Consider the following 121,896-nt stretch of genomic DNA (forward strand, 5'->3'; position numbering starts at 1 on the left):
GGGACTCTAACCGGATGCTTATAAGAAATCCCCTTATGCCCTCCGACGAACCATCAAACAGGCAAAGCATCAATACAGGACTAAGGTTGAATCGTACTATAATGGCTCCAACACTCGTCGGATGTGGCAGGGCCTGCAAACTATTACAGACTAAAAAAGGGATGCACAGCCGTGAGGTGCCCAGTGACACGAGCCTGCCAGACGAGCTAAATTACTTCTATGCTCGCTTCGAGGCAAGCAACACTGAAGCATGCATGAGAGCAGCAGCTGTTCCGGATGACTGTGTGATCACGCTCTCCATAGACGATGTGAGTAAGACGTTTAAACAGGTCAACATTCACAAGGCCGCAGGGCCAGACGGATTACCAGGACGTGTACTCCGAGCATGCGCTGACCAACTGGTAAGTGTCTTCACTGACATTTAAAATCTGTCCCTGACTGAGTCTGTAATACCAACATGTTTCAAGCAGACCACCATACTCCCTGTGCACAAGAATACTAAGATAACCTGCCTAAATGACTACCGACCCATAGCACTCACGTCTGTAGCCATGAAGTGCTTCGAAAGGCTGGTCATGGCTCACATCAAAACCCTTATCCCAGAAACCCTACACCCACTCCAATTTGCATACCGCCCCAACAGATCCACAGATGATGCAATCTCTATTGCATCCCACACACTGCCCTTTCCCATCTGGACAAAAAGAACACCTACGTGAGAATGCTATTCATTGCCTACAGCTCAGCATTCACCACAAAGTGCCATCAAAGCTCATCACTAAGTTAAGGACCCTGGGACTAAACACCTCCCTCTGTAACTGGATCCTGGACTTCCTCCAGGTGGTAAGGGTAGTTAACAACACATCTGCCACGCTGATTCTCAACACGGGGGCCCCTCAGGGGTGAGTGCTCAGTCCCCTCCTGTACTCCCTGTTCACTCATGACTGCATGGCCAGGCACGACTCCAACACCATCATTAAGTTTGCCGACGACACAACAGTGGTAAGCCTGATCACCGACAACGATGAGACAGCCTATAGGGAGGAGGTCAGAGACCTGGCCGTGTGGTGCCAGGAAAACAACCTCTCCCTCAATGTGATAAAGACAAAGGAGATGATTGTGGACTACAGGACCGAGCATGCCCTCATTGCCATCAACGGGGCTGTAGTGGAGCAGGTTTTGTTTCATCAGACCAGAGGACATTTCTCCAAAAAGTACAATCTTTGTCCCCCCAATCTTTGTCCAATCTTTGTCCCCATGTGCAGTTGCAAACCGCAGTCTGGCTTTTTTATGGCGGTTTTGGAGCAGTGGCTTTGTCGATATAGAACTCGTTTTACTGTGGATATAAACTCAGAAAAAAAAGAACGGCTGCATGGTCCCATGGTGTTTATACTTGCGTACTATTGTTTGTACAGGTGAACGTGGTACCTTCAGGTGTTTGGAAATTGCTCCCAAGGATGAACTAGACTTGTGGAGGTCTACACATTTTTCTTTGGGACTTGGCTGATTTCTTTGGATTTTCCCATGATGTCAAGCAAAGAGGGACTGAGTTTGAAGGTTGGCATTGAAATACATCCACAGGTACACCTCCAATTGACTCAAATGACGTCAATTAGCCTATCAGAAGCTTCTAAAGCCATGACATAATTTTCAAGAATTTTCCAAGCTGTTTAAAGGCAGTCAACTTTGTGCATGTAAACATCTGACCCACTGGAATTGTGATACAGTGAATTATAAGTGAAATAATCTGTCTGTAAACAATTGTTGGAAAAATTACTTGTGTCATGCACAAAGAAGATATCCTAACCGGCTTGCCAAAACTATAGTTTGTTAACAAGAAATTTGTGGAGTGGTCGAAAAACAAGCTTTAATGACTCCAACCTAAGTGTGTGTAAACTTCCGACTTCAACTGTACATATTACCTAAATTACCTTGACTAACCTGTGCCCCCGCACATTGACTCTGTATCGGTACCCCTGTATATAGCCTCGCTACTGTTATTTTACTGCTGCTCTTTCATTATTTGTTATTTTTATAAAAATTTTTACTTATCTATTTTTTACGTAACACTTTTTTTTAACTGCATTGTTGTTTAAGGGCTTGTAAGTAAGCATTTCACTGTAAGGTCTACTCCTGTTGTAAGGTTATGTCCTGTTACTCCTGTTGTAAAGTTATGTGACAAATAACTTTGGATTTGATTTGACTTAAATACACTCATATTCAACTCATTCTCAGCACCAATTAGTAAAAAAAAACAGATTTTGGATATTATTTAGCATTAGGAAAGTATTTATGAAGCCTTTATGAAACCACATGAACGTGACAGAAGAAAGAAAGGTAAACTATGTAATGGAATTATGCTAAATGTAAGGAAACTAACACTAAAGTGACAGTTATAAATGTATGTGGGTATAACTGATGCTGGTTACTGATAATGGCTAATATTTAACACGACAAAATTGTTTTTAAAAAATACAATGAAAAGTGATACAATAGGTTGATATGCTTTAGTTTGCTGTCATATGACTGGTTTCACATATGTCTCCAGCAATCATAAAGGTAAAATAGATTTGCAATCCCCGGATAACAACGTCTTACTCATTTACCTAGCTCTTATCAGTTTGTAAATAACAGTACATGGAGAATGGTGTTATTTCTATGGAACCGACAGGTTGCTTGACTTTATTCATTGTTTCATCGCATGTAACGGTGGTGGAATCTTTAGGGAATGAAGTCACGGTCAGAATACGGTTTATCTGTAGACACCCCTCCACCACACCTTCATTTCTTTGATCTCAACCCCAAACTAATAGCGGGTGAATAGCATGCTATTCTCATGCTTAAGTTCAAGGTCTGAATACATGTAGAGAGAAAAGTGCATAAAAAGGGAATTACGTTCCATTAGCGTGTTCTTAATTCAGGTCGGAATTCCCCTCAAAGTTAACAACTAGAATCCGTAGGAATTCTTGGCCCACTATGTTTCATCTGACCACAGACTGACTGACAATTTCCAATGTGAACATTGTTATGAAAGCGTAGTATCCAAGTGTATATGAGTAGAATACCACCTCTTTGTGAATGATAAACAATACCTTAAGAACTACTGTCCCACTGGGCAAAAACTGGTTGAATCAACATTGTTTCCATGTCATTTCAAACAACAAATTCAATGTGCATCATAGGTTTTCCCTGCCTCAATGCCTTGGCACTCCCTTTGATTTTCTCCCCCAGTGTTTCTCCTTGCAGTGACAATCCCCTCATGGAGAAAACACATTGTTAATACGTCATCAGCTGTGAAGCCATTACTTTCTGGCGTGGCAGCTAACTGCTAGGCCAGTACTGTCCCACCGTACCTGTTCTCTCTGTAAACATTTTATCGCTAATCAGCCAGACACACAATGACCACAGTTCATCAGCTTCAGTGGGGAAATTACACAGTGAGTACATCACTGGGATATTTATTCCACAGAGCTGGAAATGAATTTGTATTGATTGAGTCAGCCACATAAAAACGCCATTACACCAGCAGCACAGGGCTAAATACATGCCTCTCCCTAAGCAGGAGCAGAGACTGCAGGAGCAGAAGGAGAGAAGGAGACAAGCATTACATTACACCATTTGCATGAGTCATTCTCCGGACAAATTCATTTGTCAGGGATGATTTCATCACTTGGGCCATTTTTACACCTCATGCATTCTGCTGCCTTCAGCTGTTACAGTTTGATGTTTCATTTTGGAACAGTTGGATCTCTGCAGTGAGCTAGCCTTATATTGAAATAGCCAGCTGAAATCGAGCTTGAGTAGATGGGGTAATTTGAAACAGGCAACACATAAGATAATACTAATGACAAAACACCCACATTCACAAGAGCACCTGCAACACACTTCAAACTCCGGTATGGTCCTGCTTTTCTGATCAGCATGTAATGAAAAGCCTTTAGAAACTCATCAGATCTGTGACTTCTAATGCTCTTAGCATAAATTATTCCCAAACACAAGAGCAGGAAGATGGGTCAATGAGCATAAACTCCTATGAGCTCATTTTGCCAATTTAAGTTAATTCCGTCATCGCGTATCTTGCTGCATCTCCATCCAAACAGAATTTGACAAAGTGAGATTCATGGCTGCTTTTGGGGAAACAAAAATGCAACGTTTCAGGGTTTCTTTCCAGTTTTTCAACGCCATATTCCGTGGTGGCATAGATTACTTATGATTTATACAAAAAAATGTTTTTATTTAACTAGGACAGTCAGTTAAGAACAAATTCTTATTTACAATGACGGACTACCAAAAGGCAAAAGGCCTCCCTCGGGGACAAGGGGCTGGGATTAAAAATACAAACTAAAAAATATATATAGTACAAAACACACATCACGACAAGAGACACCACAACACTTCATAAAAAGAGACCTACGATAACAACATAGCATGGTAGCAGCACAACATGACAACAACATGGTAGAAACACAGCATGACAGCAGCAAAACATGTTAGCAACACAAAACATGGTACAACCATTATTGGGTGGAAAGGGCAAGAAGGTAGAGACAACAATATCACGCAAAGCAACCACAACTGTCAGTAAGAGTGTCCATTATTGAGTCTTTGAACGAAGAGATGGAGATAAAACTGTCCAGTTTGAGTGTTTGTTGCAGCTCGTTCCAGCCGCTAGATGCAGCGAACTGCAAAAAATTATCCTCAATACACTCATACTCTCAGATCCATTTCACATTTCCTCCTACTACTAAAACCAAAGTGCCTGTTCGAATACTTTGAATATTAAATACATCATTTCTTCCCTTGAGGTAATCACTGATCTGACAAGGCTGGATTGGTGAAAGCAATAAAATGTATACCATTCTTCTACTTATCCAGTCACTTACAGATCAGTGATGAAGGAGAAGAAAGGGTGCGTTTTAAAGATACTCTTAACAGGCTCAACGACTGTCATTACCACCCTCTGGGTCTTCAGCACACACTACAAGGATGCATCAAAAAGTACAAAAATGTGGACATCTACAGCACGTAACCAAACGACTCTCTCTCCTTCCAAACTCTGACTTTCGTGCGAAGTCGCAGAGGAGCTTTAGTCTGTTGATATTTAGTTAGCTTGACAACGCTCCCGAACGGCTCCGTTCCAATGTAGGTTATGACGAAAACAAAAAATGAATCTTGATGAAAATGTGTTGGTATTGTCGTGGGCTGTATGAGCAAGCCAACAAGGACGTTTGACATGAAAACACACGCATAGTAAATGCAAGGTGTTAACCAGTAACATTGATAACACCTTGTTTTTAAGTGGAGAGGGCTGGTGCCCTTAGAATTGAGAGAGAAAGAACAGTGGGTGTGAAATCGCTTAGAGGGGAGTGGGGGCTCACATTGGTGCCAAAATTATAGATTGACATTCACTTCTTTCCCTTCTGATTTGAAATATTTCATGTGGAGTTCAAGATCACAGACCTGGCTAGTGAGGGAAAATGCATGAGCTATACTTTAATGTCAAAAGACAAACAATACTTCCCTGAAGCATGGGTTACATGAAAATGCAATGGAAAAAAATCACTGTATGCATTACTGCATGTGGAAGTTTGTGCATCATACCTTTTAAGGAAAGTCTAAGCAAAGTTACATCAAAGCCAAGTTAAAAAAGCAAAACATGTATACTCATGAATATTGCCAATAGAGAGACAGAGAGGGCAGGTGAGAATAGACAACAGGAATAGAATCACAGCACATCGGTGAAACCAACGGACATATTTACATAGAAGTGTAATGAGCTTGGTGCTTTCGGGAGACTGTGAAAGTGTCAGATGGTTTTTCTACGGCTTCTCACTGTCAGAAGCCCATGAGGGAGGGTTTCTCGCTCACTCTTTCCAATCCCTAAGACAGAGCAAGCTGCTCTGGGAAACATACTGAGACCTCATCACACAGGCGCAGCACTTCCACTTTGGCAGGGACACAGAGCATGGCAGGAGCGTTTTGGCCACCTGCATGCTTTAAGATAGAGAGCTGCAGTGCTGAAATTGGTGGGAGACATAACAGCGTTAACTTTTTCCTACCCAAAACGTTATAATGATTCTGTTTCTGGCTCACAGAAAACATTTAATCAAATAGTTTCTCCTAAACTCAGCAAAAAAATAAATGTCCTCTCACTGTAAACTGCATTTATTTTCAGCAAATTTAACATGTGTAAATATTTGTATGAACATAAGATTCATCAAATGAGACATAAACTGAACAAGTTCCACAGACATGTGACTAACAGACATGAAATAATGTGTCCCTGAACAAAGGGGGGGGTCAAAATCAAAAGTAACAGTCAGTATCTGGTGTGGCCACCAGCTGCATTAAATACTGCAGTGCATCTCCTCCTCATGGACTGCACCAGATTTGCCAGTTCTTGCTGTGAGATGTTACCCCACTCTTCCACCAAAGCACCTGCAAGTTCCCGGACATTTCTGGGGGGAATGGCCCTAGCCCTCACCCTTCGATCCAACAGGTTCCAGACGTGCTCAATGGGATTGAGATCCGGGCTCTTCGCTGGCCATGGCAGAACACTGACATTCCTGTCTTGCAAAAAATCACGCACAGAACGAGCAGTATGGCTGGTGGCATTGTCATGTCAGGATGAGCCTGCAGGAAGGGTACCACATGAGGGAGGAGGATGTCATCCCTGTAACGCACAGCGTTGAGATTGCCTGCAATGACAACAAGCACAGTCCCATGATGCTGTGACACACCACTCCAGACCTTGACGGACCACCCACCTCCAGATCGATCCCGCTCCAGAGTACAGGCCTTGGTGTAACGCTCATTCCTTTGACGATAAATGCTAATCCGACCATCACCTATGGTGAGACAATCCCGTGATTCGTCAGTGAAGAGCACTTTTTGCCAGTCCTGTCTGGTCCAGCGACAGTGAGTTCCGATGTGCGTTGACATCATGTGCGTTGCCGATGATGTCTGGTGAGGACCTGCCTTACAACAGGCCTACAAGCCCTCAGTCCAGCCTCTCTCAGCCTATTGCGGACAGTTTGAACACTGATGGAGGAATTGTGCGTTCCTGGTGTAACTCGGGCAGTTGTTGTTGCCATCCTGTACCTGTCCCACAGGTGTGATGTTCGGATGTACCAATCCTGTGCAGGTGTTGTTACACGTGGTCTACCACTGCGAGAATGATCAGCTGTCCGTCATGTCTCCCTGTAGCGCTGTCTTAGGCATCTCACAGAACAGACATTGCAATTTATTGCCCTGGCTATATCTGCAGTCCTCATGCCTCCTTGCAACATGCCTAAGGCACGTTCACGCAGATGAGCAGGGATACTGGGCATCTTTCTTTTTGTGTTTTCCAGTCAGTAGAAAGGCCTCTTTAGTGTCCTAAGTTTTCATAACTGTGACCTTAATTGCCTACCGTCTGTAAGCTGTTAGTGTCTTAACGACCGTTCCACAGGTGCATGTTCATTAATTGTTTATGGTTCATTGAACAAGCATGGTAAACATATTTAAACCCTTTACAATGAAGATCTGTGAAGTTATTTGGATTTTTACAAATTATCTTTGAAAGGCAGGATCATGAAAAAGGGATGTTTCTTTTTTTGCTGAGTTTATATAGGCGATGTCATTGAATCTCACATAGAGGGGAAATGCTTGTATTGTTCCCCAGGCCCTGTAAAGACCTATGCAAAATATAAACATTGTTTGAGCTTACATCTGAGCCCTCTGACAAAGGCCCACTGCTGTGCAGTGTTCATTGGAGTGGAAACGATGTGCAGAACAAAGGCAAGCGCCCAAAGCAACACACTCCGCTGAGTCTTTTCATCCCAGAATTGCAAATGAATGCAGCTTCCTCACCTGGCTCCTGAAGGCCGTATCCCAGCGCCTCCAATCATCCTGTTATTGACAGAAGGTTGCCTGCGGGAAACTTTGAGTACTAAGTACAGAGGATGAGGTCTAAGTTAAGACACATCCCCTCTGCCTGCCGGTACATTGGCAGGCCACACTGTCCAAAGCCAAAATGTGGTGTCGTGTCTTTGGCTATGCTGGATTAAGTGATATGACATGCTATTCTATAAAATAGTTTCTCCGTAATTAATATTACATGATTGAGCTAATCATGTAAATGTAATTAACTAGAGAGTTGGGGCACCACGAAAGAATATTTATAGAGCTGTTATCTTCCGAATAAACTCTTAAAGACCTAGTAATATTTTACATCAATAGCAGTCAATATTAATCATCACCTTAATTCAGTCTCATCTGAAAGTTGTAAATTCTTGGTTATCTTCACGAACCCTGGCTAACAAGTTGAATCAGCAATACAAAATTGGGTTTAATTATTTATTTACTAAATAGCTAACTAATCACACAGAATTACATATACACAGAATGAATCATACCTTGATTACAAATTACGTCATAAAGGAAAACATCCCTAGCGGGCGGAACAGATATGACAGCTGGTTACACAAAAGAAAAGGGGGCTGGGTTTGAGTGAAAGAGCGGGAAGACTTTGAGGAACCAAGGGAGAAGCCATGCTATCGTAAATACAGTATTTTATGCATTCTAAATTACCGCCCATTTGGAAAAGGAAAATTCAATAAATATTTACTCTGAGCTGCGCTTCGGTAGGTTGGTGGTAGATGGAAGGCCGTGTTGCCCAACCGAGTCCTTTGAAGAATGTCTCTGGTGGTAAATCGGTTACGTTGTAGTAACGTCGTTGTGTGGTAGACGGGATACTCTGTCTATTCTTTCCTAGCCCTCGTTTGCAGCTGCTTTTGCTAACTCAACGGCTAGGAGGTATCACTTCTGTAGTGAATAAGAGTTCAAAGTTCATACCATTCGCAACCAAAGCTCACGCTGAGGTTGGCTTAGTTCTGTAGTTGACATATTAGTCCTTTTAACGCAAAAGGCTGCAGACCTCACGTACTTGGAACAGGAGGTTATATTGTCGTCAAGGCTTTATATACGAAGGGAGAGGAGGGCGTGTTTGACAAGTTTTATAACCCATGTTTCTTCACAGGGGCAGGCCACTGATTGAGCAGAGCCCTAACCTTATGAAAACCCAAATCTCTCATTTGGAAGCTAAAATTACATTTCATCTCTTCACCAATCATTTGATATTCAAACATTTAAATTGAACAACAATTCCATGTGACTCCGATAACTACAATGTGCAGACTTTTCCCTGTAGACTTTGTCATTCTATCATTGATCAGAATGTCTCAGATGACAACCGAACTGACATCATATTTATTAAGTACCACCGCATATGTTCAATTGGTCGGATTGCCAGAATATAGTACATTTCCCCCCACCTTCTGATGTTCCCAGAATCTCTATGTTAACCAAAGGATTTTCAAATGTCACATCGGTAGGGTAGAGAGAGGTAAAAGGGGGGAAGAGGTATTTATGACTGTCATAAATCTACCCCCAGGCCAACGTCATGACAGTGGATATGTTCCCTGATCAAATGGAATGCCACACGTCAACACCTGCTGGGTAAGATACTAATCCACTATCATTAAGTGACATCAAACTTTAGGATAAATGAACCCAATCTCCTGGGTGAACATGGACACAACATGGATTCTATACCCAGCCAAATGCAATGTCTGAATAGGACAAGTATGGCCGCATATCAACTCATTGTAACAGAGAGCTATGGGGGGGCCATGACATCATCTACAAGTCTCATCATCTACAAGTCTATGCTAGGTAAAGCCCCGCCTTATCTCAGCTCACTGGTCACCATAGCAGCACCCACCCGTAGCACGCGCTCTAGCAGGTATATCTCACTGGTCACCCCCACAGCCAATTCTTCCTTTGGCCACCTCCTTCCAGTTCTCTGCTGCCAATGACTGGAACGAACTACAAAAATCACTAAAGCTGGAGACTCTTACCTCCCTCACTAGCTTTAAGCACCAGCTGTCAGAGCAGCTCACAGATCACTGCACCTGTACATAGCTCATCTGTATATAGCCCATCCAATCTACCTCATCCCCATACTGTAGTTATTTACTTATCTTGCTCCTCTGCACCCCAGTATCTCTACTTGCACATTCATCTTCTGCACATTCTACCATTCCAGTGTTTAATTGCTATATTGAAATTACTTCGCCACCATGGCCTATTTATTGCCTTACCTCTCTTATCCTACCTCATTTGCACATGCTGTACATAGATTTTTCTACTGTATTATTGATTGTATGTTTGTTTATTCCATGTGTAACTCTGTGTTGTTGTATGTGTCGAACTGCTTTGCTTTATCTTGGCCAGGTCGCAGTTGCAAATGAGAACTTGTTCTCAACTAGCCTACCTGGTTAAATAAAGGTGAAATAAACAATAAAAATGACAGCGAGTGAAACTCCAACAACAGTGATGGTAAACAGCTAAAGAGCTCAGTAAAAACAACGCTGCCTGCCTTTGTTAGGCTGATGCCTCCCCGCTCCACTGAGTTCTGTAACAACGTTAACGCCAAAGAAGTAAAATCAGGAGAACTTAATCGGCCACTCAGTGGAAAGGCTTTAAAGCTAGAATCCTTCATTTAACAATAACAGTGGTCACCCTGCCTCTGCTTTGGTATATTGTTGAGGGACGGGCCCGGAGAATTGTAACCACTCAAATGTATTGACAGAGCTATGGATGCAAGGGACTGACCATACATGATATCACAACTATAGTTTTAACCATTTTGAGGCTATACAGTGTTTACATTGTTTACAAACATTGTAGTTAAACAAGCGTATATTTTGGATTCTGATGGGGTATGACAGTTGAACTAAGCTCATGAGGCATCTATAAGTTATATTTTTCAAGAATCAATGGATATTATCATTCATTTGTAAATCAAAAATGTATGTAGCAACTAAGAATTCTAGCTTTAAGGAAAGAAAGATTACTGGGAAATTTCCCCATCGTAGGGGGCAGCACAGAACAGTTTGTGGTGAGGTATAGAGGATTAGACAGTACACAGGGAATTTGTTAGGCTGAACGTCAACAAGTGTAGTAAGCTATAGTAATCAGTTACTTAGCATCTATGTAAGCTTCACTTCTCTGTCACAATGCCTGATGTTCAAGTTAGTTTCTATCGATTGCTTTTGTTGTTGGAACTGTACAAAGTTTAGGGATGGGTCCAAATTTACAGAACGGGTACCTGGAGGTAAATGGCCGGGGCAGGGTCATACTTTTTCAATTTCAGTCAAGGGGAGGGTTTGGTATTTTTCTAGTCCAGTCTAGTCCAGGGTCATGTCATTTGTAATTTATAAAATTTCTATATTTCTCAGTGTTTTAGAATTAGTTGCTTATTAGGCTATACACTGAGTATACCAAACATTAGGAACACCTTCCTAATATTGAGTTGCACCCCCCCTTTTGCCCACCGAACAGCCTCAAAGGTGTCGAAAGCGACCCATTCTTGACTCCAATGCTTACCACAGTTGTGTCAAGTTGGCTGGCTGTCCTTTGGGTGGTGGACCATTCTTGATACACACAGGAAACTGTTGAGCGAGAAAACCTAGCAGTGTTGCAGTTCCTGACACAAACCAGTTCGCCTGGCACCTACTACCATACCCCGTTCAAAGGCACTTAAATATTTTGTCTTGCCCATTCACCCTCTGAATGACACACATGCACAATCCATGTCTCAATTGTCTCAAGGCTTAAAATAATTTTTTTTACCTGTCTCCTCCCCTTCATCTACACTGATTGAAGTGGATTTAACAAGTGACATCAATAAGGGATCATAGCTTTAAACTGGTCAGTTTATGTCATGGAAAGAGCATGTGCTGTTAATGTTTTGTATACTCAGTGTATATCGATGTGTCTCTGATGCCGCCCCTCTTCTCTGATTCTCTGCAGGGTGTGCAATATCAAGTGCGTGTCACGTTCTGACCTATTTTCCTTTGTTTTGTCTTTAGTTAGTATGGTCAGGGCGTGAGTTGGGGTGGGCAGTTCTATGTTGTCTGTTTCTATGTGGGGTTTTCTAGTTTGGCCTGATATGGTTCTCAATCAGAGGCAGGTGTTTTGTGTTGTCTCTGATTGGGAACCATATTTAGGTAGTCTGTTTTGTATTAGGGGTTGTGGGTTATTGTCTATGTCTATACATTGGTTGCTTGTGTCTGCACTTTCGTTTTATAGTGTCACGTTGGTTTTGTTGTTTTTTTGTAAGTTTGTCAAGTGTTCTTCGTTTCTTCTTTATTAAACAGAAGAATGTATTCAAACCACGCTGCGCTTTGGTCCGATCCCTACTCCTCAGACGAGGAGGATTACGACGAACGTGACAGTGCGACTATAGGCTATTTAATGTGGTCACAATCAAATGATCCATAGCCTATAGGCTATTAAGTGTATGCTCGGAGAAGCACAGACCAAAGTTATATTTCTAAGATAGCTGCTGTAAATAAAATGAGGCTGCATTACACACTGCAATGGATATTCCAACCCTGAGCCCAGGCCTGCTTTGGCTGATCAAAACCTTTTTTGTAAGCTGCCTAACCAATGGCTGTGCTGTGTAGTTCTATGGTGGCAGTTCAGGAGGTAAGTCAAAGGCTTCTTCTGAAAATAACTTTTGATTAGGCCTAATCCCAAAAATGCCTAAAGCCTATGTTCTGTTCAGTTTGAGAAGGAGAGCGCGAAGATGAGGAAGACCGCAGGTCAACTTTGACAGCTTGCTACTACAATCATTTATTTGATTAAAAACAATATGTTTTTTGCCCATGATGTAGGCCTATTTATCAGAGTTATTGACCTCGCAATAAGCCAGATTCAAGTAAACTTGTAGTGCCTTCAGAAAGTATTCATACCCCTTGACTTACTCCACATTTTGTTGTGTTACAGCCTGAACTCTAAACGGATTATATAGATGTTTTTCTCTCACCCATCAGAAATCTAATTTACATAAGTATTCACACCCCTGAGTCAATACTTTGTAGCACCACATTTGGCAGCAATTACAGCTGTGAGTCTTTCAGGGTACGTCTCTAAGAGCTTTCCAAGCCTGGATTGTGCAACATTTGCACATTATTCTTTTCAAAATTCTTCAAGCTCTGTCAAATTGGTTATTGATCATTGCAAGACAACGATTTTCAGGTCTTGCCATACAGTTTTAATATAAACCTACTTGAAAATGTAACTCGGCCACTCAGGAACATTCACTGTCTTCTTGATAAGCAACTCCAGTGTAGATTTGGCCTTGTGTTTTAGGTTATTGTCCTGCTGAAAGGTACATTTATCTCCCAGTGTTTGGTGGAAAGCAGACTGAACCAGGTTTTCCTCTAGGATTTTGCCTGTGCTTAGCTCAATTCCATTTATTTTTTATCCTGAAAAACTCCCCAGTCCTTAACGATTACAAGCATACCCATAACATAATGCAGCCACTACTATGCTTGAAAATATGGAGAGTGGTACTCAGTAATATGTTGTATTCAGGAAAAGTTAATTGCTTTTCCACATTTTTAGCAGTGTTACTTCAATGCCTTGTTGCAAACAGGATACATGTTTTGGAATATTTGTATTCTGTACAGGGTTCCTTCTTTTCACTCTGTCATTTAGGTTAGTATTTTGGAGTAACTACAATGATGTTGATCCATCTTCAGTTCTCCTATCACAGCCATTAAACTCTGTTTTAAAGTCACCATTGGCCTCATGGTGAAATCCTTCAGCAGTTTCCTTCCCCTCTATCAACTGAGTTAAGAAGGACTTCTGTATCTTTGTCGTGACTGGGTGTATTGATACACCATCCATATTGTAATGAATAACTTCACCATGCTCAACATCTGCTTTATTTTTACCCATCTACCAATAGGTGTCCTTCTTTGCGAAGCATTGAAAAACCTCCCTGGTCTTTATGGTTGAATCTGTGTTGAAATTCACTTCTCGACTCCGGGACCTTACAGATAATTGTATGTGTGGGGTACAGAGATGGAGTAGTTATTTAAAAATTATGTCAACCACTTTTATTGAACACAGATCCATGCAACTTACTATGTAATTTGTTAAGCACATTTTTACTCCTAAACTTATTTAGGCTTGCCATAACAAATGGGTTGAATACTTATGGACTCAAGAGATTTCAGCTGATTTAAAAAAATATATATTTCAAACAATTTCTACTACGAAATTCCACTTTGATATTATTGGGTACTGTGTGTAGATCAGTGACACAAATGTAATAGCCAGGCTGTAACACAACATGTGGAAAAAGGGGTGTGAATACTCTGTACATTGTGATGCTGAAACTTGAAGCAGCAGCTGCGGCACAATCAATCGGAAATGCTGAAAGTAGACATTTGAGTAGGCATCATTCATTTCTAACAAGAGGGCGTTGCGTCGTTGCCTACTCCTTCCTATTAAAGAAATGAGGTAGGCCTACCTATCCAGGCTATATGCTGCTATATATATAGATTTGTCGGTCAATTCCTCCACCCACCATGCACTCTTTAAATAACAGCCCTTCACTGACAGGGATGCAGGCGAAGTTAAAACCAAGACTGAGAGGATATAAGAGGGTATGCCATAGGCCTAACTTTTATTAAAGAAAATGGAAAGAGAAAAACACAGGACTACCCCTTGTTAGCTTAAGATAAGAAAATAAAACGGATCGGATTATATAAAGTCATCTATAACAGCTCTTTGGTCCGTGATGCTTTATGGTAGAAACAAGCTGTATAATAGCCAGGAAAGATGTGACTGATACATATGGATATATTAGCGTTTATTTGCCATTCAGAGGCTGAGCTACAATCTATAGCCGAGGAGATACATTTTTTTATTTTGCTTAGGAAGTAATCTAATTCTGTCACTATCAATTGATTAAGCTATTCACTTTCTGTACAATAGATGTTTAAACCAAGACAGCTTTTAGGGAAACACCTGTGCCTTCTCTGGTTGGGTTAAGCCATGGAAGAAGAGTAGCCAGCAGTTAAAGATGACATTTTTCTGGTAGGCCTACTCTGTCTGGGGTGGAAAGGTAGGACTACTCTGTCTGGGGTGGAAAGGTAGGCCTACTCTGTCTGGGGTGGAAAGGTAGGCCTACTCTGTCTGGGGTGGAAAGGTAGGCCTACTCTGTCTGGGGTGGAAAGGTAGGCCTACTCTGTCTGGGGTGGAAAGGTAGGTCTACTCTGTCTGGGGTGGAAAGGTAGACCTACTCTGTCTGGGGTGGAAAGGTAGGCCGACTCTTTCTGGAGTGGAAAGGTAGGCCTACTCTGTCTGAGGTGGAAAGGTAGGCCTACTCTGTCTGGGGTGGAAAGGTAGGCCTACTCTGTCTGGGGTGGAAAGGTAGGCCTACTCTGTCTGGGGTGGAAAGGTAGGCCTACTCTGTCTGGAGTGGAAAGGTAGGTCTACTCTGTCTGAGGTGGAAAGGTAGGCCTACTCTGTCTGGGGTGGAAAGGTAGGCCTACTCTGTCTGGGGTGGAAAGGTAGGCCTACTCTGTCTGGGGTGGAAAGGTAGGCCTACTCTGTCTGGGGTGGAAAGGTAGGCCTACTCTGTCTGGGGTGGAAAGGTAGGTCTACTCTGTCTGGGGTGGAAAGGTAGACCTACTCTGTCGGGGGTGGAAAGGTAGGCCTAACTTTTGAAAGTACCATGCTCAGATTCCTAATGATGTCACAGATGTAATTATTTGCCAACAGGGGCCAGTTCCATTGCAAACAAGACACACTGACTTGGCGTTGGAGAAATATGGTAAGACGAACACATTGGCCCATCTCTCGGTCCATTCTTAGCCTGTAATTTCAGTAATTTGTGCGGTATTAAAAAGGATTCTGCTAGTATGTAATATCACAGAATTGCATGAAATGTTAATGAAAGCGTTTTTTCCCCCTCTGACCTGCAAACACGATGAGATTCATGCAATATGCTTTTACTATAAAGGAGATCTTTCTACCACTACTATTGTCCACGGTGACCTGTGAACCCACGACCGTGTGGCCAGCAGCCCTGTGCAAAATTCCTGCATCGCAGTGTAATGATTAAAGGACTAAAAAAACATTTCTAAAGCTGTACATACTCTGGTGTGTCCAAGAAGTGAGGGTAAACGGTATAAATGTTTTCTGCTATCCACTTTGTTTTAATTACTATTTGGGGTATAGGGGAGGGTCACTTATTTTAAGTGTTTAGGGAGGGTTTAGGTCAAATATATTATTCTGAAAGGAGGGCCATCCATTTTCATTTGAGTGGTCTAATTTTCTCCATGTAACCCTTATTATAAATAAATGTTCACTCCCTTAGTCTTACATTTTGTTTACCGGTGTAAGCTAGTTGCATAGTTTGTTAACAACACGACAGTGAGTGTGAGCAGTGTTCAGACATTTGCTGTGGTTATGTCTGGTTGCGTTTATTAAAATTCAATAAAGAGTTATTTTTCCCCTCTCCTCTCCAGGGGAAAGATGGATGGTATGATCAAGTGATCCACTTGAGATGAGAAAAAAACATTTCTGTCAAGCACATCAGTAAAATTGTTCGGCTGTTACCAATAAATAGCTCATTCTTATTTCCATCCAAACCTTTCCTTATGATGATTTCACTTCCAAACTATAACTGTATTACCATTCCACCACGCAATAACAAGACACAATGTTATTGTAAACACCTGCATTTATTTACATTAAAACTAAAGCAACAATTAATTCCTATCACAAGAGGTAAATTGTTCAATAATGAAAATAAACAAACCAGTTTGAAAAGCTATGATGAATTATAGAATCATTTCAAACATTGTATATATTATGTGTGTAAAGCCAAAAATGCCTTAAGATGCAAACATACATTTTATTTAACAAATCACTACTCAGAAGCATTGACATCAAATTATCCTATGTTCCATATTAATATTTGTATCTAATGCATAGACAAACAGGAAATGGGAAAAGATATGCAGAGTTATGCTCCCCCTGAGAAGATATGCAAAATAGTCTGTCCCACACACTTTAAACATTTCCTTCCAATGCACATGAACAGACAGGAGCAATGGAGACTTGGACACATGAAAACACACGTGTGGACATAGAGATACATCATTTCCACATTTACGACAGAAAATTCATAAGGTTAAACTAAAGGATATCATTGTCACTCAGTAAGGCCAAATTCGTTCCATGAAATTAGGGCCTTTTGCATCACATTAATATTTTAAGTAGAAACTGTGCACCAATATCACATTTTTAAAAGACTTGTATTCATTTAAGTGCCCTTTAATAAAGATCACATGGAGAATTCAATAAATCAGATTTTTATATGAAAAATATTATCATTTTGACATCTCTTAATCCCAACATTTCTCCACGTGTTCACCGTTGTTAAGCCCTAGTTAGTTTTGTTGCTTAGACAAAAAGCAATTTCTGAAGAATATTATTTACTTCATGTGATTAGTGATTTGTTTACATCTGTCCCTCATTTTAAAGGAGAGGTTATTTTTTTACAACCAAATCTCTTTATTTCAAAATCAAGAAAACACCAAACATTGTGTCTTAATAGGGTGTTGGGCCACCACAAGCTGCCTGAAAAGCTCTTCTACAAGGGGCTGGAACTTCCTGTGTAGAAGCAACCCATGCTTTCAATAGACTATATATCACCCATTTACTCAAGCGTTTCCTTTATTTTGTAGAAGGGACAAAGCGGTATCGCTCGAGTCGCAACAAAATAGAACATTGCGGATAAAGTTCGGAATGACACCATTTCATGTGTACAACATCTAAAGACCTGTGTCACTATACTGAGAGCTTTAATGTTTAGAAAAGGACATATTTCGGTGTTTTTGGAGCCTTTGTTTATGTGTTTTGTTGGCCCACATACTACACAACGAGGATGAGAGAGTGATGTGCTGTTTGGAGTAAGTTTCTCAAAAACATGTGAAATCCCATCCGACCCGTCTATAGCACGCCATTTACAAACAAAAATTGAGATTTGGTTGTAAAAAATAAAAATAGGTCTCCTTTATGGTCAACCCTGCTATGTGAACTGAACTCTCATTTTAATGTGGTGAAACTATTCATTTTTGTATATTTTCTTCTAAAAGAAACATTGAACATCTAATAGTAAAATCCTAGTGGAAAAGCAGGTGAGCTGGCTCTACTATTTTCAGCCATGTTCTGGTGTTTTGTGGTGGAATAGTGAACGGGTTGAACATAACATGTCAACTCTGTTACCGATCGGTAGACAGGCTAGACATTTAACAATGATACTTTTTTTGTGAAGCTTACTTTCAATTGCGCCTCCCTGTTTCCTGCTTTTTTATGAAGGCGCATGTGCTCTTTATGAAAGAATTTAAAAATTAGGTGTTACACTACTCAAAAGGCACCCAATTAGTGGAACGACACAGCTATATCCTACATGAGACAATTCATCCAGGGATTATATCAGAACTTCTGTTGCAAACATGCTCCCCCCCCCCCCCTCCCCCCATGAGGGACAGGGGACTTATAGCACTATGACAATTTGCCTCATAAAACCCCTTTTTCCCCTGATATTCAGTGCATGTATATCTTGATAGCTAAAGAAAGAGAACAAGATCCCTAGAAAGCCCCCGTCATAGCAGAAAGTAAATGCATTCCCTTTGAAAACCAACAGACATGACAGGAAGAAACAAACGCATGGCGGAGCTTCAAACGAGCCAGACCAAAACCATTCCAGCATGAACTACTGTATGCAAATGTACCAGATCCAACGCATGTGACATAAAGCCCTATCCCTTCACAGCAGCTTTCCCTCCCATCCTCTAAGAACCATTAAAAATCAAAACAGTATTGAAGCAAGATAAATACTTGTCTTTCTTCTATACACTGATATTGGCTAAATATTCCTTGAAGCGCAAGAGCAGACAGTCCAAACACATGTCGAGGAGACAAGTGCATTTCTAAGTGGTAAGGAGGATATGCTGAAGTGTCAGGTGTATGGACTTGCAGTGAGAAGTCAGGTTGTAGGGAGACAGCCTGATACAGTCATTTGAATAAACCACAAGCTCTCCAGCCCTCAAACAGAGATGACAACAGGAGCTTAAAGATGCACTCCAGGATCCAAATTCAGAACATTTCACATTATGACGTACTACCCAAAAAACAGGGTCCACTTTTGGCTTGTGAGCACCACTTTCAAAACTACTGGCTGAAATAATACAACAGTTTAAGAATGCATCTGCTTTTCATAGGCTATCTTAAATAAGCCAGTGGTGATAATCTCTATTTATATCACTTCAAAGCTGTAGAGTTGAGGTGGAAAATATGTTGTGAGAGATGTTGTGAGAGATTGTTCTTTTCAAAGCTCTTAGTAGCAAGTGAAAATGGCTATAACATGTTTGATTTCAATAGAAGTTGTATGTGCACTCTGACTTTCCCCTGCCCTTGCCTCTGGTGCTAGCTAGCATTGCTCACTTATGTGCATATGAGGATGGTATGGGGGAGGGGTATTAGGAGCATATAAAAGGATGGTACATCTGTCTCTGGTATGTACGTGTAGGATGGTGGTTAGAGAGAGAGATGTAGTATTAGTCTCTGTTACGCTGTGGACTCTGCCAGCATTGCATCACTGTCACTTTCCTTCCGGGAGTCTGCTGGAACCCCTCTCCTTCTCATCCTCTTCACTGCGGTGTCTCCTGTACAGAAGAGGGTTGTGGGAGGAGAGAGGAGAAAGAGAGGGCTTTATATAGGAGAAACACTGCTGAACTGAACCCTGGCTGAAAACTACGGGTGCTTGAGATCTGTAGAGGTCACAGGACACATATCAAGCTTCCTCCAGGGGTCAAGGCCAGGGACAGCAGTATAAGCTGCGCCAATAGCAGCGCAGCACAATGACCCTTTCCACTGTGTCAATCAATAGTGCAGCAAAGATCATGCAGGGATGCCAAGGGCCAAACAAATCAAAACACTGGATTTCAAGGTCAGAACATATGCCTGTTTTTTTATAGTGTTATTTTCCTTTCTCTGGAAGCTTCGTAACAGCCATATGGTGAGGTGGAAGGATAGAGTGAAAACAGAAAAGGTTTAAGGTTAGCATGGTTAGGGATCAGTCTCCATAACCCTGCTTCAGGGCTAAAGTAGAGCATCCATTTTTACTTTGAACAACATAATGAAATAAGAACGCAGTGGTCCAGTAAATTTACTAAGCTGGGTAACATCACCTCTATAGTCAAAGTGACTCTGCCCACATTTCTATTATTATTATCCTGCTGTTAAAGAAACTGACATACTGTATGGTTACCCTCAATCTAGCATATTAAATACATGGTGGCTATATGCAGTAATCAGTGTTCATGTTCAATTAGGTGTATAGTTATGTCTTGTTGGGGCCTGGAGGGAGCACATTTAAAGTGGTCGTGCTTGATGGATGGTTGTGTACCAGGGATTGTGCTGTACTGCAGTCATTAATCACATGGGCACCTAGCTGTCTACTAGTTTGTACATTCAAAACAAAAGAAATGCTTTATTCTGTGATACTTCATTTCTACCTGGCCCACCCCGAGTGGATAAACACTTACTTACATTTTAGTAATTTAGCAGGCGCTCTTACCCATGGCGACTTACAGGATCAATTAGGGTTAAGTGCTTTGCTCAAGAGCACAGACATATTTTTTACCTAGTCAGCTCGGGAATTCGAACCAGCGACCTTTCGTTTACTGGCCCAATGCTCTTAACTCGTAGTCCGTCATTGTAAAATAAGAAATTGTTCTTAACCGACTTGCCTAGTTAAATAAAACATTTAAACTGCTAGGCTACCTGCCGCTAGGCTCCCTTCAAGTTCATACCTGACATGAACTTCAACTTGTTTGATTACGTATTTATTCATTTGACAAGGTTAACATGTTCATAATGTTGCTATAAAGTCAACAGGTTTGGTTAGAGTCACCATGCTTTCACTCCATTCCCAGGCATAACCTACTGCAGGCCAGGGGCTTTAGCAACTATCAGACTTGTAGAAATACTTCATCACTGCGCTGTCCATCCTTTTCTTCTTCTCGGGGTCTCTGTTCAGCGCCCTCTTCCTTATCTGAGGCAGGGCGGGCTGGACCTCTCTTCACACTGTTGGCGCTGTGGTAGGAGTCAGTTGAGGCTGAGCTGGAATAAGAGGACTCCTTCCTGGAATCTTCCTGGACTTCTTGCCTTTCTTCTTGGAGATCCACCTGTTGCGACGGTCGTCTTGAGTCTGAGGAGCTCTTCTTCTTGGCCTTGCCTCTGCTAGAGCTAGTGGTGCTGCGGGAGCTGGAGCTAGTGGTGCTGCGGGAGCTGGAGCTAGTGGTGCTGCGGGAGCTGGAGCTAGTGGTGCTGCGGGAGCTGGAGCTAGTGGTGCTGCGGGAGCTGGAGCTAGTGGTGCTGCGGGAGCTGGAGCTAGTGGTGCTGCGGGAGCTGGAGCTAGTGGTGCTGCGGGAGCTGGAGCTAGTGGTGCTGCGGGAGCTGGAGCTAGTGGTGCTGCGGGAGCTGGAGCTAGTGGTGCTGCGGGAGCTGGAGCTAGTGGTGCTGCGGGAGCTGGAGCTAGTGGTGCTGCGGGAGCTGGAGCTAGTGGTGCTGCGGGAGCTGGAGCTGCTGGAAGACCTGGTGCATTAGTCCACCACCGAGCCAGACACTGAGCGACGCACACTGGAAAATACCGCCCAGACCCTCATCCTTCTTCACGGCTCACACTGGTGATGCTGCTAATGCTGGTCATAATATCATCCTCCATGTTCGGCATGCTAGGGGCCAGGAAGAACACCTTGGAGTCCTTGTCAAAGTCTGGGCTATGTGGGGCCCAGCAGCACTCCAGACCCTTCCTGGCCCTGCTGGTGGCCTCAGAGTAGGCCTGGGAGATGACCGAGCCATGGTCATCATCTTGATCAGCTCTTAAAAGAAGTCCCAACATGCTGTCATCCTAGTCTGTGGACTTAGACTTGGCCTTGCGTAGGAAGGTGCGGTCCGGGGTGTACTGAAGAGGGAGCTCTCATCCCCCTGGCATCCGATGGAGTCTTTCAGGTTGGAGCACTTCCTGTAGCTAAGGGAACTCATCACAGACACCGACCTGCTGTCTACTTCTTTGCCTTCCTTTTCTCTTTTATCTCCTTACCGTCTTTCCCTTCCTTTGCATCTACATTCACTGCATTTCTGAGAGGCCATGAGGAGGAGGGTGTAGGCAACATGGACACCATGGAAACAATCAACATAGATACATGAGAGAAATAGACAGAGAACAGATGAGAATTTAGAGACTTGAGAGAGAAATGATGAAAATGAAGCGAGTCTAATAAGGAAAGTTAGGTTGTGAGTTGATCTGCTAAAGCTCATCAAAGAAAGCAGGTATATACGGGGCTAACCTGTGCTGTCTACCAAGGGGGAGGAGATGTATTCATCTCAGGCAGAGCAGAGAGAGGGGCCATTTAGCAGACATGCCAGCTGGCCATGGGCCACTTCAATAAATCTGACAGGCAGCACAGCGCCTGCTTCCCTCTGCCTGCTGTCATTAGAGGGATGATAGGGAGGCAGAGAGAGATGACACCTAATCTCATGAAATACTTACCCTTCCATTCCACCCTGCCTCAGGTAATCGTGGGCTCTTTAGCTTTCAGCAGGGTAAAGGTATATAGGATGGGAATGAGGAAGCCTGCACTGCTCTATCAGGGACCAGCCAGAAAGAAGGGGGGTGATATCATAATGATGTGCCTGAGGACTGAGGAGGCTGATAAACAGCCCAACAGACAGACAGGACAACACAACACTGACCTGGAGCTCTTCAGATGGCCCTCAGCTGACAGGGTCTTGGTGGATCCCTTATTCTTGGACAGCCAGGACTTGACATCGTCCACACGGTCCTCCACCTCTGAGTCCATGTCCAAGTCGTCACCACTGTGGGAAAGAGATTGAAGGAGAGCAAACAGTGTTGTTATGTTGCTGTTTGCAGGAGGCAGAGCAGTTTAAGCCCAGGGAGGGCTATTGCAGATCCGCCACAGAGGACAACTGTTGGTTTGGACAGGAAGTACAACAGAGATAACCCACACACACAGACCAATCAAAAGTTATGAATGTCATAACAGCTTTCTGATGCAGTTAGTCAAACAGCAGATGTGTTCCAGTCATGGTGGCAAACTGTGGTTAGCGCAATGTAAAGGAAGGCAAGCTTTAGGGAGACCACAACAGCCTATTGACTTCGAGCAATGACAGACCCATATGCACCCATTCGCAAACTAGTTTACTAGTCAAGTGTTGTACTCCTACTTTCTGAATATTAATCAAATTATCTGTCACAAAGCTAAAGTTATGCGAAAGTAACTAAGTTCGATGAAAAAACTAAAACAAAGCTCATTTGAAAGCAAGAATAAACAGCTATTAGACAATTGGTGCATCCATAAATATGGGTACAGTACCTGAGTGCTTTCACTTCCCATGTTAAGTGTATAATCACTTACGACGGGGGCGGTCGAGCGAAACGACTCGTGGTGCCTCCGAGCAGAGCAGAATGCAAATGAATGGAGCTCATGAAAGCGTAATTAACTCGGTGGCCATAGCCAGGCTGTTAAGGCCTCTGTGGTGTGTGGCTGAGCGTGGCCTGTTGATGTAGATTGTTATTGGGGCTGAGCCGATGACAGCCCTCTAGCCCTGGCCTTGACAATAACAAGCAGTAAACAGAGACTGGAAGGAACCCAAGGAGAAAGTATATTAGATCATGCCTCTGAAAGGTCGGCAGGCACATTTCAATCCGGATTCATCTGTTCCTCACTCCCAGAGGTGAAGCATCTCTGCCTCTGCATTATGCATCTGTTTGTCTCCGGGAGAGGAAGGGAGAGGTGGAGGGAAGGAGGGAAGAGGGAGGGCACCCACAGGGTCTAAAGACTTAGATTATGAACAAATATGTCTGGGAACCATTAAGCCTAGCAGGGTTCATTAGTTTATAGTAACAGAATGAGCTATAAAGGAACATCCTGAAAGAACACACACTGCAGTCAAGGAGGACTAATCATTTGGATCATAACCAACAACAATGTTCAGTGTCTGACGTCAATCCAATCAACAATGTTCAGTGTCTGATGTTGCATGACAGTAATACAAATACCAAAGCAAGGCACAGATCTCCCCTGTCCCAGCTTATCTGGTGAGGCTGGGAAAGAATGCAAAGTGCTAATCACGAGCCAACATAGTGGATCATATTCAAAGAGGTCTCCAATGATGGCCTTCTCAAATGGTAATAGTTAAGTGGTATAGACCGCTGGGCAGCACCCCTGCTCACATATTTACATATTTATTAGCAATATGTTGCTCAGGACAAGGCAATAAACCACACGTTCAAACAAGTCTCTATGGAGAACAAAATGTTTGAGTTGCCTCCTCTCTACCTGCATGGAGGCACACAAACTGGATGGAGAGACCACTTTGGGGGAGAGAAATAGAGACAATTCTGGCCATTGCAGCAGTCTATGGACATCAACATTAGCTACCTTATTAGATTCAGTTACTCAGGGTCTCATTATCAATGTTTCAAACAAAGCTTGATGGGAAAGGACTGACTCCCACAAAGTCTACAAGGCAAAACTACGCACATCTTTCCCACATACACACCAACACCTGCACGGGAGCAGCTGTGGCACACACAGAGGCGGCTTGTAATCGAGGGCTTTGCAAATGGTGTCACACAATTTATGTCCTTGGCCTCACACCACTGGCGAAACAGCGCTGAGGCTCCAGGGAGCACCGGATTTAGAGCTCGACATTAATTGCTTCTGACAATCGGCCTCCACTGGTTGTATATCTCTGTTACATATTTTACCTTTATTTATTACATATAGAGTACCAGTCAAAAGTTGACAGACCTACTCATTCAAGGGCTTTCTTTATTTTTACTATTTTCTACAGTGTAAAATAATAGTGAAGACATCAAAAACTGTGAAATAACACATTTGGAATCATGTAGTAACCAAAAAAGTGTTAAACAAATCAAGATATATTTGAGATTCTTCAAAGCAGGCACCCTTTGCCTTGATGACAGCTTTGCACACTCTTGGCATCCTCTCAACCAGCTTCATGAGGTAGTCACCTGGAATGCATTTCAATTAACAGGTGTGCCTTGTTAAAAGTTAATGTGTAGAATTTCTTTCCTTCTTAATGAGTTTGAGACAATTAGCTGTATCTTGACACGGTAGGGGTGGTATACAAAAGATAGCCCTATTTAGTGAAATACCAAGTCCATATTATTGCAAGAACAGCTCAAATGTGCAAAAACAAACACTCCATCATTATTTAAAACAAAGTTCAGTCAATCCGGAAAATGTCAAGAACTTTGAAAGTGTCTTCAAGTGCAGTCGCAAAAACCACCAAGCACTATGATGAAACTGTCTCTCATGAGGACCGCTACAGGAAAAGAAGACCCAGAGTTACCTCTGCTGCAGAGGATACGTTCATTAGAGTTAACAGCACCTCAGATTGCAGGCCAAATCAATGCCTCAGAGTTCAAGAAACAGACATGTCAACATTAACTGTTCAGAGGAGACTGCGTGAATCAGGCCTTCATTGTCAAAATGCTGCAAAGAAACCACTACTAAATGACACCAATAAGAAGAAACTTGTTTGGGCCAAGAAACACAAGCAATGGACATTAGACCTGTGGATCCAAATTTTAGATTTTTGGTTCCAACCGCTGTTTCTTTGAGACAGACGCAGAGCAGGTGAATGGATGATCTCAGCAAGTGTGGTTCCCACTGTGAAGCATGGAGGAGGTGGTGTGATGGTGCTTTGCTGGTGACACTGTTGGTGATTAATTTAGAATTCAAGGCACACTTAACCAGCATGGCTACCACAGCATTCTGCAGTGATACACCATCCCATCTGGTTTGTGCTTACTGGGACTATCATTTGTTTTTCAACAGGACAATGACCCAAGACACACCTCCAAGCTGTGTAAGTGCTATTTGACCAAGAAGGAGAGTGACGGAGTGCTGCATCAGATGACCTGACCTCCACAATCACCCGACCTCAACCCAATTGAGATGGTTTGGGATGAGTTGGACTGCAGAGTGATGGAAAAGCAGCCAACAAGTGCTCAGCATATGGGGGAAATCCTTCAAGACTATTGGAAAAGCATTTGGTTGAGAGAATGCTGAGAGTGTGCAAAGCTGTCAAGGCAAAGGGCGGTTACTTTAAAGAATCTCAAATATAAAAACACTTCTTTGTTTACTATAGGATTCCAAAAGTGTTATTTCATAGTATTGATGTCTTCACTATTATTCTACAATGTATAAAATAGTAAAAATAAAGAAAAACCCTTGATCGAGTACATGTGTCCAAACTTTTGACTGGTACTGTACTAATATACCATCATACAGCTCCTATGGATTATTCCTGTCTACAGTATTCTGCACATAGATCGTCTTGGTCCCAGCATCTCATATCAAATCAAATGTTATTGGTCACATACACATATTTAGCAGATGTTATTGCAGGTGTAGCGAAATGCTTGTGTTCCTAGCTCCAACAGTGCAGTAATATCTAACAGTGCAGTAGTATCTGACAATTCACAACAATACACACAAATCTAAAAGTAAAGGAATGGAATTAAGAAATATATAAATATTAGATTGAGCAATGTCAGAGTGGCATTGATTAAAATACAGTAGAATAGAATACAGTATATACATATGAGTAAACAGTATGTAAACATTATTAAAGTAACTAGTGTTCCATTATTAGTGGCCAGTGATTCCAAGTCTATGTATATAGGGCAGCAGCCTCTAAGGTGCAGGGTTGCGTAACCGGGTGGAAGCCGGCTAGTGATGGCTATTTAACAGTCTGACGGCCTTAAGATAAAAGCTGTTTTCCAGTCTCTCAGACCCAGATTTGATGCACCTGTCTTGACCTCGCCTTCTGGATGATAGCGGGTGAACAGGCCTTGGCTCGGGTGGTTGATGTCCTTGATGATCTTATTGGCCATCCTGTGACATTGGGTGCTGTAGGTGTCCTGAAGGGCAGGTAGTTTGCCCCCGGTGATGCGTTGTGCAGACCTCACCACCCTCGGTTGCGGGTGGTGCAGTCGCCATACCAGGCGGTGATACAGCCCGACAGGATGCTCTCAATTGTGCATCTGTAAAAGTTTGTGAGGGTTTTAGGGGCCAAGACAAATTTCTTCAGCCTCCTGAGGTTGAAGAGGTGCTGTTGCACCTTCAGTAGTTGCGCCTTCTTCAACACACTGTCTGGGTGGGTGGACCATTTCAGATCGTCAGTGATGAGTACGCCGAGGAACTTGAAACGTTCCACATTCTCCACTGCGGTCCAGTCGATGTGGATAGGGGCGTGCTCCCTCCACTGTTCCCTGAAGTCCACGACATCATGGTCACACACTGTGTTTACTGCTCATAGCAGAGACAGATCCACTAAATCCATGTCATTTGAGTACTGTGTACACATTGACTCACATACGGTACTGTACACTCTTCAAGGATTGGTTGTGTGATCTTCCTACGACCATGACGTAATACATTTGACAAAGAACTGCCTGAAATAGAATAGTGCACTGGAAAGATGACATCCTTTCCTCTTAATGTTTACGGTGCTTGTCAGAAAAGGTGGAAAAAGATGTTCAAACATTTCAGACCTATTAATTATTCTTTATCCCTTTCACTCAAAAAAATACATCTATCCTACCATTGTCACCTTTTTCCTGGTGCAATTACTACAAATAAAGATCAAATGGGAGCACTAATCTGTCTGAACGTTCCCTTCACAATTCACTGACAAATCAATTCTTCAATTATTGTTTATCGCACTGCTTTTACATACAGATCAAAGGTGGGGACAAATTTGCTAAGTAACCATGGGGATTCACTTTCTTTTCTCAAAAGCATCTAAGTGAGGAACCTATAGTCTTGATGCTAACATACAAAGACACAGTGCACTGTGCTGATTCACATGAGCCGCCTTGTCTGTCTGCTGGCAAATTAATTAATAACAATAAGAGGAATTGAATCATAGGGCAGGGAAGTGTTCTCTATTGGAACAAGCAATTAGAGGTTAATACTGATACAAATAATGAATGCTGAGAAAATTAACTGGTGACACCAACTACAAATCACACACTTTCATCCAAAATTGTGATGTACATTTGCATTTTTTCATCAAAATATGACGAGATACAACTGGAATGTTAACTTAAATTATGGGTCTTTAGAATTAATACTTAACCAGAAAGACTTATGTCGAAGTCTAAAGTGAGTAAGCTAGTACACATTAAAAACAAGCAGCTCAACCAGATGCTACAGAGAGCCAACCTACAAAGACTACAGGGCGATTCCACGCCAGCTGACAATATTTTTGGTATCTCAGATTGTTCGGGCAATTCTCACAAAGAAACTTAATTTGGAGGAAGGAAGTTTGAAAAGATTTTTTACATTAGCACAAACCATTTGAGAAAATCATGATGAAAGTGGCCATTTTAGGCCCTTTTTAGACCTATACATGCCTCCCATAAGACTATGATCTATGAACATGATCCAGACATCTTGTCACTATGCTCCCTATAGTGTGCTCTAACATAAAAGCTCAGAGTAATGAACTGTAACACAATGCACATTAGTGACATCTGCTGGTCATCAATAAAAGCAGTGTTTGATGGTGAGAAGTTTTCTCCTTGGTTCAGTGGTTACATGCCAACTCTAGCGGGCACCTTTTTGTTTCTGGATCTTTTTAGAATTTAACTAATTTTGAGTCACAATTGTGTTTTATCTACTCTGACAATTAATACACAGATTAAAAGGGGAAACCCAGTTAGAGCTAGTAATCTCTCCTCCATCCGAGGACTATATATGGCGGTTGGCAACCAACTTTAAGGTGCTTTACCACCACCAACTGGACTGGAGTGTGGACCTCAGTTCAGTAGCAACAGCAAGCTAGCTAGCTAAACGTCAAAACACAAACACTCATGGACACGTCCCCAAATGAATATAGTTGGTTCAGAGTTAGTTTTGATATTTCAATTTTTCCAGATTGCATCTGGTGTAGATGTACAAAATCAACATGCACGCGATTTGGAACGCACGAGCGTGCCTGGTCTAGTCAGCATGTTAGACATGAGTCTTAGTAGCCCACAATCAGTTACCAGTGTAGGTTCACAGCTTCCATCACGCTTCCCTTTTGTTGTTGCTGTGAATCTATTTTATTTACTGTCAAAAACTGTGAATATATGGTATCATTTAGGATGCTTAAGAAAAAAGCTTATACTTTACTAAATACAACTAATTGTTTGAAAAATGTGCAGAAAGTGTGGTGTCAAATAAAACGATTTTCTAAATAATATGCCTTCGCAGGGATTCGACCCCATTCCCTGTGAATGGTTCTGGTCCCCGGGAACCCAACTACCTGTTAGGGCTACCGTTCAAGTGATGCGACATATAAAAACCCTTACTACATTGGTAGTACAGTGTCCAGTAGAGGTCGGTGTTTGAAAGCAACTTGGAATCGAAGACACTGGAACCGCAGCAAAATCTGTGGAATTTTGCATTTTTCAACACACAGTTTGAAAAACCACACAAATCAAACTGAGCTTCAAGACATCATTGATCACGTGATAATGTTTAATTGAAAAGAGCATTGGAGCTCCATTATCAATCATCCCATCAGTATCAATTTATATGTAAAAAATGGATCACATCATTATACTCCTTAGTGTTTACTCAAATATGGAGTATGACAACATTAGGAGGCATATATAGGTCTAAAAAGGGCCTGAAATTACCAATTTCATCATGATTTTACAAAAAAAAACGTAAAAAGCACGTTTAACAAACTTTTTCTCAATGAAGTTCCGATCTGAGAGTTGCCAGAACAATCTGGCAGTAGTGGAACAAGTACCCAATTGTCATACTTGAGTAAAAGTAAAGAAACCTTAATAGAAAATGACTCAAGTAAAAGTCACCCAGTAATATAGTACTTGAGTAAAAGTATTTGATTTTAAACTTACTTTAGTATCAAAAGTAAATGTAATCACTAAAATGTACTTAGGTATCAAAAGTAAAAGTATAAATCATTTCAAATTCCTTCTATTAAGCAAACCAGACAGCACCATTTTTTTGTTTTTTAAATTTACGAATAGCCAGGGGCACATTCCAACATTTAGACATAATTTACAAACAAAGCATGTGTGTTTAATGAGTCTTCCAGATCAGAGGCAGTAGGGATGACCAGGGATGCTGTCTTGATAAGTGCTTGAATTGGACCATTTTCCTGTTCAGCTAAGCATTCAAAATGTACTTTTGCGCGTCAGGGAAAATGTATGGAGTAAAAAGTACAATATTTTCTTTAGGAACGTAGTTAAGTAAAAGTTGTAAAAAATATAAATAATGAAGTACAGATACCCAAAAAAACTACTTAAGTAGTACTTTAAAGTATTTTTACTTAAGTACTTTACACCACTGCAATCTGAGATAGCAAAACTATTTTCCGCTCCCGCCTCGTGTGGAATTGCCCTTATGTTATCAATAGGTTGTACTGTAGAGAAAAGTAACAACGCTCTTAAAACGCAATGAAATAGGTTGGTTATTGAAAGTATCAAAAGCATGCATGTAGAATGGCGTGTCACATAACACAGGATGCAGGGCAGAGGTCCATGGTTGTTGTGTAAACAGTGGTTAATAATATTTCATGGGAATGTGATGAAACATCTTCAGGTATTCTATTTGTTTTTAATTTCCCACAGCAGTGAGTCTCCCTCAAACAGTAAGTTAATTAGAGATGTTAACCTTAGTCTTTTTAACTAAGTTCCTTCTGCTCAAAATGTCATCATAAACAGCAGGAGTGAAATGTCTCCATAATACAGCACCATTCTCTGTGACAGTGATTTTAAAACCGGGAAATCAAACAATACTGAGAAAAAGAAAGGATGCATTGTCCATTCTCACATTTTTTCTTTCGTTTCTGATACTTTGTCACCATGCCTTGTAAACTGGGCAATGAGTGGGAGGAAAGAAAAAAAAGAAAAAAGTGAGAAACAGAAAATGAGAAATACAGCCAAGAGATTGTGAAAAAGAACAACCCGGGGATGTAGTGTGCCTCAGGGTAGATAGAGCTACATTGTGCTCTAAAAAAAAGGACAATAAGCCTCAAAACAACTGCTGCAAAAAATCTGATGAACCTCATCCATACTGCACGGTTTTGGGCAGTGATTCATAATACCAACCGACTCATTCTCGATCTGACCCCATTGTTTGAAAAGGGAAGAAGGAGTCTAAACTCCCACTCAGAGGCCATGTATCACTGTCATGTTTACTTCAGTGGGGCTCAGAGGTAGTGTAACCCTGAATCTGCCCATAAAGAGAGCTAAACAAGAGGAAAAACAATTAGCACAGGGGAGCGGATTAGAGGAGAAAAGGGGAGAAAAGAGGGAAGAGAGGAAAGAGAGAAAAGAGAAAAGAGAAAGAAGAAGAATGTAGGGTAAAGAGAAACTACAAAATCTGGTCAAAATACTGAACAGGTGTTTCTGACAATTTTATTCCAAAGAGAAACTGTACTTCCGGAGAGAGGGAGGGACCTACTTGTTTATGAGGTCATCTTCTCCGTCACTGTCGACCATCTCGTCTTCAATGGCGGCCTGCAGGTCTCCGATCCTCTTGAATGCCAGCTTGAGGTCCAACTGCAGGCTCTGATTGGCTGCCTCCAGACTCTCTATGTCCATGTCCTATTGGGTCAGGATGACAAAGAACTAGTGACAGTCACCCCAAAACTCTTGTTCCACCACACAAATGTGGACTGTGCGCTCTTCCTTACCAGCTCGTGCTTCTTGCGGCTGGCCTCAGCTTCCTTCTTGGACAGCTCAGCCATCTCCTCTTTGATGTCCCTCATCTGTCTCTGCACACGTTTGTTCTGCTCCTTCTCCCTGTTCTCTCCATTCCCGCGGTGGTCTCTCTCCTCTGTCATCTTCTCCAGGTTCTCCTTAAGACGGCTCGTCAGGCTCTGGGGACGAGGAGACGGAACCGGGTCAGAACTTTCTGGAACCTCGTTGAACACACAGCTGAGACATCCAGCATAGGTGCCTGAGCACATTTCACTTTGAAGTTTGTGGTTAATGTACTTGGAGAAGGGTCAAATTGAGGCCACTGATAATTTCAATTGAGCTCAGGTGTGCAGAAATCACAGGTGGCCAGAGAAAGATAGTATGGCTGTTGTAAAATGTATTTCCCCTCACAGCACTTGTTCAATGAACCAAATGTGGCCTCACAGCTTGCCCTCTACCTCCCACATACAAGCCCCTTTCTCTCACACACAACACTCTCCCTCCCTCCTTGTCCCACCACCTTGCTACCTCGCTCCCTCCCTTTCCCTTCCGCTCTCTCTACCTCTACCTCCCTCTCCCCTCACCTCCAGGCGTTTGATCTGGGTCTTCTCGTACTCCAACTTGGTCTCCAGCTCGCGGATCTTGGCCTCCTGCCTGCTGACCAGAGACTTCTCCACCATGGACTGCTCCTGGAACTCCAGCTGGCTATGCAGGGACTGCAACTAGAGGGGACCACACACACACAGAAGAGTACTATTGACACGGCACTGAACACCTTCACTCTGCCCTACACAACCAACCTCTCTCTCTCTTCTCTAATCAATACTAGGCCTCCATACTTTTACAACAGACGCTTGATTGCAAAAATAAGAACATTTCACCTCTTCCCTTCATCTGCATTGTGAATATCACCCCCCCCCCCCCCTGCTTTTTGGGAATCTAGCCAGCATTATTGTTGCCCTTCATGCTAGGCATATCTAATGTTAATAGCCAATAAGCCGAGGATAACATAACCCCAGTGGCCTGTAATGGTCAGAAGGAGAGTTGGAGAACCAGGCCTGAATAACGATCACAGATCCCACCACGGAGGGGAAGAAGATCAATGCTTTGTAAACTTGTTCCGTCTTAAGACTTTTCTCATAACTGATAAGAGGAGATACACTAAATAAAAGTACCCAACATGCACCACGGCTACTAATGAGGAGCTTTGCATCTGATAGTAGGATTTGGAGCTGGCCTTTCATGTGATTAAAGAACACAATGTTCCTATCATAGTTGATCTGTTAATCACTACAGGGCTACAGGATTTAGATGGCTATCTATTGCCGCCTTTGGTGGCAGCTCTTAAAACCCCCTTGCAGCCAGCAGTATTAGCTGTAGGATCAGGCACTAAGCACAGACAGAGCTCTGAGCCTCTCCAGGTAAAGGTCAAGGTAATAGTGTCGGTGTAGGACATCATGTATGACTGTGCCAAGGACATGTTGTCCTCTGAGCGGCTGATGAATGTGCAGGACTCCAGTCACCCGAGCCACAGTCTGTAGACCCTGTTAACATCTGGCAAATGGTTTCGGCGCATCGTGTCTCGGACCAACAGGCTCCAAGACAGCTGCTACCACCAGGCCATCAGACTGGTGAACAGCTAATCCTAGCTGTCTACCTGCACCTTAGAGACTATTTGCATTGACTATCCACACATCCAAACCTTACACACACTCACAGTCAACGCTGCTGTTCCATGTATATACTAGCATATTTATTCCACTGGTGACCAAGACATTATCCACTTTATTTGCAAATACAGTCATAGTTGACGTCACACATAGTGTACATATAACCTTTATTTATCTTCCTAGTTTCTCCTACTTATTTGAGATTTTGATTATTGACATACTGCACTGTTGAGGGAGCCTGAAAGTAAGCATTTCTATGCACTGTTTATACCTGCTGTGAATTGTGAAATATTTGATTTGTAGATAGGTGTGACAGGGATGGGTGGAGGGGGATAGGTGGGGGACTTTCAGTGGGATCGGGTTTCCCCTGGCGGGCAGCCATGGAAGTTTGTGTTGTAATGTGTACCTTGTCCTGGATCTCCTGCTTCTCCTTCATGGCTTCCTCTAGCTGGACCTGGATGTCACTGATCTGGGCCAGGTCTCTGGCAGACTGACACATCACAAACACACAAGAGACAGTTACAGTAGTTTCTTATGTGGAATGGTAACATTGAACGTAGGTATTTCTTCTTAGCTGGGTTAATAGCCAATAGTAAACTATTCAAAATAAGATATATTGTAACAATCTTGTTCTAATTCATATAATCTCCTGTGGAACAGATTGCATCTCTCAATGCTATTTAGTGGCATTTATCTCTAACGTCTCAATACAGTTCCGCCTACACATAGGTAAATACATTAGCAGCTCTTTAAAGTGCACAGATCCTGGCACCCACGTCGTGTCACACTAAAGGCATAGAGAGAAAGTAAATGATGAGAAATGATTATAAACTCCTGCTGAATATGGAGGTATTGTCACATCAGCTGTCACTTGTGATTCCTATGAGACGTGACATGGCCCACTCATAAAGGTAGGTCGGTGGCTTAGTCATCCTGTGCAGTGTTCATGAGAGAGAGAGATGTGAGCGGGATGCAAAGTGCCTTCGGAAAGTATTCAGACCACTTGACTTTTTCCACATTTTGTTACGATACAACCTTATTCTAAAATGTATTAAATAGTTGTCCCCACCCTCCTCTACACACAATACACCATAATTACAAAGCAAAAACAGTTTTTTAGAAATGTTTGCAAATTATTCAAAATAAAAACTGAAATATCACATTTACATAAGTATTCAGACCCTTTACTGAGTACATTGTTGAAGCACCTTTGGTAGCGATTACAGCCTCGAGTCTTCTTGGGTATGACACTACAAGATTGGCACACGTGTATTTGGGGAGTTTCTCCCATTCTTCTCTGCAGATCCTCTCAAGTTCTGTCAGGTTGGATGGGGAGTGTCGCTGCACAGCTATTTTCAGGTCTCTCCAAAGATATTCGATCGGGTTCAAGTCCGGGCTCTTAGCTGGGCCACTCAAGGACATTCAGAGACTTGTCCCGAAGCCACTCCTGCATTGTCTTGGCTGTGTGCTTAGGGTTGTTGTCCTGTAGGAAGGTGAACCGTTGCCCCAGTCTGAGGTCCTGACAACTCTGGAGCATCAATGATCTCTCTGTATTTTACTCCGTTGATCTTTCCCTCGATCCTGACTAGTCTCCCAGTCCCAGCCGCTGAAAAACATCAACAGCATGATGCTGCCACCACCATGCTTCACCGTAGGGATGGTGCCATGTTTCCACCAGACATGACGCTTGGCAATCAGGCCAAAGAGTTCAGTCTTGGTTTCATCAGACCAGAGAATCTTGTTTCTCATGATCTGAGAGTCCATTAGGTGCCTTTTGGCAAACTCAAAGGGGCTGTCATGTGCTGCATGAGTTAATTGTTACAATATTAATTTAATCGAGTAACAATTAAACATAGTTGATAAGATAAATAACAGTTATCACATTAATGAAAATCACATCAACTGTCTTTCCAAATCATATCCAATCAATTGAATTTACCACAGGTGGACTCCAATCAAGTTGTAGAAACATCAAGTATGACCAATGGAAACAGGATGCACCTGAGCTCAATTTCGAGTCGCAAAGTCTCTCAACACTGATGTAAATAAGGTATCCGTTTTTTTTATTTTTATTGATTTTTCACTTTGTCATTATGGCATATTTTATGTAGATTGGTGGGGATTTTTTTAATTTAATACATTTTATAATAAGGCTGTAACGTAAAAAAAAAAATGTAGAAAAGGGGAAGGGGTCTGAATACCTTCCGAATGCACTGTATGTACTATAGTTAGAGGACAGGTCTATAGAACTGAGGCTGTGTAGCTGAGAGGGATGTATGTACCATAGTTACAGGGCAGGTCTATAGAAAATAGGCTGTGTGGGTGTTGGGAGCAGGGTTACCTGGGAGACGGAAGCCTTGTGTATCTTCATCAGCTCGTTCATGTCCTCCTGGTCCTCCTCCATACGAGACTGCAGGTCATTCTTCTCCCTCTGCAGACGTGACACCTGCTCCTCAAGCTGAGAGAGAGAGAGACAGGCAAAATTGACCACCTAATCGCAAGCTGTTTTTCAACCAGAGCCAGTGACAGTAATCAAGGGCCATCAGCAGGCCAGTCTCAGACCCAAACAGTATTGCATGGCCATCAGTTGGCCAGTGCCAGACCTAAGCAGTGTGGGATGGTTATCAGCAGGCTAGACCCAAGCAGTGTGGGATGGTTATCAGCAGGCTAGACCCAAGCAGTGTGGAATGGTTATCAGCAGGCCAGTCCTAGACCCAAGCAGTATTGAATGGCCATCAGCAGGCCAGTCTCAGACCCAAGCAGTATTGCATGGCCATCAGCAGGCCAGTGCCAGACCCAAGCATTATTGAATGGTCATCAGCAGGCCAGTGCTAGACCCAAGCAGTGTGGAATGGTCATCAGCAGGCCAGTGCTAGACCCAAGCAGTGTGGAATGGTTATCAGCAGGCCAGTCCTAGACCCAAGCAGTGTGGAATGGTTATCAGCAGGCCAGTGCTAGACCCAAGCAGTGTGGAATGGTTATCAGCAGGCCAGTGCTAGACCCAAGCAGTGTGGAATGGTTATCAGCAGGCCAGTGCTAGACCCAAGCAGTGTGGAATGGTTATCAGCAGGCCAGTCTTAGACCCAAGCAGTGTGGAATGGTTATCAGCAGGCCAGTCTTAGACCCAAGCAGTGTGGAATGTTTATCAGCAGGCCAGTGCTAGACCCAAGCAGTGTGGAATGGTTATCAGCAGGCCAGTGCTAGACCCAAGCAGTGTGGAATGGTTATCAGCAGGCCAGTCCTAGACCCAAGCAGTGTGGAATGGTTATCAGCTGGCCAGTCCTAGACCCAAGCAGTGTGGAATGGTTATCAGCAGGCCAGTCCTAGACCCAAGCAGTGTGGAATGGCCATCTAATGGATATCAACCTGTGGCCTGGCCCAGGGGGTGGATTAGTGTGATTTACTATAAATCAGACCTGATTGGGTCATTTAGGCCTTCATACAGACCTGTGTGGCCAATGCACCATGTATTAGCTTGGCACTAATGTCCTAAGGCAGATCATCCAATTTTGTCTGGAGGGAAAGACACCTGTAGCCTTGGCTCTAATTTTTGTGCTCTCTGTCACCTGGAAAACAAAGGACAACGCCCAAGGACTAGTCAGCCCTTATCCCTCTGAGGGGGCCAACATGTATCTCTATTACAGTATCCAGAGGACTTATGTATCTGAAATGTGTTCCCTGAGGATAACTCTGACGCTATCTATATGGATGTATGATCTTTGTGATAACTTGTATCTGTACAGGGTGAACTCTGAATTACTTCATTATGCAAATAATTTGTATTGTCTTCTCAGGAATTCTGTCTTATTTACATTGGTCTCATCCCTCACACAAGCCTTTAAATGCCGTGACACCCTGTGGAGATCGGGCCTGGGAGTGTTTAGGTTACTGTAAACTTGGTATCGTTTGATTGGTCAATGGTGGTTCGTTTTGGGTTGAAAGTTTACACCTTCAGATGTTATAAATGGAATTAAATGCCTTTGTTCTCTCTCTTATCCTGTATCCAGTCCATGTAGGAAGGTTGTATGATCAATTCTCATTTCTTAGGCTTCTAGGCCTCTGGCTTAGTAGGCATTTCTTTGTTCATGTTTTGTCTTCTAAGTTAACTTCCGGATCTATATGCCTAAAAGTATACTTTGTAGTGCTTGTTAATGCTTTGTAACTGTATGCCTTGTCTGTGAATCCATTCACTGTAAAATGTTAATTAAATATCTGTCTTTGATAGACAATTCTCAGACCAATTCTTGCTAGTCAACATCAACTCATTGCCTAAACCTCGCTTGTATATTTTAAATGATCTTTATGGCGTCAGATAAACATTTTAATAGGCTATTTGCCTAGTCTCATTACAAGTCACATGTGATGTATATATAATACTGTATATCATACACATAAATATTACTGTCCACTACACACTCAGCCTCTCAGTATGCCTTCCCAAACTAGACACATTTAGAAGACCTTTCATAGACATGAACACACCAATCAGCAGTTCAGACTACAAAGCCGTCATGACTCTGCCCTCCCCAGAGGACCGTCATTTCCTCTAAATCAGAGAGCACTCTCCTGGTGAGACGATTATGGAACGCATTAAAGACAAAAAAATAGTTAATTCATTCATTAGCACAAAACCGAGAAATGCAACATTTTCAGAAAAAAAAAAAAGACTTAGCATTTCAATGTTCCATGATGGCGGGGAGATGTGAACATATTCATGTCAGTGTTTTTACACAATATTAAAATAGTCTGCTGTGTGTAAAAGCGGGAGTAAAAAATGCAACAGGTTCTCCTGCTGTTTCTAACACTGTGGTTTGGTTGTGTTGTGTCGTCAAAATGTGGTAAAACGCTGTAATTACACATGGTAATTTGGTATTGTAGTGTTGCAGAGATTACATATTTGAACCTCCACTCTGTCTCTACACAATAAATACTTGGCTGAGACACACAAAGGGCTGTATGAGGAAGACTCATAGTGTATCCAACAGTGGACTAAAGAAACAAACACCAAAAGATAGATTTTGAGTGGTATTTTCCTTTAAAATTAAATGGAAATACAGCACACTGATGTGGACTTACTCCATACCCTGTGTGTAGTTCACAGTAAGCATTAGGCAGCTATAATGGTTGGGAGTCCTCTCAAAGAGAGCTTGGCAACGGAAGGATCTCACACTCACCGACATCTTGACTTTGACCACTTCCTCCATCTGGATGTGCAGGTCCTCAATCTCTATCTCCATGCTCTTACGAGACTTCACCGCCACCGCACACATGAACTCTGACTCCTCCAGCTGTGAAGGGAGATATAGAAGGAGGAGGAAGAGAGGATTACAAGGTCAGGGTGAAAAGCTAAATCAAGATCTTCAGAAATCAGAAAACTCAACACCGTGTCCTTGATCAGGAGAGCAAGCGCAATACATTTTGACAGGATTATTTGTAGTAGTAAAGCTGTCAGAATGTCACTAAAGTACAGGGCTGACATGACGACAATAAGATGGGCCATGTAGTGTAATGTAGGGTGGTGTACCTGGTTTTTGAGCTGGGCGGTCTCTCTCTTACTGAGGGCGTTGTTCTTCAGGTGGTCCAGCATGATCTGGGCGTCAGCCAGCAGCACCTTGGTGCGTTTCAGGCCCTTCCTCAGCCTCTTCTCGGTCTCCACGTCCCTGCAGCCCACCTAGAGTAGAACACCTAAACAGTAACTACTGTGCAGCTCACAGTGTTCACCATGAGCTCCCACCTCACAGCAAACTTTCGGAGCCCAATAGAAGATCCAGAGGTAGCTCTTGTTGTGTTGAACATAATAATCCCTATTCCCAGACTACATCAAGGTTAAAGTGGTGGGCACATATTCACACACGCTAAAAAAGACACCGCACACCAGACCTGGGTTCAAATACATTTAGGGCATTTCAATTTCTTTCAAAGAAATGTGGAAATATTTTTTTTAAAGTTAAATAAACAGACAACTGTATTTTGAAATACAAATATTTCAATATTCCCATGCAGTTGAACCCAGGTCTCTTTGGTATTTCAAATAATCTATTTATAGGAAATTATATATATATAAAATTGAAAGTGACAAGGAATTAATACACTGTGAAAAACTAACTTAAAAAAACATGGCTAGAAAATAACATGTCTATATACAGGGGTACGAGCATTCCACCCTGCATACCACTGCTGGCTTGCTTCTGAAGATAAGCAGCGTTGGTCCTGGTCAGTCCCTGGATGGGAGACCAGATGCTGCTGGAAGTGGTGTTGGAGGGCCAGTAGGAGGCACTCTTTCCTCTGGTCTAAAAAATATCCCAATGCCCCAGGGCAGTGATTGGGGACACTGTCCTGTATAGGGTGCCGTCTTTCGGATGGGACGTTAAACGGGTGTCCTGACTCTCTGAGGTCATTAAAGATCCCATGGCACTTATCGTAAGAGTAGGGGTGTTAACCCCGGTGTCCTGGCTAAATTCCCAATCTGGCCCTCAAACCATCATGGTCACCTAATAATCCCCAGTTTACAATTGGCTCATTCATCCCCCTCCTCTCCCCTGTAACTATTCCCCAGGTCGTTGCTGCAAATGAGAACGTGTTCTCAGTCAACTTACCTGGTAAAATAACGGTAAAATAAAAAATAAAAATTTTTTTTTAGATACCTATATGTACAGTACATAGCTAGCTAAGTGTGAAGTGACTAGGCAACAGGATAGAGACAGTAGCAGCAGCGTATGTGAAAGTGTGTGTGTGTGTGTGTGTGTGTGTGTGTGTGTATGTATGTGTGGGTACAGTCCAGTGTGTGTGCATAGAATCAGTGCAAGAGAGTTAGTGCAAAAAAGGGTCAACGCAGGTAATCTGGGTAACCATTTGACTAGCTAAATAGCAGTCTTGTTTAGAAGTCTTATGGCTTGGGGGTAGAAGCTGTTCAAGGTCCTGTTGATTCCAGACTTGGTGCATTGGTACCGCTTGCCATGGTAGCAGAGAGCACAGTCTGGGCCTTCCTCTGACACCGCTTGGTATAGAGGTCCTGGATGGCAGGAAGCTTGGCCCTCTTCACGACTGTTGTGGTGTATTTGGACCAAGATAGTTTGTTGGTGATGTGGATACCAAGCTTTCAACCTGCTTGACTACAGCCCTGTCAATGGGAATGGGGCGGGCTCGGTCTGCCTTTTGTGGCAGGGTAGGCATTTTGTTGATCCTTGATGTTCAATTGTAGAAGCAACACACCCCTTTAATTATTACTAGTAATACATCTGTTTATTTTGTATGTTTTTGGTGTCATTATGGTGAAAAAATATTTTTGGTTGGTAAAACAATTCTGAGTTTTGGACCAAAAAGTTAATTTCCCACCCTGAGCGTGATCACACAGTCGTCCGGAACAGCATCTCACGTATAGTTCAGTGTTGCTTGCCTCGAAGCAAGCATAGAAGCCATTTAGCTCATCTGGTGGACTCGTGTCACTGGGCACTCATGGCTGGGTTTCCCTTTGTAATCCGTGATAGTTTGCTAGCCCTGTCAAATGCTACGAGCATCAGATCCAGTGTAGTAGGTTTTGATCTTAGTCCTGTATTGACACTTTGCTTGTTTGATGGTTCGTCAGAGGACGTAGTGCGATTTCTTATAAGCATCCAGGTTAGTTTCCCAATCCTTGAAAGCGACAGCTCTATTTTTTAGCTCAGTGCAGATGTTGCCTGTAATCCATGGCTCCTGGTTGGGATATGTACATACGGTCACTGTGGGGACGAAGTCGTCGATGCATTTATTAATGAAGCCGGTGACTGATGTGGTGTACTCCTCAATACCATCGGATGAATAGCCGGAACATATTCCAGTCTTTGCTAGCAAAACAGTCCTGTAGCTTTGCATCCGCTTCATCGGATGACTTCCAAATTGAGCGCATCACTGGTACTTCCTGTTTAAGTTTTTGCTTGTAAGCAGGAATCATGAGGATAGAGTTGGTCAGATTTGCCAAATGGAGGGTGAGGGAGAGCTTTGTATGCATCTCTTTGTGTAGTTAAGGTGATCTAGAGGTTTTTCCCTGTTGTTGCACAGGTGACAAGCTGGTAGAAATTAGGTAAAACGGATGTCAGTTTCCCTGTATTAAAGTCCCCAGCCACTATAAGCCCTGTATAGGTGTCCTTACTGCAAGCATCCATTTGGGGTGGTAAGTAGACAGCGAATAAAAATAGATGAAAACTCTTGGTAAATAGTATGGTCTACAGCTTATCATGAGTTATTCTAACTCAGGCGAGCAGAACCTGGAGACTTCCTTAATATTAGAGATCGAGGGCCTCCCGGGTGGCGCAGTGGTCTAGGGCACTGCATCGCAGCGCTAGCTGTTCGCGCCCAGGCTCTGTCGCAGCCGACCGGGAGGTTCGTGGGGCAACGCACAATTGGCCTAGCGTCGTCCGGGTTAGGGAGGGTTTGGCCGGTAGGGATATCCTTGTCCCATCGCGCTCCAGCGACTCCTGTGGCGGGCCGGGCGCAGTGCGCGCTAACCAAGGGGGCCAGGTGCACAGTGTTTCCTCCGACACATTGGTGCGGCTGGCTCCCGGGTTGGAGGCGCGCTGTGTTAAGAAGCAGTGCGGCTTGGTTGGGTTGTGCTACGGAGGACGCATGGCTTTCGACCTTCGTCTCTCCCGAGCCCGTACGGGAGTTGTAGCGATGAGACAAGATAGTAATTACTAGTTCCTATGCTTCACGGAGTTGTGGCTGAACGAGGACATGGTTAATATAAATCTAGCTGTTTTTTCTATGCATCGGCAGGACAGAACAGCAGAGTCTTGTAAACTTCGGGGCGGGTGTGCGTCTCTTTGTTAACAACAGCTGGTACGCGATCTCTAATATATATATATATATATATATATATATATATATATATATATATATATATATATATATATATATATATATATATATATATATATTTTATTTTATTTTTTATTTTACCCCCTTTTCTCCCCAATTACAGTTCTTCAGGTACCGTTGATAGGATAGTCTCGAACGGATCTCGTCCAGTTTGTTCTCCAGTGATTTCACATTCGCCAATAGAACAGAGGCGATTTATTTACTCGCCTCGGTAGTTTTGTCAGGTTGCCCCCAAGTCAGCCTCTATATCATCGTATTTTCCACCTTCCGAGTATCGGTGATTAAGACCTGGTCCCAGTGAGCAGTATGTCCAGCGCTGCCGAGTCATTGAACTAAGATTCTTCATACAAAATCGAGGTTAGTGATTGCTGTTCTGATGTCCAGAAGCTCTTTTCGGTCATAGGAAACGATGGGGGAAACATTATATCCATCCCATGTGACAACATTTGAACCCATGTGTGATGCACACACACACACACACACACACACAGTGGTCAGTGACAGTGTGATGGTGTACCTGGTCCTTGGCAGACAGTAGCTTGGCCTCCAGCTCTCTCCTCTCACGCAGGACTTTCTGCTTGTCATCATACTCCTCCTCCAGCTGTACCTCCATCTGCTTCAGCTGTAGGATGGACAGATGGACAAGATAAGACAGGAGGAAGGTCACTAGACTCAGTACAGGAACTACACATTCATTGGGACAGGCTGACAGATGACCATCACTGCAGTGTCAACCACCAACATCTACCACATGTTGTCCTCATAGGTGTAAAGTCAGAGGGCCAGATCAATGTCATACTACATGTATGGGGTTTTAGGCTGGGTTTCTGTACAGCACTTTGAGATATCAGCTGATGTTAGAAGGGCTATATAAATTAATTTGATGTGGCACTATATGTTGGACTGTCAATGTGAAATGACTGTGTAGAAGAAGTTCCCTGCAAATGTGTCATTATAGACATATGTAGTCAAAATGTTCCAAATAACATGTCAAGTAGACAGCCATTACCAAATCTGGTTGTCATGCCATGACTGAATTCAGTGTAGCGCAATTTGACACATGATTGCCTACACATTTAATGTGTGTGTTTGTTTAAGTGCCAGTCAGAGCTGTTTGCTGTATACGTGACATGGGCTGGCATGTTGTTACTCTAAAAGTGATGAATTTATGCATAGGTGATAAAATCACAATAGGCCTGATGTGGAAAATACCTCAGTCATATGTACATCCCTCTTACCTTCTTACTGCAGGACTGCCTGATCTCCTCCACCTCCTCATCCTTGCCATCAATGTCTTTAGAGTGGGCCTGCCGCAGACCCACCATCCCCATCTCCAGACGTAGCTTGGCCTGAAAGACACACACAAATAGACAGTTCTAGACTGGCAACTCCTATATGGGCTCTGTATTCTTCCCCTCTTCACCTCCTTCACCTGCTCCAGCATCTGGATGGTCCCGGCCTGCTCATCCAGCTCCTCCTCCTGGTCTTTGACCTTGGCTTCCAGGTCGCGGAGCGTCTTCTTGGTCTTGGACAGCGACGCCTCATCCTTGGACTCCTGGGATGACAGGTCCTTTAGTTCTGCCTCCAGATGCTCCACCTTCAGCTGGATGGCACACAGCTCCATGTCCTTGTCCTGCAGGCAGGGGGCAGCACAGAGACATGGACACTCAGAGGACTCTTGGACTAGGCCAGACATTCAGAGGACATGGACTCCCCAGGGGAAACAATTACATTATGATCTGTCATCTGTGTCCAGGTTGTACTGTACCTGCAGCTGCTGGCACAGACTGAACAACTCCCCTGTCATCATGTCTCTCTCCCGTCCCAGCTTCTCTCTCTGTGTCCTCTCTCTCAGCACTTCGTCCTGGGCCTGGCTCTGCTCCAAGTCAAACCTGCAACACACACGTTACACTACTGACAGGCCTTCATACAGACCTCTCCTTCACTCTCCGCTGAGTTTCGTCTTAAAGAAAAAGTATAAATATTACAGATCATTTATCCAATAGATTGTTGGACGCCCTGAATGAAGTAGAAGATTTGATGACGCAAGCAACAACACTTTCAGTCCAAGATAAAATATTTAAGCAGGCCCATTTGTTGAGTTAAATCATTTAGAACTCAATTCACTGCAATAAGAAGAAGCATTTCACCTCCTCTCATCCCACTGAGGACTATTACTAACAGTACAGCCTCCATTCTAGACTCATTATAAGCACTCAGCTTTAAAATGTTAACAGTTAGCTGTTAATTTACAAAAGCATTCTAATCATGACCATAATGTTCTATTCAAATGTCTGGGGCAGCCACACTTAGGAGTGTTCAACTGCATTGTGAAGTGTTCTGAACTGTCAGGTCCCTTAATTCGCTCTTTTCTTCTCTAAGAGAAGCGGTCCTCGGCTTTGCACAGCTGAAAATGACTACTCCCACAGAGCATCTTCAATTAGCCTCAAGGGAGAGATCACATTCTGCCACAGCACAAACCTCTCAAGTGCTAAAAGTCTGACTCACTTTCTCAGCTAATGCAATTACACAGATTACAGCCCGTCTCTATTCTCTGTTCAAATGAAAAAAATATTTATTAGTCTCCTAAATAGATCAGCTAATGCGTGTGAGGACGTTTCAGGAGACAAAAGAAGGTTCCTCACTTTTCACTAAAAACATTTCTATAGTCATTATTCTAAAACCAGAGCTGTTAAATGACGGCTTTGCTCTTGTGTATTAGTGTGGGTGCGTGTACATACTTCCTCTGTTTCTTCTCCAGGTCGTGGTTGCGGCTCTGTTGGCCCTCCAGGTGCAGCTTGGTGTCCTGCAGCTCAGCCGTCAGTCTGCTACACTTCTTCTTCAGCTGCTGCACAGAGCGCTGCACTTCATCGCTGTCCGCCTGCAGGTCAGTCAGCTACACACACACACACAATAAATATGAATGTTATGATGCATATGAACATAACTCCGGTGAATACGTGCACCAGAGTAATACATGATGAGGCCAGAATGAGTGTAACACCCAGGCCATACCTTCCTCTCCAGAGGTCTTTTACTCTGCTGCTCAGTCTCTAGCATGTCTTCAAACTCCTGCTGAAGTCTCTTCTTGGTGAACTCAGTCTCCCGGATGGCTCGTTCGTACTTCAGACGCCACTCTCCCCCTGTGGGACAGACCAGTGACAGTACATAGGGTCAGGGATTGACCGAGACAGACCATGTGACATTTGGAGTGACCGATCCTCTGATGCTGGACTTGCTGACTGAACGAGGCTTAATGCAGCTGAGGATCATTAGGATATAGAAAGAGCTGCTGTGTCTCACATACACATGTTGCCAATGACAGACAAACTTTTCCTCTACCAAACTTTTCATCATGACTTGACAATACAAGTGGAAAAAGCTTCAAGGGAACAAGAATATCCCTCATCTCTAGGTAAGATGACATTCAAAGTTCAACAACTACCAGTAGATACATCTCAAAACTGACCGGACACCATTAAAATAGACTATAGAATCTGTAAGGGTTTAGTGGAGACGCAGAACCTAATATGGCATATAGCGCTCTACCTGGGCCCACAGCAGTGGCTGTCAGAGCCTATCTACACTAGAGCAGTGGAGACTAGGAGAGTCCAGGTTAATTTATCAGATGTTTGAGAGGCTCTCCATCCCCCTTCACACAGGAACACTAACAGACATTTGCATATTTAAAGAATAATGACTGCTTCCAGGAGCCACCGGCTGATCCACAAGATTATTTTCTCATTTATCTGAAACCTTCAAACTTTGGCTTTATTCTTGAGGATGTGGGGGCTGGGTACTCGAGCGCCTTGATTTAGGGGCAGAGAGACTCAAGGACAATACACTCACAGCATGACGCCTCGCTAACTGCAGAAGGAGATCAGAGGCAACGAGAGAGAGAGAGAGAGGACTATAAGGCATTTTAATCCCACACTTGTAAATCCATAGAAGACGGGCCAATTCATGGACAACATGTCATTGTGCAACTTTTGACACAATTATTGTACTTTTGACCCTACTGTATGTAGTCTCGGATATTGTACTAGTGATGAGTCACACAAAACCCTTCATATTACCAGCTTGGAACTATTAAATACCATGAGCCACTTTCTAAACTGTCTGTTTGCCTCTGAAAAAACACCAATGATCATAATGCAATTTACAACCTAACCTTTTCTATGTAGTACGTATCCTCTTTTACAAGTAGTCAAATGCATTACCTTTCCCAAACCATAATTACAACCGAATATTTGCCATGCATACAGTGGGTTTTGTGTGGGTAGTCTATAGGCATCAGAACTCACCTGAATCGTCATCATCGCCCACGTCCTCATTGAGCTCTGCTGTTCTGATGAGACGAGCCTCCGTCACCTCCATCTCCATACATTCCATCTGCTTCTTCATTAAGTCAAACATAGCCTAAGGTAGACAGAATATTCAACATTCCCGCTACGAAATATTATGTCTATGCTCCATCTTACATGTCCTATTACTTAGGCTCAATGACAACCAAAATGGACAAGTCAACAGTAGTGTAAGTACAGCTACTCAGGAGTGAGAGAGTGCATGTGTCTGTCTGTACCTGCAGGTCCTTCATGTCTTTCTCCAGTTTCAGTCTCTCAGACGTCTCGGTCTCCAGCAGCTGAGAAGCCGACTCTCCAGCGTTCCTCTCGTCTGCAAGCTCTGCTGACAACTCTGAGATCTGGAGGAACACACAGCAGTCAATGTGTATGCCCCATGGCCCGGCCCATCTTCAGTCACAGCAGTACTCAACAAACTCACCATCAAAAGGCTTCCTATGAAGCCTGAGAGTGATATCCTCAGACTACTTTTCTTTATCACAGACGGAGTCAAACAATGAACAACAGTGGACTGTTTGAGCTAATAACCCGACACAGCGTCTGGTGAATAAAGGCAGTATGACTGAGCTACTGTCTACCACTTCTGCAGCAAACACTCTTTTCCAGAATGCAGTGCATAGAAGGCCCCAGGAGACTCACCCTGCTCTCCAGTTGATCACTGTTCAATCTCACTTCGTTTCTCTCTTTCTCCGTCTTCTCCAGCTTTCCCTTCAGATGCTGGATCTCCTCCTGGAAGAGAACATACAGTAAAAGGAAAATTATAAGAATGGGAAAGAGACTGTAGAAACAGCTGAGGTAGCCATGTTGGAATCCTATGCAACACTAAGGAGATATTCACCACTCCCAGCTGACATACGGAGTCGACTCATGGTTGTGGGTAAGCAAACACCCATTTCAAACATGCAAACCCTTACTTTAGTCATGAGAAGCAGATTTGCAGTGGGTGTGAGGTTGGGTGGCTAAACAATCTAACATGTCCAGTACAGACAGAGACAGGGATACTCACGTCTTTTCCTCTGATCTGTTCCTCTGTGAGCTGCACCTCAATGAGGGGCCGTACAGTGGTAAACAGCTTCCACCAGGGCCAGCCCTTCACTCCTTTATTCTTCTTGATGTTCTTCTGGATGCAGCGGATGGCCAGGTCATGGGTCTGCCCAGCACACAGAGAGAAAGAGTGGGTGTGACTGTACTGGACTGTATGGGCTGAGAGTGGAAGCATAGTGCAGTGCAGAGCTATCTCTACTAGGCCTACAGAGTACAGAAATAGTTGTCTGTTGAGTGGATCTCTGGTCCTAACTATAGAGAAATAATATCTCATCAGATTAGTATTATCAGTCTAAACTCTACTGTGATTTACTCTAGTTCTCACTAAACCCCACATGTACTTTTACCAGTCAAAAGTTTGGACACACCTACAAATTCCAGGGTTTTTCTTTATTTGTACTATTTTCTACATTGTATAATAATAGTGAAGACATCAAAACTATGAAATAACACATGGAATCATGTAGTAGCCCAAAAAGAAAGTGTTAAACTCAAATATATTTCATAGGAGATTCTTCAAAGTAGCCACCCTTTGGCTTGATGACAGCTTTGACACTCCTGGCATTCTCTCAACCAGCTTCATGAGGAATGCTTTTCCAACAGTCTTGGAGTTCCCACATATGCTGAGCACTTGGCTGCTTTTCCTTCACTTTGCAGTCCAACTCATCCCAAACCATCTCAATTGGGTGGAGGCCAGCTCATCTGCCGCAGCACTCCATCCCTCTCCTTCTTGGTCAACTAGACCTTACACAGCCTGGAGGTGTGTTTTGTCAGTGTCCTGTTGAAAAACAAATGATAGTCCCACTAGCCTAAACCAGATGGGATGGCGTATCGCTGCAGAATGCTGTGGTAGCCATGTTCAATTCAAGTGTGCCGTCAATTCTAAATCAAATCAGACAGTGTCACCAGCAAAGCACCAGCAAAGCGAGAACCACACATGCGGAGATCATCCGTTCACCTACTCTGCGTCTCACAAAGACACGGTGGCAACCAAAAATCTCTCATTTGGACTCATCAGACCAAAGGACAGATTTCCACCGGTCTAATGTCTATTGCTCGTGTTTCTTGGCCTAAGCAAGTCTCTTCTTATTATTGGTGTTCTTTAGTAGTGGCTCCTTTGCAGCATTCGACCATGAAGGCCTAATTGACGCAGTCTCCTCTGAACAGTTGATGTTGATGTGTCTGTTACTTGAACTCTGTGAAGCTTTTATTTGGGCTGCAATCTGAGGTGCAACTCTAATGAACTTATCCTCTGGAGCACAAGTAACTCTGGGTCTTCCTTTCCTGTGGCGGTCCTCATGAGAGACAGTTTCATCATAGTGCTTGGTGGTTTTTGCGACTGCACTTGAAGACACTTTCAAAGTTCTTGAAATTTTCCGGATTGACTGACCTTTTTGTCTTAAATAAATTATGGAATGTTTCTTTTTGTACATTTGAGCTGTTCTTGCAATAATATGGACTTGGTCTTTAACCAAATAGGGCTATCTTCTGTATACCACCCATACCTTCTCACAACACAACTGATTGGCTCAAACACATTAAGGAAAGAAATTCCACAAATTAACAAGGCACACCTGTTAATTGAAATGCATTCCATGTGACTACCTCAAAGCTGGTTGAGAGAATGCCAAGAGTGTGCAAAGCTGTCATCGGCAAAGGGTGGCTACTTTGAAGAATCTCAAAGAAAATATATTTTGTTTAACTATTTTTTGGTTACTACATTACTCCAAATGTGTTATTTCATAGTTTTGATGACTTCACTATTATTTTACAATGTAGAAAATAGTCAAAATAAATTAAAACCCTGGAATGAGTAGGTGTGTCCAAACTTTTGACTGGTACTGTATATTGAATAATGTGCCATTTCTGATCTTGAGAAAACCTAGACCTATTTGCCTCCATGTTAATACATACAGATTTGATGGAATGTCATATTGTTTTGCAGCATCGCCTAACCAACCAGGCCTCGTCAGTCAGCCTTCTCTGGAGGGTTGCTACAACAGAGCATGACCCAAGGCTGGAAGCTCTTTTGATTAATTAAATCAATACATCTTGGCAGCCGATAACAAGTCTTTACACAATTTCCATTTGGCTTGTTGGGCAAAACCTAATTAGAGAAACACAATATTCTCAGCATTCCCCACCGAAGGCAGCTTTCTATGGCCAATTAGGATTTGTCATACCATGAAAGCCGAAACACAATGCTACATTCAGCAAATCTGAGAGACGCATTCAACAGGACTCATTTGTGATGTTGTGACCATAATGAATAAGGCAAACAGAAGATTAGGCCACTTGCAAGACAAGAATAAACAAAAGGCTATTCATATTGACAGGGTCTGTCTGTCTCTACTGTACGTCAGTCTGGAGAGAGGATTTGAAATCCTGGACCAAGATTCAGACAATCATCTAGGGCTAGATGTTATTTGCAGGATAATAACTTTGGTTTGTTGTTTCTCCTTGCCCGAGGTGTGGGTGTGCCTGTGCGTGAGTGTGTGTGTGGTGTGCATGCATGTGTGTGTGGTGTGCATGCATGCGTGCGCTGTGCGTGTGAAGACTGAGCGCTACTTGACTGTGTAGGAGAAGCACCAGCCCACGCCACCTGCTTCCACTCAGCACCGTGCTCCCGGACTTAAAACAAGAGCTTAATTAAGAAGCCCATCGGCTGCTCTGTTCAATTCCCCCCGGCTCCCAAAGGTATACGTCAGGAAAGAAAACACACAGCGGAGCACGGGGCTGTGTGTGTTTCAAAAGAAAACATCCTGTTTTCCATATGCCCCCTCCACTACGAAGGAGAGGGGAGAAAGAGAGAGGCATACACGTTCAAAGAGAAATTGTTGCTTCTCAAACGGATGATATGTACTGTATTTGTAATGAAGTCACGCTGGGACGACTTCAAAAAGCTCTGAAAGCCATGATTATCTATCAACAGTTACAGGACACTATGGCATCAACCACCATGTTTCTAAGTATATTTGCCAGCCTGACATTTCTGTTTGAACTACAACCATATGGATTCAGACGTGTGTGACCTAAGAAGTTGTGCTCATCTCCGTTGCCGCTGCTATAGAACACATTTCTAACATCCTCAGTGTATTTCATCTAACCATGGCACATATGTTAACGGATACATCATACAGTGAAAGTGGAATCATGGAAGCCTAATCAAATTTCATGAACGGGGAAGACAGAGTGAGAGCACTAGTGGGTTTTACTATACAATCATTATTATAAGACAGGCCTCTGGATAGAGACACACTTAGTTAATCTTCCTGCTGGAGAGGGAGGGAGAAGGGAGGGAGGGGTGAGAGAACTCGACACAGTAATATACCACTTCACCGCATTCCTCCAATTACACTGGTCTAGGGCTGGTGCATTTGGAATAACTACTTTTTTACCTACTGCATATATTTGCCATTCAGGTGATTTTCAGGGCAGACAGAGAAATGTACATGGCCTGGTCTATCATCATTATCACACTGACTAGAGGTTTCCAATGAAAACCTTATTGTGTTATAGGTCATCTAGATCTATGACTTTATTATGTAACAGACATTATCTAAAAAAAAGTAATAGAACGTTCAAATCGAGTCAAAAACCTGATATTTCCAGTGAACAGCAGGGTTGGCTCAATTTGAATTGAAGGCAGTCAAGTCAGGAAGTGATTTGAATTTAAAAATCTGAAAATGTTAACTTTTTACAAAAATAGGTTCTACTTTTCAGTTTGAGAAGTTATTGACAATAAATGGTCTTTTATTTTTGAATGGTCATTTTAGTAACTTCCTGAATTGACAGCCTTCAATTCACATTGAGCCCAAACCTGGTAAACAATGAACCACTAAACCAAGAATTACTCAAACAAATAACTCTTTAGACCTCCATTTGTCCACTGGAATAGAAATAACTGTAGATACACTGAAATGAAACAACCCCTCTTAACCAGATGAAATCAGAGAATCTTAGTCCTCATCCATAATTGAGTACTATATCTCACCACACAAAAACCTGAACTTTAGTTCAGAGACAAAGATTTTACAAGAAAAAATCTATTTAATCTTATCTTTCTATTGAGAAAACAGAGAAGGCATTCAGAAAAAAAGTAGTCTAGCAGTCTTAATGGATTTAGTAATGCTACAGTTAGCCTTCACACAGTTCCGCAGAGCGGATTTCCTGCCCTTTCCAACCGAATAAATATCGCTCCTCCCCCTCAGTATGCCTCCGCCTCTGAACGATGCCCTTTGAACTTCATAAGAGAAAAGGATCGGGTTTCTCTCGGGTTCCTATTTCCACCACATTCCCATTACTCAAACACTGCTTATGTGGTAGACTTTTTATTTATCACAACTCTTAAATAGATGCAGTGATAACAAAAATGGCTAAAGCAATAAACAAATTCCCCTAAACCTACTTCGGAGGATATTGCAGCGTATGTCCGTTTCTCAGAAAGCTTAAAGCCATATTAGATAGAGTTTAATAGTCACATGTTCAGGGTTGCAAATTTAATTACAGGGTACAGTGAAATTCTTTAGCTCCGACCTCCAACAATGCAGGACAAAGTGAAATATAACAAAAATAGGCAACCATATCTCCCAACAGACCACAATCACATTAAACTTTTTTTTCTCTGTCTCAAAATTATTTATTTATGTAAATCATGGAAAATAAATCCTGGATTTCAAACCATAAAATTGATTTTGATCATATTGGACAGTCACAGTCATAGCCTTGACATACAAAGTACATCTCTGTCTCCTTGCCTGTTTAATCCGTTAAATCCTGACTTTCTTCTCTGACAGGTACACTCCAAGAAGCAGCAGCTAACTGGATGACCGTGAAGCCGTGGTGTAGTCATGCCTACCTCCCTCTTCTTGAAGGCCTGTCTGGCCAGGTATCCACTGCAGGCTGCTTGGAATAGGGTGATGTTGCGTCTGGTCTGCTCATCCCTCTGCTCCTCCAGTTTTGCCAAGGTCCCCGCTCTGAAGAACAACTGGGGATGAAAGTACACACTTTTTAGTTAATCAAACAGAAGGGATACAGTCATGTTTGTTCAATTTCGCAGCGGATTCCAATCAACAATTTTAGCACATAATTAACCTCAAGAAAGTATCTGCCTTTTTAGCACCTACTGTACAAATAGATGACATTAACTGGAAAGCTGATAATCCATCCCTTGTAGTCTAAAGAAAAGGAGAGAAGGCAATCTATTGGATGATGAAGTCGTTATCTCCGACAGAGTTAGCATTGTGTCCCTATTGGCTAGGTCAGAGGTGAAACACATTTAAAGGTTCATCACATGCTCCTGTCATTCACACACACAGAAAGACATAATCATGCCAGTGCTGTGTGAAGCAGTGTGAAGGCTGGTTGCAGTCATTAAGCTCCTTCAGGCGAAGGATAGATATTGATGGGAGTGGCGTCTCTATCCAAGGCCTCCATAGCCAGGCTCCAGTATTAATGACCCAACCTCCCTGGCATACATGAAAGAACCAGGAGTTGGAACTGACCCCCCAAAAAAAATTAAGTAAGGTGACCAGATTTTGGAAATGAAAATTAGGGGACATCTGTTTTTAGCTGTGGGCATGGAACTACACTGCTCAAAAAAATAAAGGGAACACTTAAACAACACAATGTAACTCCAAGTCAATCACACTTCTGTGAAATCAAACTGTCCACTTAGGAAGCAACACTGATTGACAATAAATTTCACATGCTGTTGTGCAAATGGTATAGACAAAAGGTGGAAATTATAGGCAATTAGCAAGACACCCCCCAAAACAGGAGTGATTCTGCAGGTGGTGACCACAGACCACTTCTCAGTTCCTATGCTTCCTGGCTGATGTTTTGGTCACTTTTGAATGCTGGCGGTGCTCTCACTCTAGTGGTAGCATGAGACGAAGTCTACAACCCACACAAGTGGCTCAGGAAGTGCAGTTCATCCAGAATGGCACATCAATGCGAACTGTGGCAAAAAGGTTTGCTGTGTCTGTCAGCGTAGTGTCCAGAGCATGGAGGCGCTACCAGGAGACAGACCAGTACATCAGGAGACGTGGAGGAGGCCGTAGGAGGGCAACAACCCAGCAGCAGGACCGCTACCTCCGCCTTTGTGGAAGGAGGTGCACTGCCAGCGCCCTGCAAAATGACCTCCAGCAGGCCACAAATGTGCATGTGTCTGCTCAAACGGTCAGAAACAGACTCCATGAGGGTGGTATGAGGGCCCGACGTCCACAGGTGGGGGTTGGCTTACAGCCCAACACCGTGCAGGACGTTTGGCATTTGCCAGAGAACACCAAGATTGGCAAATTCGCCACTGGCGCCCTGTGCTCTTCACAGATGAAAGCAGGTTCACACTGAGCACATGAGCACATGTGACAGACGTGACAGAGTCTGGAGACGCCGTGGAGAACGTTCTGCTGGCTGCAACATCCTCCAGCATGACCGGTTTGGCGATGGGTCAGTCATGGTGTGGGGTGGCATTTCTTTGTGGGGCCGCACAGCCCTCCATGTGCTCGCCAGAGGTAGCCTGACTGCCATTAGGTACCGAGATGAGATCCTCAGACCCCTTGTGAGACCATATGCTGACACATGCACATTTGTGGCCTGCTGGAGGTCATTTTGCAGGGCTCTGGCAGTGCACCTCCTTGCACTAAGGCGGAGGTAGCGGTCCTGCTGCTGGGTTGTTGCCCTCCTACGGCCTCCTCCACGTCTCCTGATGTACTGGCCTGTCTCCTGGTAGCGCCTCCATGCTCTGGACACTACGCTGACAGACACAGCAAACCTTTTTGCCACAGTTCGCATTGATGTGCCATTCTGGATGAACTGCACTTCCTGAGCCACTTGTGTGGGTTGTAGACTTCGTCTCATGCTACCACTAGAGTGAGAGCACCGCCAGCATTCAAAAGTGACCAAAACATCAGCCAGGAAGCATAGGAACTGAGAAGTGGTCTGTGGTCACCACCTGCAGAATCACTCCTGTTTTGGGGGGTGTCTTGCTAATTGCCTATAATTTCCACCTTTTGTCTATTCCATTTGCACAACAGCATGTGAAATTTATTGTCAATCAGTGTTGCTTCCTAAGTGGACAGTTTGATTTCACAGAAGTGTGATTGACTTGGAGTTACATTGTGTTGTTTAAGTGTTCCCTTTATTTTTTTGAGCAGTGTATATTTAACAATCAATTTCCGCTTTAGATATAGTATCTAGCCCGATATGGAGAAGAGGGGTACATACTGTACAATGTCATGAAATTGGCTTTAAAATGAAACTGATGTTTCTCTTTAGCCCTCTTAGAAACGTTCTCCACAGAGGGTGCTGTAAAGAATGAAGTGTCAGGCTGTAACCGCCGTCTGGGTTATACTATGATCAGAACGGATACATCAAGTATGACTCCATCTCGTTAGCCATGTGACTTCCTGTTGTGACAGTGTTTACCACAGTGAGAGTTGCGTGGGCCAGTGTCATCAGAAGATTTGGTGCTGCTGTTATTTGGCATTCTGCTGGGACCACTGCTGTTGCTAGGACGCCGTTGGAATGTTTTGTGAAGCACCATCTTGGTGTTAATCTACTCCGGGGTTTGAAGTTTATCTGGGCTCCGAAGGCAACTGCAGCGGTCTACAAAATAATTACCATCTCTCCAATGTTGTAACATGGTCCATTAAAATTACCAGCATCTGGGAGCATAGGAGCCATTGTTTCTCCCACTGTTGTTTCTCCTGACTTTCTTGTTGGCTTTGGGCCACTTCCAAGCTGATGCGATTAAACAAGTCCATCAACTGCCAGAAACTACTCCATAATGAAATGAATACAAAGGAGACATGATAGTGAGGCTGGAAGGCAGGCATGGCTCTCACATCCATCCTCCACAGTAAAGAGACTTCCAGGGCAGCCAACACTTGCCAGACAGTTCACCCAGTGACAAACACATTCCTCAAGGAGAAACACCTGGAAGGAGGAATCTATAGCTCCAAATGAAGGGAATCTACTGTATGCAACACCAGTTTGAGGTTTTTAACCCCTAGCACACAATATAATAATATGAAGAGGTAGTTTTACAAGTGACTCATTCAAGGTGTGAGGTTTTACTGTGGTAGTAGTGGTACTCACCCTGCTCAGTCCCATGTGATAGCTGTTCTTCTCCAGGTCCAGGAACACCAGCAGCTCCTCCACAGCCTGGAAACACACACAGATCAGTCGCTGCCCTTCTACCCCCGGATTATCCCTCTACAGCAGTCCCGCGGAGTTGACGACTAACACAGAGGAGCCCAACAACCACTTCTCTTATCAGACAGATTGACAGAATCCTGAACTATATTCCTTTCACATTCTCCCCGCACACCTCTTCCCCCAATCCACACCTCTCTAGAGAGTAGAGGGTGTGCAGGGAGAGCAGCAAATGAAAACTGACCAGACAGGTCGTCCTTCAGAATCCACCTACTCCAGGCTCATTCCTCCGGGCCCCGTGGTGGTCTTGGCCCCATAGCAGTCTTCTAGATTACACTGTGAGAGGGGCTGCAGCCCAGAGCACTGGGGGTCTTTTGTCTGATGCCATTTCCACAGAAACCCAGAGAAGCTGACGCAAGGGAAATCTGCTTTTCTTCGCTCACGATCTCCCATATGTTTTATTCCCCACCGTTTCACTTCAGCCGGGCTCCTCTTGCAGGGGGCAGATACACAATTGACTCTCATTGATAGATATCCTCAGAGAAAAACACTCATTAGCAATTCTCCCTTCACAGGTTGGATAACACTGAAACACTTTAAAAAGGCCCAGTACAGTCAATGGACCAGTACAGTTATGTTCCTGTGTTTAATATACATTTACACACTATGAGTGTAATAATACTGAAAATGAAAAAGCCCTTTTAGTGTAAGAGCTGTTTGAACAAACCACCTGAAATTTCAACCTGTTTTACTAGGATGGAATTTTGGCCTGCCTGGTGACATCACCATTTAGTTAATAAACCAATAAGAAAAAGGGTTCCAAACCTCTCTGCCAATAACAGCTAGTTTTCCCCTCTCCACTCAGACCAATCCCAGACAGTCCTAGCAAAATTCTTTGAGAAATTGCTCTTTGCTAAGAAGACATTTTTGTAAATGTTTAACCATTTTAATTGTTATCCAGAAATGATTTGATATTGAGATAAAAAAATTGCTACATTGGACCTTTAACCATAAGACCCTCTCGCCAGTCACATCACATAAACAAATGCATTTTCCGACAAGATAGAACTGCCAAAGGGTGCGAAGTTGCAATCTACTGCAGAGATAGTATGACAGAACTATGCAGGCTATCCAGGTATGTGCCCAAACAATTCGAGCTTCTACTTTTAAAGATCCACCTTTTCAGAAACAAGTCTGTCACAATTGCCGCTTGTTATAGACCCCTTTCAGCCCCCAGCTGTGCCCTGGACACCATATGTGAATTGATTACCCCCCATCTATTTTCAGAGTTCGTATTGTTAAGGTGACCTAAACTGGGACATGCTTAACACCCCGGCCATCCTACAATCTAAGCTAGATGCCCTCAATCTCACCCAAAGAGATTGAGGAACCTACCAGGTACAACCCTAAATCCGTAACCATGGGCACCATCTTAGATATCATCCTGACCAACTTGCCCTCTAAATACACCTCTGCTGTCTTCAACCAGGATCTCAGCGACCATTGCCTCATTGCGTGCTTGCGTAATGGGTCCGCGGTCAAACGACCACCCCTCATCACTGTCAAACGCTCCCTAAAACACTTCTGCGGGCAGGCCTTTCTAATCGATCTGGCCCGGGTATCCCTCGAAGGATATTGACCTCATCCCATCAGTAGAGGATGCCTGGTTGCTATTTAAAAGTGCTTTCCTCACCATCTTAAATAACCATGCCCCATTCAAAAAATGGAGAACGGAGAACAGATATAGCCCTTGGTTCACTCCAGACTTGACTGCGCTTGACCAGCACAAAAACATCCTGTGGCGTTCTGCATTAGCATCAAATAGCCCCCGCGATAAGCAACTTTTCAGGGAAGTCAGGAACCAATATACTCAGTCAGTTAGGAAAGCAAAGGCTAGCTTTTTCAAACAGAAATTTGCATCCTGTAGCACTAATTACAAAAGGTTTGGGGACACTGTAAAGTCCATGGAGAAAAAGAGCACCTTCTCCCAGCTGCCCACTGCACTGAGGCTAGGAAACACTGTCACCACCGATGAACCCACGAGAATTGAGAATTTCAATAAGCATTTTTCTATGGCTGGCCATGCTTTCCACCTGGCTACCCCTACCAACATCTCAGCACCCCCTACAGCAACTTGCCCAAGCCCCCCTTCCCCCTTGCTTCTCCTTCACCCAAATCCAGACAGCTGATGTTCTGAAAGAGCTGCAAAATCTAGATCCCTACAAATCAGCTGGCCTAGAAAATCTGGACCCTCTCTTTCTAAATTCATCAGCTGAAATTGTTGAAACCCCTATTACTAGCATGTCCAACTTCTCTTTCATATCGTCTGAGATCCCCAAAGATTGTAAAGCTGTCGCGTTCATCTCCCTCTTCAAAGGGGGAGACACTCTAGACCCAAAGTGTTACAGACCTATATCCATCCTGCCCTGCCTTTCAAAAATCTTCAAAAGCCAAGTTAACAAACAGATCTCCACCCATTTCGAATCCCACCGTACCTTCTCCACGATGCTATCTGGTTCCGAGCTGATCCTGGGTGCACCTCAACCATGCACAAGGTCCGAAAAGATATCATAACCGCCATCAATAAAAGACAGTACTGTGCAGCCGTCTTCATCAACCTGGCCAAGGCTTTCGACTGTCAATCATTCTTATCGGCAGTCTCCGTAACCTTGGCTTCTCAAATGACTGCCTCGCCTGGTTCACCAACTACTTCTCCGACAGAGTTCAGTGTGTCAAATCAGAGGGCCTGTTGTCCAGACCTCTGGCAGTCTCTATGGGGGTGCCAGTGTTCAATTTTCGGGCCGACTCTTTTCTCTGTATATATTAATGATGTCGCTCTTGCTGCTGGTGATTCTCTGATACACCTCTACGCAGACAACACCATTCTGTATACATCTGGCCCTTCTTTGGACACTGTGCTAACAAACCTCTAAACAAGCTTCAATGCCACACTCCTTCCGTGGCCTCCAACTGCTTTTAAAATGCTAGTAAAACTAAGAGCATGCTCTTCGACCAATTGTTGCCCGCACCCTCCTGCCCGACTAGCATCACTACTCTGGACGGTTCTGACTTAGAATAATGTGGACAACTACAAATAACTAGGTATCTGGTTAGACAGACTCACATTAAGCATCTCCTATCCGATGGGATTGGAGGGACGCCATGTGCGACTGACGTGTTTTCCGTTTGCTCCCGTGGTATTTTTAAAGTTTATGTGAATTTTGCAGCAGAACCGTATTTATTTTCATATATTATTTTGGTGATCCCTTCCCGTAAAAACCAAGACTACTTTACTTCCAAATGTCAGCATGTCGACGAAACATAAGGCTAAAAGCATGACTTTGAGAAAACCCGGCCTACAAGACACACTCTCATCACCGCCCTCTCCTGAGCCTGACGGCCCGGGGACTGACACTTTACCCGGGGGGGCGGCTTGGCCTGGCGGCGCTGAAATGAACATTCTCGAGGCCATCAAACTACTACGCTCTGAGATAGTTGAAATGAAAACGGAGGTGGTTAATACGATTGAGGCCCGAATAAAGGAGGTTTCTGATACTTTAAAAGCAGATCTAACCATCCTGCGGAACGAGACGGTGCCAGCAATCACATCACTCAAAACAACAATGGCGTCGCACACTACAACGATTGCAGCACTGGAGACCTCCGCTACAAATGTCTCCGACTTAACTACATCCCTGGAGGCTGACGTGAAACGCCTCGCTGCGGATTTGAAAAAGGTGAAGGAGAGCTGTGTAAGTTTAGAGGGATTCTCTCGCCGCAATAACCTGAGACTTGTATCAGTCCCAGAGTCAGCGGAAATGCCTCGCGCCACGGATTTCGTTTCTGGGCTGCTGAAGGATGTTCTTGCCTTAGATGAAAAGCCCCTGATTGATCGTGCCCACCGGTCGCTGCGCCCAAAGCCCCGGGATGGGGAGAGGCCCCGTGACATAATTCTTCGAGTGCACTTTTTCCATGAGAAGATGGAGATTCTCCGACGAGCCCGCAATACCACTCTGAGCTTTCAAGGACAGAGCTTCTCCATCTACCAGGACTACTCCCCCACTGTTTCCAGGCAGCGCGCAGCTTTCGGGCAGGCCAAGCGACTACTTCGGGACCATCCAGGTGTGAAGTACGGTCTGCGATTCCCGGCCCGTTTATGGCTATCTCATGATGGTAAAGACTACACATTTGATTCTCCGGATGAGGCTCTCTCTCACATTCAACGTCACATCAAGAAGTCTTGAACTTGCTCATAGTTCAGCAACTGTTGCTTGCGAACTGTGGATAGTAAGTAACCCACCTGTGGTACAATTATGTTTAGCTACAACATGCTAATTTTGTATAGTTGGGGAGTTGGCGAACCCATTCAGGCTTATTTGATGTGATTAAATGTTTTGATCATCTAGTGTGCTTGCCTTACAAGCATTCAGTCATTTTAATTTCATTGTATTGAGGTTTTACTTTACTCCTGTGTTTCTAGGCTGTCTTGCTCACCTATTCAGTTTGTTTACATAGTGTCTCAGTGACTCAAAATATTCTTGGCTATTTGTTTACTGCATCCGTTTGCATTGACCCAGTAAACAGTAAAGGCTTCCCGAGGCGACACGTTTTTTGGGGTCCTCACTTAAATTTTAAAAGTTCTGAGCGTCATTTATGCCCAGCAAGCGTTCAACGTTGCGCACACGTTGTTTTTTGGTATTGGTTGTAAGCTGTCTCAGCATTCAACTAGACAACTATTATAATAATAATCATTATTATTATTTTTGATTGTCTTACTACGATTTCCTTACTTCAAATTAGGTCTTCGGCTGAGAGCCTTTATACATTTTATTTATTTTCTCTCTCAAATGCCTGTTATAAGACTGGGAATATAATTATATACATCTACAAGTGGTGCTTTTGTAATTTCGTTTGCACAAGGGATTCACTTTTATTTATTTTTATTTAAAAAATGATTCTTTTTTTTTGCTGTTTGATCCACTAACAAAACGCGACTTTAAAGAGCGGGACTGTGGGTTTAGGTTTAAGACCGCACTCTCACAGACATACTGTGCGAAGAGAACATGTTCTATTTAGGCTTGTACCTCGTTTGGGGAGGTATTGTCTGGGATGGGGGGAGGGGGGGGGGGGGGGGTTGAATTGTTCAGTTCTAATGTTGTCATTCTGTCTTTTTCGTTTTTTTTCTCTGTACTTTTTCCAAACATCTACCACCGTACATTATTACTCTGAGACAAGTTATTCTGGGGTTTTTGGGCGCTCATTGCTTTTCCATTCTATGCTCTAATGACAGGGTTGTATAACGGGAATGCCCAGAGGGGCCGAAACAATGCGATCAAGTACATTTCGTGGAACATCAAAGGGGTTAATAACCCAGTGAAGCGTAAGAGGGTGTTGACACACTTAAAGGGTTTGAATGCAAATATTGCATTTCTACAAGAGACTCACTTGAGGACTGGTGAGCACTTTAGGATGCGTAGGGACTGGGTTGGTCAAGTGTTCCACTCTAACTTTCATAGTAAATCAAGAGGGGCTGCCATTCTGGTTGATAAAGCTACTCCCTTTGTAGCTTCTGAGGTTATCGCTGATCCTAAGGGACGATACATCATAGTAACCGGTAAGCTGTTTTCTACCCCTCTTGTGTTGGCTAGTGTTTATGCTCCCAATTGGGATGACACAAGTTTCATTTCTTCCTTTTTGTCTGCTATACCCAATTTAGATTCTCATTTGTTGATTTTAGGGGGGGATTTCAACTGCAAAATGTCCCCAGTTCTTGACAAGTCCTCACGAACAACTACAGGTCCATCTAAATGTGCCCTACTTATTCAAGCCTTTCTTCAGAAATATGCCATGTTTGAGGCCTGGCGTTTCCTACATCCTACAGATAGACAGTATTCCTTTTATTCTCATGTCCATCAAACATACTCCCGGATTGATTACTTCTTTTTGGACAAAAAACTTCTGCCTAACCTTCGGCAGTGTACTTACAAGAGTATTGTTATTTCTGACCATTCACCATTAGTGCTTGAACTAGAGTTTCCCCAGCGACCTCCTATGTGTTATCAATGGCGTCTCAACCCCATTTTACTCTCAGATAAGGAGTTTGTCAATTTCATTTCTTCTGAAATCACCTTATTCCTAGAAACTAATTCAACACCAGGTATGTCCTGCTCTACCATATGGGAGTCTCTCAAAGCATACCTACGTGGCCAAATTATCTCTTATACAGCCAACCAAAACAGAGTTCGCTCTCAGCGACTTCGGGACCTGAGCGAATCCATAGCCACATTGGATGAGAAGTATGCTACTGTTCCTTCCTCTGATCTGCATAAAGAGCGCCAACTACTCCAATCTGAATTTGATGAGCTTTCTACCAGGCAAGCTGAACAGTTACTCTTGCGAGCTCGGTACAGAGTGTATGAACAAGGCGACAAGGCCAGTAAACTCCTTGCACATCAGATCCGTAAGTCTGAGGCCTCACGTTTAATCCCACAAATAAGGACCCCGTCTGGTGCCACCACAGTTATACATAAAGAGATCAACGATCAATTCAAACAATTTTACTCTGCGCTATACACCTCTGAATCCCCTCAAGACCCTTTGCTGATTGATTCCTTCTTTAATGGCCTGAATATGCCTTCAATTGATACAGACACCCATGACTGTCTAGAAGAAGAATTTACACCTGAGGAGATTGCAACAGCAGTGTCCGCAATGAAAAGTGGTAAATCACCGGGTCCGGATGGTTTTCCAACTGAATTTTACAGGACGTTTTCTGGCCTGCTTTGCCCATTCTTGTCTCGACTATTTGCAGAGTGCCTTGATACCTCAAAGCTACCGCCTACTCTTTATCAGGCTTCAATTTCATTACTATTAAAGAAAAACAAAGACCCCCTGGAATGTGGATCCTATCGCCCAATCTCGCTTTTAAACTGTGATTACAAAATTCTAGCCAAGCTTTTAGCCATCCGTATGGAAGGCTCGCTGCACCAAGTAATACACTCTGACCAGACTGGCTTTGTGAGAAATAGGCATTTGTTTTTCAATATTAGGCGCCTTATGAATATACTGTACTCCCCAGCGTCGGAGGACCCAGAGGTAGTGGTCTCACTTGATGCAGAAAAAGCGTTTGACCGCGTTGAGTGGGATTACCTAACAGCTACCCTTTATAGATTTGGCTTTGGTCCCAAATTCATTGCGTGGATAAAGATTCTTTATTTTTCCCCCATGGCTTCGGTACGGACTAACAACTTGTCCTCTGACTATTTTCCCTTGCACCGCGGATCCAGACAGGGCTGTCCACTCTCCCCCTTGTTGTTTGCTTTGGCAATCGAACCTCTCGCCATTGCACTACGCTCTAATGATGCCATTCAAGGAATAATCAGGACGGGCTCAGAGCAGAAAGTCTCGCTATATGCGGATGACCTCCTTTTGTTTATCTCTAACCCTGATACCTCATTGCCACGCGCCTTATCTGTTCTTAAAAGGTTTGGATCAATCTCAGGGTACAAGCTGAATCTAGGCAAGAGTGAGCTTTTTCCTGTAAACAAGGCTGCTTTAAAGTGCTCTTTTACAAGTTCTCAGTTTAGGATTGTCCGGGATCAATTCACCTACTTGGGAGTTAAAGTGACAAGGAAATATTCAAATCTGTTTCAGGAAAACTTGGTTGCTCTAGCAGACAGTTTGAAACAATCTTTTACTTTTTGGAAGTCGCTACCTCTTTCTCTTATCGGAAGGATTAATGTCATTAAAATGAGTGTGTTGCCCAAATTTCTATATTTATTTCAATGTTTACCCATTTTTATTCCAAAATCTTTTTTTATTTCACTGGATCAAACATTCATGCATTTCATTTGGGATGGCAAGGTACCACGGATTGGTAAAAAACATTTACAGAAGCCTAGGTCATTGGGGGGTTTAGCTCTACCAAATTTTCAGACATACTATTGGGCTGCAAATTTCAGAGCCCTTTTGTACTTGCTGCAGACTGATCCTACTGGCCCCAGACCACTCTGGGTCCAGATGGAGTCTGAATCGTGTAAACCTGCTGCACTTTCTTCTGTGTTGTGCTCGTCTCTCCCAGTGTCCCTAGGCAAAAGGTGTGTCAACCCAATTGTAAAGCAGTCTCTTAAAATTTGGAATCAGTTCCGTTTAGCCTTTGGCCTCCGAGGCTTTTCTCTATCAGGCCCAATCAATCAGAACATTTTATTTCCTCCATCTTTGAATGATGGGGCTTTTGGCATCTGGCACTCACTAGGCCTCTCCTCACTAGCCCAATTATTCTTTGATGACACATTTGCCTCTTTTGCTCAGCTACAGGAAAGGTTCAACCTCCCCCAATCCCACTTTTTCCGCTATCTCCAGACTAGGAACTTTGTCAGAGCTAACACACCTGAATTTCCCCATAGGCCTGCGAATACAGCTATAGAGAGCATCTTGGAGCTGAACAAGCTTCCTAGGGGCACAATTTCAGATGTATATGCAATCATTCATGACTTACAGAACCCCTCTTTGGTGCCTTTAAAGACTCGATGGGAAAAGGATTTGGGGGAGGAACTTGGGGAAGACACCTGGGAATCTGTACTGCGCAGGGTGCATTCGTCCTCTTTTAGCACTAGACACAGCCTCATTCAATTCAAGGTGGTTCACCGTATCCACTGGTCTGGGGCCAGACTTGGAAGAATATTCTCTGATTTTGATCCTACCTGTGTCAGATGTAAAATTGAACCAGCCACACTGTTGCATATGTTCTGGGGCTGTCATAAACTGTCAGGTTTCTGGGAATTAATATTTAAATGTTTCTCTGATATATATGACACTGTTATAGATCCGTCTCCCCTTACAGCCCTTTTTGGTGTACTGCCCATAGGTACCCCCCTGTCAAGAATCCAGTCGGACACTGTTGCTTATACAACTCTTTTAGCTAGACGGCTAATACTACAGAACTGGAAGATGGCAGCTCCCCCATCTTATACATATTGGGTGAGAGATGTGTTGTGCTCTCTGAAACTAGAAAAAATTAAATTCAATTCACGTGGGAACCCCAAACTGTTTAATGAGGCTTGGGCTCCATTCCGGTGTTACTTTAAACAGTCCATCCTCTGATGGCATTCCTATTAAAACCAAAATAAGTCTGTATTTGACCCCCCTGTGACTTACTTAGGGGTTGGATGAGCATTTCTCTGTGTTTTTTCTGGGGGGGGGGGGCATTAAGGCTGATGTGCTTATTGATTGTGACCTGCGGATGCCTTGTTCATCTTGCCGGGGCAGAGACTAAGGTGTGAGCTTGTTTTTCCCAGTTATTTTTATTTTTAAATTTTGTTCACGCCTACATAAAATTATTATTATTCATTTTTTATTTTAAAGCATTGTAAACTTTTCATTTTTGGTCCAGTGGATGGTTGGTCTGTGGCCTTGACTGTCTGTGAGTGGTTGCATTTCTCCACCCCATCCCTTGACTGTTTACAGGAACAATGGTGAGGTGGTTGCTCTGTCCCTATACTATAGATTGCCCCTTTAACCTGTCTAGGATCAGCGTGGCGCTTGCGGCACCCCCCCCCCCCCCCCCCCCACTGAAAAACCAGTGCCGCGAAATTCAAAAAAAATATTTTTTTTAAATATTTAACTTTCACACATTAAAGTCCAATACAGCTAATGAAAGACACAGATCTTGTGAATCCAGTCAACATTTCCGATTTTTAAAATGTTTTACAGGGAAGACACAATATGTAAAGATGTACATCTATTACCTAAAAACACATTAGCATAATCCACCATCTTTTATTTGTCCACCAACACCAGTAGCCATCACCAATTCGGCTAAACTAAGATATTTATAGCCCCTAACCAACAAAAAAACTCATTAGATGACAGTCTGATAACATATTTATGGTATGGGATAGGTTTTGTTAGAAAAAAGTGCATATTTCAGGTAGATGGCATAGTTTACAATTGCACCCACCATCACAAATGGACTAGAATAATTACAATGAGCAACGTGTTTACCTAACTACTAATCATCAAACATTTCGTAAAAATACACAGCATACACGAATCGAAAGACACAGATCCTGTGAATACAGACAATATTTCAGATTTTCTAAGTGTCTTACAGCGAAAACACAATAAATCGTTATATTAGCTTAGCACATAGCAATTAGCAGCCCAGCATTGATTCTAGCCAAAGTGAGCGATAAAAGTCAACATCGCCAAAAGATATTAATTTTTTCACTAACCTTCTCAGAATTCTTCCGATGACACTCCTGTAACATCACATTACAACATGCATATACAGTTTGATCGAAAATGTTTATATTTAGCCACCAAAATCATGGTTAGACAATGTGAAATGTAGACAGGCTGGTCAGAAAATGTCCTTGCGCCACTTAGACAGTGATCTACTCTTATACATAAATACTCATAAACGTGACTAAAAAATATAGGGTGGACAGGGATTGATAGACAATTTAATTCTTAATACAATTGCGTTATTACATTTTTTAATTTATCCTTACTTTTCAATACAATTTGCGCCAAGCGAAGCTACGTCAAAAAACATGGCGTCCTAAGCCACTAAAATGTTTCGACAGAAACACGATTTATCATAATAAAAATGTCCTACCTTGAGCTGTTCTTCCATCAGTATCTTGGGCAAAGGATCCTTTCTTGGGAGAAATCGTCTTTTGGTGGAAAGCTGTCCTCTTGCCATGTGGAAATGTCAACTGCGTTCGGGATGAACTGAAAAGCGTGCCCAACTTTTCACATCGTTGCAAAAATAAATGTCCCAAAATCGCACTAAACGGATATAAATTGCTATAAAACGCTTTAAATTAACTACCTTATGATGTTTTTAACTCCTATAACGAGTGAAAAGATGACCGGAGAAATATAACAGGCTAAACTAACGCTTGGAACAGGTGCGCGCCGGGGTCCTCTAGGCTCATGACGCAGCTCCCAAAGAATGACTAGCTTCAGGGTTTTTTGATTTGTAGGGCCTGTGAACGCGCAATCGACCCCGTTGGAATCGTCATCACGTAAAGGCATCCAGGGGAAGACGTAAGAAGTGTCCGTATAGTCATAGCAACGACAGTGCCCTTTTAAATGACTTCAGAAGATTGGCCAACATTTCTCAAATCTGACTCCATGTCAGGGAAATTGCTGTAGAATGGGCTCTGTTCCACTTAGAGACAAAATTTCAACTCCTATAGAAACTATAGACTGTTTTCTATCCAATAATAATAATAATATGCATATTGTACGATCAAGGATTTTGTGGGAAGCCGTTTAAAAAATTAGCCACATTAGCATAAATAGTCTAAACAGCGCCCCCATCCCTTAACCTTTGTAGCCTTCTGCCTGGTGTGTTTAACTTGTCTAAAGTATGGTATCTTTAAAGCTATTTTTTTTAAATGTATTATTTGTTGTTTTTTTTCTAGTTGAGTATATTATTTATATTGCTTTGTCTTGTCTGTGTGTGTAAAACTTAATAAACAGAGTTTTCAAAAAGCATCTCCTATCCAAAATTAAATCTAGAATCAGCATCCTATTTCGCAACAAAGCCTCCTTCACTCATGCCGCCAAACATACCCTCGGAAAACTGACGATTCTACCGATCCTTGACTTCGGCGACGTCATTTACAAAATAGCCTCCAACACTACTCAGTAAACTGGATGTAGTCTATCACAGTGCCATCCGTTTTGTCATCAAAGCCCCATATACTACCCACCACTGCGACCTGTATGCTCTTGTTGGCTGGCCCTCACCACATATTTGTCGCCAAACCCACTAGATCCAGGTCATCTATAAGTCTTTGCTAGGTAAAGCCCCGCCTTATCTCAGCTCACTGATCACCATAGCAACACCTACCCGTAGTACACGCTCCAGCAGGTATATCTCACTGGTCATCCCCAAAGCCAACACTTCCTTTGCCCGCCTTTCCTTCCAGTTCTCTGTTGCCAATGACTGGAACAAATTGCAAAAATCACTGAAGCTGGAGTCTTATATCTCCCTCTCTCTTTAAGCATCAGCTGTCAGAGCAGCTTACCAATCACTGTACACAGCACATCTGTAAATAGTACACCCAAAGTACCTCATCCCCATATTGTTACTTATCCTCATGCTCGTTTGCACGCCAGTATCTCTACTTGCACATCGTCATCTGCACATCTATCACTCCAGTGTTCATGTTAAATTGTAATTATTTCGCCTCTATTTATTGCCTTACCTCCCTACTCTTCTACATTTTCACACACTGTACATAGATTTTTCTATTGTGTTATTGACTGTGTGTTTGTTTATGTGTAACTCTGTGTTGTTTTTGTTGCACTGCTTTGCTTTATCTTGGCCAGGTCGCAGTTGTAAATGAGAACTTGTTCTCAACTGGCCTACCTGGTTAAATAAAGGTGAAATAAAATAAAAAGTGGGGAGCTCCCTTCCTAAGCATATTATTAGGGCAAAACCACCCGCCAGACAGCCTCCAGGGTAGAAAATGTCTTTCACCAAGTTGATAAGTGCAATACCAAGTTTTGGGTATTTTGTTCAGCCCTAAACTCCAGTGCAATTTGCTTCCCGTCTCTGCTCGTCATTGATTAAACTTAGTAGGGAGTGGGATGCACCTGGGGATAAGTTGATTAGGTCATCACAATGGCCCTGATTAATAGAGGTTTATTCCTCTGTCAGTGGGCTACTGACAGCCAAGGAGGAGATGGTCTATTCAGCTCAAATCAAATGTTACTTGTCACGTGCACCGAACACAACAGGGATAGACCTTACAGTGAAATGCTTACTTACAAGCCCTTAACCAACAGTGCAGTTTTTAGAAAAAGACCTAAAAAAAATTATAAAAGTAACAAATAATTAAAGAGCAGGAGTAAAATAACAATAGCGAGGCTATATACAGGGGGTAAAGGTACAGAGTCAATGTGCGGGGGAAACGGTTAGTCGAGGTAATATATACATGTGGGTAGAGTTATTAAAGTGAGTTATGCCTAGATAATAACAGCTCATTAATATAACAATGCAGACCTCCGTTGTTGGCCTGAATCATATTATTTACTCCAAACACACACACAGAAAAATAGACTCACCTTCTTCTCATCCTTCACTATGTAGTTGCGGCCAAGATTCTTGGTCAGGTGTGGTGCCAGCACATCGAAGCGGCGGCAGAATTCGGAGAAGACCATGTGATCAGGGTATCCTGTATAGACAAGGACATCGGGGTAAGGTTATGAAGCTTAAAAATGTACATATTTATTTTAAACACTGCTCTTTGTGAAGATCATTTGGTTTGAGAGACCCTTCCAGACCTTCCTAGTCTAATATCCACAGCCTCTTACCTTGTCTGTAGATTCTGAGAGCGTCCAGCAGCTTGGAGCCGCGAAGCTGAGACCGGAGCAGGGCCACATCCAGCTGCATTAGGCCAGAGTCTCCACTCTCCCCCTGGGCCTCCAATTCCCCTCTGCCTGCCCGCAGGGCATCAGGATTGGGCAGCAGGCAGTGGATAAAGTGAACCCTGGACCTCCGCACAGTGTCCAGCAGAGCGTCCTACAGGAGATAGGGGAGTTAGCTGGGACTGAAATAGTAACAGTGAGTGCAATGAGAGAGGGCAAGGCCTCAACATGCATCGAGAGAGTAGCCGGCCTAATCAGAGACCAAACCTTTAAATCATAAGCAAAGGCTCTATACACTGGCTCTCACTAATGGATATAATAGCAAATTTCATACATTAAGCAATCTTAATAATCCACCTGGGTTTTAATAAATGGTATAGTTAAAGTACTCAGGAAATCTAATCCCTAGGCCCTACACGAGGGCGGCTCCTAGCGCCTACCCTTTCAAGCTGTAATAATATGGTAAAAACACAGGAAGATGGATGATCCCCCAAGCACTATGCGGACACCTCTTCCCGGGGTAGGGGATATATTAGGCAGTGCTAATTAAATGACTCCTATTACTGAATCAGCCTGTGTGTTGGATTCACATGAGAGGCCCTGTGGCCCAACAACTTAGCTGGATATGCCCAGACTGTTACAGGAACAGAAGTGTAAAATATGACTTTTTGGAAAGCCCTCTCGCTTTCCTTCTCTCCAACAGACCTGCCCTCTGCAGACAGCTTGCAGCCTCTCACCACTTGTAGTTTGATCTGTATGCAGAGGGACTTCTTCTTGACGGCCGCCACTCCAGTGGTGAAAGTCTTCCTCATGCTGGTGGCGCGCCGCAAGGCCAGCTGGGAAACACCCTCCAGGCCCGCGATGGAACCTGACAGGGTGGTGGCCCCGCTTCCTCGGCTCATAAACAGACCACTAATGTTCTCCCTGGAAAGGAGAGAGACAATCAGATCAGGTCAGACATGTCTGTTGCAAGCATTGCCAATCATGCCAAAACATTATGTGCGTCTTACTTGTGGGAATCCTGCAGGAGACTCCCTGCGTTGGTAGAGGCAGGGTTCTGTTTGGCATGGCTCAGCCAACCACGGGCGTCATACTCCACCCAGTCTGTCCCATGACTGTGACCCAACAGAAAGTGATGCAGCTTCCCACTCTTCAGCAGCAAGGTGTGACCTGACAGGTAGAGGGGGAAAAGGAGTTGATAACAGTTATGCATTTCAATGAATGTTTGGATGTGTAGATGGATGTGTGTGCATAGTGTGGCAATGAACATAAAGTGCATTTGGAAAGTATTCAGACCTCTTGACTTTTCCCACATTTTGCTACATTACAGCCTTATTCTAAAATATATGTTTTTTTTATCCTTAATAATACTCCATAATGACAGTGAAAATTGGTTTTTAGAAATGTTTGCGAACAAAAAACAGAAATACCTTATTTACATTTACCTTATTTACAAGTATTCAGAACCTTTGCTATGAGACTCAAAATTGAGCTCAGGTGCATCCTGATTCCATTGATCATCCTTGTAATGTTTCTACAACTTGATTGGAGTCCACCTGTGGTGAATTCATATGATTGAACATGATTTGGAAAGGACAACACCTGTCTATATAAGGTCCCACAGTTGACAGTGCAAGCAAGTCATGAGATCGAAGGAATTGTCCGTAGAGCTCTGAGACAGGATTGTATCGAGGCACAGATCTGGGGAAGGGTACGAAAACATTTCTGCAGCATTGAAGGTCCCCAACAACACAGTGGCCTCCACCAATCTTAACTGGAAGAAGTTTAGAACCACCAAGAATCTTACTAGAGCTGTCGGCCAAACTGAGCAATCGGGGGAGAAGGGCTTTGGTCAGGGAGGTGTGCCTCTGCAGAGATGGGTTAACCATCTTTGCAGCACTCCACCAAATCAGGCCTTTACAGTAGAGTGGCCAGCTGGAAGCCACTCCTCAGTAAAATGCACGACAGCCCGCTTGGGATTTGCCAAAAAGCACCTAAAGGAGTCACAGACCATGAGAAACAAGATTATCTGGTTTGATGAAACCAAGATTGAACTCTTTGGCCTGAATGCCAAGCGTCACATCTGGAGGAAACCTGGCACCATCCCTACGGTGAAACATGGTGGCCAGCAGCATACCACACTGCATACCACTGTTGGCTTGCTTCTGAAGCTAAGCAGGGTTGGTCCTGGTCAGTCCCTGGATGGGAGACCAGATGCTGCTGGAAGTGGTGTTGGAGGGCCAGTAGGAGGCACTCTTTCCTCTGGTCTAAAAAATATCCCAATGCCCCAGGGTAGTGATTGGGGACACTGCCCTGTGTAGGGTGCCGTCTTTCGGATGGGACGTTAAACGGGTGTCCTGACTCTCTGAGGTCATTAAAGATCCCATGGCACTTATCGTAAGAGTAGGGGTGTTTACCCCGGTGTCCTGGCTAAATTCCCAATCTGGCCCTCAAACCATCATGGTCACCTAATAATCCCCAGTTTACAATTGGCTCATTCATCCCCCTCCTCTCCCCTGTAACTATTCCCCAGGTCGTTGCTGCAAATGAGAACGTGTTCTCAGTCAACTTACCTGGTAAAATAACGGTAAAATAAATAAATAAATAAATGCTGTTGGGATGTTTTTTAGAGGCAGGGACTGGGAGACTAGTCAGTATCGAGGGAAAGATGAACGGAGCAAAGTAGAGAGAGATCCTTGATGAAAACCTGCTCCAGAGCGCTCAGGACCTCAGACTGAGGCAAAGGTTCACCTTCCAACAGGATAACGACCCTAAGCACACAGCCAAGACAATGCACAAGTGGCTTCGGGACAAGTCTCAATGTCCTTGAGTGCCCAGCCAGAGCCCGGACTTGAACCTGATTGTCTCTGGAGACCTGAAAATAGCTGTGTAGCGATACTCCCCATCCAACCTGACAGAACTTGAGAGGATCTGCAGAGAAGGGGAGAAACTCCCCAAATACAGGTGTGCCAAGCTTGTAGCATCTTACTCAAACCTGTTTTTACTTTGTCATTATGGGGTATTGTGTTTAGATTGATGAGGGGGGAAACTATTTAATCAATTTTAGAATAAGGCTGTAACATAACATTTGGAAAAAGTCTGAAGGTCTGAATACTTTCCGAATGTATATGAAGATAAAAACCTACAAATAAATCAATCATATCACCAGACAATATATTTCCTATAAAGCACTTAATTTTTTATATAATTTTTTTTAAAACAGTATTTTCCCTCAACATGGTGTGAAATACACATATAAACAATAGTCTAAATGTAGGATCATTTTGCTGATAGGCAATGAGGACTCGGGATCTTTCCCCCATGGCCCTTTCCTCCACGTGTTTCCATGGCAATTCCATTTTGATATAGTGAAGCTAAAACTTAATTTCTCTCTATACTCTAGTATTTTGGATTTGAGATAATGTTTCATATGAGGCGACAGTATATAATATAATGTCACCTTTTATTTGAGGGTATTTTCATACATATCCGTTTTATCGTTTCGAAATGAAAGCACTTTATGGATCTAGTCATTTGAAGAGGTCATAAGTATTTGGACAAATGCACTTATGAGTATTGAAGTAGTCAAAAGTTCAGTTTTGGTCCCATATTCCTAGCACACAATGACTACAAACTTGTTAGATGCATTTGCAGCAGTTTGTTTTGGTTGCGTTTCCGATTATGTTGTGGTTGCCAATAGAAATGAATGGGAAACAATGTAGTGTCATTTTGAAGTCACTTTTTTATAAATAATATCATATGTTTCTGAACACTTCAACATTCAGGTGGATGCTACCATGATTAATGGTAATCATGAATGAAGCATTAATAATGAGTGATTAATATCATCCCCCCCAAAAAAATGCTAACCTCCTCGGTTATTGGTAATGGAGGTTAGCATCCCGTGGGGGTATGATCTTTGTGCCTCTAACTTTCTCGTGTGTGTGTGTGTGCGTGAGAGAGAGAGAGCGATAACAGGATGTGACTGTTGTTGAGCTGTGCCTGAGTGATGAGTAACATATTTGACTGTGTGTGTGTTCACCTTTGCTCTCTCCCTCAGCAGGGCCATAGTAACTGAAGAGGCGTCCCAGTAGAGTATCCTCTGAACCCCCAGGCTGCAGAGCCTCCTCTTCCATCAGCCACAAAAGGCCCCGAGCCTCATCAGTCCTCAGCGTCCGCACCTGGCACACACACACATGCATACACTGGTCAGACATGCCTCTACCCAGTCCTTCGGATGGTTGTACAGTGCTTTCATAAAGTATCCATAACCCTTGACTTATTACACATTTTGTTGTGTTACAAATCCATCTATACACAATGCCCCATAATGAAAAAGTGAGAGATTTTTTCTCTCTCCTAAAAGAAGGTTATTCACACCCCTGAGTCAATACATGTTAGAATCACCTTTGGCAGCAATTACAGCTGTGAGTCTTTCTGGGTAAGTCTCTATGGATTGTGCAATATTTCCACATTCTTTAAAAAAATTATTCAACGTCTGTCAAGTTGGTTGTTGATCATTGCTAGCCACCATTTTCATGTCTTGCCATAGACTTTCAAGAAGATTTAAGTCAAAACTGTAACTAGGCCACTCAGGAACATTCAATGTCGTTGTGGTAAGCAACTCCAGTGTATATTTGGCCTTGTATTTTAGGTTATTGTCCTGCTAAAAGGTGAATTTGTCTCTGTCTGTTGGAAAGCAGCCTGAACCAGGTTTTGCTCTCGGACTTTGCCTGTGCTTAGCTCTATTCCGTTTATTTTTTAATCCCAAAAAAACTCTAGTCCTTGCCGATGACAAGCATACCCATAACATGATGCAGCCACCACCATGCTTGAAAATATGAAGAGGGGTACTCTGATGTGATGTGTTGGATTTGTCCCAAACATAACGCTTTGTAATCAGAACATAAAGTACCTTCTTTGCCACATTTTTTGCAGTTTTACTTCAGTGTCTTATTGCAAACAGGATGCATGTTTTAGAACATTTGTATTCTGTACAGGCTCCCTTCTTTTCACTCTGTCATTTAGATTAGTATTGTGGAGTAACTACAATGTTGTTGATCCATCCTCAGTTTTCTCCCATCACAGCCATAAAATCTGTAACTACTACTTTAAAAAGTCACCATTGGCCCCTAATGGTGAAATCCCTGAGTGGTTTCCTTCCTCTCCAGCAACTGAGTTAGGAAGAACACTTGTATCTTTGTAGTGACTGGGTGTATTGATACACAATCCAAAGTGTAATTAATAACTTTACCATGCCCAAAAGGTATATTCATTGTCTGCTTTTATTCTATTTTTTTTTATCCATCTACCAATAGGTGCCCTTCTTTGAGGCATTGGAAAACCTCCCTGGTCTTTGTGATTGAATCTGTGTTTGAAATTCACTGCTCGACTGAGGGCCCTTGCATATTATGTAATTATTCAAAAATCATGTTAAACACTATTATTGCACAGTCCATGCAACTTAAATCCTATTTTTACTCCTGAATTTATTTAGGCTTGCCACAACAAAAGGGGTTGAATACTTATTGACTGAAGCCATTTAAGCATTTCTTAAAACATAATTCCACTTTGACATTAGGCTGTAACAACAAGGGGACAAAAGTCAAGGGGTGTGAATACTTTCTAAAGGCACTGTATATCAGTAGAAACACCAGTCTCACCAAAATACACAGAAACAAGACTTACTGGGCCCTTAGCTTGCTTTTCAACCGATTCATACTGGCTCACTTCAGCAAAGACTCTCAGCCAGCTCAGTCATACTCACACTCCAAGGCCTGAGGTGAAGCCAGCTCTCATAATATAACCCTCTACTTTGTAGGAATCATTCTATAAGCCTTTGGCAATGTTGGCAAATGTTTTTGTTACAAGGCTTTTCACCTGTAATAGCACAGCACCTCTCTCAACTCTCTCCGGGCTATATTTCCACAACAAACAATAAAAATGGTGTGATTGAAGCAACTGATCATATTTACAACCAAAATATTTCACTGACAACAGTGAAACACTGGCCAAAATCTTGCCTACTGCTAAAACTACATACTGCGTACTAATCATGCTACATACTCTTTCGAACACATTGTTTAGTTATGCAATAAGCAACAAATATCAACATACTAGGCTGAGAATGCGTTATCTAATGAGCAATGGAGTTCATTCCAACCATTTGTTCATTTTGGTACAGCGCGTCACCTTATGTAATTATCATCTGTTGTCAAATACACACTTCTCTTCCTCAAGAGCCTGCATCAAATTGTACTAGACAAAAATACGAAATTAGTATGACATCCTGCCATTTCAAGCATGCTCAAATTTCACATTCTATAAAATGTTTGATTTTGGCATACCCAAAATGCCTACTATTTAGAATGCAGTATTGGTATTCAGAAACGTCCACTGCTTTCAGATTAAGGCTTTTATTGAATAACAACCAGAAAAATAGTCGTTTTTCATAAAGCAATTGCTGTAGTTTGTTTTGTGAGGTCCAGACGGCAGAGAGAGACAGGACATTAGACATGGCTCTCATTATGTCTAGTATCAGAGAAAGAGCTCAGAGAGCACTGGAGCATTCAGGAAGCCTGCACTCTACACAGGCCACTTCAGCAATTATCACTAGAATGCCAGCCACAATTTAGCTTTTTGATATAACAGAACTCTAAACAGTTTCTCTCTTGAAATGGCTCTTTGTAAATTAAAGAATATACTGTGTATTCGGAAAGTATACAGCCTTATTCTAAAACTGATTAAATACATTTCTCATCAATCTACACACAATACCGCATAATGACAAATAGGTTTTTAGAAAGTTTGCAAATGTATTAAAAATAAATAACAATAACAGTATTCAGACCCTTTGCTCTGAGACTTGAAATTGAGCTCAGGTGAATCCTGTTTCCATTTATCATCCTTGTGATGTTTATAAAACTTGATTGAAGTCCACCTGTGGTAAATTCAATTGATCGGACATGATTTGGAAATGCACATATCAGAGCAAAAACCAAGCCATGAGGTCGAACAACAAGAATGTGTCGAGGCACAGATCTGGGGAAGGGTACCAAAAAAGATCTACTGCATTGAATGTCCCCAAGAACAGTGGCCTCCATCATTCTTAAATGGATGAAGTTTGAACGCCTAAGACTCTTCCTAGAGCTATTTTCCCAGCCAAACTGAGCAATTGGGGGGAGAAGGGCCTTGGTCAGGGAGGTGACCAAAAACCCGATGGTAACTCTGACAGAGCTCCAGAGTTCCTCTGTGGAGATGGGAGAACCTTCCAGAAGGACAAGCATCTCTGCAGCACTCCATCACATCAGGCCTTTATGGTAGAGTGGACAGGCAGAAGCCACTTCAGTAAATGGCACATGACAGCATGCTTGGAATTACCAAAAGGCACCTAAAGGACTCACATATACATCTGTATACCCACTTGGCAGACTGAACAAAATGCTTCAGTGTTTTTACACTATTTTCCCCTCTGATTTATTTCAGTAGCGGTGGGAAAGTTGCTGGGAATTGGCCACTGTTTTAAAGCCAATTCCCAGCAATTCTACACATTTTACCATTAGGCTGAGAAAACAAATTGGATTTTGAAGCTAATTTCCTGCAATTCTACAAAATTTGCCATGGCTTTTTCTGTATTCTTATGCGGACTTACTCAAAAATAACAAAATTCCCCAAAAAATGTGGGCCCCATGCCATGACATTTTGGGAATTTTAGATTCTCCCTGACTGTCTAGTTTTGATTTTGGTGGTTGTTAATTCTCAAAGATGATCTTATAAATACATAGCTCCATTATCTTTTCTATATACCTGATCTTAGTCATTTAAATTGACACTGAAAACAGTTTACCAACATTTTTGGGGGGAGTGGTGGCAAAGATTTAGTAGCGACGGCCCGCCGCTGCTAAATTAATATAGGGGAAACTCTGACACAACATTAGGGCTATGATAACTAGTATCGTTGAATTCTTTGAAACTTTATATATAAAAATAATCCCTCGGTCAGATTGGACATGCACACGCTCGCACGCACGCAGCCACACACCCACACATACATAAAAAAAGCCTCTTCCTGGACCACTAAAAGCCTTCAGTGAACCCATGGGTACTGACTTTTTAATGTCAGGGGCCAACATTTGAAGAGTGTCAGTGTAAATTCAACTGTCAGCTTTCATCCTTGTGTCTCGACATCAACAGAGTGCTCTCTAATGGCGTGGGCGGTGCCATTCTTTTGCTTTTGTCCGCCTTTAAAAAGGCTTTGGCCTTTTGCAGCCATCTGCTGTACAGTGGTTCACTGCTTTTGAAGACTGCTCCAGCAGGGCCAGGACCCCTTAAAAAGCAGAGTACTCAACGCAACCAACCAGGAATTATTATAACGCTAGCTCTGACACTGTCAACACCGTATCGTTTCTGTTTCCATGGCACACACTGGAGGAGAAGCAACAAAAAATATTGTTTTCTTCCAGAGTAAGTTTAGTTTTTGTTTGCTGAATGAAATATCTTCCTTCTCCTTCAGCTTTCTTCCTGTTGGTTCCTCTATGCAGGCATTAATATATCATGCTCACTCTAAGAAAAATAAACTAAACACTAAACTGAAAATTCTTAAATCTGCAAAAATGTATCAAATAACTCTAGACTGACTCACTGTGAATCTCAAAGAACTCACGAATGTAACTATAATATGCATATAGGTGCACCGTGAACTGTGTGGCATTCAGAGAGGCAGGGTGCCATGATTACAGAGATCTGGCAGTTGAAAGTGCCAAAAGATTCATACGGGAGTTCATGTGAAATAACGTGTTACTGGACTGTGCCAATATCAAACAGAAATCCCATAGAAAGGTGATGAGAGAACTGCTGTACAGCATGAAGCTGCCATGGTCATAGAAGGCAGGAACATCTAAATTCTCAACCAGGTAAACTCGTGTGAATATAGCAATTTTTTTGTACCTTTATTTAACTAGGCAAATCAGTTAAGAACAAATTCTTATTTTACAATGACGACCGACCCCGTCCAAACCCTCCTGTAACCTGGGAGCCGCTGGGCCAGTTGTGCGCTGCCCTAAGGGACTCCCGATCACGGCCGGTTGTGATACAGCCCAGGATCAAACCAGGGTCTGTAGTGACACCTCTAGCACGGAGATGCAGTGCCTTAGACCGCTGCGTCACTAAGGAGTGTACTTACCAGGGCTTGACTTGGCGCTTGGTCTACTGCAGCTACAGACAGAGATGTGCTGGGCTCCATGTCATCTAATGCGAGCTCTATGTTTTCCTACGGGGGGACAGAGGGGATGACTAGGAACCAATGACAGTAACATAGATCTGAAGGGCGCCAAGTTTTTAGTTGTCTACTTTAGGAATTAGTTCATTATGTTACTCATTATCAGCTTCAGTATATACACATAATAGTAATACAATTGTTATAAACTGCTCACAAACTGTTGATAAATGGCAACAGACTATGATTATAAAACCATTGTGTACAATGGGAGTGATTAGACATCAGTTAGGACAGAGTTGTCAGGGATAATTCAGCCCTATTATGACAGGTGTATAGACTAGCATTAGAGAGTAGATCTGCTGTGTGAAGAGAAGAGGCAGTTAAAGACAGGTGTTATTCTTCATCAGCCAGCGAGGCCCAGTAAGCAGCTCCACTGCCTTGCAGCTCAACCCAGTTCATACAGCCAGTGATGAGTGAACTCGCTTTGGGCACGGCAGGGGAGGAGAAATGGCAATCATATGGGCCATAATATGGGTTCACTGTGTGACTGACAGTGTTGATGAGAGGGTGGAAACCTTGAGATCTATGAAGTTCTAATTTGCCATGGCTTACAGGAAGTAAGTGTGTTATCTTATGTCCTGTATGTGAGAATGTGCATTTGAATCCTTAAAAGTGTGTGTGTGTTTACTGTTCATATTAAGCTACCTCTTTGTATCTCTCTAGCTCCTGTACAAAGGTGCGCTGATAGAACAGTGTCTGCAGGCGCTCCTGGGTGTAGTTGTGGCAGAGCTCTTCAAAGGTGGCTCCGCGCTCCCGCTTGGCCAGGCGAGGGTTCTGGAAGCCCGGGGTGTCCACGATGAGCAGGGAGCACAGAGAGTGCTGGCTGGACTTCAGAGCACTGGCACACACACACACACACACACACACACACACACACACACACACACACACAGTCAGACCAAAAAAACAGAACCAGCTGTAGTGGTGGATGCTTGCGTCATCTCCCTCCATCTCTGGTAAAGTGGTGACTAACCGGTTGATGAGGGAGACGAGGAGGGTGAAGAGCTCTGAGTACAGCCCAGATGCCATGGCTTCTAAACACTCCATGGCTGTGGCCTTGGAACCTGGTGGGAGAATAGGTGAAAAGAGACAAATTCATAACAACGTCCCCATCATCAGATCAGACAGCATAAAGTGCCTTCTGAAAGTATTCAGACCCCTTGATTTTCCCCCACATTTTGTAACGTTACAGCCTTATTCTAAAAGGGATTTTTTTTAAATAATTATTATTATTTTTTATTTTTTTTAAATCAGCAATCTACACACAAATACCCCATAATGACAAAGTGAAAACAGGTTTTTAGAAATTCTTGCAAATTTATTACAAATATACATCTGAATTACCTTATTTACATAAGTATTCAGACCATTTGCTATGTGACTCAAAATTGAGCTCTGGTGCATCCTGTTTCCACTGATCATCCTTGAGATGCTACTACAACTTGGAGTACACGTGTGGTAAATTCAATTGACTGGACATGATTTGGAAAGGCACACATCTGTCTATATAAGTTCCCACAGTTGACTGTGTCAGAGCAAAAACCAAGCAATGTGGTCGAAGGAATTGTCCGTAGAGCTCAGAGAGAGGATTGTGTTGAGGCACAGATCTGGGGAAGGGAACCACCAAGACTCTTCCTACAGCTGGCCGCCAGGCCAAACTGAGCAATCAGGAGAGAAGGGCCTTGGTCTGGGAGGTGACCAAGAACCCGATGGTCACTCTGACAGAGCTCCAGAGTTCCTTCCAGAAGGACAACCGTCTCTGCAGCACTCCACCAATCAGGCCTTTATGGTAGAGTGGCCCAGAAGGCCCATAAAGACTCTCAAACCATGAGAAACAAGATTCTTTGGTCTGATGAAATCAAGATTGAAATCTTTGGCCGGGAAGCCAAGCGTCACGCCTGGAGGAAACCTGGCTCCGTCCCTACAGTGAAGCATGGTGGTGGCAACATCATGCTTTGGGGATGTTTTTCAGAGGCAGTGACTGTGAGACTAGTCAGAATCCAGGGAAAGATGAATGTACCAAAGTACAGAGAAATTAAAACCTGCTCTGGACCTCAGACTGGGGTGAAGGTTCACTATCCAACAGGACAACAACCCTAAGCACACAGCCAAGACAATGCAGGAGTGGGACAAGTCTCTGAATGTCCTTGAGTGACCCAGCCAGAGCCCGGACTTGAACCCGATTGAACATCTCCGGAAAGACCTGAAAATAGCTGTGCAGAGAAGGATCTGCAGAGAAGAATGGGAGAAACTCCCCAAATACATGTGTGCCATGGCTGTAATCGCTGCCAAAGGTGCTTCAACAAAGTACTGAGTAAAGTGTCTGAATACTTATGTAAATGTAATATTTCAGTTTTTTTTATTTTATAAATTTGCAACAAAAAAATCTAAAAACCTGTTTTTGATTTGTCATTATGATGGGGAAAAAATATTGAATCATTTTTAGAATACGGCTGTAACGTAACAAAATGTAGAAGATGTAAAGGGATCTGAATACTTTCCGAAAGCACTGTACATAGCAGAGGCATGGAATGCTCGGCTCACTCCAGTGAGTGTGACATTTGAAATGGGATAACTGCAGGAAACCAACTAAACCTAGTACTATTGCCCCTGAATCTGAGGTGGTAACAGAGGAAGACAGGTAAATCCCAACCATGTCTGATGGGTGGCAACATTATTGTATCCTACTGGCTCCATATTCTACTCACAAAGCAGAGTAAACTAGGAAGGTTTAGACTGACTTGTCAGCAGTGCTCAGATCAAACCACACACAACATCCACATGTATGCCTCATGGCAGTGTGCGTCTGGTAAACCTTTTGCGTAGATGAGAAAGCTATCCCATGTCAGGAAGGTTTACCAGGTGCCCAGTGCCATGAGGCATTGATGTTGTGTGTTTTGATCTAAGAACTTCTGACATGTCTGAGTCTAGCCACAAAGCAGTATAATCTAGGAAGGTTCAGAGTACAGGGCCGGAATGATACCATCTACCATATCCAGGAATAGCTACTGAGCTAAAGGTGGCTGGAGGGAGAAATCTCTGCGTTTGGGAATGGGGGACAGAGACAAGGTCAAATAAAGGCTGTGTCCAGTTCTCCTGTGATACGGTTCTGACTGCATATATGTCCTTCACAGTATGTGTGTCAACCCCTGATAAAACTGAGGTACTGTAGATGTGAAAAAAAAAATATTTGGAATGAAATTCTTATTTCAAGGGCAATGCATAAGGAAGACTTCCTAAAATCCTCCTGATATTTGTTGTATACCTACCCATCAATAACCACTATGGGACTGCGGTAGTCATTACTTGGATAAGCTTTAACATTGAGGAGCGTGTCGTGTCCCCTAGGTGATGAGCCGAGGGGCTGTGTGTGTGTAGTCCCAGGTGTACCTGAGAAGTCTCCTGCTGCATCGTCCGTCCCCTGGCGTATAGAGCTGGCTCTGGGCAGGGTGCCCTTGGCCTGGTGCTTGAAGACGGAGGAGGAGAGCTCTTCTAGAGTGCAGCCCAGCAGGTAGGCGGCCTTCTGCGCCCATTCATGACATGCAAACTGTTTCCTACCGGCTGAGACAAACAGAAATACAACCATTGTCACCTCTGCCAACAACCATGGGGACAGTATGTCTATCCACAACAGGAGAATGCAGTTATTGACAGAGGCGGTGTGTGTGGGTCAAGTCGACCCTGCCCAGGAGAACACAACTGTGATAGTAGAAGAGCTAATAACAACATCATCAGGATAGTGAAATGTAGCCTATACAAACCACATTCATGGTACTGTGCATCTAAATGGTATAAATTCTAAATTCTCCTCTACAGTCCCATTAGCTTAAAGCTTTTTTGTCAATACCATTTAACGTAGTTCTGAAAGCTCTTACATTTCTTTCAATGTTATTTTTCTCACAGCTAAGTCCTTCATCCAGACATACACATGAAATAATTACAGGGACTATCATTCCAAAGTATGAAGTTGTAGAAACACGAGCCTCGGTCTGCAAACCATGTCTGGTGGATGGGTGATGAGTGAGTGGATAGAAGTGGGTTTTAATTTCAGTGGTATTGGAGAGGAACCCTCCCTCAGACACTTAAGAGGGCGACTGACTGGGGTACATCAGACAGTTGTGCTTCTGACTGAGGCATGCTGGTATCTCCCTGTTTCATCGAGAGCGTCACATGCCACCATGTTGTGACAAGCAAGAAGGCAATTAAAGAAAAATACTTAGAACTTCATTAAAATGCTAATGACACCATGTCTGCTCACAGCGATAAAAGCACAGTCAGAACATAACAATATGGACAGGGTGTTTTTACCTTTGTCTGCGTCTGCAATGCAAGGGGTGCAGCATGCAACATGCAAGTAAGAACAGGTAGTTAGAACAGAACAGTTGGAACAACAGTAGCAATGTATACAGTACATGAAAAGACAAACACCACTAACAGCAGCAACAGGCATGTTTTAACAGGGTCTGACCAACACACTACATTCAGGAGCTTCATTGGAAAACAATGTACTGAGAGTTGAGGAGTAGAACAGCCCACACTTGTCAGAATACCCAATCAACCTCCCGTTCATTCAGATCTACTGATAGCAGGTGGATAAAGTCATGCACTTCTTTAGTGTAATGACACTGAAACTCATGATAAATAAAGGTCTATGCTGCCCTCTGTTGTTACCTAGTCAAACTGCACTGCTTATCATTAAGGTGTTTCATTAAACCTCTAACGAACTCACCCTTTCTAAACTCTCTATAAGACGACAAAGATGTTGTAGTATTATAGGAGAGGGCAGCAAGTGTTAACATATTTCCACCAAGTGGCAACTGACAGATTTTTTGGTAAATCTGATCTGGCAGATTGTAACCCAACAAATATGTATCTTTATTTTTAATTGTATTTATTTATTTAACTAGGCAAGTCAGTTAAGAACAAATTCTTATTTAAAATTACGGTCTACCCCGGCCAAACCCGGACGACACTGGGCCAATTGTGCACCGCCCTTTGGAACTCCCAATAATGGCCGTTTGTGATACAGCCTGGAATCCAATTAATCAATTAACAGCCAATTAACACTTCAGAGACAGAGAGGAAGGAGATCAAAACAGTAGAAGACATAAAAACACCCAGAACGGTGTTTGTTTGGGATCTTTTCCAATTTCCTCTAACTGACACTGCAGAGAAGGCAGCGTTAGACATTGTGAATAAGCATTCCAACTGCTCACACATTCATTTTCATTAGTACAGTGTAAACAATCCGTCTCGTTCTGGGCTGTCAGGCAAATAAACTCAGCAAAAAAAAAAGTCCTCTCACTGTCAACTGCGTTTATTTTCAGCAAACGTAACATGTGTAAATATTTGTATGAACATAAGATTCAACAACCGAGACAAACTGAACAAGTTCCACAGAAATTGAATAATGTGTCCCTGAACAAAGGGCGGGTCAAAATCAAAAGTAACAGTCAGTATCTGGTGTGGCCACCAGCTGCATTAAGTACTGCAGCACATCTCCTCCTCGTGGACTGAACCAGGTTTGCCAGTTCTTGCTGTGAGATGTTACCCCACTCTTCCACCAAAGCACCTGCAAGTTCCCGGACATTTCTGGGGGGAATGACCCTAGCCCTCACCCGCCGATCCAACAAGTCCCAGACATGCTCAATGAGATTGAGATCCGGGATCTTCGCTGGCCATGGCAGAACACTGACATTCCTGTCTTGCAGGAAATCACGCACAGAACGAGCAGTATGGCTGGTGGCATTGTCATGTCAGGATAAGCCTGCAGGAAGGGTACCACATGAGGGAGGAGGATGTGTTGAGATTGCCTGCAATGAAAACAAGCTCAGTCCGATGATGCTGTGACCCACGCCCCAGACCATGACGGACCCTCAACCTCCAAATCAATCCCGCGCCAGAGTATAGGCCTCGGTGTAACGCTCATTACTTCGACAATAAGCGCGAATCCGACCATCACCCCTGGTGAGACAAAACCGCGACTTGTCAGTGAAGAGCACTTTGACAGTCCTGTCTGGTCCAGCAACGGTGGGTTTGTGACCAGACCCATGTCTGGTGAAAACCTGCCTTACAACAGGCCTACAAGCCCTCAGTCCAGCCTCTCTCAGTCTTTTGCAGACAGTCTGAGCACTGATGGAGGGATTGTGCATTCCTGGTGTAACTCAGGCAGTTGTTGTTGCTATCCTGATGTTCGGATGTACCGATCCTGTGCAGGTGTTACACGTGGTCTGCCACTGCGAGGACAATCAGCTGTCCATCCTGTCTGCCTGTAGCGCTGTCTTAGGCGTCTCACAGTACGGACATTGCAATTTATTGCCCTGGCCACATCTGCAGTCCTCATGCCTCCTTGCAGCATGCCTAAGGCACGTTCACGCAGATGAGCAGGGACCCTGGGCATCTTTCTTTTGGTGTTTTTCAGAGTCAGTAGAAAGGCCTCTTTAGTGTCCTAAGTTTTCATAGCTGTGACCTTAATTGCCTACCGTCTGTAAGCTGTTAGTGTCTTAACGACCGTTCCCATGGTGCATGTTCATTAATTGTTTATGGTTCATTGAATAAGCATGGTAAACAGTGTAAAAACACTTTACAATGAAGATCTGTGAAGTTATTTGGATTTTTACGAATTATCTTTGAAAGACAGGGTCCTGAAAAAGGGCCGTTTATTTTTTTGCTGAATTTAGCAAACAAACACAATGGGTTGTTCTCTGCGGAGGCACATCAGCTAACAGACACTGAGAGCTTTCCAATGACAAGGCATTTAGTCAGCTTAAGGCTGAAGTTGGGCTGGGACTTTTTGCTTCTTGAGTTGGAACACTTAAAACTCTTCAGTTGTCGCCCGACTGTCTCAAACTGACACCAACCATTTTGATACTTGTGTTGCGCATGGCTGAACGGTAAAGGAATGCAATGAACATCTCTCCTGCAGATGGCAAAACATGGAATTATTGAAAGTGCTCAGACTTCACAACTGTCACATAAATGTTCTCAGCTTGAAAAGCTCCTTGAAACAAACAAAGGCCCTGGATAGATGGCAGCTGCAGCACCATGAATTGTGTTATTTCAGAATACACCCAGTGTCTCTTTGCTGAGCTTTACTCTTTCCACTACACTAAGCAAATGTATTCCATTTTTGTTGAATACAGAAAACATGCATCTGTCATGTTAGTGTTTGATGGAATATAAATACAGAATGCAGCTGCATTATTAGCCTCTGGACTGAACATCTGACATGGTCTCAGAGTAGGCTCCTTACCCTTGGTGGCTCCTGCAGCCCCTAGGTGGTAGATGGCCCCCAGGACCAGCCAGAAGGCCCTCTGCTCCTCCCCACTGATGCCCAGGACCTTCATGGCTGCCTGCAGCTTGGTGAACTGCTGGGAGGCCCGCTGCTTGTCTTCAGACTGGGCGAGCATGGGGGGAGAAACGACAGGTGTTAATATGGACTGTATTTATTAGAATTGTACCTTTATTTTAACAGGGAGTCCCATTGGGAGCTCTGCATCTTACAATTACACAACAAGTTACATAGGAAATACAGCATCCAATAAAATAAAATAAACTCGTATAAAAAGCAGTACGAGTATTCACACAAAACCAAATAAAACTTTCCTGACACAAGGTCTTTCCCACAAGGTCCTTGGGGCCCTGGGTAGAGTTACCTTGGGTTGAGGCACGATTCCGAAAGCACTGTTCTCAGCAAAGTGGTTGAAGTGCAGCTTAGTCCTGGGTAGGCAATATGAGACAAGCTGCCATTCAGTCACAATGACAAGAGTATACATGACAGAACTATGAGAGTTTCTGACCTTCAAAACTCAGACACTTTAAAGTAAATGAAGGACAGAGTGAGAGAGAGAAAGATGGAGAGGAGAAAGGTGAGAGAGGGAGCAGAGAAAGAGAGGAGAGGGAGCAATAGAGAGAGAGTTCAGCAAGTGTGTAGGTCCACTCCACACAGAGGTCTGAGGAAGATGACAGCTTACTTGAGAGAGCTGTCAGCTCCAGCCATCATATAGTAGAAGACATTGAAAGTGGACTCTCCCTCTGGCCGCCTGGTCACTCTTAGCTTCTCTAGCAGCATGGTCTGAATGGAGGCCGAGGCCACCTGACCAGCCTGGTCAACATCCAGACACACGATGTGAGAGAAGCGACTGGCATTTCCATTCATGGAGGTGGAGCTGTTCCCAAAGGCCTCCAGGATGGTGTAGACTGCCTGCCACTTTTCCGCTGGGAGACACACAGAAAAAGGCCAAATAGGAAAATAGCAGGCAAATAATGGACTTTCAAATTAAAAATGTAAATAACTTGTTCTGTAACGTACTGCATGTTCATTCCCCTCAAAACCTACCAGAGAAGGTCTTGCCAGTGCTGCCAGCGATGGTGACCAGGTACTGAACCAGGTGTTGACAATTGGTGGTCTTGCCGCTGCCGCTCTTTCCCAGTAGCACAATGGACTGGTCCTGGCGGGTGGTCAACAGATTCCTATAGGCTGACTGGGCCACACCATAGATGTGAGGAGCTGTGTCCTCCCTCCTGCACCCCTTAAACATGTGCATCACCTGGAGAGAGAGGTGAGGAGAGTGTCATTCTCACCATATAAAACATCTCCAATCATCCAACATCTCTTTCTGGTGCACATATATATTTTTGTAATTCTTTTTTTTTTTGGGGGGGGGGGGGGGGGTAGTTCAGCTTTAATATTGCAGATAGATTGTGGGTTCTATCAATGTAATTGTCTGCATCATTTCCAACCCCCCATATATATTTGTTTATGTTTTTTCCTTTATTATTTTCCCAGAACCATACCACCCCTCCCTAATTGGAGTAAACTAGTGGACAACAATACTTCTATTTCCAGCTTATACATACATTTTACAGACACAGTATTTTTTACATTAGTTATCTTATTTGTTTTTATTCCTTTTAAGTCCCACCCTTCAGCTCCCCTCAACACCTCCCATCTACAGTATTTCTTAAGACCATAGTTTGGATTTCTAATTTACATATTTTTCAACTGTGCTGTAATGTTTCACAAACATTTTGAACCTTTCAATCCTCAACATTTCTACAGTGTAAATTACAGATGAACATTTTTACTATTATTATAGTAAAAGATATATATAGAGTATATAGAGTATTATAGTATTGACCGATTGACTATGGTGGTACCCTTCCTTCCTCATGTGGTACCCTTCCTTCCTCATGTGGTACCCTTCCTTCCTCATGTGGTACCCTTCCTTCCTCATGTGGTACCCTTCCTGCAGGCTCATCCTGACATGACCCTTTTCAAGTCACCCAGGAGCGCTATCTGCAGAGTTAGCTCCAGGTAAATGTTGCAATTCTTCAGCCATTCCTAAACCTGTGACCAAAAACAAGCTAACTATGGGCAGTACCAAAACAAGTAAACTTATGATTCTGTCTATTGCAGCGAGATGGTTGTATCCCCATATATATATACATATATATACACACACACACACACACACACATATATATATATATATATAGTACCAGTCAAACGTTTGGATGGACTTGGTCTTTTTGTACTGTATGTATATATAAATAAATCAAACATTATATTGGTTGCAAGAATGTTGTATAATAATTTAAAATGTAAAAACCCTGGTGTACTTGCTACTCTCCTAGAATATATCCCCTCCCCTATCCTGCTAACCGCAGGCTCCACCCAGAACAGTACCTTCTCAGAGTACATTGAGGGAGTGCTGATGGGGTTGATAACCACCATGTTGGGTCCAGCGTGGGTGTGGATGAGGTTGCCCCCGTAGCGCTGGCGCAGGGAGTGCATCACACTGGACTCATTGAGGTACTGCAGCGAGGACAGGTCCTCCACGCGGTCAAACGATGGAGGGTTTGCCTACACACATGGGTTAGAGGACGGCGTTCAAAGAGGTGATACGGCACAGATCTTCAGATAATGACCCAATAAAAGTACTCAGATCCAATAGGAGAACAATTCAAATTAGGTGCACTACAGGGGCCAATCACCATGTACATTTTGGTGAGTTTAGGATTACCTTCTCCACATCATCCTCATCCACATCCAGCAACGAGCCGTCGCTCTCCAGTCTGATCTTGACTGTCCCCTCTGGCAGACTGCCTGGCTCCGTCTTCAACAGGGTCGCTGTGGTGACCAGTCAGAACAGATTCAGTATCATTATGATCTACAGCCACAGAGAAAATGTTTGTCTAGGCTGCATCATGTGTTATATTGAACACATTTACAAATTCAATAGCAATATGGCTTGCTACTTCAGTCAGTATATCAAGAGCAAATTGAACATGCTTAAATGTTGATCATATTGGGGTGAATGGTGGCGTTCATCTCTACTAACCCAAGGAAAATCCATCCTTATGAACCAGCCATACTTTCTCAGTCCCGTACCAGGCCTTCTCAGCAGCTACCTGCTCCTCAGTCTTCACCTGTGAGAGAGCAGGCCCAGACAGGGTTAGTACATTACTAAAAGAAGAAAAGCTAGAAGGCAGCCGCAGAGGTGTACAGTGCAGTTGGAAAATTCAGACCCCTTGACTTTTTCCACTTTGTTATGTTACAGCATTATTCTAAAATAGATTTAAAAAATGTTTAAATCCTCACCAATCTACACAAAATACCCCATAATGACAAAGCGAAAACAGGTTTCATTTTTTTGCAAAAAAAATAAAAAATACATATCTTATTTACATAACTATTCAGACCCTTTGCTAGGGAGACTCGAAATTGAGCTCAGGTGCATCCTGTCTCCATTGATCATCCTTGAGATGTTTCTACAACATGACTGGAGTCCACCTGTCGTAAATTAAGTTGATTGGACATGATTTGGAAAGGCACACACACCTGTCAAAATAAAAAAAGGTCCCATTGTTGACAGTGAATGTCAGCGCAAAAACCAAGCCATGAGGTCAAAGTAATTGTCCGTAGAGCTCTGAGACAGGATTGTGTCGAGGCACAGATCTGGGGAAGGGTACAAAACATTTCTGCAGCATCAAAGGGCCGCAAGAACACAGTGGCCTCCGTCATACTTAAATGGAAGAAGTTTGGAACCACCAAGATTCTTCCCTCTGGAGCTCTCTGACAGACAGATTTCCTCTGGAGGACAACCATCTCTGCAGCAATCTAACAATCAGGCCTTTATGGTAGAGTGGCCAGACAGAAACCACTCCTCAGTAAAAGGCACGACAGCCCGCTTGGAGTTTGCCAAAAGGCACCTAAAGACTCTCTGACCATGAGAAACAAGATTCTCTGGTCTGATGAAACCAAGATTGAACTCTTTGGCCTGAATACCAAGCGTCACGTCTGGAGGAAACCTGGCCTCATCCCTACGGTGAAGCATGGTGGTGTCAGCATTATGCTGTGGGGATGTTTTTCAGCGGCTGGGAGACTAGTCAGGATCGAGGGAAAGATGAACGGAGCAAAGTACAGAGAGATCCTTGATGAAAACCTGCTCCAGAGCGCTCAGACTGAGGCAAAGGTTCACCTTCCAACAGGATAACGACCCTAAGCACACAGCCAAGACAATGCAGGAGTGGCTTCGGGACAAGTCTCAATGTCCTTGAGTGGCCCAGCCAGAGCCCAGACTTGAACTCAATTGCACATCTCTGGAGACCTGAAAATAGCTGTGCCACGACACTCCCCATCCAACCTGACAGAGCCTGAGAGGACCTGCATAGAATGGGAGAAACCCCCCAAATACAGGTGTACTAAGCTTATAGCGTCATACCAAAGAAGACGAGGCTGAAATCGCTGCCAAAGATGCTTCAACTAAGTGCTGCGTAAACGGTCTGAATACTAATTAAAATGTGATTTCAGTTTTTTATACATTTGCACAAAAAAAGTTTTAACAAACTGTTTTGCTTTGTCCTTATGGGGTATCATGTGTAGATTGATAAAAAAAAAAACATGTTCTCATCAATTTTATAATAAGGCTGTAACGTAACAAAATGTATAAAATGTGAAGGGGTCTGAATACTTCCCGAATGCACTAAACTCTCAGATGGAATATGTGAATGAATGGTCAGTGTTTGCCCAGTATTAATCTTCCTCTAGTGTTTACTGTGACTGCATCAAGGCCTGCAGGTGACACGTCTACTGGCAATATGGTGTTCTATTGTATACCTAAGTAAAGGCTTAGGAGATGCCAGTCTTCTATGCTTCATCTCTCAAAACACCCTGAGAGTCAATTACACGGGTGAGGAAAGTGCCACTTGGTTGAGAGAAGAAAAATCTGTGACCTCGAACAACCTAGAAGTAGGTCCCTTGAAGATATTACAGTACATGCAAAGACGCTACCATCAAAACGCACACAGTGATGTTTCACTTACATCGGAGGCTGGCTTGGTTTCAACCTGCCAGAGGAGGCTGATCAAACCCAGAACTGAAGCTTAGTTTACATGCAAGAACATCACACATCTCTACCACTAACATCTTTCCTCTGTCTACAGACAAAATAATCTCTTCAGCCTAAAGCTCAGCAGACATCAGTATTAGCAAATAATTAGAAAGACTGTCAGCAATGTACAGGAATCTACTGAAGGCAAACAAAGGTAAAACAAGACTTCCCTTTTGCCGCCAGAATGAAAAGCACAAACTGTAAGCCATGGTAGCGGCCTAGAAGTCATGGGCTGAGCAGTGAGAGTTGGTGACGGAAAGGAGGGAGAAAGAGAGGGCGGTAGATGGAGAGATCGACAGAAAGTCTGAAAGTGATAGAAAGTAGGAGATGATATGAGGAAGGACTGATGACAATGAGTGAATGCTCAGGGTAGGGGGGGGGTAGGGTAGGGGTTGAGGACTGGTGTCTTCACACTAGCTACTACCAACAGGGCAGTAGGAACATGCAGGCTGAGGCAGCACTAAGGACAGAAGACAGAAGGAACAGGATGGAATGGATACATATGGTACAGGTTAGTGATGGGCATCCCGGCTCTTTAGGCTCCCAAACGGCTCTTTAAAAAATATGTTTTGTATTTTTTCAAGTCAAACAGTTTGCGATAGAGTATGATTTAATTACAATTGTTTTAACACCAATCATAGTCAAACTATCTTAACCACAATGTATTTAAAAATGCATTGGCTTGTTATGAGAAAGAATGCTATTAAACATTTGCATTTAAAATATTACTTTTTAATGTATATAAACAAAGTGCATATAAATCTAACAATTCAAAACAAATACAATCTGAATAACATGATAATATAATATTGCACCATATCAAAGAAAAATAAAACAGCAATGTGTAAAACTGCAGCATCCAACCTAAAACATTAAAACTGGTCCCTCTTTTCTCTCTCTTCTTTATTATTTATGTTATTACCAGCAGCACACAGCAATGCTGACCATATTTAGCTTTTATGAGAGATTTGCATTCAGAAATGCAAGCTGCCTCACTTGAGGGGCTGATGCAGTTTCTCTTAGTAATTATTTTGTCCTGTTTTCGAGAAGACCCGCTCAGAGGGACAGATGTGGCCACTATGCAGAGTCTCCCTGTCATGACTTTAGTAAGCCGTGGGTAGACAGAGGCCTTGTTCTTCCACCATTCCTTCGTGCTGCATCTCCAGTTGCTCTCTCGTCAAACAGCATCCAAACAGCAGACGCTTGTGGCACTACTGCTGGTGCTTCTGCTACATCTGATCCCTCTTCCTGTTGCCCAGGTGGCTGAGCCAGCTGACTGCCCCGCCCTGCTGCGGAGGTTATTCTTTGAAGAGCCTCATCAATCGCTCTGGCATCACTGAAGGCTAACTTCCTAAACCTGGGGTCACGCATCTTTGGTTCATCGGTTGACCCTGCGTGTCTGATTGACAGGAACAACAGATGAGGCTGTTAGTCTGAGCAGACAGTCAGAACGAATGTGTGCGCTTGAGCATTTAGGCCTATATAATTGTATTTATTTTTTCATTCTTTGAATTAGTTCATTCAAATCTTTTGATTATTCATATCTCTTAATTTTTTTATTCGGCTCTTCTGATATGCGAGCCAGCTCCCAACGTTCACCTACATGAGCCGGCTCTTAGTGATGGGTCGTTCGCGAACGAGTCGTCTCTAGTACAGGGAGACAGGAGATACGAGGATACCTCAGGGTGACAGGACATCACTTTACATTCACACTATGGAAATAGATCAACCTTTTGCAAATATTTTTTTTAATCTAAAAATAAAATAAATACATTGACAGCTATAGTAATCATGATATGTTCAAATATTCTATTCTGCTCTTAGTACTTTAGTCAAATATGTCCAGTGGTGATTTTAGCATGTAAATCTTGGTGGGCCATACCCCCCCCCCCCCCCCCCAAAAAAAATATGTGTTATGCCAGCAAAGTAACTACAACAATAATAAACAACACATTAATTGTACTATAACAGTGACAAACGATGCCCACAAACTGTTAGGGCCTACATAAAGCTGTCCCAACTGCAGAGTCCCAACACCTTATCACTGCTACACTTGGCCATCAGTGGAGCCTTGTCAGGCAGCGAAACAGTTCATTCAGCCTAATTTACTGCCTTTAAAATATACATAAAAGTGATTTGGCTGACTTGCTTAAACAAACGTGGTTTCTACTGACAATTAAGACGTACAAACTACAGCATATGGGGACGACGAGCGGATAAGGAGCAATCCGTCATTTCGATTAAGACATTAATGAGCGAACTAGGATGGACATACTGTAGTCAATAACTATTTGTTCAACACTTTTGAAATGTAGAGTGACAAAATTCAGAACATGGGCCGTTCTTAGTGTTCTCCCTGTACACCAAGTCAGAACCTTAGGATAAATAAGGGGGGCATATAAGCAGACAATGAAAGCTCTTATAATATTTGATGCTGACATTTCTCCAAAAACAGGCTATAGGCTAAAATGTGCACCACCAAGTCAGAACAGTAGGCTAAATTGAGGGGAAAATCGACCAAATTATTAGGGTGAGGCGCATGGGCTACTAACAGCTTACTGCACAACATACACTTAGTATTACTTTCTTAGCTACAGTATACATTTCTGAGTGATTAAAACATAACAAAATCAAATGGGGGACCCATGCCATTACATTTTGGGAATACCCGTTTTTATTTTGGTGGTTGTTATGTTTTAAATGACTCAGATAGCATAAGAACACGGCATAAGCCATGGCAAAATGTTGAGAATTGCAGGAAATTTACGTAAACTGCAGAATTTGGTCTCTGTGGACAAGAGGGCCTCTAAAAATTTTGCTCATAGACCACGCCATTGGTCACGTACGTGACCATGCCGCCCCCACAACGCTAACTATGCCACCACTGCTAAAAAAATTCCTAGGGGAAAACGCTTAAGTCAAACCCCTCGGCCCTTTCAAACCATACACAGAAGAAGTAGGATAAAGACAGAACTACATTCATGAGGGGTCAAACCAACAGGACCACAGCATGAAAGTGATAAACACAACTGCAAGAATCAGTCATGCCAATGACTGAGCCAATGAAGAGCTCATCTTGACTTAGAATCATTAGTTTGGACAAATTATGTATTCAGCATATAAAAGGCATCGGAAAAGCATTGATCAGTAGATTTTAGCCTCAGTTCACAGACCACCACTAGAGGGACATCTTACTTTGCTCTTCATTCACTCAGTTTCACTTTGCTTCTAACGCCACACGAGGGAGCTATAGCCCAAAAACATTTAGGTCTGCTTCTTCAATTCTAGGAAGGTTTCAGTTACTGCCCTATATTCAAAATTCATATGAATAGTCATTACCTGAATTAGAGTTGAAAAATACATCACACTACATTGATAACTGTACATATTTAGCCTATCGCTGAGAAAAAATGAATGCAGAATAAAATTCCCCTAAATAAAAAGCTACTTTTTTAAAATATATTTTTTTAAATGCCCTGTGAGAAAGGGTGACACATAACACATGGTCTATGCCTGGCCTGGAGGGAGAGCAGAGTGTTCAGCTTCTGATTGGGTGTGGTGGGCAGGAGGAGTGGCTCCAGGAGGATAACATGGAACTGCAGTACAGGCTAGACCAAACTGCTGTAACACAGCAGACAGATTCCATCCCCACAGTGCACGTGTGTGTGTGTGTGTGTGTGTGTGTGTGTGTGTGTGTGTGTGTGTGTGTGTGTGTGTGTGTGTGTGTGTGTGTGTGTGTGTGTGTGTGTGTGTGTGTGTGTGTGTGTGTGTGTGGTGAACGTGAGTGACAGCATGTGGCTGACTGTCTACACATGTTGAAACTGAAGCAGGACCCATGGGATTTATGAGATGTGATTCTGTCATGACCATGACCCAGACTATACAGTCACAGTAAATACAGACCTGATTACAACACTCATAGAAAGCAGGACGAGAGTTAACATTAAACACACCATGCAGATGGGGAGTAGCCTACAAACATTCTGATAACACTCTGTTAGAAAGAGGTGGGATCACACGCAAGGCTGACAAATGACTTACGAGGAAGTGATTCTCAAGCTCAATTAACAAGGTGTAAATGAGCCTTTATTACAGGGATGTTAGATTATAACATGGCAAAGAGTTATTGTATTCAGCTGGTGAGAATAGAGTCATTTACGAAGGAGGTGAAAAGACACTTAAACACGTTAAAACTGCCTCATCATTTGGGAGAGCAAAGTGTGAGTGGAAGCAGAAGGGAAATGGAAGCAGACAGACAGGGAGAGCCTGAGAGGAGTGTCAGAGAGACAGAGGGAACCGTGTTAGAGACAAAGAGGTCACTGCCAACAGGCTATGGTCTCAGAGACATGCGAGGATACATTTGTGCTGTTGTCTGTGCCCAATAATGTTTGTACCATGCTTTGTGCAGCTACCATGTTGTGCTGCTGCCATTTTGCTACCATGTTTTTGTCATGTTGTGTTGCTACCGTGCTGTATTATCATGTGTTGCTACCATGCGTTGCTGCCATGCATGTTGTCATCTTAGGTCTCTATGTAGTGTTGTCTCCCTTGTCGTGATGTGTGTTTTGTCCCATTATTTCATTTTTAATTCCAGCCCCCCTCCCCGCAGGAGGCCTTTTGCCTTCTGGTAGGCCGTCATTGTAAATAAGAACTGACTTGCCTAGTTAAATAAAAGGTTAAATATATATATATATATCCTTAGTGGCAGTGAGGGGAGCATGGTGTGCCTCTTGTTTTATTTATATATATATATATATATATATATATATATATATAAATAAAACAAGAGGCACACCATGCTCCCCTCACTGCCACTAAGGACTCCATTTTGTACCCTTCAGCCTGCCACTCAGGGCACTGCACGACACATCTTCTCAGTCCACACGCACACCATCTCTCAAAACCCTCACACACGTGGCAGTATGGATCCATTCACTGGTCTGAATAGATGGGTGTGAGGGAGAGCATGGAGAGGGGGGCAGAGAGACCCACACACTGAGAAATAGAACAGATTCATCCCAAGGTGCACCACACTAGGGGTGGGACTGGATGATAAAAAGCAATTACAAGACCACATTTCACTTTCTCTCACTTTCAGGGCAATGACAATAGCTTTGTAGACCATTCCAGAAACAAAACACACATTGATTATTAAGAGCAATGGCAGCCACCATCAAAAATCTGAAAAACTGAGGGTGTCTGTATAAGTACTGATGTTTAAACACAGCTGAAAGAGGAAGACTATGTCGTGGAAATTCCTCAGCAGTCCAACAAACACACTGTTCAGACAACCACACATCTTTGTTCATGAACTTTTCTTGAGAGATACGTAAATGCAAATATCATTACCTTCCTGATTTAACTGGCTGGCCTATGTGAGGGGGCAATGTGGAGCTTGACTGGCTACAGTGGTAGGGTTCATGACCTCTGGCTACAGCCTCTGTCCTATGATAATAAGAACACTTGTGTTAATCTCTTCTTTACAATGAGGAGGAGGAAGTGGTCACTGTAGTCCAGCCCCTCCAGTAAACCTGACAGCTCTATTATTAGCCGTGGAGCCCGGCCCATCTAATCCCAGCGTCTGTACTAATGCTGAGTGTTTACTGTGACAGCCTAGCATCGCCTCACTGGGACTGGAGATGTTATTGAACTGATTCGAAGTGGATTTAACAAGTGACATCAATAAGGAATCATAGCTTGTTAAATCCACTTTGAATCAGTGTAGCTGAAGGGGTGGAGACAGGTTAACGAAGGATTTTTAAGCCTTGAGACAATTGATACATGGATTCTGTCAAGAACAGCAATGTTGCAGTTCTTGACACAAACCGGTGCACCTGGCACCTACTACCATACCCCATTCAAAAGGCACTTAAATCTTTTGTCTTGCCCATTCACCCTCTGAATGGCACACATACAGAATCCATGTATCAAGAACTACAACACTGCTGGGGTTTTCACGCTCAAGTTACCCGTATGTATCAAGAATGGTCCACCACCCAAAGGACATCCAGCCAACTTGACAACTGGGGAAAGCATTGGAGTCAAAATGGTCCAGGATCCCTGTGGAACACTTTCAACATCTTGTAGAGTCCCTGACCTGATTAATTGAAGCTGTTCTGAGAGCAAAGGGGTGGGGGGGTGCAACTCAATATTCTGAAGGTGTTCACACACAGAACAAAAATATGAAAACGCAACATTTTCAAAGATTTTACTGAGTTAAGTTCACATGAGGAAATCAGTCAATAGAAATAAATTCATTAGGCACTAATCTATGGATTTCACATGACAGGGAATACAGACATTCATCTCTTAGTCAGATACCTTAATAAAATACGGCCGTGGATCAGAAAACCAGTCAGTATCTGGTGTGACTGTACTCACATTCTACCATACCCTTGTCTGTACATTATGCCTTGAATCTATTCTACCACGCCCAGAAATCTGCTACATTTTATTCTGTCCCCAGAGCACTAGACGACCAGTTCTTATAGCCTTTAGCCGTACCGTTATCCCACTCCTCCGGTGATGTAGAGGTTAACCCAAGCCCTGTAGCCCCCAGTTCCACTCCTATTTCCCAGGCGCTATCACATGTTGACTTTGTAACCATAAAAACCTTGGTTTTATGCATGTTAACATCAGAAGCCTCATCCCTAAGTAAGTTTTATTCACTGCTTTAGCACACTCCGCCAACCCTGATGTCCTAGCTGTGTCTGAATCCTGGCTTAGGAAGGCCACCAAAAATTCTGACATTTCCATGTCCAAGTACAACATTTTCCTCCAAGATAGAACTGCCAAAGTGGGTGGAGTTGCAATCTACTGCAGAGATAGCCTGCAGAGTTCTGTCATACTATCCAGGTCTGTGCCCAAACAGTTCGAGATTCTACTTTTAAAAATCCACCTTTAAAAGAAATAAATCTCTCACTGTGTGCCACCCCCAACCCCTCTTTGTATGCTGCTGCTACTCTGTTTATCATATATGCATAGTCACTTTAACTATACATTCATGTACATACTACCTCAATTGGGTCGACCAAACAGCCCAGTTAGCCAATGTGCGGGAGCACTATCTGCATTGTGTCCTGCCACCCACCACCCGCCAACCCCTCTTTTACACTACTCCTACTCTGTTCATCATATATGCATAGTCACTTTAACCATATCTACATGTACATACTACCTCAATCAGCCCAACTAACCGGTGTCTGTATGTAGCCTCACTACCTTTATAGAGAAAATGGCGCCACACCAAACTGGAACTCTTCCGACTAGCTTGGAAAGACAGTACCGTGCAGTATAGAAGAGCCCTCACTGCTGCTCGATCATCCTATTTTTCCAACTTAAATTTAGGAAAATAAGAACAATCCAAAATTAATTTTTGATACTGTCGCAAAGCTAACTAAAAAGCAGTATTCCCCAAGTGATGATGGCTTTCACTTCAGCATTAATAAATTCATGAACTTCTTTGAGGAAAAGATCATGATCATTAGAAAGCAAATTACAGACTCCTCTTTAAATCTGCGTATTCCTCCAAAGCTCAGATGTCCTGAGTCTGCACAACTCTGCCAGGACCTAGGATCAAGAGAGACACTTAAGTGTTTTAGTACTATCTCTTGACACAATGATGAAAATAATCATGGCCTCTAAACCTTCAAGCTGCATACTGGACCCTATTCCAACTAAACTACTGAAAGAGCTGCTTCCTGTGCTCGGCCCTCCTATGTTGAACATAATAAATGGCTCTCTATCCGCCGGATGTGTACCAAACTCACTAAAAGTGGCAGTAATAAAGCCTCTCTTGAAAAAGCCAAACCTTGACCCGGAAAATATAAAAAACTAAAAATCGGCCTATATCGAATCTTCCATTCCTCTCAAAAAATTTAGAAAAAGCTGTTGCGCAGCAACTCACTGCCTTCCTGAAGACAAACCATGTATACGAAATGCTTCAGTCTGGTTTTAGAGCCCATCATAGCACAGACTGCACTTGTGAAGGTGGTAAATTACCTTTTAATGGTGTCAGACCGAGGCTCTGCATCTGTCCTCGTGCTCCTAGACCTTAGTGCTGCCTTTGATACCATCGATCACCACATTCTTTTGGAGAGATTGGAAACCCAAATTGGTCTACACGGACAAGTTCTGGCCTGGTTTAGATCTTATCTGTCGGAGAGATATCAGTTTGTCTCTGTGAATGGTTTGTCCTCTGACAAATCAACTGTACATTTCAGTGTTCCTCAAGGTTCTGTTTTGGGACCACTATAACATGGTGAAGTCCCAAAATTGCCCTCGCTAGAAGCCTGTGTTTCAGACATAAGGAAGTGGATGGCTGCAAACGTTCTACTTTTAAACTCAGACAAAACAGAGATGCTTGTTCTAGGTCCCAAGAAAGAAAGAGATCTTCTGTTGAATCTGACAATTAATCTTGATGGTTGTACAGTCGTCTCAAATAAAACTGAAGGCGTTACTCTGGACACTGATCTCTCTTTTGACGAACATATCAAGACTGTTTCAAGGACAGCTTTTTTCCTTCTAGGTAGCATTGCAAAAATCTAAAACTTTGTCCAAAAATGATGCAGAAAAAGTAATCCATGATTTTGTTACTTCTAGGTTAGACTACTGCAATGCTCTACTTTCCGACTACCTGGATAAAGCACTAAATAAACTTCAGTTAGGATTCTAGCATCCGTATTTAGCACTGACTAGAACCCAAAAATTTGATCATATTACTCCAGTGCTAGCCTCCCTACACTGGCTTCCTGTTAAGGCAAGGGCTGATTTCAAGGTTTTACTGTTAACCTACAAAGCGTTACATGGGCTTGCTCCTACCTATCTTTCCGATTTGGTCCTGCCGTACAACCCTACACATACGCTACGGTCACAAGACGCAGGCCTCCTAATTGTCCCTAGAATTTCTAAGCAAACAGCTGGAGGCAGGGGTTTCTCCTATAGATCTCCATTTTTATAGAACGCTCTGCCTACCCATGTGAGAGACGCAGACTCGGTCTCAACCTTTAAGTCTTTACTGAAGACTCATCTCTTCAGTGGGTCATATGATTGAGTGTAGTCTGGCCCAGGAGTGTGAAGGTGAACGGAAAGGCGCTGGAGCAACGAACCGCCCTTGCTGTCCCTGCCTGGCCGGTTCCCCTCTCTCCACTGGGATTCTCTGCCTCTAACCCTATTACAGTGGCTGAGTCACTGGCTTACTGGTGCTCTTTCATGCCGTCCCTAGGAGGGGTGCGTCACTTGAGTGGGTTGAGTTAATGACGTGATCTTCCTGTCTGGGTTGGCGCCCCCCTTTGGGTTGTGCCGTGGCGGAGATCTTTGTGGGCTATACTCGGCCTTGTCTCAGGATGGTAAGTTGGTGGTTGAAGGTATCCCTCTAGTGGTGTGGGGGCTGTGCATTGGCAAAGTGGGTGGGGTTATATCCTGCTTGTTTGGCCCTGTCCGGTGGTATCATCGGATGGGGCCACAGTGTCTCCTGACCCCTACTGTCTCAGCCTCCAGTATTTATGCTGCAGTAGTTTGTGTTGGGGGGCTAGGGTCAGCTTGTTATATCTGGAGTACTTCTCCTGTCTTATCCGGTGTCCTGTGTGAATTTAAGTATGCTCTCTCTAATTCTCTCCTTCTTTCTCTCTCGGAGGACCTGAGCCCTAGGACATTTGAACATCTTGGCCATGTTCTGTTATAATCTCCACCCGGCACAGCCAGAAGAGGACTGGCCACCCCTCATAGCCTGGTTCCTCTCTAGGTTACTTCCTAGGTTTTGGCCTTTCTAGGGAGTTTTTCTTAGCCACCGTGCTTCTACACCTGCATTGCTTGCTGTTTTAGGCTGGGTTTCTGTACAGCACTTTAAGATATCAGCTGATGTCAGGGCTATATAAATAAATTTGATAAACTCCCAACTGTATATAGCCTGTCTTTTTACTGTTGTTTTATTTCTTTACTTACCCATTGTTCACCTATTACCTTTTTTGCACTTTTGGTTAGAGCCTGTAAGTAAGCATTTCACTGTAAGGTCTACACCTGTTGTATTCGGTGCACGTGAGAAATAAACTTTGATTTGAGGAAACTGTCACTGACGATAAATCTACGATAATCAGGAATTTCAATAAGCATTTTTCTACGGCTGGCCATGCTTTCCACCTGGCTACCCCGGTCAACAGCTCTACACCCCTCACAGCAACTTGCCCAAGCCTCCCCTATTTCTCCTTCACCCAAATCCAGACAGCTGATGTTCTGAAAGAGCTGCAAAAACTGGACCCCTACAAATCAGCTGGGCTAGACAATCTGGACCCTCTCTAAAATGATCCACCGCAATTGTTGCAACCCCTATTACTAGCCTGTTCAAACTCTTTCGGATCGTCAGATCCCCAAAGATTTGAAAGCTGCCGCGGTCATCCCCCTCTTCAAAGGGGGAGACACTCTTGACCCAAACTGTTAGACCTATATCTATCCTACCCTGCCGTTAAGGTCTTCGAAAGCCAAGTGAACAAACAGATCACCGACCATTTCAAATCCCACCGTACGTTCGCCGCTATGCAATCTGGTTTCCGAGCTGGTCATGGGGCACCTCAGCCATGCTCAAGGTGCTAAACGATATCATAACCGCCATCGATAAAAGACAATACTGTGCAGCTGTATTCATTAACCTGGTCAAGGCTTTCGACTCTGTCAATCACCACATTCTAAATCGGCAAACTCAACAGCCTTGGTTTATCAAATGACTGCCTCGCCTGGTTCACCAACTACTTCTCAGACAGAGTTCAGTGTGTCAAATCGGAGAGCCTGTTGTCCGGACCTCTGGCAGTGCCACAGGGTTCAGTTCTCGGGCAGACTATTTTCTCTGTATATATTAATGATGTCGCTCTTGCTGCTGGTGATTCTCTGATACACCTCTACGCAGACAACACCATTCTGTATACATCTGGCCCTTCTTTCGGCACTGTGTTAACAAACCTCCAGACGAGCTTCAATACCATACAACTCTTCTTCCGTGGCCTCCAACTGCTCTTAAATGCAAGTAAAACTAAATGCATGCTCGTCAACCGATCGCTAGCCGCACCTGCCCGTCTAGCATCACTGCTCTGGACGGATCTGACCTAGAATGTGGACAACTACAAATACCTAGGTGTCAGGTTATAGTGTAAACTCTCCTTCCAGAGTCACATTAAGCATCTCCAATCAGCTTCCTATTTTGCAACAAAGCATCCTTCCCTCATGCTGCCAAACATACCCTCGTAAAACTGACTATCCTACCGATCATTGACTTCGGCGATGTCATTGACAAAATAGCTTCCAACACTCTACTAAGCAAACTGGATGCAGTCTATCACAGTGCCATCTGTTTTGTCACCAAAGCCCCATATACTACCCACCACTGCGACCTGTATGCTCTTGATGGCTGGTCCTCGCTACATATTCGTCGCCAAACCCACTGGCTCCAGGTCATCTGTAAGTCTTTGCTAGGTAAAGCACTGCCTTATCTCAGCTCACTGGTCACCATAGAAGCACCCACTCGTAGCACGCACTCCAGCAGGTATATTCCAACTCCTGCTTTGGCCGCCTTTCCTTCCAGTTCTCTGCTGCCAATGACTGGATCGAATTGCAAAAAAATATATATTTAAAATATGTTTTATCACTGAAGCTGGAGACTCATATCTCCCTCACTAACTTTAAGCATCATCTGTCAGACCATCTTACAGATTATTGCACCTGTACATAGCCCATCTGTAAATAGCCCACCAAACTACATCATCCCCATATTGTTTTTTTGCTCCTTTGCACCCCAGTATCTCTACTTGCACATTCATCTTCTGCACATCTATTGCTCCAGTGTTTAATTGCGCCACTATGGCCTATTTATTGCCTTACCTCCCTAATCTTACTTCATTTGCACACACTGTATATAGACTTTTCTATTGTGTCATTGACTGTACGTTTGTTTATTCCATGTGTAACTGTGTTGTTTGTGTCGCACTGTTTTGCTTTCTTGGCCAGGTTGCAGTTGTAAATGAGAACTTGTTCAACTGACCTACCTGGTTAAATAAAATGTAAAAATAAAAAACATTGGAGTTGTCCGGAGTCCAACGAATTTACACACATTATCACCAGGTGTCCTGGTGTGCCACAGAGTGAGAGAGGAATGTCAGTCTGAGAAGTATGTGGGTCTTAGTGGTATAGACAGGGGGCAGGCCCCATCTTGTCAGAGATGGTCGGCACTGCCATTCCAAAATTACTTAGCATTCTCATAATCCTATAAAACACAAACATGCTCTTGTAAAACAATATTCCGAAAATTCATGTCAAATTCATTATATTTTTATGTGTTGTTCAAGCAACTCAGTATTTATATTGTGTTTGTACTTTGAACAGTTTAGAAAGCGTAGCAACAGTGAACAAACTAAGGGGACGACACACCGATACAGAGTACTGATAGGGAGCACAGACTGGAACTACTGAGTAAGGACCAGGTAGTCAGACTAACTGATAGCTACACCTTAATTAATTTAAACATCTTCCAAGATGGTCAAATTAAGCTACTGGTATGCTAACAAACCTGTAATAAAGACGATCACAAACAGTAGCCATTTTCCACTTTGTGGGAACTACAAATTATTCTGGATGTTGTCTTTGTCCACATATAAACCTGCTAAGGTAGGGATTTAATATTTGAGTCACAGTACATTCATGTCAGTGCATGTATGCACTTCGATACCATCAAGCTGGCAAAAGATAAAATGCTAAATCCACCTATATTCTATGGATTTTCAAAAAACCCATTGCCTTTGCAGTTCAATGCACTTTGGCCCAGTCAATCACATGAAACATTGATGAATCACATGAAAAACTGACACTGTTTTTTAGCAACCGTACAGTATTAGCATGAAAGTTGTTTTTTTCATACAGTCAATGATACTTTTACGTGCTCCTTTTTGAATATTCAATGAATGTTTCAGTCATTCAGTGACTTCAGAACACCAGCAGGATGCACACCTGACACCACATGCAAAGCCACACCCATAATATACACAAATCTCTCTAACGCAAACTAGGTCTGTCTGGAATAAGGAAACAAATATCTATCATCATTTGTATGTAATCCTTCCACACCTCACAGTCATGAGCGCTTATGCTTACACACAGTAAGACCTTTGATCAAGAGCATTGTTCCAGCTCCTCCACCACAGTCTCCTTCTATTTAAAATCTAGAAGGCTGCACAGAATAAGAGCTAGCACTCAACTGTAATTTGATGCTTGGGTTGACTCTGCCTGAGCAGCGTTACAGTAGTCTGATGTGAACAACTGATACAGTGGATCCAGACACTGAAAAGACTAAGCAAATTCACATTGCTTTTACTCTTACATCAACACAAAGGGCATAACTGCTATGTTCATAGAATCCTGGAACCCACAGTTTATTTAAATCAGTGACAGTAATCAATAGCCTACAACTGTACCCAAGTGAACAATGTACAATGTTATCCATTTGAGAAGCTTCCAGAGTCTATGGAGGGAGCACCTCCTAACCCATCGTCTTCACACAGAGAGCTTACAAGAGGACTGCCAGTGGGCACAGTGCAGTGCAGTATGGCAGGCCTGTAACCAGGGCTACAGTAGCTTCCTGCTCACCATGTTGAGAGGAGCCTGCCGTCTGGACACAGCACCCAGCACACACACACTGGCTCAGTCCCTGTGTGACAGGCAGGTCCCAGTCAGAACCGTGGTGACCTGAGGGCAGCGCTGGCCCAACAGCCACAGCTGGGGACACAACTCCCAAACAGGCCAGGAAACACACTGGCAGCTCTGGGGAAGAGAGGAGAACAGAAAGGCCAGCAGCTGGTCCCGGGCCCAGATTATCTATTACATAATCTAACGTGATCCTAAAATTCATTGAGGAGTCCATTCAGAAACTGGTTATGCGACACAACAGGCTGTGAGAGCAATGAACATTAGTGGGTGTTAACATCTTAATATCTTAAACCCCAGAGGTGAAGCCTTGTCAGTGACAACTGTGTTGGAGGAAAATGTGTACCATCTGCTAACAGCTTCCAGCCTATGAGGGAGGGTTTGGTATGCAACCTATATGCAAACCATCCAACGGCGGAGTCCCCACACACACGGGACTCTTTGGTTGAAGATGTAAATGTGTCCATGTGCCCTTGAGAAAGGCACTTAACCCAAATTTGCTCCAGGGGAACCGTATTACTATGGCTGACCCTGTAAAACAACACATTTTACTGCACCTAATTAGGGGCGGCAGGTATTCTAGTGGTTAAAGCGATGGGCCAGTAACCAAAAGGTTGCTGGACTGAATCCCCGAGCTGACAAGGTAAAAAAATATATTATATACAAAATCTGTTGTTCTGACCCTGAACAGGGCAGTTAACCCACTGTTCCCCAGTAGGCCCTCATTGTAAATAAGAATTGGTTCTTAACTGACTTGCATAGTTAAATAAAAGTTCAATACAAATAAATAAAATAGTGTTTGTGCCAACAAAAAAATATATGTTTTTCCACTGCTGCTACTTGCTGTTTATTATCTATGCATAGTCACTTTACACCTACCTACATGTACAAACTACCTCGACTAACCTGTACCCCTGCACATTGACTCAGTACAGGTACCCTCTGTACCGAGTTATTATTGTTATTTTAGTGTGTTCCTTTTTTATTTATCTTTTTATTTAGTAAATATTTTCTGAACTCTATAAAACTGCATTGTTGGTTAAGGGCTTGTAAGTAAGCATTTCACAGTAAGGTCAACCTGTTGAATTCGGCACATGTATAAAAAAATATATATATTAAAAAAAATAAGTTGGTTTGATGTGTATGAGGAAGTGAATCCAGATACAGCATTGGAAGTATTTGTAAAATGATTCATGCCAATTGTTAAGCATGCACCGGTTAGGAAATAGCTGTTAGAGAACTGTTAGAGGCTCCTGGATGGAAAAGTTCAAATAGTTTGTGTTAAAGAAATTATGCAAAAAAGAGGTGGCAAACATGTCAAGCTTCTCAGCTGATTGGTTGACATTCTGTAAACTTAACAAAAAGAAGAATAAATGATATTAACACAGCAAGAAATTACATAAAACAATGGGAAAGTTGATAGGTAATTATTTATTTATTTTTTCTTTCGATATTGGCAATCATTTCAATTACTACTTCACTAGTAAAGTGGAAAAACAACATTGAACCATTGTATTTATTTTATAAAAGATCTAATAATGAAGGATTTTGCTTTTGTTAGCCATCAATAATGATAAGCCACCAGGTATAGCCAATCTTGATGGGAAACTTGAGTTTGGTAGCAGAATGCATTGCCACCCCCATTTGCTATATCTTTAACCAAAGCCTAAAGGAGTGTGTGTCAACAGGCGTGGAAGGAAGCTAAAGTAATTCCACTGCCTAAAAATAGTAAAGCACCCTTTGCTGGTCTAACAGTCACTTAATCAGTTTGTTGCCTGTTCTTAGTAAGCTGATAGCATTGTGTTTGGTCAAACACAATTCTCTCTATTTGTATTTTGTCAGTATGAGAATGGGTGACAAATAAACTGTTCTTAAATATATCTAAAAGCATTGTATTTGGTTCTAAACATTCTCTAAGACCTAAACCTCAACTGAAGATGTGCATAAAAGGTGTGGCCTTTTGAACAAGTTGAAGAAACTAAACTCCTAGTAGTAACATTGGATGGTCAGTTATCATGGTTAAGTCTTAATGACATAGTTGTGAAGATGGGGAGGGGTGTCTTTTTTAAAGTGTTTCACACAAAAATCAACTGCACTAGTTGTTCAGGCTCTGATCTTGTCCCATTGTTATTACTGTCCCGTAATATGGTCAAGTGCAGCAAAAAAAGATCTAGTAAAGCTGCAGCTGGATAAAAAGCGACCAGCACGCCTTGCCCTCATTTGCACAGAACTAACATGCATGCTGATTTTATGAGATATTACTGTGATGAAAATGACAGATTATTATGCAGACATTCTGCTTAGACACCCATACAGTGCCATCGGAAAGTATTCAGACCCCTTGACTTTTCCACATTTTGTTAGGTTCCAGCCGTATTCTAAAATCAATTACATGATTTTATTCCCTCAATCTACACATAATACCCTATAATTTTTGCTAATTTATTTAAAAAAGACAAATATCACATTTACTTAAGTATTCAGATCCTTTACTAAGTACTTTGTTGAAGCACCTTTGGCAGCTTTTACAGCCTCGAGTCTTCTTGGGTATGACGCTACAAGCTTGGCACACCTGTATTTTGGATGTTGCTCCCATTCTTCTCTGCCAATCCTCTGAAGCTACGCAAGGTTGGATGGGGAGCGTTGCTGCACAGCTATTTTCAGGTCTCTCCAGAGATGTTCGATCGGGTTCAAGTCCAGGCTCTGGCTGGGCCACTCAAGGACATTGAGACTTGTCCTAAAGCCACTCCTGCATTGTCTTGGCTGTGTGATTAGGGTCGTCCTATTGGAAAGTGAACCTTCACCCCAGTCTGAGGTCCTGAGTGCTCTGGAGCAGGTCTTCATCAAGGATCTCTGAACTTTGCTCCGTTCATCTTTGCCTCAATCCTGACTAGTCTCCCAGTCACTGCAGCTGAAAAAACATCCCACAGCATGATGCTGCATCCACCATGCTTCACCGTAGGGATGGTGCCATGTTTCCAACTCTCTAGAGACCGCAGGAGCGGTAGAGATACTCTTAATGATCGGCTATGAAATGCCAACTGACATATACTCCTGAGGTGCTGACTTGCTACACCCTCGATACCTTCTGTGATTATTATTATTTGACCATGCTGGTCATTTATGAACATCTTGGCCATGTTCTGGTATAATCTCCACCCGGCACAGCCAGAAGAGGACTGGCCACCCCTCATAGCCTGGTTCCTCTCTAGGTTTCTTCCTAGGTTTTGGCCTTTCTAGGGAGTTTTTCCTAGCCACCGTGCTTCTACACCTGCATTGCTTGCTGTTTTAGGCTGGGTTTCTGTACAGCACTTCGAGATATTAGCTGATGTACGAAGGGCTATATAAAATAAATTTGACTTGCTCCAGACGTGACGCTTGGCATTTAGGCCAAAGAGTTCAATCTTAGTTTCTCATGGTCTGAGTCTCTTCAGGTGCATTTTGGCCAACTCAAAGCGGGCTGTCGTGCATTTTACTGAGGAGTGGATTCTGTCTGGCCACTCTACCATAAAGGCCTGATTGGTGGAGTGCTGCAGAGATGGTTGTCCTTCTGGAAGGTTCTTCCATCTCCACAGAGGAACTCTTGAGCTCTGTCAGAGTTACAGTGATGTGCCGTGGGCCTGGGGCATGGGCCTTCAGTGAGGTCCTACACAGTCCCACCCGAATTAATCCACCTCTTATTACCATCATTATGATGCCATGGCTCTAGACACTATACATTTAGACAGAAACGCAGTATAACCAGGCGTTGCGTCACCTTGAAATTGACAAATTGTCATTTTTGGGTAAACAGCGTTTACCCAAAAACATGACAATGAATCTTTTCAATATTTCCCTATTTTTCTTCACCTTTTCATTGTGCAGCTCCGTTTCCCTGCGCGCTTGTTCGTTGAGCTGTAGATCCACTCGGGTGTTGCTTCAAAACCATTCCTCTAAAAGCACCATTGCAAACACCAAATCGATCACTTGCAAATAATAGGCATTCCCAGCAGTACAGTTTGCAGTGCTTCTCGGAGCCTGTGAGCCATTGATAGCGCTCGTAGTTGGAACTTTGAAAGTGGCAAACGAACCCCTTTCCCGCCTGTGACAGGCTTTGTAGCGTCGGGCGACCTCTCCTTACAATGTCTAACTTTTCTCGAAAAGTTTGTCTTGAGAATGGCATTATAATTATATCCTCGACCAAATCGATATCTTCTCCTTCCGCCATTGTGGGTTGAAAAAACAGCTTAATAGTACGCAAATTAATTTGTCAATCAAATTCAGTTACCTAGTTCTGAAGTTCTGCATAGACCTGCCCATAGGACCTGCCTCTCAATATTGGTAATCCAAATCAAAAGACGTGCACGCACTACGCCTGCTAGCCAGCAGGCGTACAATAGCCAACTCTAAAGCTGATTGGTTGACACAAAATTTTCATTTCCATTCACTTTAAGCTACAAGCGCCCGCACTGTTGATTCTGAAGGCTTGAGGGCAGATTTTAGACCCCTGGCAACACGATGGCTGAATATGATTGGATAAAAGATCTAACAAAGACCAGCCCTCCAAATCTCAACCTGGGGCTGGAAACAGTGCAACCAAGAGGAAAGCTATGAAATGAAGAGTATAACTTACTCTGGAGAATAATTTACCGTAATTGCTGGACTATTAAGCGCACCTGAATATAAGCCGCACCCACTGAATTTAATTTTTTTATTTATTTTGTACATAAATAAGCCGCACGTGTCTATAAGCCGCAGGTGCCTACCGGTACATTGAAACAAATGAACTTTACACAGCCTTTAAACGAAACAGGCTTGTAACATTTTTTTTTTTTTTAAATAGCAGTAAACAATAGCCTACCAAGAAAGTCCTTGGTCACTATCTTCCTCCTGTGCACTGAAACCACTGAAGTCATCTCCTTTGGTGTCGGAGTTGAATAGCCTCAGAATTGCTTCATCCGATGTTGGATCGTTTTCATTGCGCTCTCCTCACTTTCATCCGGAGGCAAACTCATCCAAGCCTCATTTTCTAGTTCGGGCCATCTGCTTTTCTTTCCTCTGAAAACTTTTGTTGTCTTTTTGCACTAAGTCAGTTTCTCACGCTGCTGTTTCCAACGTCTTATCATCGACTCATTAAGGCTCCCGTGCAGCAGCACTATTTCCTTTTCCAACAGCCAGATCGATCGCCTTCAAATTGAAAGCTGCATCATATGCATTTCTCCGTGTCTTTGCCATGAGGGTGACAAAATGACTACCGTAATCAGAATGATGGAAAGTTTGAGCGCGCTCGATTTACGTCACATTATGTGACGGTGCTCAGTTTTTTGGCGGCATGAATTTGTGAAAGCGGGAAAAATCCATAAATTAGCCTCGTCATTGTATAAAGCGCAAGGTTCATAGCAAGGGAAAAAAGTAGCGGCTTATAGTCCGGAAATTACGGTAATACATATGTGGGAAAATATATTTAAAAAAAATTATATTCTGATGATGTTTAGGCCAGCAGAGAAGGCCTTGCTGGCCCTGACGGCCCACCACTGCAGAGTTACTATTGGGTTCCTGGTCACCTCTCTGACCAAAGCCCTTCTCCCCCAATTGCTCAAATTGACTCATCAGACCAAAGGATAGATTTCCACTGGTCTAATATGCATTGCTCTTGTTTCTTGGCCCAATCAAGTCTCTTCTTATTATTGGTGTCCTTTAGTAGTGGTTTCTTAACAACAATTCGACCATGAAGGCCTGATTCATGCATTCTCCTCTGAACAGTTGAAGTTGAGATGTGTCTGTTTCTTTTACTCTATGAGGCATTTATTTGGGCTGCAATTTCTGAGGTTGGTAACTCTAATGAACTAATCCTCTGCAGCAAATGTAAGACTGGGTCCTCCTTTCCTGTGGCGGGTCCTGCTGCTGGGTTGTTGCCCTCCTACGGCCTCCTCCACGTCTCCTGATGTACTGGCCTGTCTCCTGGTAGCGCCTCCATGCTCTGGACACTACGCTGACAGACACAGCAAACCTTCTTGCCACAGCTCGCATTGATGTGCCATCCTGGATGAGCTGCACTACCTAAGCCACTTGTGTGGGTTGTAGACTCCGTCTCATGCTACCACTAGAGCGAAAGCACCGCCAGCATTCAAAAGTGACCAAAACATCAGCCAGGAAGCATAGTAACTGAGAAGTGGTCTGTGGTCACCACCTGCAGAACCACTCCTTTATTAGGGGTGTCTTGCTATTTCCTATAATTTCCACCTGTTGTCTATTCCATTTGCATACCAGCATGTGAAATTTATTGTCAATCAGTGTTGCTTCCTAAGTGGACAGTTTGATTTCACAGAAGTGTGATTGACTTGGAGATACATTGTGTACAAAGTGTTCCCTTTATTTTTTTGAGCAGTGTATTTTTAAACCTGCATATTTAGCTAAAAGAAATCCAGGTTAGCAGGCAATATTAACCAGGTGAAATTGTGTCATTTCTCTTGGGTTCATTGCACGCAGAGTCAGGGTATATGCAACAGTTTGGGTCGCCTGGCTCTTTGCGAACTAATTTGCCAGAACTTTATGTAATTATGACAACATTGAAGGTTGTGCAATGTAACAGGAATATTTAGACTCATGGATGCCACCCGTTAGATAAAATACGGAACGGAATAAACGTTTTGTTTTCGAGGTGATAGTTTCCGGATTAGTCAAAGGTATATGGTTTAGAGAGAAATAGTCGACGCGTTATAATTCCTGTAATAACTTGCGGCTGAATTTGAAAGGGTTTCCTTCGTTATTTTACCGTTCATGTCTTCCATAGAGAATGTCTTGATCTACTTCAAATAAGGTCTGTGTTCCGTGCAGGCTTAAACCGCCTCGACGTTTTGATACCCGTGTAAATCTCACTAGGATAAGGTAACGTTTGTCAACATATTTTCATAAATCCACTCTACAAATTTTTTTTTATCTTCGCTTATATTTAGCCAATATTGATCAGAGTTACCTTGTGCTATGAATATCTACACAGTTATAAAATTGGCACGGTGATGTAAGCCTACACGAAACACAGACCTTATTTTAAGTGAATCTAAAAATATCCTATGGAATAAATGAAGGAACCGCTTTTCAGATTTTGCTAGGTGTCATGGGAATTATGACTCGCACTTTGGTTGTCAATTCTTACCATGCCCATTATTAAAATAGGATTTCCTGCATATAGAAATTAAAGTTGTTTTCAACATTCATCACAGGTAACTTAAACACTATTTTTATTCAAACAGTTGAGAGTATTTGTCTCCTAAGCAGACTCTTCAGTATCATTGTCACTTCAGAGCTGTGTGTGTGTGTGTGTATTTATGTATTATATTAAGTTAAAATAAAAGTGTTCATTGTTCATTCAGTATTGTTGCAATTGTCATTATTACAAAAATGTGTGTGTATGATAAATTATTATTAAAAAATATAAGTAAATCGGCATCGGCTTTTTTTGTCCTCCAATAATCGGTATCGGTATTGAAAAATCATAAAATCGGTCGACCTCTACATGATATATATTTTTTTGCTACTGCTCGACAAAATAAATGTCAGTTGACCAACAGCCTATTGACCAAACAATCGACCAGTGGACGAAATGGGGTCAGCCTTACTAGTGTACTGCAACTTATTTCCTCTTTATCAAATTACATACACGGTATCCATGCCAATGGATCATCTTTTTATTGTTCGAGTGCAATTAAAGCCTGATCATTCTTGCACAAATAGCCACCCCATAAATCAACAAAATAGAGTCCTACAAACTGCACCACTGACTTGACCTAGATCTTATTATAACCTAATAACAGAGCTGCTGGTTGGTTCTAGGTCACACTCTCATGCAATCATTTCTTACTGTTTGGTCATGATCAGTGGTATCTGGAACACAGTACCAGGGACAGGAATACTAGTAAAAGAGGACACACCATAGACCAATTAATTTTAGGCATCAATAGGCTCCTAAAGATCTCTGGTTGTTTAGGTGTGTGGTGAGATGGGCAGTTTGAACACTCATTAAAACTGGACCATGTGAAGTATACACACCTGTTTCATGGTGCATCCAATAAAACAGTTTCTAACAGTCCTGTGACAAAGGGTTAATCACACTCCAGATGTCAAACACTTTTGCATTTCAACATCTTTGTACCCCATCAACTATGGATTGAAATTGCAGAGAACCAATGTGATGCAGAGTTACAAATCCTAATGAAGGCGCTCTGATGGGATGTGTTGGTTCAGACCAAAGTCTATGGAGGAGCTAACAGATGTTTAGAATGGAGACGCATGTTTTTATGAAACAGTTAAAGAGCTCTCCCTCCCAGAGGACACCTCTGAATTGAATGAAGTGGTGAAACCTGAAAGGCAGCCAGCTGAATTCAAGCCAGTTAACAACGCCACTGTCAAAGGTTAAAACAGACATACACATATCTTCACAGATCTGAGTGGAGAAATGAGTCTGGCTGTATCTTTCCTGACAAGTTCCATGCAGGTCAGGGATGGCTCATTAAAGAATAAATGACCCAGTCGGAGTAATAGCAGAAAAGTAAGAACTCAAGGTACCTCTCCTTGACACCCGCACACACCAGACTTCAAGAAATACTTGACATTTCCTCTCCACAGGAAAAACAGAGTGGGATAGAATGAACAGCAGATTGAAATCCCAGAATTTTGTTCCACTATCAAAGAGGATACCTCAGGGTAGAAAAACAAAGGAGAAATGGACAATGAAAATTAATCGTTGGTAGTTGTGGGCTTTGGCATGAAACAACTCTAGTTACGTTCACATCAGATCATTTTTTATAAAATCATAATTTCTTTGGTTTAGATAAAATAATAGAATGGGTAATAAAAAAAAATATTAAAACAAGACTGTGGTGAGACAGCACATGTGATGAGTATATTGTAATGTTCACAGTTCCCTTATGTGTAAGCCTCTGAGCATCTGGTTGCCAGGTGTGTGGATCCTGCCTGTCAAGACTCAAACTGGTGGTGGCTATGGGAGAGTAACGGGAAACACAACCCCTTCACCATTCACACTGCTTGTTTATGTGCAGTCCAGTGTCAAAGTACAACATTCCCACCCACCCCCATGCATTTAAAGCTAGTGTCCTTCATTGAAACCATAACAAAGCGGTAAAAAGCTGAGGGATGGACCTGATAGAAATGTAACCACGCAAATTCAGACAGAGCTATGGATGCAAGGGGCTGACCATCCATTATCAAAATTATACTTTTAACCATGTTGAGGCTATACAGTGTTTACAAACATTGTAGTTAAACAAGCGTATATTTTGGGTTCTGATGGGGTACGACAGTTGAACTAAACTCATGTTGCATTTATAAGTTATATTCTTTAAGAATCAATGGGTATATATAATTCATTTATAAGTCCAAAAATAGATGTAGCAACTACAGATTCTAGCTTTAACTAGAGGTGACCTGCTCACACTGGCAATATTAACAGATTCTTCCAATCTTTACTAACGACAAGCCACTGGCTTTGAGTAAAGCCAGAGTGTCTATGTATGCGCATGACTCAACATTATACACATCAGCAACTGAAATGACTGCAACACTTAAAAAGCTGCAGTTTGTTCAGAATGGGTGACAAGGAATAAGTAAATGCAACAGTCCTAAATATTTCAAAAACCAAAAGCATTGTAATTGGGACAAATCATTCACTAAAACCTAAACTAAATATTGTAATAAATCATGTGGAAATTGAGCAAGTTGAGGTGACTAAACTGCTTGGAGTAACCCTGGATTGTAAACTGTCATGGTCAAAACATATTGATACAACAGTAGCTAAAATGTGGAGAAGTCTGTCCATAATAAAGCGCTGCACTGCCTTCTTAAAAACACCATCAACAAGGCAGGTCCTACAGGCTCTAATTGTGGCACCTGGACTACTGTTTAGTCGTGTAGTCAGGTGCCACAGAGGGACTTAGGAAAATAGCAATTGGTTCAGAACAGGGCAGCACGGCTGGCCATTGGATGTACGCAGAGAGCTAATATTAATAATATGCCTGCCAATCTCTCCTGGTTCAAAGTGGAGGAGAGATTGACTTCATCACTACCTGTATTTGTGAGAAGTATTGACATGTTGAAAGCACCAAGCTGTCTGTTTAAATGACTAGCACACAGCTCAGACACCCATGCATACCCCACAAGACATGCCACCAGAGGTCTCTTCACAGTCCCTAAGTCCAGAACAGACTATGGGATGCTCACAGTACTACATAGAGCCATGAGTACATGGAACTCTATTCCACATCAGGTAACTGATGCAAACATTAGATTCAGATTTTTATATATATATATATATATATATATATATATATATATATATATACACATATATATATACACATATATATATATATATATATATATATATACACATATATATATACACATATATATATATATACATATACATACATATACACATATACACATATATACACATATATACATATACATATAAAAAAACTATTATAAAATAGACCTTATGGTACAGCAGGGACTGTGTAGCAACAAACATAGGAGCAGACAAATGCATACACACACACGATAACATACACACACATGGATTTTGTGTTGTAAATATATGGTAGTGGAGTACAGTAGGGGCCTGAGGGCACACACTTCATGTGTTGTGAAATCTGTTGTGAATGTATTGTAATGATTTAAAATTGTATAACTGCTTTAATTTTGCCAAACTCCAGGAAGAGTAGCTGCTGCCAGCAGCAAATGTGGATCCATAATAAATACAAATGTTTATCTACATACTTGTAAGAGAAGGGCACTTTTTTTCAAATCGACCACACCAAATCTTTCTCCAAGGATATATATTTTTTAAACAGCTTATTGACTACTTTTGAGGAATTGGGATGTCAAATGGATAGTGTCGTGTTCTGTGCAGTTCTATTTTAATTTAGACTTTAGGTAGACTGTAGTACTGAGCAATGCCCACATTCCTGGGCAATGCAGGCAGAAATCCAACATTCCACACACCTTGCCAAAAAATAAGGAAATGGACTTTGATACTATAAATACTCTCAAATTATATATCTATTGCAACAGGTAATATTCAGTTGGTTGGCTTGTACATTATGAAGTAAATTAATCACGCAACTTGATGGCTACAGATGATTAAAGTTCACCAGCGAGAAGATCCTCTCTTTAGAACTCAGAGATCCATCTACCCAATCCATTCTAAACTCTGATAAACACATGGTTAAAGCATCTGGAGGGGGAATTTAACTATCTGGAAAAATACACATTCCCATGACAGCTCAATACAAACCCAAAGCTGGCCAAAGAGGAACAGTGGAGAATGTCCATAATACAAATATAAAAAAATGGATATGGCAGTAATGGTGCATGGGTAAAATCACTGGGGAAGCCAAGCCAATTCATATGCCTTGCAACTGTGATACATATGTCAAAAAGCTAGTGGCAGAATAAATTCAACCACAGCTTTGTTTTATCACAGAACTGGATAGGAACCTCTGTCCAGTGAAGACCACAAAGCATATTGCATGTACAGTAACATTAGCAAGTTAATGTTTCCGATATTGTCGGACGACTAAATAACGATTGCTTTAGAACCACAGGGAGTTACCGCAAGTCGCAAAGGAAACAGGAGCTGCCTCCACTATTCCAGCACCATAACAACATCATCAAATCACCTCTGCTTAGTCTAAGTGCTAACAAAAACAATTTAGTCCAATCAATGTAAGCTAAATATGATGTGGCTGTCCATTGTTCTGATTTTTGTGTGTGTGTGTGTGTGTGTGTGTGTGTGTGTGTGTGTGTGTGTGTGTGTGTGTGTGTGTGTGTGTGTGTGTGTGTTCGTGCAAGTAGAAAAACATGTTGACTCACCCTACTTGTAGAGAAACACCAATGCCATCCTCTCTTTCATGTTGACGAAACAGTATATCACTCGGTCATACAGTACACGCTTTTATTTTTTGTTATCCTAGAATTAAGGAAAACCACTAGTCTAAATCCCCATCTCCATCCATGGCTAATTTAGGAACGGGCCAAATTTTAGCTAGCTAGCCACCAGAGGACAACACAATGAGATGCAACAATTCAAGTTTTTCTGTCAATGACATATGCTCTCAATGGGATTTGATATGAGTGATGCCAAAATACAAACTGGCTTCCCGTGACAGTTTCTTTTTTTGGTGCGCCAGGACCATTCACAGTTTAGCTCAATGCGGATTGGCAAATTTTTTTATACTTTTTTTTGTCAAGGGAGGCCAGATCCTCGCTGGTTTCCCTTGCCTTCAATGCTACGGGCAGCAACAATGTCATACTGGTTTGGACCAGACAGCATCAGATAGATGGCCTACACAAACAAAGAGGCACAGTTTCACTCGCTCAGATGCTTTCTCCTGTGAGATGCATTCAGCCACTTGAAAATTGAAGGAAAATTATTAAACACAGAGAGACAATTATTTTATCAGTTTTTTTTTTTTATGTCAATTTGGGGGGGGGGGGGGGGGGGGCTGGCTTCCCTTGGCATCCATGAATACATGCCACCGGGATATGCTCAACTACACCACATAATATAAATAATAAGACCAGTCCAGACCTGCTTGGTGTATTGAACCTGCCAACAATACCCTAGTCAGTGTCTATCTGGAGCCTGAGTCAGTGGGACATCTGTAACTAGAGGCCATGGGCCTGCTGGGTGGTTGGTACTAGGCTTCTTAACTGACATACCCACTCACCTGGCCCAGCAGGGGGGGGGGGGGGGGGGGGGGGGGTCTGGGTACACATATGGGTAGAACCTCAGAATCACCCTAGCAGCAATGAACCAGGATACAGACTTATACTTAGTCTTGGGAGTGGCAAAGGTTTGGAGACCCTCCTCCTTTTCATCTTGTCTGGAGACTTGAGTGATGACCAGCTTTCACAGGCCTTTACCCTTTACTCAAACTCCTGCTGAAGCCCTGCCACCGCTGTGTTTGTTAATTGGAACAAAGCAGCAAAGAATGTGCAAGGTCCTTACTTGAAGGTCCAGTTTGATGTTTTCTGTAACATCTCATGACATAAGTTTTTGGTTCCAAGTTGCACTGCAGTAGTTAAAAGAGAAGCATATTGTTATGGTTTTCATAATGATTTTATGGACTTTTGGTCATTACTATATGTCTGTTTTATAGTGTGCTAGTTTGGCAATTGGAAGTGTGCATACAAGCTCTGTCCTGAACCTCCCACTTCTAACCTTTCAACCCCACGCACACTCCCATGTTCCTGTGTAGCAGGTCTTTCTACTGTTATCTCTCTGGCAGGACTCGTCTGTCACTCCTGCTCATCTCCAACACTTACTTACAAGATTCTGCAGCAAAATATCAATATTCTCTTTTCATTTCTCCTTATTAGGGCCTATTCTCAAAGATCATTCTAAAATAAAGCAGTGGCTATTGCATGCCCATTTGTTCTGTAGAGATTTAGGGACACCACAAACTCACTTCAAGTGTCATTTCAAGAGCATATGGCCATGGGGCTGTTGTAGTCATTGTGCTATTGTCCTACAAAACTCCTCTCCAACTCTCCTTTGTTTGGTGTTAAGGGGGTGTGGGGGGGATTACATACACTGTACAGTACACACAGAACAGAGTCATCAAGCCTCTCCAAAGGAGGCAGCTCCTCACACTCGACATTCACCCTCTCTGTGACATGACTGTGGAACCATGTGGATGTGTGGTTACATAACAGAGGCAAGCATCCCTGCTAAAGAATGCCAAACAAAATAACGTGTTTAGATGATAAAAGCATGTAACATGTGCAGTAGTCAATCTGTAAGATAATTAAATACCCACAATCATTCGGAAGGAACCAGCCTTTCCCAACAGATCCTTCACAAATTTTCTCGATGACATCATCATCAGCAAAGACACCACTGATATGTGGAATCTATTACTGGCAATATCTCAGCAACATGAATCTCACAGAGAAACAGCAGCTCACTCAGGCTGGTTCTTCAAATGGACTGCTATAACATTGTTGAACAATCATGCTAAATTGGGTACTTACATCGTAGGCCTCTCTGCTGTTCCTCAGCCAGCAGCGGCTCAGCTCACTCAGCTCCACAATGGGCTGCACCTTCAGCCTCACAAAGTCCCCAGACTGACGGATCTTCTCCACGATTTCATCCCGGCTCTTATTCTCCACGTTGTGCCCGTTGATCTCAACCAACCTGTCTCCAGGCACCAGACCCAGCGCCAGGTCCTTGGTCCCGGCACCAGGCTCAGCGAAGTGAACCACGCGGCGGTAGACCCCACCATCAGGCTGCTGGTCCAACATGGTTGTGCGGCGCAAGGAGAAGCCAAAGTCTCCTGTGTTGCGGCGCTGTAGCTCCAGTTCCTTGAGCTCAGGCATGGGCGGCGCCAAGACGCCAGGCAGCTGCAGGTCTGCCGGGAAGGTCTTCTCCACCACCTCTGGGATATGAACCCTCTTCCCAGCCCTGCCGTGGCCCTGGAGATGCAGATGGGAGTCATGTCTGTGGTGGTCAAACACCTTGTTCTCTATCTGGGGAGATGGTTGTGTTGAGCTTGGTGTGGAGGCCTCAGAGACACTCCCCTCTTTGTTTTTCTGGGAGGAAAAGCGCTTCATGACCTGGCCCACCTGGGAGTGCTGCTTTGCCAGGCTGCCGAACTTGGCCGCTCGCTCCTTAACAGAGGTGCGACAGGGATCCTGTCCCCACTCCCCCTTGATGTCATCACTGGAGCTGGCGGCACTCATCTGGCCCAAGTCCAGGACCATGCTGCCACGGTTGCTGAAGCGATCAGCATCTAGATCAGTAAAGCTGAGCTCTGTGTTGCTGGCTACCTTGATAGGGATGGGGCTGGAGATCTCCAGCTTGCCTTTGTTGTCCCGCTTAGAGCCTCCTCGGTGGAGGTTGAAGAAGCCCCGCCTCTGGCTCATTTCCTCCAGACTATTCAGCTCTGCCTGGGACATCCTCTCCTTTTTGTCCTTTTTGTCCTTCTTCCTCTCATCCTTATCCTTGTCCTTGTCTTTCTTGATCAGATGAAACATATTTGGCTCCAAATAGCAACCCCCTCAAGGTTGGTTTGTGTAGGTTTAAACCAGGGGGGTTCCATACACAAGTGAAGTTTCAGTTCAGGCTTTCAACCCTGGTCATGGAAGCATCTGGGTGACAGTTAGGAATGTCATCAACAGAGGGGCCCTGAGGAGAGAGGAGACTATAAAGTAAGTCTTAGGCTAGGCAATAATCCAACACAATGGCAATGAGATATCATGTGTCATGCTCATGGCTAAAGACAAAGACTCATGACATGCAAGAAACCTGTGAAATATAATTTATGTCATACATGTTTATCCAGAACATACGGGTATGAGTCAGCTTTACAAAGCAATGCATTTCAACATGTCAATTAACTTAAAATCACCAAGGGCTAGGTAGAAGAAACCAGACACTGTCGTTGTAGCGAGGGTATCACATGTAATAGAGGCTGCCTTTCATTAAATAACAATGTTGCTTCTTCTCTCGGTGAAACTTTTCAAAACCACTGCACTGACACATGCTTTTACGAGGACACGTTTCTAAAGCAGATTATTATGTGGTTTCCTAAAGAAGTTGGTATGCTGATGTCTTCGGTAATATTTAATTGATGTGACACAAATACTATTATTTGCAGGTTGTCGGTGGGAAGGATATGGCACTTAATGAAAAGAGAGTGTGTCCCTGTGGACCCTTCATTAAAAACGAATGTGTTCGAAGAAAAGAGACCAGTATGAGTTCTGTGTTTCTGAAGTAGACCCCCTTTATGGCTAGCTATCACAGCGAAACTATTTATAAATCTGTGTATGAATCATCATCATCTTCCAATCAGGTTGCTGATTCATTCACTTCCTGACCACCTCACTCCAGCCCCACTGTTACACATCAATTAAGATACTGATCCTCCCCATGCGTGTCGTGCCGCATGGCACTGCATTGAGAAGAACATGCATGCAAACACTGAGTAGACAATCTAAAAACTAAAGGACTAAATACAAACCGGCAATATCACAGTAGCCTATAATGTCTGCAATACGATAGCGTATGCGAGCCACTTGCCCTATAACTATCCACAGTGAGAAATAATATTAACGGAAATCAATGTAACCAGTTTGGTTACACCTGAAACATATCCCTAACATAATTGATACGTTGTCTACTCGTGTATCCACTGCTGTGGATAGTTTATTGTCGCGGCTAGTAACAGTTTGGTCATAATGCGCTCACATTAAGCTACTTTGCCTTCATTATCACACCGGTGGCTTCAGATGACAAACAGTTTCATCGAGAGAGGAAAGATGTACAGACCTGGGTCTATTTGTGTATTTTATCAGGGGACTTGTAGGTTACTCACCACTCAGTGATATGCAGGTTTAGAGTTGGTGAACTGTCCGATGAAGGGTTGAGAGAGATTGTCAGTAGCTTTTCACCAGTTTACTGTAGTGTCGATGCAGGTCGGTCGAGAAGTTCAGTCTTTTAACGCAATAGTGACCGTCAGCCGGTTCGCAGTGACACCTCCTGGCTGATTTGAGGACATATAGGGAACCAGCCTCAGCCCAGATAAAAAAGATAGGCGGGATCATAGACTGATTGGGATACAATGTGGTAGTAGTCTGTTGACTAACCTGTGCATTTAGCGTACTATAGAACAGGGCTCCTCTACCCTGTTCCTGGAGAGCTACCCTCATGTAGGTTTTTGCTCCAAACCCAGTTGTAATTAACCAGGAGTAAAAACCTACAGTATTGTATCTCTCCAGGAATAGGGTTAGAGAGCCCTGCATCGAATGATTGTGTGCAACAACAAAAAATATGATGTTGGTAGAAGCATTGACAGGTTATAGGTCCCTACTGTAGGCTACTGATACAGGCTATTGTCTGTAATTTCATTAAAGTAATAATGTCAAAAGTAGCCTGGCCTAGGCTTTTTTAGCCATACTTTATAACTTTGTCCATTTTTTTTCAATTGAACAGGCTCATTTTTTATAGAAAATATGTAGGATCTTTAACAATTAAACAAAAGTTTGTAAAGTTAAACTCAGCAAAAAAAGAAACATCCTCTCACTGTCAACTGTGTTTATTTTCAGCAAACTTAACATGTGTAAATATTTGTATTAACATAACATTCAACAACTAAGACATAAACTGAACAAGTTCCACAGACATGTGACTAACAGAATTGGAAAATGTGTCCCTGAACAAAGGGGGGTTCATGCAGATGAGCAGGGACCCAGGGCATCTTTCTTTTGGTGTTTTTCAGAGTCAGTAAAAAGGCATCTTTAGTGTCTTAAGCTTTCAAAACTGTGACCTTAATTGCCTACCATCTGTAAGCTGTTAGTGTCTTAATGACCATTC

General features: G+C 42.9%; 1 protein-coding gene across 1 annotated transcript; it reads right to left on the reverse strand.

The window, feature by feature from the left end:
• Positions 1-18,379: 18,379 nt before the first annotated feature.
• Positions 18,380-121,046, reverse strand: LOC129815409 (unconventional myosin-XVIIIa-like). The gene is made up of 39 exons (XM_055869209.1): positions 120,899-121,046; positions 118,557-119,709; positions 88,791-88,878; positions 88,473-88,579; positions 88,136-88,312; positions 86,786-86,996; positions 86,421-86,664; positions 86,103-86,166; positions 85,700-85,844; positions 81,838-82,008; positions 79,421-79,511; positions 79,093-79,285; positions 78,352-78,438; positions 73,213-73,351; positions 70,181-70,340; positions 69,908-70,094; positions 69,117-69,324; positions 68,868-68,977; positions 55,728-55,793; positions 52,486-52,614; positions 47,590-47,733; positions 47,223-47,312; positions 46,805-46,924; positions 46,527-46,641; positions 45,238-45,365; positions 44,964-45,118; positions 43,991-44,114; positions 43,655-43,855; positions 43,461-43,571; positions 42,740-42,844; positions 38,894-39,040; positions 38,544-38,657; positions 35,711-35,827; positions 33,776-33,859; positions 32,284-32,421; positions 31,693-31,878; positions 31,461-31,603; positions 22,675-22,797; positions 18,380-19,580 (listed from the first exon to the last, which is right to left on the reverse strand). The coding sequence occupies exons 2-39, from the start codon at positions 119,556-119,558 to the stop codon at positions 19,517-19,519; spliced, it is 5,988 nt and encodes a 1,995-aa protein (XP_055725184.1). The 5' UTR covers positions 119,559-119,709; positions 120,899-121,046; the 3' UTR covers positions 18,380-19,516.
• Between the last annotated feature and the right edge of the window lie 850 nt (positions 121,047-121,896).

Source organism: Salvelinus fontinalis, chromosome 2, assembly GCF_029448725.1.
Source record: "Salvelinus fontinalis isolate EN_2023a chromosome 2, ASM2944872v1, whole genome shotgun sequence".
NCBI classification, from domain to species: Eukaryota; Metazoa; Chordata; class Actinopteri; order Salmoniformes; family Salmonidae; genus Salvelinus; species Salvelinus fontinalis.

What these genes read in the sequence shown, in the direction of transcription:
- LOC129815409 (XM_055869209.1), bottom strand. Translation starts at nt 119,558, where the DNA reads ATGTTTCATCTGATCAAGAAAGACAAGGACAAGGATAAGGATGAGAGG. An exon ending in TGGTCAAAGTCAAGATGTCG is followed by an intron (nt 35,828 to 38,543) that starts GTGAGTGTGAGA and finishes TCTCTCTCTCAG; the next exon opens with CTTGAGGAGCAGGTGTCACG. An exon ending in CCCAGATCAAACGCCTGGAG is followed by an intron (nt 31,879 to 32,283) that starts GTGAGGGGAGAG and finishes CCTCGTCCCCAG; the next exon opens with AGCCTGACGAGCCGTCTTAA.